The sequence below is a fragment of the Rutilus rutilus genome (genome assembly GCF_951802725.1).
Source record: "Rutilus rutilus genome assembly, chromosome: 18".
Classification (NCBI taxonomy): domain Eukaryota; kingdom Metazoa; phylum Chordata; class Actinopteri; order Cypriniformes; family Leuciscidae; genus Rutilus; species Rutilus rutilus.
Genome location: NC_140231.1, coordinates 25,820,705 through 25,931,156, shown reverse-complemented (window position 1 = coordinate 25,931,156; position 110,452 = coordinate 25,820,705). Strand labels below are relative to the sequence as shown.

At 38.6% G+C, this 110,452-nt stretch overlaps 1 protein-coding gene across 8 annotated transcripts; it reads right to left on the bottom strand.

Annotated features, from left to right (window-relative positions):
* Positions 1 to 2,970: 2,970 nt before the first annotated feature.
* Positions 2,971 to 96,082, bottom strand: celf4 (CUGBP, Elav-like family member 4). Of its 8 annotated transcripts, none has more exons than XM_084386683.1 (14): positions 95,773 to 96,082; positions 64,138 to 64,220; positions 24,022 to 24,070; positions 18,166 to 18,294; positions 16,041 to 16,120; positions 15,791 to 15,931; positions 15,462 to 15,600; positions 14,114 to 14,266; positions 13,504 to 13,614; positions 10,836 to 10,898; positions 10,605 to 10,685; positions 8,669 to 8,812; positions 6,060 to 6,256; positions 2,971 to 3,252 (listed from the first exon to the last, which is right to left on the bottom strand). In XM_084386683.1, exons 3-13 carry the CDS (start codon positions 24,068 to 24,070, stop codon positions 6,129 to 6,131), a joined length of 1,218 nt encoding a protein of 405 aa, XP_084242809.1. In that variant the 5' UTR covers positions 64,138 to 64,220; positions 95,773 to 96,082; the 3' UTR covers positions 2,971 to 3,252; positions 6,060 to 6,128. The 8 variants fall into 8 exon arrangements, with proteins under 8 accessions (XP_084242809.1, XP_084242806.1, XP_084242807.1 ...); XM_084386680.1 differs by lacking the exon at positions 95,773 to 96,082 and adding an exon at positions 89,461 to 90,140 and having other exon boundaries at positions 8,729 to 8,812; XM_084386681.1 differs by lacking the exon at positions 95,773 to 96,082 and adding an exon at positions 89,461 to 90,140 and having other exon boundaries at positions 8,729 to 8,812; positions 10,605 to 10,682.
* Positions 96,083 to 110,452: the final 14,370 nt, after the last annotated feature.

The following is a 110,452-nucleotide window of genomic DNA, read 5'->3' as shown; positions in this document are numbered from 1 at the left end:
TGTTCTGACAGACGGATGGAATCGCAGAACAGAAGAAAACAGCAGACAGTTCTAACAGGTGCAGCACACCAGTCCTTCATGAGTTCTACATTCTCCATAAAGGTTTACCCTGATTCTGCCAGTTGCATTGTTCCATTGTGTCTCACAATACAAAAACATGTAAAAATATATTTGAAATAAAAAGCATCGTTTAAATGACAAGAAAAAAAAAACAACAACATATATTAGTATTTTAAAATGAAGCAATAAATAAATAAATGACATTTGAATAAATGAACAAATGAGTACATAAATAGGCAAATAAATAGCATGTTGGCAGCAGTTCTGAAAGTGACGTGGATCAAATGTGATTGACTCTTCTTATGTTCCGTGATTAAATACCTTACAACCATAATGCATCTCTAAGGACTAGAGTTTACCTGCTTTAATCCAGTTTCGTTTTTTGTCTTTAAATTTTTTTTTTTGTCATCCAGTCCTTCTAGATAGAAGTAAAAGATTATAAAATATTCAAACCTATATACAGAGGAACAGAGCAAAAAAGAGAAGAAAAAACAAAAACAAAAAAACATTTACAGTATATTCAGTAGTTCATGTATATACTTGTATATATTTATAATAAAATTTCTGTTCTGTCTTCTTGGTTTTTGTCAACTCTACATTTCCAGATTGCTATGTAAACAGTTGCAGCTGAAACGGTTAACACGGAGGGAGCTGATGAGCGTGAGACAGAAAGACAGAAAGGGAGAGAAAGACAGGTGACACTGAAATCCAACAGACGGAATGCATTACTTGCAAACGATCCTGGAATACCTGAATGATCATGTGTCGGAAAGATCTAGAAGGCAAAATGCAACATTCTCGGAACCCGTCTGAAGACGCGTCGATTCAGAACTGAATTCCCCTTCGAAATGAGGTGAACTGACTACTGCTTCCCCCCCACCCCACCCCCCACTGTACAGACGCTTTACTCTGCGGTAAAGCAAATTAACCAGCTCTGAAATTATCATATATTTACAATAGTGCCATCTTGTATAATAGAGCAGTTGCAAAGCATAACCAAAATTAAAATCCTTAATCAGCAATAAATACAATGGTAAATTCTCACGTTCCATCCTCGACCCTATCTAGTGGAAAAACTTCCCGCCAATCAGTCAGAACTCCGAAGCTGCGCGTGTGAACGCAATGTGATGCGGATTCTGACGATACTTGTGCAAAACGTACATAATGCCCACTTCATTGTAACCATAAGCAGAACGTCGAGTAGGTGTATCTGTAAATGGCGGTGTCAAGCTGCACAGCACAGGTTTGTCATGTCAACAAATATTAGAAGGCTTCGCTGTTAGCTGTAGCTATAGTAGTTGTCTTTTTTGTTTATTTTTCTTTCTTTTATTTTTATTAAGAAGAAGAGTGTTTCTGTTGTTTTGACATCATCATCATAATAATGAATGGCTGCTAGCGGTGTCGTAGCACAGTGCTGCCAGGTGCAAGGACGCACTGCTGACGATTCGACGGTAAACCGATAAAGCCAGCGCTCGGTTCGAGTGAATAACGTCGTTTGTTTGCGAATGTTTGCGGAGGGCGGATATGTTCGTATTCTGTACTATCTCGTAATGATCCTGATTCTCTTGAAACTCTCAAACGAGAGGAGGCCATTTTGCATTTGTAAGTAGCATATACACATACACAAACTGAATTTTTTTTTTTTTTTTTTTTTTTTTTGAATGTGTGTGTGTGTGTGTGTGTGTGTTGGCGGATGCGGAACGTTATATCGGATCGAGAGGAATGCCTGCAGATTGCAGCTGCCGATTTGAGATTCTTCCCAGTGGTAAAAGTCTAAAGCAGAGCAGATGTTTCAAACTCTAGCTTAAATCTACAAAAAAATTACAGCTCTACATATTGAATAGCCGGTTTCTATATATACACACATATAAAATATATGCATATAAATACATATATGGGTTTTGGGATTAATATCGTGTATGTATCCATATATATGCTGTACAGGTGCATAAATATGAATACATATTGCTTGAACGTCTGCTATACATATACATATCGTATGTACGTTATATATAAACAGGATTGTTTATCTCAAACCTCTTTAAGATGGTCTCTTAACTACAAGGTCAGGACATAAGATAGAAAAGGTAAGGCTGCATTATGGAACAACCCTTCCCATGCACCCTTTCTCTCACCACAGAGAAAAACTAGAAGAGAAATAAAAATAAATATTCTTCATTTTGAGCAGTAATTGTAAACTAGCGAAGTGAGCGGCCTCGACGGACCATCGGAAATAGTTCTGCCAGTATTCAAAAGCATATCAGCAATCTATATGTATGCATATAGTCATATATGTTCTTTTTATACATATATCTTTTTTAAATACAACTCTAACCGATTGGCACAGCAAGAGATGCAGTGGTCCGATTATGTTACAGATATGAGTCTTTTTTTTTTTTTCTCTCTTTTTTTTTCATTTGTGATAAAAAGGTTTGGTCATTTGGTCCCTACACAACTAAGGAATGACAGGTAAGTCTCCCAGCGGACGGAGGCTGCGGTTTGTGGCAGCCGTTGCCCCTGGAAAAGGACAGGCACTCCAAGAAAAAAAGTTGGCCATCCCGAGTCGAAGCAAGTTCGTGTCCTGAATTGTCACTTCCTTCCAAAAAGTTCTGTCTTTCAATTTTTTTTTTGTTCTTTTTTAATCCGTTTTGTTGGTTTCTAAAACAGTTCTTTAAAAAGTTTTCCCAAAGACGTGTTCAATATTACATGATTTCCATCTAAAAGTCTATCTTAGTTTTAAAAAGTGTTTTTTCCCCCCATACTACTTATTCGTAGATTCAGAGCCTTCTGAGGGCTTACATTGTTTTTCTTTTTTTTTTCCTTTATATATATATATATATATATATATATATATTTTTTTTTTTTTATATATATATATATATATTTTTATATATATATATATATATTTTTGTGTTGGTCTTCAGTAATGTGTCCTGTGGTCCTGCAAAATAAGGGCTCGGGGGTTCAGAGAAGGGAGTACGGTGTGGTCCAGTTACACCGCAGCTCCCCTGAGTTAAACACTGAAGTCCAAAAAGGTCCATTGAGCCTGGTGGTGGTGGTGGTATATCACGCGGCTACGTCCTCCTCATGTCCTGCTTCAGCTGTACTGTATCCCCAGCCCCGATGATCTTGATCTTGTTGTTTTCAAATACATTTGGCATGTTATCAACATGTGTTCCAGCTCTACAAAACCTGGGAAGCAAACACAAAAAGAACAGAAGCATTTAAAGTTGGCATGAAATGAAAATTCACCCCATCTATTCTAAATGCAATTCATCCATGCATATGTTTCTTTTAACCCTTAAACGCATACCTCAGGTCTTTTGTGACCCGGGACATCATTCACTACCCCCCCCTCCTCATTCATTTTTTAGTTACACATCAACCTTCTTAGTATTCTTCAATCAATTCATTATAAACAATATGACAAGAAAAAAAAATATATAAAAGAATGCCTGTTTTCTCATTCATTTTTTGTAAAAATTCTATAGGGTTGCTAATGCAATTTTTTTCTGCACAACAATAATTGAATCTTTGATGACTGAATTCAGCTTTATTCCACAAGGTGGGAATGTCTGATACACAATGATGAAGTGACGTTTCACTTATAGTGACCGCAGGCAGAAAACAAAAGAATAGGAAGTATCATCAGCAAAACTTGAAATGGCTCAGCGATTTACTGCAGAGCAAGTTCTGAAACCAATCAAATATTACTGTCACTGTCGCTTGATGGTGAATCTGGTGAAGAAGCTCTCAGTGATCAAAATATTGATTTTGAAAATTTTTAGAATATGTTTGAGATGGCGAGTATGAGCCAGATGCTGAATAAATGAGCTCTGACGAGGACAGTGATGATGGTATAAAACATCTGCTCAAACCGAACCCTCCCAAGCTCCAAGAGGAAACAAAATATGCTTTATTTTATTCTTCTGTAATTGTAACTCTAATATCAGAGGAGTTTTATATCATCGCGACAGGTATACATCCATCCTGTTAGATAAAGATCTGGGTCGCTAAAGACCCGAATATGTAATAATGATTGCCGAAACGTTCATGCATTTAAGGGACCCATAATCAAATTATCATAACAGGACCTCAGACTTCTCTCTTCTCCAATCATTTAGTCTGCTTAAACTCCTCCCCTGCAAGCTAGCACACACCCACATCTCAAAATCCAATCAACAACTGATGGATAGAACCAAGTCCCCACCCTATATTTAAAAAATAAATAAATTGGTAAGCCGTTTCACATGGATTTACCTCAAAATACAGATGTGTTGCTACTTTCGTTTCACTGCGGCTTTGAAGACCACTTACTGTGGCTTTTAGTTCATGTCTATTAGCTTTTTGATCTGTTGCTGGCGTACTAAAGTTGACGAATCACCTTTTTACTTTTTAAAAATTATCAATTATGAATAATGTTAGTAATTATTTATAATAATTATTGATGTTTTATTTGTTAATATTAATGCAATTATTATTTGTAAATTATATAACTGGTTTACTTATAATTTATTATAATTATATAAGTATTTTTCTCTTCAGGGAAAATGGTTCAAAAATAGATACATGTCATGCCATATATACATATTTTTGTATAATCACATCATGAATTTGCATTCAGAGCTACTAAACTAAGGCTATTTAAAAAAAAAAAAAAAAAACCACCTTCAGTACATCCGCAACTTCTTGTTTGTTCTTCAAACCATTTGATTGCGATTTTATGCACCGCAAAAAATCATTTTCTTAACTGATAAAAATAAATCGAAACAAATCTTACGTCCAGATCCAGATATTCTCTTAAAATGTAGCTTTTTTAAAATTGTTTTAAGGACGTATAGATCTTTTTACCTTAAAACAAGATAAAAACACTGATTAGCTAAATGATTTTGGCTGGCTGGAAGAGTTTTAATGTATCAGGTCAGTGTCGAGATGTGCAGGAGCCGTACTGTGTCGTCCACAGAGGCGGAGATGGCTCACTAGCTTTGTAAGTAGGTAATAACTTGGCCCAGTAAAAGGCATCAGCAGGGTAAATTAATGACACATCATTGATTTTCCATCTTCATTTAGATGAGGAGATGTGAGATGATATGAGCTACATGGAGACGACTAATCTTTCCCCCTCTGCCACAGTCCTTTTTAATATCATTTGCTGTTATACTGCAGGCTTAAAGTCAACATGAAACCACATTCACAAGCCATTTTACTCATGTAATGTGAAATTTCAGAGTGAAACTACATATCAGTAAGAAAAAAGACTATTTTATCATTAACTGAATTGTGTCGAGTAAGAACAAGGACAGTGAACGTCATTCTTTTGAGCTAATTAAAGGGATAGTCCATCCTAAACAAACTCCACACGGCTCCGGTGGGTTAATAAAGGCCTTCTGAAGCGAAGCCATGCGTTTGTGTAAGAAAAATATCCATATTTAAAACTTTATCAAGTAAAATAACTAGCTTCCGGCCAAACGAACTGTGCAAACGAGCGGATTCCACTTAAGTCTAAAGCGCAACTTATGCGAGTAATGCGACGTACATGCGACGTACACACTACGCTACATTCAACGTCACAAGTTGCGTAAGTTGCACTTTAGGCACAAGTAGGCTGTGTATGGCCGTTTGGTCGGAAGCTAGAATTGTAACGTGTTAAATATGGATATTTTTCTTACACAAACGCATGGCTTCGCTTCAGAAGGCCTTTATTAAACCCCCGGAGCCGCGTGGAGCACTTTTATGATGGACAGATGCACATTTATGGACTTCAAAACAGAAACGGCCATTCATTGCCATTATAAAGCTTGGAAGAGCCAGGACATTGTTTAATATAACTCCGGTTGTATTCGTCTGAAAGAAGAATGTCATATGAACCTAGGATGACTTGAGGGTGAGTAAATCATGGGCTAATTTTCATTTTTGGGTGAACTATCCCTTTAACTAAACCAATTCATTCACTTGTATAGTATGTGTGTGTCTTTTGGCTCCAAGGTGATTTGGCTGACCTGTCGTTCCCTGTGCGCAGCGGCGGCCTTCACCCCCAGGGTCAGGGGTGGCTGGGGGGAGGGACGGGGCTAATATGGGCGGTTGGCGTCCTTTGGCCTCTTCAGCTGCACTTTGAGTCTCTTCATGCCGATCTGAAAGCCGTTCATGGACTGGATGGCGGCCTGAGCGCTGCCTGGGTTATCAAAGCTCACGAAGCCTGGAGAATGCAGGGAGAAAGATGGAGACAGAGAGGACGACAGGTTAGCACCAGATGGATGAGAAGGTAATGCAATGGACAGATGGACGTTAGATAGGATTGAGGGAAGGTGGAAGTCGGAGGGGGTGTGAGAAATGGGTCACGGTGAGGCCAGAAATGATTTTATGATAAAGAATGAGGTGAGCGTGAAATGAAGGGAGGGAAGGGTATCAAACAAGTTTACTTAAGTCACCGTGACACATATTTACCAGATACATGTTTAACATTCAACATATATGCACAATCAAGTCAATCAATACAATACAACAGCATACATTTGATACACAATAATCAGAAGCACAGAAAACATGCAGAACCTAACACAATATTCATCCACTCCTAGAATTAGCGAGAAGTTAGCCAGGAGACCTTTTTAACTCTTTCCCCGCCAAAATTTTGAACCAAAAAACATAGATTGGGTAGATTGAATCCATCAACAGCCTCAAAGCTTGCATATTCCTATATCTCGTCCTGGGTCGACATTCATTCAGTAACGTTTAGCAGTTTTGATTTATTTAATGTTTAATGCTCGCGCTAGCTTACATGTGCGTAAGCAATGCTTCTATCGCTTGTTTCTTCTCTTTTTTTTTTTTTCCTGTGTTTGTTCAGAAGATGAGTAATAGCGCACCCTAACGTATAACATGAAACATGGATTGCTGGAAAATTCCTTCAATGGCGGCGAAGCATTGTGTAATTTCCGTCAATGGCAGGGAAAGAGTTAATAACATGCAGCATACAGAAAAACTAACCACATTTTTTTAGAGGCATGAAAGTAGTTTAGCTTTGAGCAAAATAGCAGTTTTTATTTTTTCAAAATGTCTGTTAGCTTTGAAGCCATCTGTTGCTAATGAATAATTGTCAATTACTAACATATAATTTATTATAATATATTTAGTAATTTATTATAATATTATTTATTTTATATATTATATAATATTATTATCTTCTCTTTTGGGAGATTGGTCCCAAAATATTGATAACATAATCTTAGCCTGCTAATATTCAGATATCTCCAAAAGTACTGACATTTGAATGAAAATTGTATTTCTACTACGCAAGCAACAATATCATAAGCTGTTTTTAATAAGTTATATACTTTAAAACCATATTAAACTGCTTGCTTGAGTAGGGATTTACTCCTGTGTTAACATATTCCCTTTTTAAGCAGAAAGTCTGTGTGAGACAAAGACAATTTTATAGGACAAAATCTGTGTATTGAAAAATTTATCATTATTATTTTTTCAAAGTGTGCTAGCAGCATATTGATAGTGTTGAAGCTAACAAACATGGACTAAAACAAAGCTTTGATTTTATGGGGTCTTGTAGCTATTTGTTAGTTGTTTGTTAATTGGTAGAGGAGCTTCTTAAAACGGTAGCTTGAATTATGACAAAAACGCATTATTTATTATTATGTATTATATAGTTTTGTAGTTATCATATTTTCCGTTTCTGGTGTATGGTGTAAATCAGCTTCAATCAGCAAAACTCCAGTTAACAAATTATTTCCTCTCATTTTCTCATCTATTTTCTCACTCACGTCGCTCTGTCTTGAGGTATTGTGATCATTTCAGCTGGCTCAGCATTTCAGATCATCACGCCTGAGTCTCCGAAACACCTCCTGCTAACTGCGTTTATATTAAGTTGAAATCGAATAGCGTTGTGTTTGTTCATGCATGGGATGCCTCTGATAAGTCAAGGAGCCAGCGAAGCTGCAGATAGCGCTAATTAAAATATAGAGGTTCACATTAGTCACAAGCGGGACACACGAACACGCTTCCGCAGTTTCCTCCTTCAGCCTCATGTCCCGCGCTGATTAAAGACATAAAGATGCTACACTACATCTTCTTTTTTTCCCTTTCATTTTCCATTCATTCTTTTTTTTCTGTTTTAAGCCAGGTGCACACCGTGTGATTCAGATTAAATGATGTGACTTCAGTGACATTTTAAGTGTAAAATATACAAATTAGCTACTACTTTGCTTGTGTCACCAGTTTACATTGCAGTTTTCGCACAACCCCAATTGGAATGCTAAGAGCGTTTTGGACGTTATGTTAATATGACTGAAAGATATTTGGTATATGTTGCAGACAAGGTCAAATCCACATTTTAGATGGAACCAAAATTCGTTGGAAGCTAATATTGAGCGTAAAGGTAATATATCGCCCTTTGGTGAACATGTCATACTAAGCGATCTTAATTTAGCCCTGCAATCCATAAAATGTATCTCAGATGGCGAAATAGTAGCGAAAAGCACACAGTGTGCACACGGCTTTATTCGAAAGCTTCGCTGTGGTAGAGAAATGAGGTAAAAATGTTAATAGTGTGAGTAGGAATGAGAATAATCTTCACAGGTGTCTTATCATTTTTACCCACCAAAGCATTTACTTTGGTTTGTCGCCCGATCCACAAACACTTTGGAGGAGATGACATTACCGAAAGGCAGGAACATCTGCATCAGCTCGCCGTCCCCAAACTCCTGAGGAAGGTGATAAATAAACAGGTTACAGCCCTCCGGCCCTGGAGACAGAGAAAGAGAGAGAGAGACAAAAAGGATTGTGGGATACAGAAGATTAGAGAAGCGGTTAGACAGCAGAGAAAAAGAGCAGGTAGCACAGAAAGAATAAATGGAAATGAGGGGAATAAAGAGAGAGAAGGCAAAACAAAGACACAAATGGCAAATTAGACTTGGCAAAGAAGAAACTATTGAAACAGTTTCTCTTTATTGAGCAGTTGCCCTGGCATTTGAAAGTAGCAATTCTCTCCATAAGTTGTATAGATGAAATAACAGTGTACAAACAAATGCTCGGTCTGACACTTCCAGGTTCTTCAGGCACTCTCGAAAAGGTGTTTTAGATTAGCTCTTCCTTCAAACTGAGGCTTAAATGAACAAAAAGTGCAGCTAAGTGGAGCTAAAATTGGTTTCCAGAAGATTATTGGAGATTTGGGCTTCTTTAAATTCTCATCAGGGTAAAGAAAACTCCTTGATTTGACAAAGAAATATAGTTCACGGGTCACTGTCATCATGATTTTCTCTGTTGAAAGAAGACCTGACTGACCTTGAACATTTCATGAAATCACTGCACTTGCTCCCATCATAAAGTTTTGAATTTCTTGAGATAAATAAGGCTCAGTTAGACCGCAGACCACCATCCAATGGGAATGACTGCAGCACATACTGGCCGTGCAATTAAAAACAACGTGCAATATGTAATTATATAATCAAAATGGTCAGCTATTGAGTTTGATCAATGCCAATTGACTATTCTTTACCACTGGAACAAATGTGTAATTAAAAAGTGAGTGGTATTTTTGCTATTTTACTTTTATATGCATCATTTCTCAGGCTTTAGAAATGTTGTGTAATGTGTTCTAGGGTGCTTTTGTATACTGAATGAACTTAAACTTGTTTTGTTTACAGTCTAAAAAGAACCGGTGTAGATCACTGTCTATTAACTTCAACATTAACAAATATTCCACCATTCTATGATGCATAACAGACAATGGGAACTGCAGAAATGAATCACTTTATCTATACGTGCATTCAAACACATGCTGTACAGAAGAGAAAGTTGGCAAATCATGAACATGGGTGGTTGTTGAAGATGTTTCTGTATAGTTTAATAGCAGCCACTGGAGGGAGACGAAACCACAATCTTGAGTATAATGTTTTATAAAGTCAGCCAAGAACACCAAATTTAACTTAAACGATTATTCTAGGCTATTTCTTAAACTTAATGTCTGTGGATCTGTAATTTTGGCTTGTCCTGTAGGGTTTGCGAAACTCTTTACTGCTAGGAAAGTCTATTTACTGTAAACAGTTTCCAGTTTGTTTACACACAGTGAGAGACGAATCAAAATGATTGCCTGTGGTAATCAATAGCACACCAGAAATGCGATCCATTGATATAATGTAATATTCCTACCAGTATCACATGATCCTTCAGAAATCATTCTAAAATGCTGATTTGGTGCTCAAGAAACATTTATAATTATCAATATCGAATATTTTTGTGGATAAATTTTTTCATGATACTTTAATGAACAGAAAGTTCAAAAGAACGGCATTTATTTGAAATAGAAATCTTTTGTAACATTCTAAATATTATTACTGTCACTTTTGATTAATTGAATGCATCCTTGCGGAACCAAACTTTTGAATGGGAGCGTAAGCGGCACATAACAATCAATATATAAAAATCTCACTTTAATAGAACATCTATGAAAAGCCAATTACGGGAAATGTCACAGAGAGTGACCACGTCGAATCTTTCACTCTCACAGGTGACATATCTGGCTGCGACAGACTCACCTTCTCTCTGTTGCTGAGGGATGATGGGAGGCGGCTGGGGAAAAGCCTGGCTGATCTGTCCATATGCAGCGGGGAAGGCTGCTGAGACACACACACACACGCCAATGTGTCAGATAACCCCACACACACACGTTCACACCTCTTATTCCAGCACACGTAGACACAGTGCATGCACTTTTTATTAACTTGGAAGCAGGAAAATCACAAACAGCCTCCTTTTGAGTGACAGACCTGCATATTGTTGGACTCCAGCGTAGGCCTGCTGTAGGGGGTCTGCTGCAGTGGGACTCTGAGCTGTGGAGAGAGAGAGAGACAAGAGCCGGGGTCACTGAGTGCGTTTGAGTGTGTTCGGGCAGAGCTGTGCGCCGGGAATGAGCTTACCTCACTTCCCTCCCCCTCACCGTTCAACCCACAAACAATTAAGCCGTGGCGCTCGCGCGGGACCCTGCCAAGCTTCTCCGCTGCCCGAGATTTGGAAAGACAGCCGGAGAGTGTATGGAGGACAATATAGATCTACAGCTCTACACGGCACATCAATCAGCTGAGAGCTTTCACAGTAATAAAGGCAATTCAGCCCCGGCCCGCGACGCTCCTGTTCTAAACACTGATACACATACTTACAGCCTGGTAACTTAACGCTGCTAAAACACTTACAGGTAAATACTGCAACATCCACGCTCTGGATTGTGTGTTCGGAGCTCATTTGATGGACTTGTGAGTAACTCTTTCCCCGCCATTGACAGAATTTCCTTACATTTATGAGGGTATGTTTACACGACATTGTTATACTAAAAACTTTGCTTTTTCGCGTAAACAACAACGTTGTCAAAACGGTCCCTTTTCACATGGATCTGCGAAAATGACTAAAAACGCTGTATTATGCTGCCAGGCCAGTAGTTGGCGATGTCACTTTGTAAAGAAAAACTACGCGCATATAGACTGAACACGTAATACAAATGCACACGACATCACGGTTTTCCAAAATTTGCGTTTTTGTTGTTTACACTGGGAGACGATACCCGTTTTCAAAAGCTTGCATTTTCAGACCCCCAAAATGGCGTTGTCATGTAAATGAACTGCCAAAATGCATAAAAAGTTTTCTGGTTTTAGTTGAAAACGGTGTTGTTTTAAACAGCCCCTGAGACACTTCCCTGCCATTGACGGAATTTTTTCCCGGTTTTTCTTTACGTGTTTTCACTCTTATATGGTAGGGGGCGCTATTACGCATCTTCTGAAAAAGCAGATAATCTCCGTGTCAAAACAGTAATTAAAACACTGCTTATGCACATTGTATTTTTGGGGAAAAAAATGCAATTTTATCAGCTTTTTGTTCAAAATGTTGCTTTTTAAAAATTAAACTTACATTCAAGTGTTGATAAAAAAAAAGATTGCATGATGCTAGAATAAAATGTTTTTCTTTTCTTTTTTTAAAGCAGAGTCTCAGTACTTTGTTTTGATATATTGCATGTTCAGATATTCATACAACAAAATATTCTGGAGGCCGTTACTCTTTTGTGAACATTTAAAAAAAAGTTGGCAGTGGCTGGCAACTTCTTTTTTAAAATGCTGATGAGGAAAGAGTTAAAAGTAAGGAGAATTCAGCCAAAAATGAACATCCTGTCATCATTTACTCACTCTCATGTTCCAAATAAGTATGAATATAAAAGAAAATGAACACGGCCTAGATTTTCAGTGAATTGCTGTGCTCTGGAAAACCTGATTCTGATTGGTAAATTGCATCATTAAGATGCCATATATTTCCTAATATTCACCATTGTCCATGGCAATGCTATATATCAGACCGCTTATCTGGGTAGTTGAAAGTAATGCAACTTTCACATCTCTTGTATCACACTATAGACTTACACACTCTTGTTTTATACAAATGCAACTAACACTATTGTGTATTTTAATAATTGAATGTAGTGAAAATGACCTCAGTATTAATATTACTGTAATATTGCAATGTTTGTTTTGTTGCTAGGCTGATTTTTCACTGAATGGACTTTTTTGTGGAAATGGAAGCTTTATGAATAATATACAGGTAATATTATAAAACAATTTTTGTGTTACATACATGTCACTATATTTTTTTGTTTAATGAAACAGCATGAACAACATGAAAGTGAGGATGATGATGAAATAAAAAAATATTCTTTGGAGAACTATCCCTTTAAGGGGTTCAATGATAGTTGTTGGTCCTATGGTTTTATGGGCATAGCGGGTTTTTTATTTTATCATTTGAGTAGAAATGTATGTAGGTGAATATGTATAGTTCTTTTGGTGCATATAAATGCATTAAAATCATTAAAAAAATGATTTTTTTATAGCATTTTACTTCTTACATCAAATATTTTGAATAAGTTTCCTCCAATTGGAAAGGAAACCACAATTTTAAGCCATTTTAGAGCATATTCAAAATAAATATGTATGAAATAGCAATTTTAATTTATTATTTATGATTTTATTTATATATTTTATTTTAGATATATATGGCCTTTTTGTATAAAAAAGCGTGAACAACATGAGGGCGAGAAAACAATGATATAATTAGCAATTATGAACTATCCCTTTAAAGGGAACACAGTTCAATGGGGCTTGTTTTGTCGTGGTAACTAAAAGGTTGTAGGACTGAACTCCAGAAGGTGTGAGCTAACACCACGTGCCCTTGAGTGAGTCACTTTAAATGAAAGCGTCTGCCAAATACAAAGCATGCACATATAACTATAGCCACACTACAACAACAACAACAACAAGTCACTCTACAAAGCTGACGACACCAAACAAACATGAAGAAACTACTCACGTCTTTCACTCCCTCTGTCTACCGTAAACTGTATGCACACACACACCAAACACACACAGTAATACGACACTAACGTTTGAGGGAGTTCTATACCTTCTGAGAGAGACGACAGGAAGCAGCTTCCCTGAACCCCAAAACAACTTCTCTGTGCCACGCCAAGGCCGCCCTTCTCCGAGTCTTCCCTAAACACCACTTCCTGCAAAACTGGGATACAGCCGGGAGACAGGCATTTGCTTTTCTCTGTGGCACTGAACATGAATACCACTCCACAACACACACAGACTCGCACTGTGACAGCTGACAGCCGACCGCTGGCCATTTCACAACTCCACATGCACTTTTCAGATAAAGTAGCTTCGAGAAACATTTAATAACATGTTTTTGTGTTTAATAAAAGACTGCTGAGTCATCAAATAGAAGAACACTTATATTCCTAAACACATAAGTAAAATGCTTTATGTGCAAACATAAAACTTGATTATACTGCAAGAAATACTGTAATTCACAAAACCAGAGCTGACATTAATCGTCAGAAAAGGATGATGAAAAATGTTAGCGTTATACTTAGTCATGTATTTTACTGTTGCAAAAAGTAACCATAAAGTTCACCTATGGAGTTTTTTAAATATAATTTAAGTCGGTTCAACGCTGTTAAAATCCGGCCAAATTCTGCTGTATATCTGTGGGTGAGAGTGTGTAGTACCTGGGTAAGGATGGATTCCATTGGTGAACATGGCCTCCGCTGGGGCCTGTCCGTTGGCCTGAGGAGGAGGCAGCCCTGTGAAACCATTCACACTGATTGGAGATGGAATGCTGGTCACCGTGGGAGCCGTGATGCCAGGGGGCGTGCTTCCACCTGGGGGCGGGGCCAAGGAGAGGAGACAATATTTGAAATATTCATAATAAATACGTAATGGCTTTGCTGGGAATAGAGAGTTTTTAAGAATATTTAGGCAAAATATATGTAGGTAAATATTGCTGTTGATTACATGTATTGGTGCATAATACATAAATAAAATGTGTTATTTTTTGTGTTTAATTAGTGGAAAACACACCCTTATTATTTTACATTTTAATTCCAACACAAGTTTTATTTTTGCATTTTACATTTATTTATTCTTCATTTCATTACGATGATGATTCCAATGATTGGAAATGCCTGAAGCTCAATCAGATTTAAGTTTTAAATAAATATAATAATAATTAATCATGTATTATTTATATAATAAATTAGTTTCAGGTTTACTGCTCTTATAAACCATCTCATCTGTGGCTCTCACCAAACACGAAAAAAATGACTCAAAAAGGGAAAAATGCATAAATGATAGCCATGAATAATTAAAAGACTTAAAGGAAAAGTTCACCCAAAAATGAAAATTCTGTCATCATTTGCTCACTCTCTATTCATTCACCCTGTATTACTTTCTTTCTTCTGCTGAACACAAAAGAAGATCTTTTGAAGAATAAGGGTAACCAACAGTTGATGGAACCCATTGACTTCCACAGTATGGAAATACAATGGAAGTCAATGGGGTCCATCAACTGTCTGGTTACCAACATTCTTCAAAATATCTTCTTTTGTGTTCAGCAGAAGAAAGAAACTCATACAGGTTTGGAACAACATGAGGGTGAGTAAATGATGACAGAATTGTCATTTTTGGGTGAACTACCCCTTTAAGACCTGTTCACACCAAGGGTGATACATATAACAATAAAGATATAGATCTAAAAATCGTTCTAAACATAAAAGAATAGCAGAGTCAATACCACAACTACGACAGCTGCACAGAGAAACAATATCAATGAAATCACTTCAGAACGATTTTTTTTCCAGCTGATGAACGATGAAAACATTGACAGTCAATCAGAACCCACCAGATTTTAAAGAGCTCGAGCATTTAAAGCAATAGACATAACTGCAGTGTGCGCTTAGTAGAAACAGAATGATTCGTCTGCTGGTCTGGACACTAATATAGTTATGGTTATAGTTATTGTTTTTGGTGCGAATGGGCCTTTAGTCTGGGAAAGTCTGTGTGTGTGTGTTTCCTCACCTGATGTTGGGGTCATGGGAGCCCCAGGGAGGCCGTTGATGGTGGCCATGTGTTGCATCTGTGCGGCAGCGAAAGCCGCCATAGGGCTGAGATATCCTCCCTGACCCACTGATGCCATCAGCGCTGCCTGCTGCTGAACCTGATGGAGAAAAGCCCACACACACACGCTACTTTAACTATATGTAAGATAACATAATCATATAATGATAAAAGCAATGTGTATAACAAGACTTTAGAGTCGACAGATTTTTCCACTGAGATGCTGCAGTTTTGTTGGAAATAGTTAATAATGAGAGAGAGAGAGAGAGAGAGAGAGAGGGAGCTCTTGCCTGTGCATAGGCACCGTACGCTCCAAACTGCAGGGCCATCGGATTGAAGATGCCCATCTGACCGGCCATCTGCTGCATGCGTCGAATGGTCCGTTCCTTATCTGTGTCTGCAAACTTCACCACCAGGCTGGAAGAAGCGCCCTGATACATACACACACACACACACACACACACACACCAATTGAGGATGCTTTGTGCCTTAAACGTGCTAATGATACAAAAGTGCATGATCAGATGTGCTGGCACTCACAGGCATAGTTTGGCTGCCGTGTAAAGCACTAATAGCGGCCTGAGCTTCTGCATGAGTGGAATACTTCACAAACGCACATCCTGAAGAGAGAAAAACAGTCAAAAACACCCTCTTCAACATTTACAGACACTTCTAGACCAACATATTTTATTTTTGGGAGTTTTTCTACTTGGGTCCTGGGACAAGAAGCCGTTTTTTGAACTCCAAAGTTATTTTTGTATGACATATTATATTAGTATTTTATATTATGTATAAATTAAAAAAACAACCAAAAACTATATGCAGACATTTTAGTTTTTTTTAACAGACCTTTAAAAGAGAATATGTGACCCTGGATCACAAAACCAGTCTCAAGTAGCACGGGTATATTTGTGGCAAAAGCCAACAATACATTGTATGGGTCAAAATTATCGATTTTTCTTTTATGCCAAAAATCATTAGGATATTAAGTAAAGATCATGTTCCATGAAGATATTTTGTACATTTCCTACTGTAAATATATAAAACATTTATTTTTGTGAGTGAATGCAGCACAATCGTGAACATAAATGGACAAATTTAAAGGTGATTTTCTCAATGTTTCGATTTTTTTGCATCTTCTGATTCTAGATTTTCAAATAGTTGTATACTGGCCAAATATTGTCCTATCCTAACAAACCATTCATCAATTGAAAGCTTAATTATTCAGCTTTCATGTGATGTATAAATCTCAATTTCATAAAATTGCTCCATGTGACTGGTTTTGTGGTCCAGGGTCACATATATTCTTACAAATGCTTATGTGTAAATATACATGTTGTGGCAGTGAATCATTTCAATATTGAAAATCCATGATATTTACAATATATGATAAAAATATAATAATTTAGCCATGATACCATATCACAAAAACTATAGGAATAGCTTAATGTAAGTAGTTAATAATTTATTTTTATTATTATTATTTAAAGAATACGAAACATTTTCTTTTGGGAGCAGGTTTTGGGTTAATCTATAATAATTTAATAATATTTGTATTATTATTTAAAAAACAGTAGAAGTCTATGGTATGTCACTGTTTAAGGGGAGACACGGCAGGCAAAAACATCGGGGGTTTTTTTACTGGTCAATTTTGAGATTTTTTCTTCTTTCAGACTTGTGGTGAAAAAAGTCAGAAATACACATTTAGGTCTTTATTTTATTACACTTTGTCTGTTTGCGTCTGTAGATTTCTCATAAATTCAACAAAAGTTGGCGTTCTTAATCAACATTCGCTCCGCTCCGCGATCTCTGCCCCTGTCATCACATGCATCGCTGGAAAGCTCTCTCTCTCAATGCTGTCGGATCCAAATATGGTCATTTCCTTTTTATCAGCAACCAATCATGAAAGTAAAAGGGCTGAATGCGCAATCTCATTGGCTGATGATAAATCTTTAAAGCCCGTTTTTCTCAAAATGACTTTTCTCTCATTCTCCAAGTCCGAAATCTCCACTTCAGTAGCACCTATATACACCAAACTTTCCAGACTTGTACCTAGTTATATTATGAAGACATTTACAGAGGGATTTGTAAATATATTATTCCTAGCCTGATTTATATAACATTTTATTCCAAAAAACATGGCGAAAATCTTTTTTTTAAGGCTATTGACAGTATATTCTGATTTACAGGATAACAAAAGTAGATATCCATAAATCCCTCTGTAATTTTTTCCCATCTAATATGTGAACACAATGATTTTTTTTTTTTTTTAACTTGGCTTTATCCAATACGCATATTTAATTAGATATTGCCTAATTTGCATATTTAAACATTAAATGACAGAAAACTTGTAATACATTTTTTTCTCATCTTAATGTAGGTAATCAACTGGGAAAGTTTCATAGTGATATCTGCTAGTTAAAAATGTTACCCTATTCACCTGTAGCGTCTCGCCTTAATTAGATAAATGTATGTGTATTGCATGTTTACTCACTGCAGTATCCAGTTCAATTCCCTCTGTACCCTATAAATATGTGCCTTTTTTAACTCTGTGCCTTGTCTTGAGTTTAAAACATACAGCAGTGACACATTATATATATATATAGCGAGAGAGAGAGAGAGAGAGAGAGAGAGAGAGAGAGAGAATTGGACTGAACCCAATAACCTTTGCTGTTTCCGTCAGGACCTCTGAGGATGGTGCACTCCTCAATGCATCCGAAGGACTCAAAAAGGCGCCGCACGTCGTCCTCACATTGCTGCTTATTCAGCATGCCAACAAAAAGTTTTCTGTCTTCTGAAACAAACACAAAGAGTTCGTTACATATTATACAGGACAACTACAGTACATCTATCTGATGTCTTGCTGCTCATTTCAATAAATCCACACGGCCCCTTATTCTAGTTTTACTTTATTTGAAATGCTGTTTGCATTTTCCTCCGCATTTGCAATAATTTCTGAGCATTTTATTATTAAAGATGGTAGAATCTTATAATACAAAAAAAGAGAAGAAGCATGAGCTATGTACTGTATGCAAACAATTCAAAAATGCTATAAAAAAAATGCAGCAAAAACTTATTAAAAGTCCTAAAATAAATAGAAGCTCTTCAAACACCTTCACTCAATCAATCCCTTTTTTATCCACCTAATATATCTTTTGCTGTGTCTAAATCCAGCAATCCGCTAAGAAACTTGTTGGTTCTACTGTCTAATGAAATGAGTTTATGAACGAGATATCTGTGGAGAACCTTTCGTCTAGTCGATTCTGCCACCTCAGGAGTCCTTGTTTATTGTTTGTGCTTTTATTTATCAGATTATGTAGACATTATTGAATTACACATCAGCGTGAGGAGAACAAAAGCGGTATTGTTTCAGGGTTTTATTAGGCTGTAATTGCAGTGTCAATGCTGCATGTTTTAAACTCAAGACAAGGCACAGAGTTAAAAAACAAGACACATATTTATAGGGTGCAGAGGGAATTGAACTGGATACTGGATACATTTATCTTGCTATATAAACAGTGACATACCATAGACCTCTACTGTTTTTTAACAAAGAATCTAAATATAAAAGTATAATTAAATGATTATATATTAACCCGAAACATGCTCCCAAAAGAAAATGTTTAGCATAAAAAAACAGCTATATTTCTATAGCTTTTGTGATATGGTATCACAGCTACATTTTTATCATGTACTGTAAATGCCATGGATTTTCAATATTGCAATGATTCACTGCCACAGCATATATATTTTTAAAGATGATTTGCTAATGATTTAGCAATTTTGTTTGTTTTAATATATTTCTCAGTATTCATGTGTAATCACAAGAAAATGTGCTTTAAGCAACTAAACGTTCTGTTTAATAATGCTAGTGGGTTCGCATAGGTAAACTTTCTTATGTCATTACACATGAAAGTGTATGTGTAATGTATGTGTGTGTGTGTGTGTAAGTATGATGGATGGTGCAGCAGAGATATTAATGAGCACTATTGTGTGTGTTCATGTGTTTGTCCACGCCCTGGTGCTCACTAACATGCTCTGACAGGGTGCCCTTGCCCAGTCAACAAGACTAATCTCCAGTCCAGAATGTTTACAAGCGCGCTGCGCATATGCGGAATAAGACAAGCACACACACTACATAGGCAATCACAGGCTAAATCAAAGGTATAAAGCTAAAACAAATAATACATAAAATGTGTGCATTTTACAAATCTAAAGTTTATGATATTTATAAATAAAATAAAAGTTTAGCCTACAATAAGCACTTAACTCAAATAAGTATTAAATAGGGATGCACCGATATGAACATTTTGGCCGATACCGATAACCGATATATTGGCCGATAAATCTAAATCCAAATTTGTATATCATTTTAACCTGGTTACAAAAAAAGTCTCACCATTAAAAGCCATGTCCCAAGCACACAATTATAATGTTCTCATTATAATTTTATATAGCCAGACATGTTGCACTGAACCATATTTTCCTTTTTTAAGAGATTCCAATCATATTTCACGCAATTCAAAACCATCATGGCGAACAGTGCGCATCTGAAGTGTCTCAACTGAAGGAAACAATCCATTATTTATCGGCTTCTTCAATTTTTCTTATTGGGCCGATAACATTAAAAATGAACATATATAGGCCGATACCGATATGGTGGCCGATATATATTCTGCATCCCTAGTATTAAATGATAAAATAAATAACTAGAGAACTGGCTTGAAAATGCCATCTCATGAAATTTGTGCAATGAACATTTGTTCATATTCGACATACAAAGATGGATTGTTAAATTCTTTACAATTTAAAGATACACTGTGTTATTTCATCAGTCAATCGTGGATGTCTGATGTTTGATGTCTTTTGGCAACATTAATTCTAAGAGTGAAACGAATTCTAGAGAGAGAGAGAGCATGTGGAGATTCGCGAGTGCACAGCACGTGGAGACCACTGTATTAGAGAGTGCGCATCCTGTTTTGTGCGAGAGTGAAGGAAATTCATCTGTGAGTGGAGAGATTCGTGCTCGCACATTACATGAATGCGCTCTCGGGTCATTTGTTGTTAAAATAATGCCATAGAAACTGCCTCAAATTAACTATAAAGAAGAGAAGTCGTGTTTAATAATGCACTCAGGATGATGCCCCATGCCACTGCTCTGCGCACTGCCCCCTATAGGAGGCTCCCTGTATTGCCTATGCCAGGATACAGAATTTGAAGAAAAAAAGGCCTTCTTCCCCTTGGACAACAAATGAAACCAGCAGTCTGATACCCAAAATATGTAAAAAAAGACACGCTCTCGTGGCAATTCGCACGTATTTTACGAGGTGGCTAATTTGTACGAATTCATACGACCTCACTTTCTGCTAAATCATATTTTACGAGTTGCCCAATTCGTATGAATTCGTACGTATAATCTACCCCTGATCCCGCTTCTAAACCTAACCATCACTGGGGTTTAGACAAATCGTACTAATTCGTATGAATTGGTCGTGAGATAGCGTTGGATTATCCCAGCTAACAGGGAACATTTTTAGAACTTTGGCTAACGTTCTGGCAAGGTTCTCTAAAAGTTATAAACAAACGTTATTAGTAACATTAATAGAATGTTTGTTCAAAATTATCTGGTCTTTAATAATGTTCTCAAAATGTTAGCACAAAAAAAATACAGCATTCATGGAATGTTTTTTTCTGAAATGCTTTAACTGGGCATTTGTTCATAGAACATTCAAAAGTAACATTCCCAAAATGCTCCCTAAACATTTGTATAAAAACATTTTTAAAAGATTTAAAATTTTGGACATTTTGATTGTCGAGAAATACCGTTTTCAATGGGAATGTTGGCGAAACATTCATAGAATATATATTTTTTGTTAGCTGGGATGCTCGATTTTCATTTAAATAAACATGTCCTACGTGTAAATCACGCTGTGCACATTTCCAGATAATAGTGAGGTGGTGTGGAAAAAAGCTATTTTGTTTAGAAGAACAAGTCTTTCGTTTAGTGTCTCTAACCAGTGTCACCAACTGTTTCTTTTCATTCTCTCTGATATCCATCCTTATTTCGCTCTTATGACCACTCCTGCCTTCTCTTTAACTCTCTTTCAAGTCTCTTTCTGTCTCTCACTTCCTTTCCTTGTCTTTCCCACTTTGACCTTTAGCTCTCCCTCTCCATCCCGGCGTTTCACTTTAAATGACTAGTGAATGGATCGGTTGGGGACGGCACATCAGTTTTGCCAGTGGAATCAGAGGGCTTTGCAGGGACATATATTGCGTTTTTACAGGGCTAACAGGGGGATAAATTCAGCTGTCCATCACCATGAAGACAATTGATCTGTCGAGTGTGAGTAAAGGAAGACACTCTCAATTAGAGAAAGTAACGCATGGCATGAAATGAAAGGAGAGACTGTGAAGGAAGGAGAGGTGCCTCTATGTGTGTGTCTCGTTCTCTCTGTGGGTCTATCAATCTTGGTTATCTGGAAAACCTGACCCAAAAAGGAGGAAAAGACGAGCTATCTCTTACCAAACTACTTCCACTCTGTCTGTAAGTGACGCACAGACACTGTCAATGCACAGAAACTCAATCTCACACTCCCATGAACACAAACACACACACTTAAAAATAAAAGCTTAAAAAAACGTCTCGGTTACGTATGTAACCCCCACGTTACGTCGAACGCGACCGACTGAAAGGGAACACGCTTTACAGTCGGATGACATAAAGCAGAACATTTTAAATTCTATAAATATTTTAAGAAGTTCTTATGATGTCATAAAGGAACTTTTAAAGTTCTTACATTGTAAAAATAAAAAATAAATTCAAAGTAAATAAAACAGTAAGTTTGACAAGAAAATACTATTTCAGTCTTTCTATTTCAAAATGTCATATTTGATTAAATGTTACTTGCCATTGCTTTTTTTTTTATTATTTATGCATAAATTACAAAAATTATGAAATTTACTAGCAATTTCTAAGTGAAAATTGTTCAAAGTAAATGATACACAATTTTTTCAGTGTATATATGATGTCATAGGAAAACCTTTTAAAGTTCTTATGATGTCATAGGAGATAATTTTTAAGTTCTTATGATGTCATAGGAGAACCTTTTTAAGTTCTTATGATGTCATAGGAGATAATTTTTAAGTTCTTATGATGTCATAGGAGATAATTTTTAAGTTCTTATGATGTCATAGGAGAACCTTTTTAAGTTCTTATGATGTCATAGGAGAGAATTTTTAAGTTCTTATGATGTCGTAGGAGAGAATTTTAAGTTCTTATGATGTCATAGGAGAACCTTTTTAAGTTCTTATGATGTCATAGGAGAACCTTTTTAAGTTCTTATGATGTCATAGGAGAGTCAAGTCAAGTCAAGTCAAGTATATTTGTATAGCGCTTTTCACAATACAGATTGTATCAAAGCAGCTTCACAGTATTAAATTAAAATAATACAACAAGGTTTGTTTCTAGTGGAATTTATTGATAAAATCAAATTAGATATCCCCAGAATATCCCCAACTGAGCAAGCCAAAGGCAACATAGAGCCTTTTTAAGTTCTTATGATGTCGTAGGAGAGAATTTTAAGTTCTTATGATGTCATAGGAGAACCTTTTTAAGTTCTTATGATGTCATAGGAGAGCCTTTTTAAGTTCTTATGATGTCATAGGAGAGCCTTTTTAAGTTCTTATGATGTCATAGCCAGGAGAGAATTTTTAAGTCCTTTTGATGTTCTTATGAGTTCTAGTCACTTGATATCTAGTCTCTAGTCAACCTATAATATAACATAAAGAACTCATTAATAAACTCATAACAAATTAATGTATTCTATTATTAATGTATTTTTATTAAAAAAATTTTTGTGTGATATTTCGTCATTGAAAAATGCTAACAAAAATACATTGCCACGATAATCAAAATGATCAAATAATCACATTTATATTAAAAAATGTTTTCTGATAATTGATATATTAATTTTAACACTGATAATTCTTCTCTCACTGAATGTGTATTTCCCATCACACCACAAAATATTTTTAGTATTATTTTGTTTGCTTCAAAATAATTCATTTTAAATGGCATAAGAGGAAATAACATAATTTGAGTTTTGAGGAGCCATAAATAAAATTAGTAAGATTAAATATGATAAAACATATATTTGTTTTTCCATTTACACTTTTAAGAACCTATAAAATTCAACAAACTGTCGACATTTTTTACTCTTTCCTACAACAGTGCATGTCTATACAAAAGTGTATGTGTGAGCATCAAAAACGGTAAAACCCCGCACCTCCGTGGAGGGCAACAATCCGACAAAAGGAGTGACGACACTTATGTAAGGCGTATGAGGGCCGGCCCAAGATCCTCTGGGGCCTTGTATGACTGTCAGGTCTCATTGAGATGCGTCATTATATGTGACTCTTAAGAAGGGGACATCTACCGGTAATGGTGACACTGATGTAGTGTGACATGAAGGTGGGGAGAGAAATAGAAAAGGAAGAAGAAAAAAGAGGAGTGGAAATCTACCTCCCCTGCTCTCACTGTCAGCTGGCTTCACCTGGATTGGCCTGTTCATCTGTGCAACACAAAGAGAAGAACGAGGGAGGGGGAAAGACAGGACAGACAGAAAGAAGGGGAAAAGACAAGAGAAGACATTAGATTTGTAGCACAAAACTATTTTAGCAAAGTGTTCACATTTGCAGTTAGTATCAGTCACTTGTGTCCATATAACACTGGATGAAATGCCCAAAACACAAAAAGCTACTAGTAAGTGTTCTGTGAGCTTAATATGTTAATTCAAAATGAATCATAAACTTATTCTTTTAAAAATATTATTTCATGTGATGGTTTTTACCATAGTCATTGAAATTCTTTAAAAAAAAGTAAAAATACTAAAAGATATAAATATTTTGCCATAAAAACTAAAATAATCAAATGCATATTAAAAAGTTTTCTAATAATTTATATATAGATAGATTTTCCCATTACCATTTGCCTCGAAATAATTCATTGTGAAGGACATAATGAAGAGGAAGTGACATCATTTGAGTTTTGAGGAGCCAAGTTCAAAGTTGTAAAGTTCTTTGCTCATTTAATATTCATAATTTGTTCTTTTATACTTGACACAATTTCTCAAGGATAACATATCCACCCTGGCAAATCTCATTTATTTTAAACTTCTATTAATAGAAAAGTAAAAAGAAGAAAGAAGCCATAAAATCACCATAAGGTGAGCTGCAGCAATTTTGGTTTGAAATGTTCCAAAATATAATTTATCTTGAGATGGTGTGAAGCAATTCATTAACTATATAAAAATATTCTTTGTCTGAGAGAATAACGGACTTCAAAAATTCACCATAACAACTGGAAAAGGCAAATGTTTCATAGAATGACTTATTTTTTACTGCTTTCCAACAGTAAAAGCCAGAGACACAGAGCAATACAGAACGAAATATTAAAAGAAACGCATGCTACACACAGCACAATACACCTCATTTATATAAGCACATTTGCATATGCCTGTGTTTATGTGTATGAATGGCACCGGGATGCAAATGTGTGTGTGTGTGTGAGATCTCACTAAAAGACGTTCACAATCATAAAGTGTTTCGTTCTGCTTCCTTCACTCGTGGCAGATTCCCGACTGACTCCGGCTCAATAATACATGTAAGCCATGGAACGGTCTGCGGCAATCAATTTTTAATAATGCCAATTGTCACGCTGCCAGCGGGAAGGAGACGAGAGGAGAGGAGCGGACCCGTGCGCTGTGGCGGATCCTGGCACGATGGCGTCAGCGCTCTCTGGGGAGACACGGGGCTCTGCCCCCCAAAATAAGACACAGACTCCACTTCTCTATCGCTCACCCGCAGCAGTTTACTCACTATCTGCTTCACGCGCCACTTTAGATGAAAATGAGTTGTGACGTAGTGGGTAACTTTTAATGAGCAGCTCCCTGCGCTTCACTTCCGCGCCTCCTCTCACTTCTGTCTGCTGCATTGAAACAAAAAGGACAAAAAGTCTCTGGCTGCTAAAAGCCAAAAATAGAGGAAGCATAATGGCGCCGTACAGTACAGGACAAGTCAGATTTATCAAATCACAAAATAAAATGTTCCTTGGATCCCGATCCACTCGTATGAAATTGCAATTTTACTCGGTTTAATAAAAAAGGCGTATCGTTACCACCGAGCCATGTGATCACGATTCATTTGAGCTCATTATTTTTTTATTCTATCATTGTGGCCTTTCATTTTTCAATAAAACAGTGATGATGGAAATGGAAATGTCGTTTTTATTACTATTTTGTTCAATAAAGCAGCTTTCATTATTTAACAGAAAAAAAGTGACAAAAAATGCAGTTAATGTTTTTCCACAGTGGTTTTACATAGCCTACATCAACTTCACTGCTAATAATATTGACTCCTTTATCGTGTTTCCCCTCATTTTTAAACTTACTTTGGACAAAAGCATCTGCTAAATTAATAAATATGTTGTTTCCCTTTACTTAACATTGTTAAAAGTGAAAATTTGATAACAATAAGCATAAAAATATATATTTTCAGCATCATTAGTCCAGTCGTCAGTGCCATATGCTGCTGAAGAAACATTTCTTAATATTATGAATCATGATAACAGCTGTGCTGTTTAATATTTTTGTGGAAACTGATTCATTTTTTTCAGGATTCAAAAAGATCCAAATGTAATTATTTGAAATAAAAATCTTTTCTAACAATACATTTAACTGACACCAAACTTTTGAAAAGGTATTGTACATTTAAGAAATGAAGGATAATGAATGAATGAGAAAAGGACACAACGAACCTCTGAAAGAGAGTGTAAAAGTTGCGTGTGCATTTCTGTGCTCGTCCTTGCTTTTGCATATTAATGATAAACTAATTTAACAGCCTGCAATAATGCCAATTAAACCACCAATTATGTTTATTAAAATCATCTTTCAACTGCATATTTTACTGGACTCAAAATGACTCGTTTACAACATAAAATACCCACAGTGCACCTGGTCAGCGCACCTGTGGCGTCCTGGCTCCGGTCCAGATCAACAGCTCTGGTTCTCACTTCATAAAGTTCACTTCATTTTTTCAGACCTGATCACTCACTCCTTATTTTTCTCCATCCCCAGCATCCTCCTCTTTTATTGGCAGTAAAGCCTGGCTAATGTTTTTAATGTGTTTTGATGCATTATTTATTTTACCATGGCTGCTGATAGTAAGGGCGGAGGGAATAGTGAAAAGAGAGAGAGGGAGATTCGGACATAGATCGGGGGAGCAGAGCAAGGTCACAGACACACACACACACACACACACACACACACACACACACACACACACACACACACACACACACACACACACACACACACACACACACACAGTCTCGGGATCCCAGCAGGCCTCTACTCCACATACATTTTAATGTTTCCCTCCCAACGGCACAAATGGACTCTGCTATGTGTGCTAATTGCGTTTCCCCAAGCAGAATCTCACCACACTCATACAAGTGTTTCTCTGACACACATGGAAAACACACACACACACACACACACACACACACACACACACACACACACACACACACACATGCTAGTAAGTTTTTGCAAGCTTAAATATGTTTGTTCTTTTAAAAATATTATTTCATGTGAGGATTTTTACATAAAGTCATCGAAATTATTTTACAAATGCTTAATATGTTAATTAAAAATTAATTAAAAAAAAATTATATAAAAAAATTATTTATATTTATATTAAATATTTCAAAAAATATGTAAAAAATGATGTTAATTCAAAATTAATCAAAGTTATTCTATTAAAATATTATTTATATGTGATGATTTTACATGTTTTACATCTCATACAGATTCTATTACATATTAGAAAGCTTAAATGTTCTATCAAGAATATGAATTATATTATATTAAACATTATTAAAATATTATTAATGTGTTGATTTTTACATGCCCATACAATCATCAAAATGTTATTTTACAAATTAAAAAAGCTTAAATATGTTACTGTAAAATTAACCATAAAGTAATTCTATTAAAAATATGAGTTACACGTAGGAGAGACTTTTTTTTTTTACAAATGAAAAAATCTTAAATGTTCATTCAAAAGTTATTCTGTTAAAAATATAATTTATATTTAGATTAAATATTATTGAAAATATTATAATAGTAACAAAAATCCATTGCCGTGATAATCCAAATAAACAAATTTGTCAAAAAGCTTTCTAAAACTAATTAGATATTAATATTTGGAGAGCGTTTCTGACACACAGATGCCGTTTCTGCATCCCGACAGGGAAACATGAAATGCCCTCACATTCCCAGGGTGAATCTGACGTTCATGTGGAATGAGATCTTGTGCACATTAAAACTGAACGTGATGGCATGTCATAAAACTGAGCTGAATGAAACATAATGTGGCATTTGGAGACATTTGTCATTGTGCTGCGCCACAGGCTTCCACATTACTTCCGAACTGTGATTTCAAAGGCCCCTAGAGGACTTTCATCCGCCACAGCTAGATGGCAGCATTGAGCAGGACAGTGTTTATCCTCTCTGAGCTCCACATCACATATTCTGAGAGGGCAAAACCTTTTACACAAAGGAACGGCCTCCCGCACACATACGCACAAACACAAGCGCGCAAATCCACTCACATACACACTAAATCGCTCGGAATTCCACAAAATTACCTCTTCTTTATAAACAGGCCATAGCAGCACAAAAACACTTTTATCTCTCTTTCTCTCTCTGTACCTCACCTCACCAGAAACCTTCTGTCTCCATCTGTACAGACCTCGCCGTCCGTATCTCCGCCACTGAGCCACAGCATGGCACGGCCTTATGGTGATGTAACTCTCTGGCACACACACACACACACACACACACACGCTGGGCTAAACGGCCACAGAAACGTACGTGTGGGTGTCACGTCTGCGCTGAGGGAGTATCTTCCACCACGGGGTGCTTTTTTCCTCCTGTTAGCCCATCTAAAGCGCTCCAGAAAGCGACACACCACCTGCATGTCCAATTCTGCATTATATCGCTGCGTCTGATGTTCGAATGGATGTACAGTACTATAGATGCTCTCTGTATGGTTTAGAAAGATGAAGTCTTAGCATGTTTTGGCCAAACCAACACCGAACCCCATTGACTTTCATTGTATGTATAATAAAACACTAAGATGATTTTCAAAATATCTTCTTTTGTATTCCACTGAAGAAAGAAAGACAGGTGACAGAATCAATATTTTTGGGTGAACCACCCCCTTTAAGGCAAGCTTAACTGGTAAGCGACATGAAAATAGAAATAGCAAAACCAACTTTGGTTATGTAAAATATCCTCTCTGACCCTTTCTAGCTGTGTTTAGATGAACGGAAAGCATGCAATGAATAATCTATCACTTTTCCTCTGCTCTCCCGGCGAAAAATAAGTATGATGAATATCACAGCCTTTATATTCAAATACTAAAGGCTTGGCTGTCTGTAAAATACTGTTACAGTGAGCTTTTAAAAAGCCAGGCTTTTAAATTACAGTCACGTCGCGAGAGCAGAGAGCAAACTTTTCTACAAACTAAGGCAGAAAAAATTCAAAGTTCATTCTCACAGTAGGAACAATAATATTCCTTTCATTTCCCCACAAAGGGATGAGCGAGCTCTTTCTGGGTTTGTGGAGGAGGAGGTAATTCTTGAAGGATGAGATACCCTGCCTTTGCTGTGCCGGGGCTCAGATTGCATTGAGAGTCATTCAAAACACGAGAGCCAGCAAACAAATACTAAATAAAAAAAATAAAGATAAATTATAAATCTGAAGTCTTGCACAGAGTACACCGCAGAGTAGCAGACCTCTCTAAGAATGACATGGTTTCAATACAGCGGGCTCCAAAAGACGGAGACCACAGAAAATCAGGGATTTTTTTGGTCATATTAGCTTTAATTTGGATGAAAGTGTCTGCTAAATGAATACAATTTTTGATTTTGAGATATCCTGTAAAATAATAATAAAAAATAATATATATATATACTGTATATATATGAAATATATGAAAATATATTGTACATTTATAACATGGTCTGTCTGAATACGCGATTCTGATTGGCTATATATATATATAAATTGGGTTTAAAAAGTTTAATCTAACTTATTAAAATATAAAAAGTCAGTTTAATCACTGTTCTATATTAATGCGCTGTTTTCACTGATGCTCACACACACGTCACTCACACACAGAAACATTGTTATCAACGTTTCCCTGTGACTTGTATTACTAAAAATATCTTTGCTACTGAATCGGTACATTACATTACTCAGCAACGAAGGGGTCACATCGCTGGTTTTGAAGTAATTAAACTCACAGCTTCATGTTAATAGAGAGAGACGCTGAGCAGACACAGGTAATATTCACACACGCATCTCTCATCTCTATTGATAATGAATACAAATAAATGCTATAATTCATTCATTCAAATAAATGTAATCTTAAGCACTACTTAATCTCTTTGTCTAATTCAAATGCTAGATCTAACAAGCTGCAACTGACAAAAATAAACGTCACGGTCAAATACTACGCTGCAAAATATCAGTAACAGCTTTAAGTTGTCAGTTCTGGAAATGACCATGGTATAAGCGGGATAACATGACATCAAATGCTTTAAATGCGCTCCACGTCGTGCATTAAATTCGTTTAATGCACAGCTAGCCGTGGATTGTCCCTTACATATTGAACATTTAAATAGCTATATATATATGTACCCACTAACACACACATCTCTATCTCTTCAATGAGGAAAGTAATCTGTTGGGAACACGTACAGCAACCTCCACTCAAACACAATTTCCACTTGGCACTCTCCAAATGTAACTTCCTGCTTCTTCCAGGAACCTCTCCTTCCCATTCAGCACAGCCTTATTTCACCCAGAGCACTAGGGGCATCTGCTCAAATTTGGATTTCACTGAATTATTAAACCACCACATTGCCTATAACTCACACTCATTTTCTTTCCCTCTCTCTCTCTCCCCCTCCCTCACTGCAGCATGTCCTGAGGTAAGTCTTTAAAGCGCCGGAGTCCCGTGGCGCCTTGTAACCTTCCCAAACGACACGGATGGCTGCCTCTTTAAACCCCTGCCACCGTCCTCCTCTTCTCCAGGCGCCCGGGACGCCCGTAAAAACCCTGCGCGTTTTACACCTCCCGCAAAAGTGCTTTGCACCTCGAGAGCTTCCGAAGGGTTTCATTTAATGATCCAGGAGTGTAAAATAGCGCATGCTTTGGAGGCACGTCTATAAATTGTGTCAAATGAAAATGAGACAACTTTACCGGAGGGGGGGGAGAAGACAGGAAAGTGCTCTTTCAGGGCCCGACCCGGTGTGAATCTGCACAGAAACTTCACCATAACAGGTGCTTTCTGAAGCGCATGGATAATTAAGCAGGAAAGACAACGAGATTTGCGCACTTTATTGTGAAAATGACTAGGAACTTAAACGTTATGTCATGCAATGAAAGACATCAGCTAATCGAACCCAAAAAGACATGAATCTGCCGTCTGCCTGTGAAATATTGACATTCAAGGTTTTTTTTTTCCTCTAATCTTTTTAGTTCTGTTTCTTTAGTCAGTATCTGTGTCAATTTTTTCCTTTTCAGTTTGAATGTCATTAAAAATGACACAAAACAGCATTCCCAACTGATTTAATTTATACAGTGACATTTAACAGAATATTTGTTGGGAAATAATGTAGGGCAGGATTTTATGCACCAGGATTTGATTGGATTATGAAATATGTTAGGCTTTAACATTATTGGTAAATATTATTCATCCCCGCTCATGAGGCCTTGGTTACATCAGCAAAAAAAGGTTATGAAAACCTTTTTTCTCACTAAATCATGCACAATAAGACCAAATATATTATTTAGACTGTAAATAATGCCATATCAATATAACATTGTTCTCTTGTTTGTGAATAAGCTGTATTTAAGTGATTTCACTTTAATATTGTTCTTGTGCTTCAGACCCCTAATTTCCCCCGTGCAGTAAAGTAACAGAGTTTTATTTTCCCTATTTATAAAGTGCAACAGGAACTTGAGGTGAGACACACTCTAATGGGAATAAAGCTGAAACTGGATTTGAAACGAGAGATCTTTCACCTTTGCCCGTGAGGCTGTCTGAAAGTGAATAATGCCTATTTGATTTGTATCCTGTGACATGATAATATATAAACTCAACTTCGAAACACGAACACACGTTTTTGTTGTAGACCTCAACCTAATGTATTACTGATGCTATCAGAACAAATTTGCAATTGAAAGTTTTGAACAGCAACAAAACATACAGAAATAACTTTAAGTTAATAAGCTCATTTATTTTTCAAACTTAATTATGCACAATTATATGGTTAATTGATTCTATTTTGATTTATTTGTTGATCAATATGCAAATATTACACATATTAGTGACAGACAGTGCTGGGTAGTAACTGATTACATGTAATCTGGATTATGTAATTAGATTCCAAAAATTATACTTGAAATTAGATTAGATTAGATTTTAAATTAATAATCAGACTATAGTTAGATTTTTATTAATTTCATGATTACTTAATATTCTCAAAATTCATAATTTATAGATTCTTTTTTAAAATCTTTTTAATGGTCCTTTCTAAAATAGCATATTGCTTATGTATGTTCAGAAAGGCTTCCAGTTTTGTGGAATTACACAAGTCGGGGGCCACACAGCATAACAAATAAAAGATTATTTATTTTAACGGTTTAATTAATTTCTACCTTTTCATCAATTTATGAACATCAACATCAGTTTGGGAAACCTGATTTAATGTAATGTTTAATGCACTTATTTAATGCACTTGTTACTTTTTCAACGTTTTTTCTTCTCTTTGTTCGTTTATATATTGTATCCTATTCAAATCTAAAGGCTAAAAGTAATCTAAAAGTAATCCAAAAGTAGTCAGATTATATTACCTAAAATGTAATAGAGTACATTACTTATTACAGTTTTCATCATTTAATGTGTATTTAGTAATGGACTATAATTTGTAAGTAATCTACCAACTGGTAACAGATTAACTGTCAATTAATAAAATAAGCTTTCAACTTTTTCTACCTTTTTTAGTACCAGCACCGACCTCTTGCTCTCTCTCTTCTGAACCAAGTGTCTCTCCAAGCGTGTGTATCAGTGTGTGTGTGATGAGCTCATTAAAGTTGGGCCTAATCCATTAGAGAGGCAGATTACACATCACAAACACACACTCGCTCTCCCATCACTGCATAATTACACATATGAAAGCAATAAACAGCTGCAATAAGCTGCCTCCGGTCATTATGATAGTGACGATAAAAAGAGAACATTTATTTGACAACACGGGGAAAGAGACAGACGTAGAGAAAAAGAAAGAATATGTCCCTCTTATTACATTACACCCCTCTCCCGCTCTCTCAGTAATGCAAAGCTTTGCGGTGTGTAGCGTAAAGCCTTGGTTGCAAATAAATCCTGCATTCTCTCAGAGAAGAAAACATAAATCACAGCACAACACCCCCAGCCTTCCTTGTATTTGCTTTTACTTATCTAATGAATAAAAAATGAAAAACAAGCCCAAAAACTGTCAAATTGGGGACTCTCTCTCTATCCTCCTCCTCCTCTTTTTACATTTTCCCACTTTCTTTTTGTCCTCTCACGACCAAGACACAAAAGTGAAGCCCTAAGTATACATGCATAATTGTCTAGGGATTATTTATGAGCTTCATACTACTAGGCCACTTGTGGTGTCTTGCTTTTTATATACTCCTTTCTTTCTCTTTCTAAATGCCCTTTGACTCTTTTCTGCAACCTTCTTCAAAATGAAATCAAATGCACAGAGTGGCGGGCCATTTCCTTTCCTCAAAGTAAAACAACATTTTAAATAATAAGTAATAAATTAAAAATAAAATAAAGTCATGTGACAAGTCAATCAAATTTAAAAATACATACAAAAATTAAAAGTCTAATGTAGGAGTCATGTGAAGAGTCAATAAAATAAAATAAATAAAAATAGCAAAGTAGAAGTCATGTAAAAAATAAATAAATAAAACAAATCAGAAGCCAGATAAATATAATAGATGTAAATAAATAAATACATAAAGTGCATTTTGTTGACACATCACGTCAAAAATATATTTTATATTAAGAAAATGTGGGGACGAGTCTGATACTGGCTTGCTATTGTGACCGTGGTTAAGTGAAACTGACTAAGTAACCACTTAAAACCAGTGACTTGCTCACTTCTGCCGTTAGACACAAATGGGTCAAAAGTGGATCATGTGACCCATCAAACCTTGCTGTAAAGGAATAAGAGAGGTTGGGATGGAGTGAAAGCCACCATCTGACCTTGTATTCTCTTTTCCAGTGTTGAAAAAGTCAAACGGGTGGAGGATGGGTGAAAACAGAGTTGTAGAAAAGAAAGAATGGGAAAGTGAGAGAATATTAGCAGTTGCTAGAATTGCCATAGCAGTTGCACAACTACTGCAAACGCGACGGATGACCACAGTCTTATAGAAAGTTGTCAGGACATCACAAGCCACCTCTTCTCTCCTCGTACCGCGTGTGACGCATAAGCATTTTTCTGAGAGAGAGAGAGAGAGAGAGAGAGAGCGAGAGAGAGAGAGAGAGAGGCCATAGCAAACCCAGTCCTCTGGGACTATTTAGCGCTCCTACAGCAGTAAGCAATCATTACAGCAAAGAACTGCCTCGCTTTAAATGGAGTTAAACACACAGACTGGAGCAGATCATCACCCACACCAACACATACACACAACAACAATACATGCCCTTTCAATATTCTGACATGCCCAGGCATGAACAGACACACACACACACACACTGGAGGGTCTTACCATCATCAGACACCCAGTAACTTGATTAAAAGGATATTTAACCCAGAAATGAAAAATCTGTCATTATTTACCTGTATAACTTTTTATCTTCTGTGGAACACATAGAAGAAGACTGTAATGGTTCATGCTTTCTATTTAATTCATGTAATGTTAGCTTCAAAAAGGGACACAAAAGCATCATAAAATGACAAAAGCATACATATATCTACCAATCATTAGAAAGATGATTTGAAATGGACATTATTACAACTCTCATAATGTGCCAAGGAAAGCTGGGTTTCAGTGAACTTGTTTCATGGCAGTAGTTATATTTTCTCTGAGTTGTGAGCTTGCACTCTGAATTAAATACGATGAGAGAGAAAGTTTGAGCAATGAGCATCACAAAATAATAGAAAAACAATAAACCTTTCTTTTTTTATTGTTCTCGCTGGCTGCAGATAACAATAAACTTTCTAATTCATGAGCAAATGACTCCTATGAGCAGTTTTTAAAATATTTTTAATAATAAAGAAGTATACAGTACATGTGTACTCTGAAAAAAATACATATGCTTTTGAAAAGACAAAAGAAAAGAAATTAATACTTTAATTCAGCAAGGATGTATTAAATTGATCAAAAAGTGACAGTAAAGACATTTACAATGTTACAAAACTTTCTATTCATCAAAGAATCCTGAAAAAATTTATAATGGTTTCCACAAAAATATTAAGCTGCACAACTGTCTTCAAAACTGACATAGGATCATGTGACACTCAAGTAATGATGCTGAAAATTCAGCTTTGCATCACAGGAATAAATTACATTTTAAAATATATTGCAATAGAAAAAAGTCACAATTTTACTGTTTTCACTCTATTTTTGAGAATTCTTTCAACAAAAAAAAAAAAAAAAAAAAAAAAAAAACCTTACCAACCCTAAACTTTTAAATCACAGGTAGCCTATTTCATTACATTAGAGTAGTTCCTTGAAAGTGACAGATTCGAAAGCAAATTCTGTCTGGAAACACAGATCGCACCAGCCGTGTATGTGTGTGTGTGTGGCGGCTGACTGACGTCACATGCTCACTCTCGGAATCTCAGACTCCATCTGTGCTCATTAGAATAGACTCTTGTGCAGATGTGCCCCCATCCGCTCCCTAACAATAAACTCAATAAACTCACATGTACATTATTAGACTATTGCTTTCCAATGAATGCACTTGCTATTTCTTTCTCTTGCTGAATCAGTCAAGCACCCACCGGCTCCTCTAAACACACACACACACACACACACACACACACACACACACACAGTTGTCATTCATGTGACTAACACCAGAGTGGCGACACACACACACACACACACACACACACACACACACACACACACACACACAGCTGTCATTCATGTGACTAACACCAGAGTGGCGACATTCGCAGGAAAAGGTCAGCAAAGCCCTCATGATGAGTGCAGTGCACAGCCCGGGTTATTTTGATTCAGTCTCCGAGGGTTTGCGACATCCATCCTCTTCCCATGATCACAGATGTTAGCATGTGTGTACACCTAGCGAAGCTAATCTTATTAGCACCTCGGAGGATTCTCGGTAGCGAAGGCGACAACCTCTAAGGCTTTAAGTGTGACAGCTGGAAGACCTGCCAAAAGTGAAGTGAAACGGATAGATTCCCAATTTAATCCTCTGCATTGATTAAAACCTTTTCAAATCAGCACCAGACCCAAATCCCTCGGAGAACCAGGAACCAGAAATGTTTCAGTTACAATCAGGGACAAGAGAACTGTGGGTGATGGGAATTATAGTGTGGTACTGATTTACAGACAATGCCATTAAAACACAATGTGCCAAAGTTTGATGAAAGTCCAGCAGCAGCAGCAATAAACTGCCTATTGCATGAGCTTTTGGCTGAACAAGACAACGGTCTGCTTAGTAATGTGCTCTACGGGCACTGGAAGAGGTAGTTAAACTATATAATCACCTAAACTAGATTAATGTCACGGCAATTACAGAAACACAGTGATGTTAATGCTAAATTTACTGATCTTCTGATGCCGATCATCGTTTGGGGTTAGTACTTGTTTTTTAAAATGAAATGAATACTTTTATTCAGCAAGAATGCCTTCAGTTGAAACGGTTTCTATTTTTCTGCGACGTAACGGCTGGAACGACAAACACAAAGTGTGGCAATGATAATCTCAGGTACTGTTTATGTGCTTTATTTAGTGTTAAAAGCGTGTAATGTGACTGAATATCATTAGTGCTCTCAGCTTTGTAGCTGTAAAAGCAACAATGGATCAGATCTTCACTTCAGATCTTGAAATTAAACAAATGGAAACAAGAACGCTCAAACTGTGAACAAACAAGTGGAATCTTTGACAAAGACTGTTTTAGTAACTCAGTTGCTTGTACTTTTAATAATGTTTAAATGGTGTAATATTTGTGAATTTGATTATGTAGCCTAATTATCCATTTTCTTGCGATTGCCGTCAAGATTACTCTCTGGTGCTGTGCACTTGCCGCGAGACTCCGCCCACACGCTGTTCTGATTGGCTGTGGGTTTTGATTGATTTCGACGCATCTTGCAGTCATGTCGCGTGGACACAGTGTTAGAGTTATTTCTGAAGGATCATGTGACACTGAAGACTGGAGTAATGATGCTGAAAACACAACTTTGATCACAGAAATACATACAAATTTAAATATAATCAAATAGAAAACGGTAATTTTAAATTTGTAATAATGTGTCACAGTATTACTTTTTACTGTATTTTTTTTTTTATCAAATAAATGCAGCCTTGGTGAGCAGAAGAAATTTTTAATATGATGATTTGGTGTTCAAGAAACATTTCTTATTGTCATCAATGTTGAAAACAGTTGTGCTGCTTAATATTTTTGCGGAAACCATGAAACATTTTTAAGGTGGCTTTGATGGACAGAAAGTTCCAAAGAACAGCATTTATTTGAAATATAAATCTTTTGTAACATTATAAATGCCTTTACTGTCACTTTTGATCAATTGAATGCATCCCTGCTGAAAAAAAGTATTAATTAATAACAAAACAAAACTGCCCCCAAAACCTCAGGGTAAAACCTTGTTTTACACGGTCTAAAGGCTTTCTGTTTAATTTGGTGGTTCAAGCGGCAATGTAGACCAGACGAGAGACTCCACACACACACACACACACGAAAGAAATATGGAGTAAAAAAACTCATTCACCCTCAGAGTGGCAAGGACAGCAGAGAGCAGCAGTCACTTCAAGCACTTTCTAAAGCATAATGGTTCCTGCCTCGGCAGACCCCCTGCCACCCCTCCAAACGACCTGCCCCCTCCCACAGCACCCCCTATGCCCCTGCCAGCCAGTCTGCAGCATTTTAGAACAATGATTAAAATCTTTAATAATTTAAAACACGCTCCTCAAAGAGGGAGGGGTGACAAGAGAGAGAATAAGAAAGAAAGAAAGAAAGAAAGAGAGGGATGGTGACGGCCGAGAGGAAACACTGTTTCATATTTCCGCTCTTTGAAGAGAAATGAAATCGTGTCCTCTCCCCATGGGGCATAAGAGCAACACAGGAGCTCCTCTTTCTCCTTAATTTACTCCCTTTCATTTGTAGACACCCTCTGCGCAGTCGGGATAGCAGCCAAGACCGCCAGCCCCGGTCCCCGTGCAGCAGGGACATCGCTTTCATTATTAATGCTCACAAATTTCACCCAAATTGTGTCCGTGAATTTCTAATGAAGGCCTGGGTCAGAACTCAGAGTGGGGGGATGGAGATGGGGCGGAAATCTCACTAGCTAGTTTTAATTGTCAGGACAAAGAACATTTGCACTCGACAAAGGACCGCAGTTGCGTGCAAATGGGCAGAATCTCAAGTACACTGGCTTTGAAAATCGGAGAACGTTCCAGAAAGTTCTAACGGTTGGCCTGGCAACAAAAACACTAAATGTTATGTTTTAACATGACACTGTTCTTGATAAAAGGTATGATACAAATAATTTGCACTGAATGTACCAAACAAATTATGAATAATAAATACTATGGACTCTTGCCATGAAAAAGCAAGACTTTAATGACTTTCAAAGCACACTTCAAGCGGTCCACTCAGACTAATCTCTTAGAGGCTATGGGACTCAATTCAGGAAACAAATTATTATAAACCATTCAAAAAACATTCTTACATAAATGATCACATTCATTTTATGTAAGAATGGTTTTAGGAAACAATTAAATATACAAAAAAAAAAATACAGTGAGGTACTGCACCAGTTTATGGAATTGGTATAGTTGCTGGCATGAACAAAATATGGACTGACATCAGTAAGAATGTGTTAAAAAATATACCAATTAGTTATGTTTTGCATTGGATGCCAATGCCATACAGTAGTTTTCCAGCTAAATTAAAGGGGAACTATGCAGTTTTTTTAAACTTAATTTACCTTAACTGAACAGCTTCGGAGTCATTGGTTATATGACTTTTTTTCAGGTTGAATGGTGGCCGTCTCGCTTCCCCCTAGCGCCTGTGGGCGGAAGAACCACCCTTGCAACTTTGGGCCGGCGGGCAAAGTATCGCGTGTTATCAGGTCTCGCGATGTAACTAATTGCTTTACGGCACTGCACACATACATTTATATGCTATGCTTTATCTGTGTATCATACATACCTCAGTGGACATGGCTCCGTGCGTTCACCGGCTTCTTTGAAAACAAATGCACATGACCAGAGTTTGACGATGGGAGGGGGGAGAGTCGCCAACGAGTTTTTACGACAGTGTTGTCAAATATATATTCTGAAGCTGTAGGAGGAGCTCAATAGAGAAACCCGCAAGAAAAAAGCGAGAAAACAGCGAAGAAATTGCCAAAACTGCATAGCGCCGCTTTAATTTATGGGGTAGGATTATAGCTGTATAACAAATTTTCTTTTTGTGCAGAAAAAGAGTCAACAATTTGGTTTTAAACAACAACAAAAGCCCTTAATATTATATGAAAATATAAATATTTATAGCAAATCTAAATAAAAATAAATGAAATTACTTTTATTACATAAATAAATGAATCCAAACCACCCCTAAACCTCATGTTTAAAAACATATGTTTGTTTTTTTTGGCTGTTGAATTGTTCCTAAAACCACTCTTATGTAAATGGAGTGTGGTAATTTAGCAAAACAAATGAACAAACTGGGTAACAAGATTCATGTTTCATAAATGAGGCCCATGGCCTCTTTCTGAGAGTTTAATTTGAGCAGACATCTGTGGGTGCCACTTGAAACATTGGCTAATTTCATTTTTCTGTTTTGTTTTTACATTTACCACTACGTATATATTAAATATCTTCAGTAAAAACTCCAATAATTATATATAATACTTAATTTATTCCTTCAATTTATGCAGACTTTGATCTTCTCATGTTTCATGAGCAAGTCATAACTAAGAACATCATACGCTACTCTCACTTTTCTGCAGGATAGTATGCATGAAATACACAGAGAAATAACTACATTTGCCAATGTTTCCCACAATGCAATGTGCTCAAACGGACCTGTCTAGTGTGACGCATAAACTGGAAGTAATAATAGCAGCAGACTTTGGAATAGCATACTAGTCTTACTATTTGCCATAAGTTTACATTATTATATGGCAGAAATATTAAGAGTAGTATGCTAGTATGCTATTCCAAATCCAGCCTAAATCTCAAATTTGACGCCAAATCTATAGAATATAGTGCATACTGGACAGTTTTCAGTAAGTATGCTAGTATTCCATCCGAACACAGCCATTGTTTGATGACTGACTGCTGGCTCACCAACCTTTTTCATAACCTGAAGAAACCGTCCTGATGCGGCGTATCTCTCTCTGAGGTTCCTCTCTCTTTCTCTCGGCAGGCCTGGAGCTCAGTGTGGCCCAGGGGAGGATTGGACTGTCTGTCACAACCAGAAAAAGTCCTGCCTGGCTCTCCCTGCAGAAACCTGGCAAACCACTTACACGGCCAAACAAAAATCAATAGCTTAATGATCCAAAACTGGTAATAGAAAGAGAGAAAATTCCCACACACCCTCTAAAACAATAAAATGTCTTTTGGCAAGTGCAACTCTTTCCTGTTTCTCAGTGTGTGCACACATGTGCGTGCGCTCACGTAGCTTAACGTATTGATTTACTGATTCCCCCCGTTTTTGTCCAGTTTTCTTCTCTATCCCCAATGAAGTATATGCTACTGCAAAGGCTCCGGAGACGGTTAGACTGCAGTGGGACTCTGAGAGCAAAAAAAAAAAAAAAAGCTTGTGTCTGCAAGAGCTTTCCTCAGCTTATATCATATGGATTTATTAGCACGGGTCACGACCAAATCAAAACCTTGACCCATCTGCTCAATACAATTTATAAGCATCTAACAGCAGCTAGTGACGGTTTGGCAGGGGATGCGCGGTTCTTTCCGGGCCCGGGCTCCGGTGAATGCCCGTCTTCCATGGGTAATTTAGCGATTAGAGGACAGCTCATACTTAACGATTTATCCCGGGCCAGGCTCTTGTAAAAGATCACAGGGATCTAGTTGTTAGCTTCTGAAAGAGGGCGTACAGGGCCACCGTACTGCACTGCAGTGGGCTGATATAAAACACCGGGACGCCACATGTCATCAGCAGGACGGGCCTTGAACCGGCCGTAAAGATGATAAGGCTGTTTAGAAACATGACGTAATGGAAGGGGTGACAAAATGGGGTCGCATATACAGATTTGTGACCACCACATGCAGGCAGAGTTATCATTCTCTCTAGCAAAGTGCATGTGAAACTCTACCCTCAAGAAATGAGCTCATCTTTTATATATTTTTTTTATCTTTCCTCCAAATGAATTCTGGGAAATTTGGAATTTGCTTTGGAATATAGAAAATGTATTTAATATACTATAATATAATATAATATAATATAGACAATTGGGGCTTATATATATAAATATGAATATATTATACAACACAATATAATATATTGTATTATATTACATTATTGTTATATATATAATATATAGCGTATATATATATATCTGTAAAACTTTTATCAAACTCATGTACAGTACAGATGGGCAGATTGTGAATATTGAATAAATCTTTAATAATTTAATATCAAACTAACATTCAGTATACAATAATATCATATATATTAACAAATGTAATATTTTAATATGTAATTCTCTCTTTCTCGCTCTCTCTTATATATATTGTATATATAAAAATCTTCCCAGCTGTACAAAATAGATCACATGATCAATGTCGAAAGTTTGTTATTTGATTAGTGACCTAAAAATATATTTTTCTCATTTTACTTTATAATTATAACATTATAATATACATTATCATTTTCTTTCCTTTTGAATTGTAATAGGCCTATTTGAAAACTTTCAGGGTTAAATAGAATTTTGCTTTGGAAAATTGGATTGGAATCCTATATTTTCAGTGTGGACTTTTGCACCCCACATTTATATACATATATGTGCACATACACATATAAACAAACAAATGTATAAAAACTATTTTAAAAAAAGAATTCACCCAGGACAGAAAATGAAAAGTCAGAGAGCGCAGAACGAGTCCACAATGTGAGTAGGGTTGTCATGACGACTTGTTATCCCGAGCGCTCCTCGAGGCAGCTGGGAAATCAGGAGGGGAGGGCTACGGGGACCGAGGCTATTCTTAAACACACAGCAACAGGCAAATGCAATTACAGGCACAGGGAGACAGTGGCCTAATCAAATCAGCAGGGAGGGCAGGCGAGGAGAGCTTGGTGCTGTCGGATGCCTGTAGCTCACGCCTGGAAAAGCTCACCCAGATGCAGACCTCTGCTCTCCAAATGGGGGGTGACATGGTGTGGTGCCCACATACACAGCGGGCTCCTGGTCCGCACGTACACACAAACACAAACCCACAAACCAGCTGTAAGAGGCCAAAAGGTTTTTTACAGGTATCAAACCTCCAATGCATCGAATATATATACACAATAGTTAGCTGTGGTCCTCGAATCTGATTGGTGCAATATCGCACTCCTGTAAGGTCTCTCATCCAGTCTCAGTACTGGGACTGTTCACTGTTTGTATCACTCCGCTTGTCTCTGCGCGTTCTAGACAGGCAGCATTTTTCCCAGCGAAACCACAATGGACCTTAGTCACGGTAGCGTCACATTTAATTTTTGACAGGAATGAAAACGAGGATGTGAGGGATACAGAATACAGTGCATTCAATGGATTGTACTGTCGTTTAACAACAATCCGGATTGTTCAGCTGACGAAACGTCTTTCCGAAACAAAAAACTTTCAGTAGACAAAAACACCATAAATAATTTTTAAAAGTTGTGAAAATTACATGATCTAAGACCTTTATACAGTGTGCCATTGTAAAGACTGTACATCTATCCCTCACAGCCTTGTTTTCACCTACATCAAATTCAATAAGGTGTCTAACTATGGCGGAGGAGAAAATCCACTATAATTTTCAAATACTGCTGAGCTTTTCAGACAAGAATTTACTTATAAAGATAACGCCTAGTGAAGAATTGCTTTTTCATCAGCGCACATAGACATGGCAAACTGATTTGTTTTCACCAATTTATGACTTGACCTAGAGAACGAAAGCTATAACAAAGAAAGGTAATTGCACATGCTCTCTCTCTTTCATAATACTCTAATACTCTAATACACTAATAACTTCACTGAAGCAGCCCAAGCCGCCATTGCTAGTTCTAAAGTGACGTTTTGGAATTAGTACCGGAAGCTTGTGTGCAAGCAATTAAAGTTTCTTTTCTTTCTTCATTTTGCTTTGCACTACTCTCATTTTGCACTGTTTAATTGCACACAGCAACACTGCAAATTATATTTGACATGCTGGCCCCATAAAACTGAACTCCCCATTAACAGGTGTGGCAAAAAGATCATTTTGGACTCTGTTCCAGAGCCTCTAAATTGCCTGTACAAGCCTTGCAGCCATTCAGGTGCCTTTATAGCCCACACTTTAAAATGTTGAATTGACCTTTTGGCCTGTACTGCAAAACAAGAAATGTTAGGTTTTGCTCAAATAGGTTAGAGAAAACAGTAACCTTTGCTCATAGCTCTCTAAATGCACTTTCAATGTACTTTCTAAACGTGTTTCTTGCCGTTGTGTGCTTTGTGCTGATAAAGGCCAGGCAAGCACTCAACTTGAGTCGACCTCTGTGAGTCACTGCAATCATTTCTCATAATGCATCTTGATAACGTCAACTAATCAAGTATAATGGTGCGCTGCGCCTTACCAGACGCCTACCTTGTGCTCTCCAGGGCTGGAGAACATCCTTTAACCTTCTTTACTTAGCATGACTGCGTAATAGACTCCTAACTCAGTCCACCCCGACTGCTTTGGCCCCGTCATCCGCAGAAGGCCCAGGTGTGAGAAGCCTGCTATAGTCAGGCCTGTCTGCTTTCCCCTTTGCGTTAATGAGCAGGGTAATTACTGATGGCCTAACCCTGGCCGAGGGAGCAGGCCTGGATATGTATAGAAACACACACACACGCGCACACACACACACACACACACACCTTTAATTAAAAATACCTCTCAGGGACCAGAAGAGAGACAGATAAAGAGGAAGTGAAAGTAAAAGAAAGCAAAAAAAAAAATGAGAAGGAACTACATACAGACTCACGCTGATAACTTTCTGCACATACGCTGTGGGCTGGGCAATATATTTCAAAAATAATATCTCAATATTTCTCATCTTTTTTTATCATTATTATTTTTTATATAGTATAATATTTTGTTTTTAATATTAACATTTTAATATGCTCTGAAAATGTTAAAAGGTAATTTTCTTTTTTAAATAAAAGACATAACTCTTTCCAAATCAGCAGTTAATCAAACAGCAATTTGTCAAATACATTTAATCATGTAAGAAATAAAATACAGGATATAAAATAGCAGCAACAGGAACATTTTATATATGTATAAAATGTATATATATATATATATGTGTGTGTGTGTGTGTGTGTGTGTGTATATATGTATATATTGTATATATTAGGGGTGTAACAATATATCATGTCACAATATGTTGTAAAACAAAAATGCAACAATATGTATGGTGGATAGTTCACCCAAAATAAAAATAACCCTGTGAGAAAAAATTCAAGTTTTCAGAGTCAGTACTACATTAAACTACAATATCTAATGTTGAATATAATGTATAATAATGGGGGAATATTAGTGGGTCCTGATAATGCCAAATGTCTTAAATATGTTAAATTTTTTTTAAATATATCTAGCCAGTGACAGAGTGCAAGCATATTCGTCTAAAATAATCCTGTATTTTCAGGTTCAGAATCATGAATATTTTTATTCTGGTGTCACCATTGTCCAAGCCTATTCATTTACACCCACAATGTTATATCAAATTGAGCATTTAATCAACAGTACATTTTTTCTTAACCTTTTATCATATGTCTTGGAGTATCGCAATAATATCGTATCGTGAGTTCAGTATCGTGATATGTATCGAATCGTGAAATTAGGGTATCGTTACACCACTAGTATACTTAATGTACATTTATAATAATACATTATATAATTGCTGAGATAGTATTATAATATTTTAAATTACATATATTGAACATTTATACTGAACATTTATTAATATATTCAATATAGTTAAGATATTCGAAATATTGAATATATTACCCATCCCTAACTGTGTCTGCTGTGAATACAAAACCCTTTAAAATCTTGTAGTGTTTTTTCTGTTTGCACTGAGATCTGGGGGTGTATTTGACAGAAAGGATCAAAACATTCCCCCCCGAGCAAACCGGCTCAGCTGACGGGAACGCAGTCAAACTTTTACTCTCTCTATGATTAAAACATGGCCGCCCCTGTTCGCTCACCCCTCCCGTTATTAATGAGTGAAGTGCTGTGGAACGCACTGGCCTGTGAACACTCGTCCACATCAGAGCCCTGATACATCAGAACACTTCAAACACCACAATCCACAATTAACTGACAAGAGCTGGCAATTAGTACGGAGCACAGCAACCCGCATATGCAGTCTCAGCAGCAGGAACAAGGACCGGTCCCTCAGAGAGGCCACCACGTGTTGTGCTGCTACTTGTTAAGCTAGGGCAGTTTCACAGCTCCGGTAAATCAGAGCCAGAATGCAACGAAGAGCAAAATAACACTGCATTGAGGAGAAAAATGTAGGGTTTCTTTGTACCCTGCTCCTTTCAGTGCGTTTCAGGGCTTTAGACGTCATCTCTACAATGAGCAAACGGCACAAATGTGATATGAAATACAGAAAGCCCACGGCATTCAGTCAGCACTAGTTGCATCCATTAGAGTGAAATGCACTTAGACATAATTAGAAAAAAATCAAATATCCTAACTGTCCTTACTCCGACCTCATGGAAAGTTTGCTTGAGATCATAAATTCCAATCAAGGGATTTATAGGACACTCGATAGTTTGATGTGTATAATTCATTACTCAGCTTATTCTAAAACACAAGGTTGCCAAAACACTTCCGCTGTAGGACAAATAAAAAAGAGCATCTGTTTTCTTAATAATCCATAGATGAATGTGAATGAATTTCAATGGCCTGAATTTGCCCATATTGGTTGAATGGAAATAAGCCTGCAAAGTAAATATATAAATATATATATATAAAAAAGTATATAGTAGTAATATAGTAATAGTTGCCAGCCAGCGCAAGCGTTTTTTATCATTTTCACAAAAGTCCCCAACAATATTTTGTTGTATGAATATCTGACTATGCAATATATAAATAAATAAAAAAGAACAGACCCTCTGCTTTTGGGAACATATTTTTGTTTTACATTTAGTACACTTACTCAAAGGATATTCTAGCTGAAATAACGTAGAGGCAGAGGAATAGTTCACTCATCTGTGTTTATTTATCTTTTTTTTTTTTTTACTTTCTGATTTTCTGAACACAAAAGGAGATATTTGCTGAATTCTCCTATACTGTAGATAAACATATGTCAGCTTTGCGTGAATAAAAGAATAACATTTAAGTCCGTATTCACTGAAAATCTTGTGCTCAATTATCATTTATAAACATTCAAATGGCATCAAAAATAAGATTGAGAGCAACTACAGAACACATGATTTTACGAATAGAAAATCATGAAAATAAATCAAAGTGTTGTATGGCTTTAGAGAACATGGAATATAAACAAATGTTTTGGAAATTCTGCAAAAAAGAAAAAAATATTTTGTATACCAAAGAACAAAAAGGTGTTGGAACGAAATGACATGACAGGATTATGATTTTCATAATCAGACTTTATTTTACAATACGTGTACCTAAGAAAGTACTGGTTAAAATAAGGTAACTACATGGGTTAAGATTAGGGGTAAGTTCAGGGTTAGTACCTAGTTATTGTAATAACTATATATATATAGCATGTACATGGGGAACATGACTGTAAAATAAAGTGCTACCCATATCTTATTCAAAAGTAGTTCATGGATCTTAACTTGAACCTAAATCCTTTTGGTTACCAGTCGAAATCTCTAAGCCACTCCACCAACGAGACTTCATTTGAAGCATTTAAAATGCTCATAATGGTACATAATCCAAGCAAAACTTCTCAGAAAAGGATGTATTATAAGGGATGCGCACACACATACATGTGCAAAGACAGGTGTGCACACACTCCCACACACCAGCAATAAGCTTATAATCGCACACACAATGCATCCGGTCTATTTCTGACAGTTAATATGAACAGATGTGGGCCACCTCCCCTCCTCTCCTCTCTCTCACACCTTATATACACAACACCATTTTCCCCGGCACCTGGTGTGCTGTTCCAGATTGTGTGTAAGCTGTGATTGAGGCGGGTTTCTAAAAGAGGAGGGAATAGGAGTCATTCCAAAGTTTAATCAAAGAAAAAGAGTGTCTTCATAGAGTCGACTACCCTCCTATAAACATCTGGGCCCCTGTACGGCTCCCAACAGCACGCCTGCTGTTTCATATGTGAGCCGAAACTCCCCGCGGTCTGGGTCCTCCATATGAGACAGTACAAACAGATGAATTAAGAGCAGAGAAAAGAAGAGAGAAAGACAAGAAAATGAGACCGAGGCGAGTGGGGAGAAATGCAAGGGATTATGGGAGAGAGAGACTGAGCGAAAGAAAGACAACAAAAGCGCGGGAGAATGAAAGAGAGGCTGGGGTGAGAGCGTGTGTGTGCAGGATAGCAGAGCTTGTTTAATTCATCAAAACTGGCTTCATAGAGAGTTGTAGATTTAAACTTTAATGAAAGAGCCCTAAAGTCCTGATGTAACAAGATGAAGAGAGCGGGAAAATAAAACGGGGAACTCAGCAAAACAACTTGGGAAATACTGGAGAGAAACAATTCCTGTCTATGTCATTATTGTGTGCAACACACACACACACACACACCCACACCCACACACACACACACACACACACACAAATTCACTAAAAATTAATTGTGCCCGCTGATAGCGCCATTTATTTGCATGCACTGTCTGCATTGTTTTAGCTTTACTAAAAAAAGTAATTTCTCTTTCTTTCTTTCTTTCTTTCTTTCTTTCTTTCTTTCTTTCTTTCTTTCTTTCTTTCTTTCTTTCTTTCTTTACATCCATCTGTCTATCCACTCATCCCTCTACCTGTCTATCTATAAAAAGAGGTATCTATCTATCTATCTATCTATCTATCTATCTATCTATCTATCTATCTATCTATCTATCTATCTATCTATCTATCTATCTATCTATCTATCTATCCATAAGAAAAGGTCTATCTATCTATCTATCTATCTATCTATCTATCTATCTATCTATCTATCTATCTATCTATCTATCTATCTATCTATCTATCTATCTATCTATCTATCTATCTATCTATCTACCTACCCACCCATCCATAAGAGGTCTATCTATCTATCTATCTATCTATCTATCTATCTATCTATCTATCTATCTATCTATCTATCTATCTATCTATCTATCTATCTATCTATCTATCTATCTCTATCTATCTATCTATCTACCCACCCATCCATAAGAGGTCTATCTATCTATCTATCTATCTATCTATCTATCTATCTATCTATCTATCTATCTATCTATCTATCTATCTATCTATCTATCTATCTATCAGAAAAGGTCTATCTATCTATCTATCCATCCATCCATCCATCCATCCATTACAAAAAAGGAGATGGGTTTATACTGAAAATAATGGCAATGACAATTTAAATGCTCACGTTAAATAGGTGAAACAGGACTGTGGGCAGTTTGCACAGACTCTTTATGGTTATTGTATTGCAATACTACTCAGAAAAGTGGCACAACTGTTTAGAAAATTCCCCCTACAGTCTGTGTGTCTGTGGTTACCAGCTCATCCTGTTTCAGTCATTGTTATGAGTTCAATGTGTCAGCAGAACATGCTCGCCTGCTGTGACCGGGGAACACATCACTGTGTGTGTGTGTGTGTGTGTTTTAAGCCAACATGCTTGTGATGGAGGCAGTATGCAAACAATCATTCACACAGTTTTATCTGCATCTCTGCTTATCACTCTGTTTGCAGAGACAGCATTTGTAAATGTGTGTGTGCATTGTCAGTTTTGCACATATTCAATCTGACCTCCAAATGATTTTGTCCATTACTATGCAAAACATAGACACCGCTCCCACATATTCTTGACAAATGACTTTCTCTATGTTACACTTTACAGAAAAAGCTTTTTTTAGTGCTTTTTACCAATATAGCCTGCCATCATTTAGTGCTTTTTTTTTTTTTTCAGACCAGGGCAAATTTATTTCTCATTCTCTTTATTTTTGAAAGTTAACTTCTGTACAGACACAAAACTTAAAAACTTTTGGCCACTGAGAATTATCAACCGAATGGCATTTTCGGTTTTTGGCCGGAAATATATGCCGCCCAGCCCTGCCCCTCAGTGTTCAGAGCTCTGGTTTGACTCTCGCTCTACTGCGCGGTGTGACGCTCCGCTCAATATCCCGCTCAATGTGCGTGTTCTCCGCTCAATCGCTCACAGCCCAAGCGAACGCTCCACTCATGTTCCACTCAAATTCACCGGAAAAGTAAAGTCTGCTGACAGGAAATTGCTGGTAAAATGACGCTAACCCTCTCATTCACTGATCCGCTTCCCGCTACGCTCAGCTCACATGCTCTGATAGTTTTCTAGGACTATGCATTATTTGGATAATTGGCCAAAACAATCAATTGGTTAAATTTTATTCTGTTGCATAAAACTGAATGAAGAATAATACATTGATATTTAATATTATTTTTATATATTTTCGGTCCCAATTTTGGTGTTACTTTAAATAAAAGAGTGGTTATTTTATTTTATTGGTTTGCATTTTTTAAAATACATATTCTTTAAAATCATTAAATTTAATTAAAAAGTTGAATATGAATACACTTGAACAAAAAAACTCATTTAAAATAAAATTAAATAATTATATAAAAAAGACATTTTTGGTTTCGGTTTTCGGCCAAGTGCATCCACAATTTTCATTTCGGTGCATCACTAATACTGTTCATTCAACACTTTGTCACTTTCCATGACAGCATGCCCCAACAGTAGGGTAAGTATGGGGTAAGTTGTCACAACACGGCTTGCCATTAATCAACCTATTATAGGCTTTTTAGAAAAATCTAGCAGCAAAACAATTATAAATATCAAACCACTGTTTAGGCAAGCAAACCCAATTGACGTTACTAACAAACAGCCCTCGTTACAACATCCCTATGTTACGACTAGCCCATGTCTCCCTTAACAGTCATTTTTCAAAATTTCGTTTTAAACCCTCCCTCCATTTTGCTGCCACTCTGCATTCATTAGTCAGTCTAATTTAGCAGCTGTCCTTAGCGTTTTCCACGCAGTATCCAGGCCTGTAATGATGTACAGGTTGCACCATCTGTGTGTCAGAGCCCCCGTGTGGCTATGCCTCTCTGTGACTCATCGGTCTGCGCCATCACTGTTGGAGCTGTCGCACGCATCATCATTCTGCGCCGAGGCCAGCGTGCCAAGACTCCGCCGCATGCCGGCATCTCATACATCTCCGACCATCATTTACTTGGCACCAGGCAATTAGAAGACCCAAAAGCCTCAGTGTGGGGTAGGAATAGGTCTCCCTTTTTAATCACCCTTCTTAATGACTTTCTCTGTTCCGTGTCATAAGCCTTCATCTGTAGCTTCTGCATTTCAATTTTTGCGGCCAGACTTGAACGCAATTGTACGAGCACGGAAAAAGAAAGCCTTTCGGAGTTGGGTTCCTGTCCAAAAACATTACAAGGTTGTCCCATGAGGGGCCAATCCATCAAAGTGATTTTTCTCTCCGCCTCCACTCCAGCCCTCTTCTCCTTTGCAACGTAGTCATTTTCTTCTCACTGGGAGTGACATTGATTCATAAAGTACTCTGCTGCAGGTGCCAAGGCACGCCAGAGTTTTGGTAGTGTCGTTGAGTTTGAGTGTGCGAGCTTGTGAGAGTGTGGTTCTCTCTATCTTCTCCGCTGGAGCCAATAGTGTTTAGCCGTACAGTATCAGCAGGGGATGTGTCATATCACAGGGCCAATAGGTCAAGGCTTGAGGTTCGGAGAGCCGTGACTTGAGCCGCTGTGCTGATGCAGTGAAAGGCTGCCGATGATCCTCCGCCACTGAGGGGACTTAACCAGGTTCCAAGGGTCTGACAGGAGGACAGGTCTAATCAGAGAACCCAGCTCAGAAGGGTAAGACAGCATAATCCGCTCATAGCTCACTCTGCAGAGACGGTAATAAAGCTACAGGACTGACACATGGTGGAGCGTGAATGGCACATGTGGGTAAGGTCAGCATGGATGGTGAAAGAGAGTTAGGGGTCATGTGACCATGGAGACACATTATCAGATTTGGGTAGAGGGGACGTTCGGGAAGGTTATGGCTGCTGTGTGATTGATACAAGTCATGTCGGACGGGCTGTATTTTCACGACTTCAAACTTGCCAAGGCATCATAAAATGTAAAAATATGCAAATTTCCACAGGCTAGTAATAGATACAAGAATTTTTTTGCACGCACGCACGCATACACGTTTACTTAGCTATCAAAATGGAGACATTCCATAGACATAATGGTTTTTAAACTGTACAAACTGTATAACTCTATGCCCAATCACACACACACACACATATATCTATCTATTTATAATTATTTTTTCTTATTAATTCATATATACATGTATATTGCATATGTTTACTTATATATATATATATATATAAAAAACTGTAATTTGTCATTTTTAATTCTTCATACTCAATGTCTAATACTGTATACTAAAATGTAAAACAGCTTTCCTATTTACTTGTGCCCTTTTTCTGTGGCACACGAGGAATGATGCAATACACACAAAGCATCAGCTAAACCCCAAAGTGGATTTTTTGCTCTTCATTATGCGCTGAAAGCATTCTGTCTTTGTTGGGATGTGAAAAAGAATGCAATTTAAAATTGCCCAACTCATCCAGTTTATTCCGATCAAAATCTCTTGAATGCACATCATCATGACTACACAACCTCCCAGGAGGCCTTGAAGGCAGCAGTAGCTCAGCGATGTTTTTAGCACAAATGCTAATGCTGCATATTAATCAACACTAAGCTAGTGGACCTCTCGACTGCTGATCCGACTAATAATGGACCTGAGAAATCGCTGTCTCTTCGCTGAGGGCTGGACTTCACAAATCAGAACGAGTGTCCACAGAGTATGGGAGTTAAACAAAAGAAAGAGGGGGAAACAGTTAACAGAAGTTGACACATCTGACGTCCAGAGCTGTTAAATCACTTTCGGATAGGAGGAGGGGTGTAAGCAAAGGGTTGTAAGTGACGAGACGAGAGAAAAAGCGAGAGAGACTGAGTGAGAGAGACATTGTCCTGCCATGCGGAAAGGAGAAGAGTGAAAGAGTGTGCAGGAGAGGAGACCTAGTTTGTGGTGAACTCCACAGAAGAAGCTGAATAGAAGCTGAATATCACACTCCTGATTGTCATTAAATGAACGTGATGTGATATTGATAAGTTATCAATAAAACACACTGCCAGATGTGCACGCAATCATAAAAAAACATCAAGTCTAGATTCCACTCACAAACGTGTGCGCACACATACAGGCTTCTGACTGGCTAACCGAGAGGACGCTCGCGGCAGGAAGTCAGAGCAAAGGAGAAGCCTCATTGAGCACAGTCTGGCAGTTTGAACACACAGCATCAAGAGCACACAATCGCAAACAGACCAGAGCTGAATGGGTTACACATTTAAGGCCAGAGACCACTAGAAAATGATGAACTGACGTTTAAACATATTTGGAATGTTCTATAAACTCATAACACAGAACTGTGCAGTATACGTTCCGTGCAGATCATTATCAAACAGCACGAAACGCATTACAAACGAGTTACGCGTGAGAAATCAGTTGCCTACTGCCTACCAAGACATCATTTTAAAGCATCATATAGGCACACTTCCAACATGTAAGCTGTTATTAATAAAAGCCTTCTAAGCTTTCATGCTTAAATCTGGGCAAATTCTACAGCATTGCTGTATCTTTTGAAGTCAATCCCAGAATGCATTTCGACAAGCTCAGTAAAAATATTAATCAAGATGGTGAATGAGTCAAGAGAAATGTCTGTAAAAAGATTCAGATCATTATATTTTTTGATTATAAATGTCATCCATCCATCCATCCATCCATCCATCCATCTTTTTAAATATTTTTGAAAGAAGTCTATATTTTAAAGTAAAAACAGTAACATTGTGAAATATTACAATTTCAAATAACCACTGCCTATTTTACTATATTAGAAAAATGTCTTCTTATCATCAATGTTTAAAACAGTTGTGTTGCTTAGTATTTTTGTGGAAACTGGGATACATTTTCAGGATTCTTTAATGAAGAGAAAGTTCAAAAGAACAGAATTTACTTGGAATAATTTGGAAAAATTATTTTTTCATCACTTTTGATACATTTTTTAACACACACACACACACACACACACACACACACACACACACACACACACACACACACACACACACACACACACACACACACACACACACACACACACACACACACACACACACACACACACACACACACACACACACACACACACACACACACACACACACTATGTTATTCTTTTTCTGACAGGATGCTTCCTTAAAATACAGCTTGTTAAAATCACAACATAGAACAACAGTCCATGAAGCAGTTTTTGGGAAGAACATGGCACAACAACGCATGGGATATGAAGCACTGAGCAATCCAAAGTACTGCCTCTGAAATGTGACCCTGGACCACAAAACCAGTCACATGGGTCAATTTTCTGAAATTGAGATGTATACAGCATATGAAAGCTGAATAAATAAGCTTTCCATTGATGTACAGTTTGTTAAGATAGGACAATATTTGGCCAATATACAACTATTAGAAAATCTGGAAACTGAGGGTACAAAAAAATCGAAACATTGAGAAAATCGCCTTTAAAGTTGTCCATTTATGTTCGCGATTGTGCTGCATTCACTCACAAACAAATGTTTTATATATTTACGGTAGGAAATTTACAAAATATCTTCATGGACCATGAATGATTATGCCTAATGATTTTTGGCATAAAAGAAAAATCTATAATTTTGACTCATACGATGTTTTGTTGGCTATTGCCACAAATATACCCGTGCGACTTGTGAATGAATAAGTAAGAGACACCCCACATAGAAAAAGAGGACAATATAAAGAAACAGAATAAGCTAAGAGCCAGGAGACATAGAAATGGATGGAGGGATAAAGGAAAAAGGGATGGAGGGAAGAACAAATAGAGCAGGAGGCTTAGATGTCTGCCAAGCTGCCTGGACACACTCTGGCCTGATCTCTCCAAGCCTCTCTTCCCTTCACCCCTCCTCTTCTGTGGCCACGAAATCATGATTTAACAAACACTGCTTCCTCCTGCCGTCCATCCCTGGATGACACCATAGCAAAACACACACTGAGACCCGCACGTAGTGAGTGTATTTAGAGCATGCAAAATCTACTGTCTCCTCAACTCTCCGCCCTGAAAGAGAGAGAGAGAGAGAGAGGGAACGAAGTACAGCAGGAGATCAGGAAGAAAGGGACAGGATGACACAGCAAATGTGTGACAGACAGCAAAAGAAATTAAGTGTGGACGGAAGCGATGAGAAAGAACTGGGCAGAGACAAGGGAGCAATGGCAGGTGAAATAACAGTGATAGAAAAGAAATGAGAGTAGATTGGCAAGGCCCACAATGATGCTCATGCCTGTGTTAACCATTAATAGTTCATTCATTCACTGGAGAAACTCCATAATATAAATATATACACAACCAGATAAATATATAACATTTACATTCATTCATTTAGCAGACGCTTTTAATCAAGTCGACTGACAATTGAGGAATACAACAAGCGATTAATCTAAAGAGGCAATAAACACTATTAATGCTATTAATACAAAGTTTCAGTCATCGTAAAACAGCCATTGTAAAACAGTCAATATGTACGTGCGGACGCACATCAAATGAGTTTTACTACAGTGGCCATTCTAAGCGGTCTGTGTTCAGATTTTTTTTACATGAGAGACGCCAGCAGTATTCAAACTTTTAGCTGTTTTGTTGATGTTATGCAGAAAAGTAAACAAGAAATCCATAATGAATGTGAAAAAGAAATTCTGCTCTAGTAATGGTAATCAAAGGTCAAAATAAATGAGAAATGCCGTGCAAAAATAATGTTTCGCAATCAGAGACACTGCTACTCGAATGAAATGAGATTTACTCAATTTTCACAGAGGTTGTGTCACTATAAAAATAAAAATAATAAAAATAAATATATAAATCAATTTAGGCAGAAATAAAGTCAAAATAATTAGCCTCCTCAGGTAAAACTAGTCCTGTCAAATTAAATAAGTAATTAATAGGGCTAAATAAAATTTTTTTTAAACAGTAGCTCACTTTTGCATAAAGAAATACCTGTTTAAGTGCTGTATGATATTCGCTGCCCACATACAGCAGTGTAAAATTCAGAAAATTCTTTGACTCCTGAAAAGATGAAAGATTTCCAATTGACTAACAGCTTCAAGAATAAAGGCCACCACAGAGGGAACCTGAACAGTGAGAAAACAGGTGAGAAACAAACAGCAGAAAATAGAATGAGTGAGAGAGAGAGAGAGAGAGAGAGACAGAGAGAGAGAGAGTGTCTGAATCCAGCACCCTGGACAGCACCTATCGATCGTCTCCCAGCACACATCACCACAACTTTCACAGATTGCTATTGAGAAGTGACCTGTAATGCAATTACGGCCCAATGCAGAGCCGAAGTGGCCATCAATAATTAAAAGGCAGCCAAGTCGTGGCCTGCAATTGTGTTTTTATTCCCGCGTCGCCGTTGTTGTTGTGTCCGCTTGCCCCGGCTACCAAACTGTTGTGCCACCGGGGCTCCAATAAGATTTGTGAAAATGCGTCCTTCAATAAAAGCAATCACATCGGACAAATGTCCTCCGCTGTAAAGTTTATTATTCCGCCGCCATATGGCTCCGACCACAGCACAGTCGTATTAACCAGCAACAAATCACCACACGCAACTGCTGTCTGCTCGACGAGGCTATTATGAGTGGATATGTCAACGTACCTATTGTCTCATCCGCTCCGGGCGCCCGCACAGTGTTTAGACCAAGTCAGCACGACATAGGCTGCAAAAGGAAATTTGTATTTTTTTTTCCTCCTTCCTGGGCCACTGTGCTGTCACAAGCATTTTTCACACCGAATTCTCGATATAGAGCGTCTCTTCCGTATTACATAATGTTGTAATCAGTACAGCAGGCCCCCACAGTGGAGGCAGCGAGCTCTACAAGTTGAGAAGAAGAGCATCTATTTTTCACGACGACAGACGAGTATCTGTCAAAACGTCTCTCTCAGCAACGGATTCGCAGGTTTAATCACGGTGAGCTGTGAGTGATTACGTAAGGACTGTGAACTCGCAGCTGATTCTGAGTAAGGTTCTCTTTCAAGAAGGAGGTCAATTCAGAAGACGTTTCACCCCAAAATCACAAACAGAAAATACATTTTGCATTGAGAAAATGAAAACCATAATGATATTTGGAATTGTGAATTTTTCATGACAACTGCACACATCAATCTTATACACAGTATTCCACATACTATATACCACAACTATGGTTTACATTTTTTATTCAATTATCATAATATGGTAGCACAAGAGAAACTGCCATTATTTATAAATATTTTACAATTTAAGCTTTTTTTTTCATTACTGCAATGAGGATTGCCTGAAAAAACAAATACGCTTAATTATCATTTTAAAACGTCACAAGGCAAAATATATTAAATCATCCTAAAAGATTTCTTAAGATATATTGTTTCAGTCAAAAGTTTGGACACACTTGCCTTTAAATTATATTTCTCATGATCCTTTATGCTTAAATGCTTGAAATGATATTTGTACATATAAATACAGTATACACTGCCATTCAAAAGTTTGGATTTTTTACAAATATTTTTTAAGTCTATTGTGAATTTATTTTATTTTATTTGAATACATTTTAAAATGTAATTTATTCCTATGATGGCAAAGCTGAATTTTCAGCATTATTACTCCAGTCTTCAGTGTCACATGATCCTTCAGAAATCATTCTAATATGCTGATTTGGTGATAATAATTTCTTCTTATAATCAGCATTGTGTTGCTTAATATTTTTTTGAGGAAACGGTGATACATCTTTATTAAGAATTTAATAAAATTTTAAAAACGCATTTATATGAAAATGAAATTTTGGTAACATTATAAATAAATGGAAGGTCATGACATCATTCCCACACTTCAATTTGAGTTATTTTTAAATTTAATTTTGTTACTTACATTATTTTATAATTACTCTAAAATATGAAAGATAGTAATAATAATTTTACTTGTAATGTAAGATTAACACAGCACATTTCTGTAAATGAATACAGCAATTGCTTTAGTTTAAAACACAACACATTCAAAGGTCTTCACACTCCCTTTTTCCCCGGACCTCTCTTGGGGATCAGGTCAATATTGACCAGTCGGAAGACTTATTGAAAGAGCTGCCACAAAAGTAGGTCACGCGGTTGGTCAATGGTATGGATTTCTAGCATATCACACACACTCGCCAGAGAGAGAGAGAGAGAGAGAGAGAGAGAGAGAGGTAAATGAACAGAAATCAGAGCAAAGAGCCTAATTCTGTCCTTCTTTCTTTCTTCCATCCCTTCATGTGTTTCAATCCTCTCTTTCACCCCTCCTCTTTTCCCATTTCATCTCTGTTTCTGGAGGCACGGCACAGGCTTGTATCAGAGATCAGAGCTGCTGTAGGTGTGTGTGTGTGTGTACACCTTTATGAGTTACAAAATGATGCATTGATCCACATTGTGCTTCCTTATCCACAGACTGTCAGCATGTACTATCATTGGTCAATGGACAGTCCATTTATGTGTTTGAGAGTATATGTGTGCTTCAAAATAAAAACATTTGAGTGGGTGTCTGCATTTATTTCGTCTCGATATATGTGCGTGTACGTGGGAGGTGAGGTAAGTTTATCTTTGGGTATGTTCAGAATGGAACGCTAACTATTTCTTAAAGAAAATAGCATGCAGTGTGTATACAGTGCATATCAGTCTTCTGAATGTGCGAGTATCCGAATGATGCAACATTTGCCAGAACGTGCAACCAGAGCGCACTGTGTGAAATACTGAATCCAATAATGCAATGCGATCAACTTGACATTTTACAGCATTCTGACAAATGAACAAGAACAATGTTGTGGTGAGGAGAAGGGCTGGGCCGTGATAGCGATTGTTAAAGACCAGCGCAACACATCAGTCTCGAGTCCCATGGAGGAGCTCAGGAAGGATAAAAGGAGGAGAGATGACAGTGGAAGACGAGAGAGAGTGCCAGGCTTGGGACATTTATGTTGTGTTTTATTATGTTTATGCTGCAGTTGTCCATGAGGGGCTGACGCTTATACTTTCGTTTTGTTGTTTGTTAATTTCGTTATTAAACTTACATTGAATGTTCGCCAGTTCCCGCCTTCTTCTTCTTTCTTCTTCTTTGTAACAAATATCAACTGAGATCTCTTTTGACTTCATTATTTGATCGACAAAATGGGATTAAAAATGCAAAATAACTGGATTTATTTATAAGATAATAACTGGATGGTGCTTGCTGAATTAAACATGCATGTTAATTAGACAACGATGTAGCTGTTTGAACTGTTCTTTTATAATTATAGCATATACTATGCACAGTATACTAGTAGTATTCCATTTTGAACATAACCATGATGTATCTGTGAAGCCTTGCCACAACGATTATTACAGTTTGAGTCTCCTGCAAATATTTTTTACATGAATATTCATCCACATGAATGCATATTTGTGAACATTTTGCATTTGTGTGCGTTCCAGTGAGTAATAGCTTCCCCGTTTGTACTCGTGCGTGTGTGTGTATTTAAACGTGAGCGAGAGAGCGGCCGTGGGTGTGTACACACACCCTCCTGCTGATGAGGCCCAGTGCCAGAATCAATAGAGTGCTTCTGAGGCATCATACTGTAGTATGAGAGAGAGGCCGGATGAGATTTTGATAAATACAGTATGCATGAGAGCATGGCCTGACTTGTGACTGCAATCGCCCCAAATGAAAAGAAAAAAAAACTCCCCATTTTATAATCTATATGTATGAAACACAATATTATAGCTTCAAAAACTTTCATCTTTTAAAATAGTTTTTTTTTTTAAATGTATGTTTGTATAGTTTTTTTTGACATTATTCATTGAATCAATTATATTTAAAAATATAATAAGATAGAAAAAGTGTCAGTTTAACATGCCACAAATACCGCAGGAACTGTCATAAATGTCATTTTAAAAGGGCCATAATTTAAATCTGCAGTCTGTAGGTTTTCCTCTTTGTCGCCATCTCTGTTCGAAATCTGCAATTGCAGTTATTCGCGGAATTATCAACTTTACTTGGGTTGTTCCTCGGCACGGCACAGCGCGGATGAATCCAATGTTTTGAGGAGAATGTGCGGCTGTCAGTCGTCGCGCCGGTGTGGATCATTCGCAATCACAGATTCTACTTTTTGGAAGTATGACCAACATAAGAATTTTCACCAGAAAATGTCACCTGAACAAGTAAGTAACATCCACTTTTGTTCTGACCAACTAAGGGAAAAAAGCATTGCAGTAAATCGCGCTGATTAAATCTAACGACCGCTTATCATATCACGTCAAACCGTGCAAATTATACTTTGTTCTCAAATTTTTTATGTTAACAATATCAGCATTGCATGACTACATTTAATGCCCTTCCGATATTTATCCTTGTTTTCGCGTGGGCCTGGTTGCAGTCTCTTTTTTTCTGTAGCCACTCCGAAGTCCGAAGTCTTTTGCATTTTATAACGGGTAAATCTCCAGTTGTCACACAAATTGATAAGTTTAATTATATCAAGTGCTGTGAGAAAAGGCTATAAATCTCCACCTCCAACATCCTCACACGCAATATAGCCTACTAGCCGAGACACCTTCTTTATGTGTACAGATGTGACGTAATGACGCAAAGACATGCTCGAATTTCCTGCGGAAATCCACCAGTACCACTGGAATTAAAAACATTACAATCATACCGTTTAGAATCGAGCTAAACCAAGCAGATAGTTTTGAACACTGGCTGGCTATGTACTTTAAGAAAACAGGATTTTCTTTGTTCTTTTTGATGTAATACCACTGGCAAAATGGCCTTTCAATAAAACTTGACCAGGATTTGGTGATACCTGACCATAGAAAACAGAGAAAAATGGCTGTTGTCTTCCCTTTTGCCAAATAGGATGGAAACCTGCAAGTCCATGGCCACGCCCACCAGTCTGCTATGGATATGCTTATCATCAAATACCGCCTTGCTTTAGTAGAAAATACCTCTTAGCAAACTTTTAGTCACAATGGTGCCGACTTTTATTGTTCCTGGGTGCAATAACGTTTAGTGGGAGCAAGTTATTTTTGGTTTCCAGCAAGTTGCAGTCATTGGCTAAAGGCTGCAAAGAATCGTAAATACGGAGAGAACGCCGAGACGGAAAATCTATTTGAAAGTGGAAAATCATCCAGTTTGAAATGTTGACCATGTTTGTAGTCAATATTTCAAACCGAATGACTACGCACACAGTGTTTTAGGGCAAACAGAGGGGAAAAACTGAAAGAAACCGCCCAACCCAACAAATGTGCAAAATGCCGTCACGTACAGGTAAGACAGCTGCTGCCATAGTGTTCTATTTTTACCATAATTCGGTTTAAAGAGTAGACAAAGTATGATACAATTTTCAGCGATACCTACTCTTCCAACAACTGTTCTGTTAACAACCCTCTGTCGATCCGATCCGGGATACAAAAATGCGGTATAGTATAATCTGTAGTTTTCACGATAGCCCTGGAGCTGTAAAAATGACTTTTGCTGACAAATGTGAATTTCTCGGTCCAGGTAGCATGAAGAACGAGTAAACACTGTTTATTTACATATACTAACGACACTGTAACAATACAAAGAGGGTTGAAAACGGTGAAGTTACACTTTAAGCTTCGATATGTGCAAAATGTTATTCAAAAAATCCTAGCACATTAACATATGATCACCCGTGTTTACTTATAAATGGCTATTTAGTTATCAGCAACTTCATGAATCAATCCTGAGTAATTTACAAATAAAAGTCTTAAAAGAGACAGTACCAAAACAGCTGGTTTATTTTGTAAAAGTCAGAAAGGGTGCAAAATTGCTTTTATAAAACTAAATTAAGACCATTAAATAACATTATGCAAAATATAAATGTGTAGAATATAGCCCGGGAAATATGACAAATGATAATATACCTAAATGTAATAACCCAGAAAAAATATAAGGTGCAAACGGCTGATTTTCTGTATCATACCAGTAGGTAATACACCTTAAACCAAATTACACCTATAAACACTATATTCTGTCCTGCATTTCTTTATAGCTGCAATATTGTGATGTCAAATATGGCAGAAATGCTCGATAAGCACAATATAAATGCTTGTGCAATTTTAGTCGGAGTGGATCCCGCACAAAACAAAAGAAACTGTCACAGAGAGTCGGGCTTTAAGCTAACAGGCGCAAATGTGTTTTTCATCATTCATTTGGAGCGAATGAAGGTCCAAGAACAGCCCACTCTTTTTGGCTCTTTCTATCTCTTCCAGACTTGAACTTGGGAGGCCTTCTTGCACTTGACAGAACTTTCTAACATAAAAACCACTTTCCTAAAAACCATCAAGCTGTCAAGTGAAGTGGAAAAATGAGAGAGATTACTGCATAAAGGCTGAGAAGGGGGACAAAGAGAAAGAAAGGAAAGGAGATGGAGGATGGCTCAAGATTCTCCTGCAGATAAAACACATAAAAGGTTCCAATGACTTTTTCATCACTTCAGACTTATTTATTCTCCTTTCTCTCTCTGTCCCTCTTTCTTTGTTTACTTAAGCATTTATCATTCCCAATAAAAATGTGTTACTCAATTTCGAAGTGGCCACGATGGCTTATTCTACAAGAATGTACAAACTATACATTCTATCCCCTAAACCTACCTCTAATCCTTTAACAATGTGATATAATGAGTATTTGTATTTCCTATTGACAGCATTGTTATTTTTTTGGGTATTTGTAAACATTTTAAGGAACTCTTAATACTAATGTAATTAATGTCTAATAAAGGTCGGTTTAAAGCACTTAATTAATGATTTTTTTCTGATATTTTGTGACCTAATCTAAAGTGAGAACTAATTACGGTTAATAAGTTGTTAGCAAAGCATTATCTAACTCTTTATAAATGAGCTAATTAAACAATCATAATTAGTTCATTACAGTGACAATGAACGAAGAACTCACTGTTTGTGTATTGTCTATTAATGTTTTAACTACAGTTTATAAACTATTAATTAACTATAAACTAATAGTTTGCACATGATTTTTATAATAAGTATACAGTAATAAAGTATTTACAGTGTTACCAGATCTCAATATGAGCTCAAACATTTCTCATTACATTCTCCCAAACTCAAATGATCTCAGCTGTACTATCCACATTCATTTCACATCTTTACTCATACTATACGTCTCATTTACACCTCTTTACATCTATTATGGAAATATAGGAGAGACATCCGAGACAAAGACAACCAAGAACTCTATTAAGTCTCCTGAGCTCTGAATGAGCAAACCGAGCGATAAAATGTTCCTCTGGGTAATTAGTATTCTTATGAAACATTTGTGATAGGCAGAGCCTTCGATTGAATTCATTTGCTGCTGCTGCGTTTGCATTTCGTGCAAATAGATGTGCTCGTAATAAGACGATCAAGGGTTTTTCTTATTACAGTCAACATCTAACATGATGACTTACACGCTCATGGCGGGATGGGGGCGGATGAACGAAACGTGTATGGCTGTGTGCGCGCTTTTACAGAGTGAATATTCTTTGCACTAAGAGAAAGGAAGTGGAACTACAGCAAAGTGACTCCCCTTGCATTCAACATCTATGATGTCATAATCACTCGCATCAAAGGCATTCCGTTCGCCACGGCAACTGTCATTCTCCCTGGAGGCGTCATTAAAACAGAACACACCAAACCGAGCTGAGCAAGAGCTTACGGAGAAACTTCAAAACACACACGCCGCACACACACACACTGCAACCAGACAATGTTAGAGTGGGACAGCAAGTTCGTACAGAACCTAAAAAGGAGTGACATAGTAAAACATTCACATACAGACATACACACACACACACGTGCCTGCAGACATTCATACGGCACGATTGCACACACACACACATGCTCACTAAAACACTAAAAGACACTATAAATAGGCCAGCTCTAATGTGGTGCTGTGTAGTTCTTGCCCTTGGGTACAAGGCTCTTCCAGAAAGAAAGAGAGAGAGATGAAGAGGAAAAGGAAGGAAGAGTATGAGAAGCGAGGGAACGGGATTGAAAATGCAAGCCAAAAAAGAAGAGTTAGCGCTTTTTGAGGGCTATCTTTTTGAGATATGCGACAAAAAACACACACTAATAAATCTTCTAGCCAAACCTGCATACAATATGTTTAAATGTAAAATGTATTACATATAAATTGGGTAGTTGACACATAGCACTGCACTATTTTTTATTTGATCAAAGTACAGTAAAACACTAATATTTTGAAATATTTTATACACGTTAATTTATAAAATATATAAAATAACAGTTTTCTGTTTTAATAGATTTTAAAATTAATGTATATGTAATTTATTCCTGTAATGACAAAGGATAATCACAAAAGTGTGATCCATCAGAAATCATTCTAATATGCAGATTTTTTTATTATTATCAATGTAGAAAACAGTTGTTCTGTTTAATATTTTTGTGGAAACAGCAGCACATTTTCAGCATTTATTTTAAATAGAAGTCTTTTGTAACATTTTAAACATATTTACATTACTTTTGATCAATTTAATGCATCCTATAATGCATCCTGAATTAATATAAGCTATAAAAATAACACCAAAATGCATATAATAATATGCTATAATAGCAGGTCACATGGAAAACTTCCCAAAAGTATTTTATGCCAACTACCCATTTGTTGTAGCGTGCATGTGTTTTTTTGCATGTTTATGTTTGTGTTTGACCGTGATGACCTACCCCAGGTAGCGTCTTCTGCTCGTGAAGCGCGGTCTGAGCTTTTAGCGCCGATTCTCTTGCACAGTATGTGAGGAAGGCACAGCCTGAGAGAGGAAATAACAGAGACAGAGATAAATTAAAGACAGGTCAGAGAGGTTGAGACACAAGCAGGTGTCCGTTTGAGTGGAGCTGGGCTCTCTACCTTCACATTGTTTTTGCCAAACCAGGAAAGAAACACAACATTATTACATTTGTGTAGCAGACACAGAGACATAAAAGAAAGAAGAGAGATGAAGATGTTCTGAGCACATGCCCAGAGCCATACACACTTATGCTCCCCAGAGAAAGACGGAGAATGTGCGCAAATACATTGTGTGTGTGTGTGTATGTGGAAGAAAATATGCAGCTTCTTTTAATTTTCTGGCTACAAGGCCTTGCTGGTATCAACATTTAACAGTGTATGAATGTGCATGCTTGCTCATTAATTTGACAGACAATAAGGATGCACTGTTTGGGATTTTTTGGCCAGTAAAAATAGCTGATCATTATTTTTTGTAAAAAATAGCATTCATACTAGCACTTTTCACAATATTATCTGCTTAAAGTACACTCAGGCTTGAACATTTTTATGTACAAAAACCTGCTTGGTTTGAAATCACAGCGTAAAAAAAAAAATATATATATATATATAATTTTTTTTTGTAATTTTTTTTTACTGGCAATTACATTTTTACTGGCCGCAATAATAAAACAATTTTTCTCATCAAATTTTAAATGTGTTATACATTAAAACATTTTTTTGTTATATATGCAATAACAATTGTAACTCCATGAAAAAAAAAATCATAAATATTCATTAGTCATGTGAATGATGCTTCTGGGATTTCAACAAAATACTAGGCAGCTATATAGATAATATTAAATGCCAATTAAATGATCAGAATTCACAACCACAATATTCAATACATTACAGAGCACCAAAAACACATGTACTTGTGTACATCAACAAATGTGAGATTTAAGAGACAATGCAGCACTGGTTCAAAAGGGCAAGAGGCAGTTCCTTAAAAAACAAGATTTGCAAATAGCAGGAGTGAATTAACAAAATTTACTGCATGATGAAAGGATAAGCCAAACAACGACAACAGCATGGAGGAAATCTGTAAGAAAGAATGAGATGGCAAGAAAGTTCATCAGTCTGATGCGATAGGATCTTTTCTCAGCTTTCATGGCCTGCTGCAACTCACGCCTCAGTCTTTAAGTTCATTGTGACAAGACGACAATCTTCCTGTCCCTCCTCGGAACATCTGCCCTAACGTGCATCAATGTGAGTTTGTGTTAACATCCAGCTCTTCGAACAAGCACTCACTCTCATACGATGCTAATCTCACCCCGCTAAAGTAGTTTGCTAAAAACAACCATGAATCTTTTCAGCGTCAACTTAATCAAAAAATCCCACTGGGATAGGAATTGAGTGGAATAACCACTGAACAAAAGCTGAAACGATTAGCGTCGCATTTGTACATGAGGTAAGCAAATTTGAATATGCAAAAGAATGTTAATGGATGCTAATGTTTATGCTAATCTTGCATTAATATTAAAAAAATGCTAATATATTAATATGCTGAGTAAACATGATAATCTGCCGCTGACATTTCCGCCTGCATGCTAATAGTGTCACAAACGACGATAAGATGGAAAGCCTGATTGCTAACCAAAATGGAAAATTAAAACAAATTTATTTTCAAACAAACCCTTGTTGCAGCAAGGTGCTAATCTTTTCTTTTTAACAAAAAAGACACATAAAACCATTTTGGTGATGAAAGAAAACCAATCAAAATCAAATACAAAAATTAACCACAGCTTCTACAGCTATTGTAAAAAAAAACTTTTATATGAGATTTTGGTAGCATTTTACAATAAAGTTTCTTCGTTACCTTTAGTTAAATATAAGAGTTAACATGAACTAAAAATTAAAAATACTTCTACAGCATTTATTAATCTCAGGCCCTGTTTACACCTGTTATTAAGATGCGTTTTGGCCAATCGGATCACAAGTAGACGAGGGAGACACATTCTCGTTTACACCTGGTGTTTTAATACGTCATTTGTCCACTTTCAACCACTTCTGTCCTGATTTCTTCGAGGGGAGGGTCTATAATGGGTGGGAAATTATATATATTTTTTTCAGATCTTTCGATCTAATGCACAAAATAAGCTCGCGCAATTTACATATGAACGCGCCCGGAGACGATGTAAAAACACACAGAGAGCAGCAGCTTTCGTTTCTGCTCGGATAGCCGCGAGTGCTTGAAATCAGGAATGGAGAGAACATTGTGCTTGGTACATTTTTCGTCTTCAAACCAAACTTGGGTCTCGAGCCGACAAAGTTTAAATCCCATCTGGCTACACCGCGCTTCCCATTGTGTTTATGCATTAGGTCAGTTGGCAGTGAGTAGACGGTCTTTTGTGGCTGTTCGAACGCATTCGACCACATGAGCGTCTACAGTACCAAAGCAATTCGGTCAAATGCGTTTTCGACTACCTCTGGACGTGGTCGAAAGTGGACAAGCTCAAAACGTTTTAGACCCCATTTACACCTGCATTTAGCGTCGTCCACTTGTGATCTGATCTACCAAAACGCTTCTTAATACCATGTGTAAACAGGATCCGAGACTCGAACTCGGTCGAAGCGCTGCCCACAAGGCTATCGGCTCCGTCTAGTAGCTAACTACTTTAGTAGCTATTTTAGTGGATACTAAAAAGAAAAGTGGCCTCAGAAAGGCCGCAGGGACGCTAAACACACACAAGGGACACACGCACTGACGTTCACACACGGCCCCCTGAGGCTAGAGCATGAATCAGCAATATTCTTCCCCGCTGTCCACTCTGTGTGTTTAACCCTGGCCAGGTTGGGTGAGCGCATGTACGCTTGCGTATATATGTGTGTGCGTCGATGTGTGTGTCTCCCGCAGTCCTGCCTGGGATTTTTAATTAACTCTGACTCATTAGCGTTGGGGAGAGCTCAGTGTGACAGCTTGGCGTGCTCCTCTGAGGGCCTGTCATGTTATAGAACGGGCTAGAGCTCTCATGGGACACTTGTGCATGCTTCCCTGTCCCACTTGACAAGCACCGGGGCGCACACACAGGCGAACGCGCACAAATATACGGGATGAACGGAAAGATAATGGAGAACCTCTATTTGTTTGTCCTCTAAAAGCAATATTGTTTCTTTCCGTCTGGTCAAGACAGCACTTTAAAGACAACAGAGAGAAAATGCAAGAGAGAAAAGAAAATACAAAAGTACAAAGGGAGCAGGGAAGATAAAACACAACGGTCGGATGGTAATGTAGGGGTTTGTCAGAGGCGTAGGTTTCTTTTGAACATCAGGGCACGTCTCAAAGCACTCTGGAAAAATAAAACAAACAAACAAATAAAAAATTAATTTGAGAAACTTCCAGTGGTTCTAAATGTTTTTGCTTCAAAATCCAGATTTTATATTAGACATCAAATGGCAACCAAACACAGAAGCAACATTTTTATCTTACAAAATCAAACGGAATGTTCTTGCAATTAAAAAAATGAAACAATATTACTATAAAATGCATAAGCCCAAGAATCCAGAAATATGCTAATTTGGTGCTCAAGAATTTTTTTTTATTATTATCTCATTTTTTATGTTGAAAACAGTTGTGCTGTTTAATATTTTTGTGGAAACTGTGATACATTTTAGAGATTCTTTGATGAATAGAAAGTAAAAAAAAAAAAACAAAAAAAAACAGCATTTATTTGAAATGGATAATCTTTGGTAAAATATATATTTTTAAATTGTAGTGATCCCAAACTGTTGAACTGTAGTGTATATAATTTAACTAGAAAGTTTCATACCAAGTGATGAATTTGCACCAAAATATTTACAAGGCAATTCATTACTAAATTCTTGACTTAAATTTATAAAACAAGACAAATTTATTGGGGGGACAATTCACTCCCTCATGCATGCTGTGAAAATTGCAGCACAAGAGAGAAGAAAGGATGAAGGAAAGAAGGAGAAAGGGAAGTAAAGAAAAGATAAGATCACCAGGATTCCCTTTCAGTCAGTCACTACGAGTTAGGTCAGTGACTGATGAAATGGGTGTTTTTCGCTAGAGAGCCCTATCATCTTCAAGTATTAGAAAACGAGCCAATGGTATGAAAATACCATGGGTCTGCGGAATTTGCATCGCGAACTCTGCCCCACCGTGTTGGTATAAAAGGAGCCGTGAGTGCAATCTCGCATTATGTTTCTGCTTCGGAGCCGAAGTGTTTATGTGCTTTCTTCGTCTTCTACAGCAACGAGTGTCTCTCTTCAGTTGGTGTTGGTGTGATGGTGCGTTTCAGCAGATTCACGGTCCTGCTGCTCGTCTGTGCAGTGACTTTGCACGCGGCTCGTGTTTCCCTCTGGGCGCTTCAGCACTTCTAAAGAGAGCTTTCCTTTTTTTTTAAAGAGCTGCTTTTGATCTGGATGTGGACGCATGGTCCATCCGCCTGACGGTCACGAGATGTCTAGCGTGTTTGGGCTTTAATCACATTCAGGCAGCGCTCGTGGATGAGTCATGTTCTCATTGTGGGAACATGACCATCGCGGTGTTAAAATCAAGACTCAATGACCTCCATGGAGGTAGAGTCCCCTCTGCCACACCCCAATCTATCTCCTCCTTGAGAGGGGATACTTTGGCTGGTGGCCAGGGTGATCTGAGGGTTACGGTATGGAACAACCCGACGAGTCTTCCTCGGGCCCCCTGCACATCGCAAGCCGTGGAACTTCCGGGTGAGTCTGGTTCCTCTCGGGGACCCAGTGTCTCATTTGGGGCTCCGGTGGATGATGCAATGTCACTCACAGCATCACAAGGCGGGCTTGATTCTTCCGGGGATGAGGATTCGGCTGAGTTGCCTCCCTCGGGAGTGCCAGTGTTGTCCGAGTCGGATCCAGAGCTGACAGCTATGCTTGCCCGGGCAGCTGAGAGCATCGGTTTGGAGTGGTGCCCGCTGCCCTCCTGGATGATTGGTTCCTGGGGCGGCGCGTGCTGGCACCCGTCAGCACCCGTCCCCAGTGCCTTTCTTCCCGGAATTGCATCAGGAGGTCACCAGGTCGTGGAAGTCCCCGTTGACTTCTCGCGGCCCAGTGGCGTCCTCAACCTTCTCTGCCCTCGACGGCACGCGGCCAAAGGGTACACTGGGGCCCTGATATGCGGGTGGCTGAGAGAACTCGTTTGTTCTATCTGCGCTGCAGAGAGCTCCCTTTGAGCCATTGCACTCAGTCGAGCTAAAGTACCTCTCCATGAAGACGGCGCTCCTGGTTGCTTTGGCCTCCATCAAGAGGGTAGGGGACCTGCAGGCATTTTCGGTTGACGCCTGGAATTCAGGGCGGCTAACTCTCACGTCATCTTGAGACCCCGGCCTGGATATGTGCCCAAGGTTCCCACCACTCCCTTCAGAGATCAGGTGGTGAACCTGCAAGCGCTGCCCTTGGAGGGGGCAGACCCAGCCTTGGCACTGCTCTGTCCAGTACGCGCCCTTCGTGCTAACATAGACAGAATGCGGTGTTTCAGGACCTCAGACCAGCTCTTTGTCTGTTACGGTGGGAAGCTGAAGGGAAAGGCTCTCTCCAAGCAGAGGTTGTCTCACTGGAGAGTGGACGCCATTGTCTTGGCTTACCAGGCACAGAGCCTGGTTGGTCAGCCCTCGTGATCGGTTAGGTGCCTCCATGTGCATGGTTCCCCGGTTGGGCAACCCCCACACGTGTATTTCCACGGTAAGTCTCCTCCGAGCACGTGTCTTTTTCTCGGCAAGACTCCTCTTGCCATCTCGAGGTTGCATAGCTCAAGACACTGGAAGACAGCCGCAGTAGTGAGATTAGATTGGAACCCCCATTTCGTCAGTCACTGACGTAACCCTTAGTGACTGACTGAAAGGGAACGTCTCGGTTACATATGTAACCCTGAAGGAGGGAACGGAGAGGTTACGTCCGCATACCACTTCCGCTGTACTGCTGAAATGGCCGGGGCGCACAGCCTCGGCTCCTCAGCAGGTAACATAATGCGAGATAGCACTCTCGGCTCCTTTTTATACCATTGGCTCGTTTTCTAATACTCGAAGATGATAGGGCTCTCTAGCGAAACCCCCATTTTGTCAGTCACTGACGTAACGTCTCCGTTCCCTCCTTCAGGGAACGAGGGTTACATATGTAACCGAGATGTTCTGTGAACACTCTCCACTAGTGTCCTACAACTAGCGTCTTAGCTCTCCTTCTGCAGACACCCTTAAGGGATGGACACATGGACACACACACACAAAGCTGGAGATACAGAAGCAAAGTAAATAAGCAGAAAGAATGATAGAGAAACAATTAAATTAATCTTAAATGCTCATGATACAAATCATCCGAAGTTAACAAAATGTGGCCAAAGTGTCTTTACTCAACTGTCACCACCCTGGATGCTTTCAGAAAAGCTTTTTTTTTTAGGTCAGCAATTAAATGAATCAATGTTTCTACCCTATCAAATTCAAAATCAACTAGTGAAATCTAATCTGGATTAGAAATACATTTAGCCTTATATTGAAATACAATAATAATGAATTAGTTGTATTAATGTAGCTGTTCGTCATCAAAATAAACCAATCTTTTTATGTGCTGGCATCAAGGGCTGACTAGTTGGGAGGACTGACTCCCATTCTTGGGGTTACAAGTGCTAACTTTCTGTCTCCACAAATGTTCCAGTATAAGTTATTTTAACAACAGACTGAAGGGTTGTGACTTCCATAGACCATATGCTTGACTTAAATGTGCATATTTAGAAGTTGTTTTTGAAAACGCCATCCTACGAAGCCCTTTATCAGTTGCACATTACTGGTGACACATATCTTGTGTATTTCAGCACTGCATCCCAGTCACCATGGTGATCACTGGCCCTGACTCTATTCACAGTGCCTTGGTCAGACTTTGTGATGAGCAATTGCCAAAAAAAGAAAAAGAAAAAAGGGATTTCATGAAGGAAATACTCGTGCTTGCAAGGCTGCAAAAGAATTTGTATTATAGTTTAGACAAGCTTAGGTTTTAGTCAGTAGTTGCTGTGTCATGGCATTCAGAACATCTCGTGTTCAGTCACACTGCATGAGAACCAACACATGCATCACGGTTCTTTCAGTTTAAACATGCAAGAAAAAAGGGGCCGATTCTATATGTGAAATAATGCAAGGCCAATCATAATTGAGCGTGTACATATTATAATGACATCATCATTGTTAAATCGATTGCAATGATAATGGAAGCATGGAAACAAAGTTTAAGTGGTTCGGGCTGAATTAATTGTAGAGAAAAAAAAGAAGAAGAGGAATTTCAATACAGTGTTCACCTTGCAATCACTGTAATAACTTGCATTGCTCAGAATTATAACTTTGCACATCTTTTCATGTAATATTACACAAAAAATATGTTTAACACTTTTAAAGAGAAGTAAAACACATTGCCACATGTTGTTGTTCTACTCCTCTGAATGAACTGGAATTCTTCAGCTTTTTCACATTTTAAAGAATGCGTAGAAAATGTCAATAACACAAATACAGTTGTAACCTGTAAACAAATCCCTCTAAATACATAAAAATTTTGATATGGAAATGGAAATATCAATGTTCTGTAACCACAGACATTGCGATTTAAGTACAGTACATGCACCGAATAGTGTAGGCTATATATCTCAAATCAAAAGTGGTGGTTTCAGTAGCCAATTTACTATTGAATTAGTATTTCACTAGAAGCCTTCTGGTTTTTATTTGCACAACAGGTTTCGAGAGTAAAAGAGAGGGCAATGGAATAATGCAGGCGTCATTTATAATAATTGGGATTCATGATATGAATAATAAATTATAGCTGCTCCTTCACTTGTTTTTGCTTATTACTGTCATTATTTATACCTGCCACTGCAAATAATCCAATTGATCATCTGGCCAAAGAAGCATTCATCTTCAAAAGTTTCTGTGAGGGCAATAACCCAAGACAGTTTTGACAATAATCACTGGTGCACCAAAAACAACCAAATAACAAACTGGCACAAACACACCAGGTAAGAGGAGACATTTCCAGCTGTGGTTTGTGTGTGCTCAGATCAATATGTGCTGCTGATCAAACATTTATTGTTCCAAAAAGTGTTTCCAAGCACTGTCATGTTTGTTCACGTCATTTTAGTTGCCGTGCCTGTGTCTGCAATAGTGTGCATCGCTTTTGTGGTGGTAGAGATTGAGCAAAGGTAGTAGTACCAAATTCCCAAGGTTTTCCCTCCTCCCTTTAACATGAGTATCCCCGTACACCATGGGTAATTTGAATAAACTGTCCTCCAAAAGTCTGAGAATTCAAGGTCTCCTGAAATACTCCAGGACACCTTTGCGCCGCTCCGCCCTGCCCCCAGCTCCAAACAACATGTCTTCTTAAAATATTTAATTGGACGCAGTAACCACCTGATTAAATAAAAATGCACTTTGAAGACAGCAATATGAGCTCAGAGAGTAATCTGAGAGAGAGAAAGAGAAAGTAAGAGAGAACGAGATCTTCAATTACTGTGCCGAAACCATGTCAAGCTTTTCTTTTTTGATTCAATAAAATAGGCCTTAAATATTCAGGAGCTGTTTCTGGGACTAATGAGTCCTCTCCTTGAGTGACATTATTCCAGTGGAATGAAGTGGTAGTGTGAGGGAATATTTGAGGAGGTCGGTGGATGCATTTCTAATGGGCTTTAATACTAAACCTGGGTTCCCCTCTGCTGAATCCCTTGCCAGGGAGAAAAAGAAGAACCTTGAGATGGCATATGAGCTGAACTCCCCAATGACGTGACATACACTACCATTCAAAATGTTGGGAAAAATGTTAAAATGTTCCCAAAATTTTCAAAAAGAAAGAAAGAAAGACAGACAGACAGACAGACAGACAGACAGACAGACAGACAGACAGACAGACAGACAGAAAGAAAGAAAGACAGAAAGAAAAGAAGACAAACAGTCAGACAGACAGAAAGAAAAGAAGACTGACATACAAACAGACAAACAGAAAGACAGACAAACAGACAGAAATACAGACAGACACAGAAAGACAGACACAAAGAAAGACAGACAGACAGACAAACAGACAGAAATACAGAAAGACAGACACAGAAAGAAAGACAGACACAAAGACAGACAGACAGACAGACAAACAGACAGAATGACAGAAAGAAAGACATACATACAGACAGACAGATACAAAGAAAGAACTCTATTCACTTTTATTGTCTTTAGAAAAGGGAAAAGAAAGGAAAGACGAGGAGCACAGAGGAATGGAGACGAGCGCAGAACGGAGGACAGGAGAAAAGAGGAACGGCTGTAAGTTCTGTGAATCGATTGGTGCAGGAAAAAGCCTGGGCTCTAATGAAGGATTTACTGTGGAGCAGAGCTACTGAATCAATGGTGTAGAAAACGCATCATTAGGACACAGTCCCCCCCCCAACTCCATACTCCCAAAGGACCCAGAGACAGTATGAACACACACTACAGTAAATGCAATAAATACAGCTCCACACTCTTCCAACACCTATTCAACACCATGTGTGTTAACAGTCTCACAAGTAACTCATTTACTTGTTTGTTCACACAACCACACACACATGCATTAACGTACAATACATAGGGACTATAAACACAAACCTACACGTGCACAGACAACCGCTGGGACAGCGGCGCAATCACATTCACGACACGACAATTTTACATTTATGCTCATGAATACATCTTCACACATCCGATACATACCGTGTAACACTATAAGGCAGGTCTTTCAATTTCTCTCTACCTTCTTTTCTCAAACGCACACACTGCTTAATTCAACCAAGCCTTTTTGAATTGAATTTACATCACCTTTTGGACAGATAATAGAAAATTCAGTCGTGTGGTGTTCAAAAGTGGACAGTCAATTACATCCTGGCTCTGTGGGGCTTCACCGAAGTATCAAGGATAAGCCCGTCTGCCAGGCTCTGAAATACAAGAACTGAAGGTTGCACTAAAAGAGGGTAGAAAATATCTTTGGCTTACCAAATATAGTATTGTTAGAGAAAAGATGTGAGGGAGTGTGTGTTTAATACCGAGAGCTTGTTAGCGAGATGTCATGTAGGAAAGCAGTAAAGTCAAGGTTTACGTAAATGTGCTGCCAAGCCACAGGACTAATCAAAACCAGTAATGTGGCATTTCACAGCGGTTTACAAATCAACGTCCTTCCCACTGGCAGGGTCGGGGAGATGGGCAATGCTACGAGTGGGCTTTAGCCCTGAAAGTTTTCATGCACGACCATTTCTGTCACTAATAAAATCATTCAGAGCTGCAATCTGCTCTATAAATCATCTGTAGAGTAACAAGCCAAACTTTTGACTTTTGGTATATTCTGCAACAAAGTGAAAGCTCATTTAAATGATTGTGTGCACTTTCAGTTCTGCAGACAACCTTTTGACTTTTTGGTCAGATCCATCTAGATGAAGTACTGAATATTTCAAAGGCATAACTCTGATAACAAAGTGGAATGTACAATTGCGCTTGAAGAGTTTGCAAATTCAAGACACAAGACTTGACCACTTGAGGTTCTTGCAAGTCTTTTATTAAGACACAACGCCATGAACCTTGCGATATGTGACAAATCCAGAGAATAACCGACATACATTACACTTCAAAACTTTGTCATTTTTAAAAAAAGAAAGAAATGAATACATTTATTCAGTAAGAATGCATTAAATTGATCAGAAAGTCTTATGTTACAAAACATTTTTATTTCAAATAAAGAATTGCTGTTCTTTTGAACTTTTCCTGAAAAAAAAGTATCAATACTGTATTTAACAGCACAACTGTTTTCAACATTAATTGATTATTAAAAATAATAAATGTTTCTTGAGCATCAAATCAGCATATTAGAATGATTTCTGAAGGATCATGTGACACTGAAGACTGGAGTACTGATGCTGAAAATTCAGCTTTGGCATCACAGGAATAAATTATATTTCCGGCTTTTGAGACGTACCCAAGATCCACCTGCTAGAGCTGAAGCGCAGACAGACCAGAGAGCAGAGACCGTCCTGCCGAAAGCGAGCGAGCGCATGGCAGGGTGACCGGCCTGTCCGTCTGCACCTCTCACCCTTTCTGTGCCGTCCTTGCATTGACACCAGCAGACACAAACAGCTCCTTAATATTCCCCCACGGTCCTCTTGTCTCATCCCGTCAGTGTCCCGCTGTCCTCCTGGCCGCGTGGACAAAAGGGACGGGACGTTCCGGGTGGAGGACATGAATCATTATGCTTCCTCTTTCCGGGACCGCTCGCATGCCCATTGATTCTGCCGACTTAATTGGCTTTATTAGCCAAGACGGGAAGCCGGTGAGGGGCTTCTGCGGCGTCTCCGTCTGCACCCCCCTCTCCTCCTCCATCTTTCCACCCAGTCCTCCTCAGGAGAAACCCAGCGTAATTGTTTTCCCTCTATCTTCTGTGTCATTGTCGGATGGGTCCAGGGGGATTATTAGTAACCCTGGGTCCCTCAATAATTCATCCTAAGCTATTTATACACAAATGGAGAGTCCTTTAAACTCTCCCTCAGTGAGCTTATCTACTGTTCAGATGGAAAGAGAGAGCGAGAGGGAGGGAGAGAATCCAAAGAGATTGTAAAGGGTGCAGAGAGCGAGTGAGAAAGCGAGGGAGAGCGATGTGTACCTTTTTTCAGCAGAGACACAATGACCTGTTTCTCCAGTGTTTTCGAGTTTCAAGGTGACGCTGGCATACTCTCTCCCTTCTCGCCTGCCAACCCCAACAAAAGTGCCATCTCGGGAATACGCTCGCTCACACAACGCTCATTAATGGCTTCTAATCTGCCAGCTTTTCTACCCATTTAACGCAATTAAGACGTTTACTAAAGCTAACATGGACCGGCAATCAACTCCAAGGACACAGCAAACGTGCATAATAGGATTTGTAAACAGACAATGTTTTATCAAACGCACGCTCGATAACGTTTCCAATGTGAGCGCGGCCCAGACAGGAAGTCAAGCTGACTCTCTGCAGGAAACAGAGCATTATGGCTGCTCTCCTAAAATCCTGCACATGCACACAGACGAAGGCCCTCGCGGCTGCTTCACGCTGATACCCATGTTCCTCACTCTTTTAAAAAGAGGACAGCTAAGCTGCTCAGGGTGAGGAGGCCCACGGTTTCTACAATCCTCAAAACTCGTCATATTTATCCGTTTGGCAGAGCAACCCTATGCTATCTTTCTCTCCCTGAATAAGTAGGACTGCAGAGCTTCAATTTCAAGTCTTTTTTTGTGAATTTAATGCCCTCGGGCAGGGCATCCGAGGTAGTGTAGCAGCGTGCAACTACACGTGGGTATGACATGGGAATTAAAAGAGAGAATACTTTGCATAGACTGTAATTTGCCTACTAAAAGGAGCATTGTTAGCCAGTCATCGTTATCAGTGTCATCAAAGCCTGGGACAATATGGTTCTCTACAGAACATTATGGCTTTGTAATAATGTAGTCTGCTACCTCCAGACAGGTCTAAATATGTCTGCATCGACTGGAGGTCTCCAGGGAAAACAGAGTCATAGATTGAAACTAACGAAAGACACTTTCTTAAAAAAGCAAACAAAACAAAAAAACTAAGCAAAAGTACACTGTTTATTTCTTAAAGATGAAGAGTCTAATATTTATGCCAGTAGAATTGCAAAAAAATATATATTTCCAAACAGAATCAACTATGATTGTAATTTAAAGAAATTCATATAACTGTAACTAGAAAGCCACAGAACGATAGATAGATCTATAAGATAGATAGAACAAATGAACAAACAAACGATAGATGGATAGATAGAGCAAATCATAGTAAAATGGATAGAACAAACAAACGACAGATAGATGGATAGAACAAATGAACGATAGACAGATAAATAGATAGATAGATAGAACAAATTAACAAACAAATGATAGATAGATAGAACACCCTATAGATAAATGGATAGAACAAACAAATGACAGATAGATGGATAGAACAAACTAATGACAGATAGATAGATAGATAGATAGATAGATAGATAGATAGATAGATAGATAGATCAAACGAACGAACGACAGTGCGCATGAACGACCAACCGATAGATAGATAGATAGACAGATAGAACTAACAAACAACAGTAGATGGATAGAACAAACAAACGATAAGATAGATGGATAGAACAAACAAATGAATGATAGATAGAACAATATGTAAATAAAATAATAGAACAATATATAGATAGACAACAGATAGAACAATAGAATGATAGGGTGTGGCCAATTCAAATTCCAACATAAACAAATAAAGATAAGTCACAAATATTTCATTATATTATAGTAGATGTTTTACCGGTAGCAAATTATTTTAAGAACTTAATTAACTAAATTAATATTTTATTATTTTAGATGAACAGGTATTATAGACATCTCTTGGTTCAATCTGAACCCTGCCAAAATAAACAAAAGAGCTCTTTTTTTGTGCCACCCCGGTGGACCCCGCTGACCAGGCATCTCGAAACGGGGAAGGACAGCGCAGTAGATTCACTGGAGATTATTATTATTTAAAACCTCTGCTAATAAGCTTTGCCATGCTGGGAATGGGCTGGTGGGGTGAGGAAAGGGTGATCTCTGGGGCCATTAAATTGCAAATGAGTGATGATGTGCTAGAGAGCCCAGCCCCCCCACCGATCACGAGCCACTGCTGCAGACATAAGGGCCTCTCATACACCTCATCCAACAACAGACCCAGCTGGGTCCACTGGATACACAGCCAAAAGCTGCACAGGGTGTCTAGTCCCCCAACACTTCCCCTTTCCAGTCCTCTATGTTTCAAGCTGAAAGTTATTACCCTGAATGTCATCCACACTCACACTGTATATTTAAAATAAAATCCACATCCTGAAAACAAACAGTGTTTTTAATTAATCGGGCTGACCTGCGAGAATTCAACAACAAATTCATGTATTCAGTACTGCACTGTCAGATCTGCATGGGTGCGAGTAGGCTCATTTTTAGCTCACGACCGACTGCGACCCTGCATTAGAAGGTCGTTCTCTGTCCGAGGCCACAAAATAGTGCTTAAATCTTTAAAACCGTCACCTATAAATTACTGCAAAGGACAGCGGGGTCAAAGCTCGGCGTGGAAACCGGCCAAGAGCCATCAATCTGCGGTGAGGGTGACATCTGTCTCAGGGACTCCCCTGTTCTCTCTTTCTGCCCGATTCCTTTCTCTTTTATCCAACCCCCCTCCCTCCCTCGCAATCCATCTTTATCGCATTCTTTCATGCTTTCTTGCAAATGAAGACTCCCCCCCCAATAAACCCAAACATATTAAAATTCATGAGCAAATGTTATGTCGCACATATTTCGACGGAGGGGCTTCTCAAGCACCCAGGCTTTTCGAGGCATCACTTTCAGTGCAGGTTTAATGCCCATTTTGGGCATGAAATACAGATTTTCTGCCTCAGAAAGTGGGCTCTGCACATTTTAAACTGCCACAGAGACTTTCACAGCACAGTTGAAATCCAAGCTGCAACTTGGACTGAGTTTATTCCCAGCAGCATTCTGCAGTCTGACCTCCCCTATTTCTCTCTCTCGCATTCTTATAACTTATTCATATATTCTCCTAATTCCCAAAACAAACCTTAAAAGATGCCTGCAATTGCTCCAGCTTTCTCACATCCAATTGAAATGCAAACTTAAAAAAAATAAAAATAATTCATCCCATGAATTAAAAGTGCATTAACAGCCACTCCGATGGCAGTGGATTAATGAAAAGGTTTGAACTGGACCCTGAACCTCATAACATTTTTTTTTTTTTTTTTTGGTTTTCTGATAGAGTGAAAAGACAAGCAAAATAACTTTTTTAGTTCTGAACAAAGCTTTCGGAAGGTTTGTTTTAGCCACTTTAATCTTAAGATAACAGCTGTCGGGTTTACGTAGCTCTAAGCTGTAAGAAAACGCAGACAAAAAGGTTATTGATGCGCTAGCAGTCCGGTTGGTCTTTAAACGTCTTATGCCGAATGAATTTCAGTCCAATAAATATCATGACATTAAAATCCTATTTACATGCAATAACACTGAGTGGGAAAATCACTAATGGGGATTTATTTATTAACAATGCCTCAATAAAAAAAAAATCGTATTCCCCTATGAATAACAAATAGACTGTTTCAGTAGACGTCAAGCTAATTATAATCTCATAATGGTTTAATAGGGGGTTGTTCCAGAATCATTACGTGTTTTTCTTGGGGTACATGAGCGCCGTCAAATCACTTTTGTATCAAAGGATGCCGAGAATCAACAACCAAAAGATAAGTAGATAGGCTACACACAGCTTCCTTTGAATGCTATACATATACACTCACGCATATACTGCCGCATACATAAACATTGCAATCTCCACGCGCTGGAGTCGGCCGGTATCATATCGCCATCTTGATCTGCTCCGACTGCAGGCAAAGCATATCCTCCACCCTCATGTATCCCACAATGCCCTCCTGCTTCTCTGAAAACAACTAGTTTCCATACATCCTCTGTTTTATATCAAACCCTGCATGATAAATCTCAAGACAGCTCAACGAAAGATGGTACATTAGCATAGGTACGAGAACACCTTTTGTCTGTATAGACGTACTCTGGTAAGTCCTCCAAATAATAAAAATAAAGATCAATGGCTGTTCTTACATGTAGCTCACAAAACAGCAGTTCTTAATGCACTGTTGCTTCTGTCATAAAGAAAAGACAAGTTTTTTAGCTTAATATAGCTAATCTATTTGACTATTCAATATGACATAAACAAATGTTGGTTCAGTCATGTATAATAAGATGAGAAAATATAATATATGCAAGCCGAAACATCAAGTACCAGGATGTTTTTAGCTACCACGTACGCTTAATACACACGTAGGCTGTTGTTTACAAGGAAATGGTGAGTGAGTGTTGTATAAAGCAAAGACCCATTAAGGGCCCGTAACTCTGCCACACTGTGTGCACTCATGCTATCACTGACCCATGGAAAATTGGTTCATTTGTTCATTGCAGGATTTTAAATACTACTGCTTCCTGCAATACATGCATGGAAACTCAAGTTCTACACTTTGGATCCATAAGTTTAACGGCTGTTTATTTGTGTGGGAATGGGCTCAGTAGTGCACCTCACAGCCAGGTACACAAGAGATTTTCACAGAATTGGGACAAACACCATTCACAAAGTTTGTCTACACATCTATTATCCCTTGCATAGAAGCTTTTTTGACACTGAGGCTGGATTTTGAAATGTCAAAGCTACTCTTTGTTTGTTTTTATGATTATGTTAGGTATTTATAAAGGTGCTAGGATGTAATTTGATTCAAGATCTCCTTAAAGAAAACTGAACCACTAGAAAAAAACATCTTAAATTCAAGGAGGGATTTTGGTAACACTTTATTTTAAAGTGACATACTTACACATTACTACATGTACTTACTATAGTAATAACTGTAAATGATGCATAATTACAAGTAACTAACCCTAAACTAAACCCTAACCATACCATGTAGTTAATTAATATTACTCAGTACTTTTGTTTAAATTTGTCTTCCATCGAAAAAGATGTGAACCAGGACTGTAACTGGTTTTCTCAGCTCCATTTATCACATTTCCACAGATTTTTCTTAAAACAATCAATGCATATACTGCAAAAAAAGGCTTTCTAAACCTGCTCATAGTCAAACAACCAACAGTTAGTCTAACAACCAGGTTCATTGTAATTGTACATCTTCAGTGTAGGCCTATTTACAATCCGCTATAAAAAGACACAATGATGATTAACAGTACACAGCCTCTTCATTCCTTTCCAAATAGTTTGCTCTCCTTTTCTCCTTCTTATTGCTCGTTTACATCAAAAAGTAATTAAAATGTTGCTTGCTTAAATCAGTCCATACAGTGAAAATGATCTAAGCTATTACCTAGGCTTTTAGTTCTCTACCTCACCATTCTCTGCACACTAATTAATGGAGTTTGAAAACAGCATCATTAGACTAACAAATAGGTAACGCTTCACATAATGAGAAAAGAAGAATTTAAAATAAAGGGCTTAGAAAAAAAGAGCACACTGGTGTATTTTTAACAAGACGGATGCTATGTAGATTCTCAGATCGCATCAGGAACGCTTAATTTAAAAAATCATGTTAAATTACAATGACACTGGTTGGTGTTATTTTTGTATTTTTTTTAACGGAGTAAAAAAGTTTCTGAGGAGAATATAAGCAATCATTGGTCTAAATAGGTTATAGCTTATAAAAACACTGTAATACCTGGAGAAAGTTTACATTCCCCCCAGAATTATGCAACCTGCACTCTTCCTTCTTTGCTCATGGGCAAACACAGAATTTGAACCAATCACATACAGTAAGACATAATGTTATGTGACAAATCACTCTGGAATCATGGGGAATCTAGCAGTGATTAGCTACTGACGTAGTGAAGAAGAAGAAAAAGAAGTAGTAAATTCACAATTTATTGTTTGCAAAATTGTCAAAAAACAAAAATGTCTATTAATGGAAATATACTGTATCTAAAATCAACTGCTCTTACACATAGATCCATTTTTCATTAGTTGAATCATTAGTGTTAGATTACAGCTAGAAAAATGGAAATATACTACATGATAGCCTGCATTTCGAGGCAAAAAAAGCTTCTCCAGACGAAACTGAAGCAATTTGACTGACAGCTCTGTTTTCTTTCTGTATTGTGGGCACTTTGACACCTTTTCTTAGTCTTGCCTAGACAGCAGTGCACATATCACTCCTAAACCCTTTAAATATTTAACACACTCACACACACACCACAATAACACTTAGATGATGCAACTAGTTTTGAAAACAGAAACTATTAATTTTGCTAGAGTTGTTTTCAGACACTGCAAGGCTTCGGAGGTTCTTAAATCAAAATTGTGATTCACAGGCAGGGCGAGATAAAAACCAGTGTGCCGCAGAGGGGGGTGTGGCCTCGGGCTTTTCATCCGCACAGTTTATATGAAATTACAGCTAAACCTTATAAAACTTTTAAGGCTGAACCCAGTTTAGCCCTGCCTTGCTCTTAGAGTCCCGCTATTTAAATATATGAAAACACAACAAGGCCATTACGCCGGACATAAATCTTGCAGGATAAAATTTTAGGAAGCCTGCAAAAGCTGCGCAGCGTAGCATATTTGCATAGTTTTCAATTTAGAAAGTAAATCGCCTCCGCCAAGCGGCATTACTTCCAGTTTAAAAGTTCACACAGCTATCTGACAGAGAGTTATGGTATATAACAGATGAAATTCATGAGATGAGTGTTTTGGGATTAGCTGTTGCGCATAAACACGTCTGCATTCTGTCCGTGCGACTGAATGAACTGAGACGAGTTTTAAAGTGCCCTGAGGTATGAGAAAATGGCTACGTTTTGGCCCAATTCAGACAACAGGGTCACACTAGCTAATAAGGACCACCGCAAGGTTAGGACTGCTAGACAGGTCCTCTATCCTGTAGAACTCCAAACCTGTGGCCAACACATGCAGCATATCCTTTTCCCTCTCTTTCATCAGCAAGCCATTGCTCACCTTGAGTAACTATCTTTTCTTTTGATGGCCGACCTCTGTTGCATCGCCTCAAATTACACTGGACAAAAACAGTTTTGCCACCCTCTTGACTGTCTGCCTGAAAAATGGCCCTGCTCTCATGGACGCGTATTTACATGCATGTTCGTGCCACCAGTGCTACTTGTATTCAATGCTGCATTTTGAGAAGGCGACCTACGGACAACGGCGACCTACGCAGTGACACGCCGACTCACTCATAAACAAAACAGGCGCATCGATCACGCGCCGCAGATACCGCACTCGAAGCGAGAGCTTGTCTGCGATTTCTCGGCAGGGATGAGCAATCGGAGACTAGAGGCTTGAGAGGATTTGGGATGGGCCGAGGCTAGGAACATCTGCAGATCCAAACGAGCTAGAGAGGGGGAAAAAAAGAGAAACGCTGTGTGTGCAGATGATGCAACAGCAATGCAATGGTGAGTCCAGGACGCGAGCTGAATTAACACCAAGCCGCAGGAGGAAAAACCCAGCATTTCTCTTTCTCCGGCAAGGACATCCAATTGTCTTTTGGAAAAATCCTGCCCAGAAACTCAGGTTTAGGTTGCCCAGAAACAGAATTTTCCTCCCCGTTAACACAGTCTCTCGATAACACGTCAACCCAACGGAAAAAAAAAACATTCGTACTTGTACATTTTTCAAAGAGAGCTTGTTTGGACCTTCGAAACACAACTGTCTAGAAAATAAAAAGCACCTTACACATTAATTTAGGGTGCAATTCTCATTATTAACTAGCTGCTTACTAGCATGCATATTACTAGGATATTGGCTGTTTATTAGTACTTATAAAGCACACATTAAGACCTTATTCTGCATGACCATATTCTACATCCCTTAATCCTACCCAATACCTAAACTTAACAACTACCTTACAAACCATTAACAAGCAGTATTTAGGAGTTTATTGAGGCCAAAGCCATTGTTAATAGAGAGAATTGGACCCTAATCTAAAGTGTGACCAAAATCATTATAAATTTTTTTTGTCCATCTTCACCCCTCAAACATGGAAGCTAGCTGTGAGCTACAGCTAAACAAGACAATGCAAACAATCTCAATCTCAGACTTTGCAAGCTGGGAGTGATAGTCATTCGGTGCATGGCGGCAATCTCCCCTACGCTAAAAGGCGTGCAAGGAGAAGATGTTAAAGTCCGCAGCATGTTTCCTGTAGCTGCTGGTGACCAGTACAAATGGCCTCTATTAGCTGTGCTGAGTCACGCAGAGCAGCCAAATGAAAGTGCTGGTGAACGGAGGACTCAAGAACCCCCCCCAACTCAGGCCTGCATGCCCCAAGTACCCGGTTTTCTCCATCTAAATCTCTTACACTGTCTACTTCTCTTACTCAGGTTAAAACAGAAGCCCATTCCTGTGCTAAACTCTCTTTTAGTCTGTTTTCATCCATCTTTTTTTGTTTTGTTTCTCCTCTTCTCCTGCTCTCTTTTTCCATCCATCACTCTCCCAATCTCCATCCTTTAGCCAGTGTTGTAGCATTCGGCTCTTTCTCACTTTCTCCCGAGAGACAGGAGTCTAAAGACTAGATAACTGATGTACAGAATCATTACTTTGGCTGCTCAGGCATGAGGATGAATGAAGCACCCTCCGCTCAGTGTCTCATTAGAGTCTACACGTAAAACGCATCAGGCTTTATTCAGTCATCGCTCCAGATGCGTATCAAGCATGGTGAAATCAAATGTATGCCCACACGCCACGTCTGCATATCAAAAACAAAGCTCAAAAAGTAGACCATATGCATGAGAATAATGACTATCAAAAATAGAATTCAGCAGCATAGTACGAAAATCCAGCGTCTCCTCCTACGTGCTTCTTTATAGCATCAAACGCGTTCCCTCTCCACCTACACTCATCACAACTTCAAACGCTCACGCTTCTCAACGATGTTTGCTTCTGGTGTTTACTTGCACAACGCGGGATCGTTTTCTTGACGATTTTAGATTCTGCTGAAAATGCACAGCTAGCAATTAAAGGCGTAGTTCCACCAAAAAGGAAAATTCTGTCATCACTTACTCAACTTCAACGTCGTTCCAAACCTGTATGACTTTCTTTCTTTATTGGAATACAGAAGAAGATATTTTGAAAAACACTGGGATCCAAACAACATTGGACCCCACTGACTTTAAGTGTATGGACATTTTTCACAACATTCACGAGAAAGAAAGTCAGACAGGTTTAGAACAACAAGAAGGTGAGTAAATAATGACAATTTTCAGTTTGTGTTTGGATGTGATCTCAACAGCACTGGCTTGCCATGCCGCTCTCTCAGTCTGTCATGTGAATATCTAACCAATTACCTGCAAGAAGCAGAAACTGTCTTTAAGTGACACCGATATTTGCACTGAAAAGCTTGAGGTTCTGGTTCCGTTATCCTAAGACCCCAACTGAGAGCATTCAGGACCTCATCTCAGCGTGGAGTGTAATGGTAAATCTTGAACGATGTGTGTAGGAGGGTAAGTGAGTGAATAAATGGATGACAAAACCCCTTCTAGCCTGTGAATGGAAAGAAAAATCGCATGATTGGAAGAGCAGAGACGGCAGAGACATGCAGCAGGCTGGAGGAGGTGATAACGTGTGAAGAGAGGAAGTGGGTGGAGGTGGTGATGGATGAAGGGCCAAGATGGAGAACTTCCTATAATGATGGAAAACAAAACAATGCGATCATGTTAATGATCAAGGAGGGCAGACTACTGTAGGAATAGAATATTTATGGAGCTTTAAAAAAATTGTAATTTGTTTGAGAGGCACTCTCAGAAAAATAATGTACTTTTAATTGTTGCTTGGTAGTTTTTCGTTTGTAACTGAGGCAGATCCTTTAACGTCCCCATGAAACCAAAATTGACTAATCTTATTTTGCAGTGTTTAATTTAAATGATTATTAACTACGCCTTTTGCCTCAAACTCCCAATTACTGCTTATTAAAGGTTAGTAAGGTAGTTGTTAAATTTAGGTATTGGGTAGGATTAAGGGATGTAGAATATGATCATGCAGAATAAGGCATTACTGTGTGCTTTATAAGTACTTATAAAACAGCCAATATCTAAAAGGGTTAGTTCACCCAAAAATGAAAATTCTGTCAGTAATTACTCACCCTCATGTTGTTCCAACCCCGTAAGACCTTTGTTCATCTTCAGAACACAAATTAAGATAATAAAGTCGTTATTTTTGGAATAAAGTCGTTATTTTTCTCATCGCTTTATAAACTTAAGATTGAGCCACTGTAGTCACTTGGACTATATTAACGATGTATTTAATACATTTTCTGGGCCAGCAAGTTATAATGCCTTAGAAGGCTATGGAGGAGTGATCCAGCTCTCAGATTTAATCAAAAATATCTTAATTTGTGTTCCGAAGATGAACGAAGGTCTTACGGGGTTGGAACAACATGAGGGTGAGTAATTACTGACAGAATTTTCATTTTTGGGTGAACTAACCCTTTAATATGCATGCCAAAAAGCTGATAGTTTATAGTGAGAATTGGACCCTAAACTAAAGTGTTACCTCATTATTTTTTAAATGCATGTGCCCTTGCAATCTTTAATCAAAAACATTAACGTTCCTTCCTCCTAGCAAAGACATTTCTTCTCTGATGACGTGTTCATCAATGATCCCTCCACTCCAGGAACCGGTCACTCACATGAGATCGCAGTAATTAGCAAGCAATGATCCAATCAAGTCCCGCCCTACATTTTCTGTTTGGTTTGAGAAGCCGTTTCACTATGTCACAACAGGGGAGAAAAGACGACTGCAACTTCTGACTAAAGGGAAAGTTCGGCCAAAAATTCTAATTGTTTCACCATTTATTCACCTCATTTCATTCCACATCTTTTAGACTTTCTTTCTTCTGTGGAACTCAAAAGAAAATATTTGTAAAAACTTTTGGGTCCAAAGTGACCTTCATTTGATAGTCAAAATATCTGCTCAACAGAGGAAATAAATGCATACAGGTTTAGAACCTCATGAGGGTGAGTAAATGATGGCAGAATTTTTTATTTAAGGTGAACTTTAAGGGTACATATTAGCACTTTTTAAGGGTGCTGCCCTAGTGACAAGGTATTACTGTTCCTGAAAGTGAAGGGAAAGGTCAGTTTTAAAAAACAGCATATTAAGTTCTTGAAGCAAAGAGAGCTCCAAAGCGGACAGGCTCCAGCGTATTGCAGGGTATGGAGAGAACGGCACTGCTGCCAAAGGGAAATAGATTTTGAGAGACACTGACGCCAGTGCTTATGTTGTGGAGAGGGAGTGAACGAGTAACTAAACTCAGTCGTAACATGGAGCCAAGCAGGCCTGACGACCACACTAGTGAATACGGGCGCTGCAGTGGGGGATGGGTATAAAGGACCATATATTGCAAAAAGGAGACAGTTCCTAGAATCAGCCAGCACGACTCCCCATAGTTCACAAGCAACATGATTAACCACTGGATGGGGAGTACTCCAGCGGTGCTATTAATAAAAGATAACCTCCTACCCTCCCCAGATCCGCTTCTCAAAGCCACATTTTTGCTAGGCACATACAGAGGACAGCTTTGTTTACTACAACGGCGGGACTTCATCCCTGGGGCTTGGGTAAGCAGCTTCTTCCCTCGACTCCCAGGGTTGGGTGGGTAAATTAGCCACTGATGTGACCCTAAAGCCAAACAAGGTCCTCTGGGTTGGGGATCAATTAGACAAGCCTGTGAAATAATGACACCCCTGGGAAGATCTTCCTAGGGAGACCCCCTTTGGATCCTTGGCTGAGGGCTTCAGGAATTGATCATTCCGAACACACCACAGGTACAATACTTCAGCAGTTATTACCACACTGCAGGAGCAAGCGAGCGCACAAACAAGGCACAGTTGCGGCTGAACCTAACCGGAGACGCGAGTTGCTGCATATGACACCAACTGGCAAAGAGAAGATAAGCATGCCGGAGGTAATTATAGTTCGGCTGCTGTTACTTCTAGAACACACCACACTGAAATGCTATTGTGTGGACTGTCACCATAAATTAATATTTTATTGTGAAGCAATAGAACAGGAACAATCATGGCTACACGACCCCAATTAAGAGGTTACTGGACAGACCCTTTCGGTACAGATCCCATCCTTACTCATAATGTTCTCTTTCATTGTCTTGACGGCTGCCATTTACTTTTACTTCTCGCACAATCATACTTAGACAAAAGACACAAGATAATAGGCTACTTGTCTCAGATAGTATACCAGGGAGTTTTTGTTGTGCACACAACACGATCTCTAAAGAAAACTAATTGGCGGAAATGTTTATAGAGGCTCACACACGCACGAGTAAACACACGCATTCTTTTTTTTTATTGTGGTGGGGTTCTTTCAATTGGCTTCTATTGTTTTTAAACTGAGCTAATAATACTTAATTCATCTCAAAGTTTCTTCTCATACATTTTCATTAAAAGATTATTTAGTATGTTAAATAATTAGGACCATTTGCTGGAGCCCGCAATGTAAATTTTTAGGCTTTTCTTTCCTTGAATATCTAGTCACCACCATGTAGGTAAAATCAGAACCCCCCCCCCCCCCCCCCCCCACCCACCACACACACACACACACACACACACACACACACACACAGAGAGAGAGAGAGATAGAGAGAGAGAGATGGAACAAGTCTAAATGGATTTATTTATTTATTTTGATGACTAACAAAGTGATGGACTTGTAAGCAAGCTGGACCTCAAGACAGCTTCTACAGAACTCTACAGGGTTTTTAACCCTGGGTTAATGTCTTTTTCAACACTGTGTAAAGACCAGTTTTAACCCTGGGATAAGCACACATTCCACATTTGCCATTTTGGAAGGGGACCCGCTTCACTTTTATCCCTGGGTTATGCTAGCACTGCTTTATCGACACAGTACGACGCTACAACGTTATGTCGAGATGTTTAGCAACAGACACCAATCACAAACTGCCTCAGTCCATAACCTCATTAAATATTCATGCGCTTTGTACAGTCGCTGAAACTTTCACGCGCCGTGTTTAGTATCATCGTCTGAGGGGAAACAGTTAAAAATGTCGAACAGCGAGGGCAGACGCGTTAAATGGAGAGATGGAGATTAATTTTGCTCTATAGTGACTTCTCACACAGATGAATAAGCAGTTATTAAACATGTCGCGTGCAATATTTGTAAGGCGTTATTCACCTTAAAAATATTCAAGAACGTTAAGGTTTACAAATGCACAGCGTGGAATCTCAAAACTTGACAACCCAGAATTAACAACTAACTCAGAAAGTATGAACATTGTGAAATAGAATAAGATACGTCAATTTCAAGAGTAAAAAGCCCATACCCATCTATCCCTCCCCCGCCACCCCATCCTCAAAATAGGATCGCGTAAAAACCGCTAAGTAGCCTACCATTTGCCTTCTGTTGCTATTTATCAAAATTCGCTTCGTGTTGGATACGGAGCGACTCTAAATCAATACTTAACTTTCGTAGTAAACCAATTAATGAATTATTCCCTAACATATTTCATGTTAAATTTATGTATGCATAAAATAGCCAGTACATCCAAGCCTGTTGTTCATAGAATTCGATTTTATGATAGAAACGGAGGCAAAGCAAATCAAGACATAGTGACAGGAATAAAATGGGAAACTGCTCTCGCGAGCGAAACGTACCTTTGTGCATGCCAGTGAAGCGGTCTTTCAGGACTGTGAGCTCGTAGATCTTGCCAAATTCCTCGAAGAGCGGCCGGAGGTCCTTCTCGTCCAGGTTGCGGGGTATCTGTCCGATGAATAGTTTGATGGCATCGTGGTCCTTCATGGGAATGGTGGCGCAGCTCGCGGGACTGTGAGTGTGGCTTATTCCGTTCACGAGCCCGTTCGTACTGGCCGCTCCTCCATGCACCGCGGCGTCCACCTGTCCGTTCGTTAAAGTTGCCATGTTCACCGCGAGGACTTTCAGCTGCTACGCCTTCTGAAGTGTTTCAAATGACGGGATGAGACGTCCTACTGTGGTTTTCGCCGAAAATGTACAGATGCAAACACCTACCATTGAACACAAGTCAAATATCAAACGCGTTTGGTCGTCCAGGCGGAGGCGTGTTTCCTTGTATTTGTCCCTTACTACTCAATTCATTCATTCATGTAATAAAAACGAGAGAAAGAGAGAGAGAAAGAGAGAGAGAAAGAGAGAGAGAGACAGACCGTGAGCGTTCGCTTTACCTCCGTTCCCCTCGCCCCTGCTTCTAGCTACCCTTTTATTTTTTGCATTGAGAAGTCGGTATGGGTGTCCTCCCGGTTTAAACCGACAGGGCTGTCTCAAACGCGCTCAGTGCAGTGGGGAGGAAGAGGAGAAAAAGCAGCTCCCTTTATGTCACCCGACGCTCTCTCTCCCCCTCTCGTCGTTATATAGTAACATGGTATGTTCCGCCGAAGGAGAGGGACTATAAATAAAGAAAATATCACATTTACACGGCTCTTTGTACGCTGCCTTGCGAATGACGCACCTTTTGAATGACCAATCTGTTTATATATATATATAAAAAAAACGGGTATGCAATCGTTTTCCAACGCACTCCAATGCATAATGTTCCCCTATGTGCATTTTTCGGGAAAGCATCAAAGGATTCACCCAAATTCGCTGTAAAGCGCAGAGGGAGCTAATGGACAGCGACAGTGCTGAAACGCTCGGAAAGTGCAAGGACAAAAACAGCCTTGTGCATGCATGCAACCTTTGATAAATCCTTTGAATGTTGTTATTATTATAGTTATTATTAGTAGTAGCACTTATTCGTAAAAAATGTATTTCGCTGAATGAGAAGCAATGCCTCTTTTCAAATGCACGAGCCAGAAAGAGGGCTGTGAGCTCCTCCGCGCGGTGTGTACGGGCAGGGAGGCGACACGTGTGTGTGTGTGTGTGTGTTCAGGAATGGGGGTTATAAAAATACAAATCTGTATCATAGTTGGCTCTCAATGAGGAACCTTTACCCATTCAGACCCAGTGTCCATTCCAATGAGCATGTTTTGTAAGATTTTGACTCAATGCATTTTTAGATTGTGCTACATAAAAAAATACATTTTGAAATAAGGTAGAAAAATATGGCATGATTTGAACAAGTATAATATCACACACACACACACACACGTTGTGTTTTCATGTTATATGGGGACTTTCCATAGACAATGATTTTTACAGACAATGATTTTTACAGACAATGATTTTTACATTTTCAAGAAACATCACTTAGTATGATTTATAAGCTGTTTTCCTAATGGGGACCAAAAATGTCCCCACAAGGACAAGGATTTGGGATATTTTGTCCCCAATGTCTATTGTAATGGACATTACAAACAGCAATTGAAATCTTATCATAAAACATTTTTTTTTATTGATTCCCACTTATGGCTACTGGCTACATTTAGAGTAGAACTGAAGCATAGTCATATTTTTTGTGTCCCTGGAACATAATTCAAGAGCAACGGGTCAATAGCTGACATTGGAAATTCAAAGTACTCTTTAGAGAGATTATGTATAGTTACATCTTTTCACTTAGACCTTACTTTCATTGGATTTCATCAGTTAAAAACGCTGTTGAGAATGACTAATACAGAGCATTTGCTTCAACAATAAACTCTCCCGTCTTTTATCTCACAAAAACAGTGTCTCTTCAATTTAAACAAACTCCATCAATGAGTCTATAGAGATCTGCTGTTCTTTCTGATCAGGAAAAACAACCTTGATGTAATGAAGACTGCTTGGAGGTTTGAGTGATGTCTCCAAACATCTAACCTGAGCCCTGAACACCTCTAAAATCCCACTTATCCACGATATGAACCGCTGTTGACAGTCAAAGCGTGTATGCACAAGTGCAAACGTTGCATGCAAGCTTCCAATTTCCACACCAGAGCACACAACCACAGTGTTTTTCATGCTGACAATGACACACCACTGTCGAGACCAAAGCACCTGCTCATAATGATGGGAAATTGTAGGCTGCCTCAGAGTTCCTGCTGAGCACGAGGCCCACGGAGAACAACAGGCGTACATGTGTTCGGCACCGGCACAACGGCAGGTAGGAGCGCTCAAGCGAACTAAAAATGGAGGAAAACAACAAGCCACTTTAGATGAGGCCTTCTGAAGGCACTGAAAAGCTGATGACGTAGCTGTTTAGAACAGTTGTTCTCAATTGGTTTCGCTTCAGAACTCAGATTTAGCACTTGAAGCTGCGATCCAACACAATACAAAACGTAACCTGACCCATGAAGAACCTTTAAAATTCATGGAACCTTTCCACTGCACAAACGGTTATTTGAAAGAAAAGTAAAGGATCTTAAAAATGCGATTTTTTTCTTAGTGTGAAAAATCGGATAGTCTAAAGAATATTTTTCATTTCATAGTATTTTTTTTTTTGCGCAATTGAAAGATTTCATGGATGTAAAAAGTTCTCCACCGAGCCATTCTAATTATGCACAATCATGTGATTATTGTATTTCATTATTTGCATTTAGCATTGTTTTTGACCATGGTCTACAATCACACAAACAGCCATGCAATCTACATTTGGGTCATTGGTTGAGAAGTACACTTTTTCCATAAGTTTCTTCAATGATCCTTTAAAAATTATGTTTATATAAGATTGTATATAAGTATAAGATTGTTGAGTTGAAAATATGGATCTTGGGAGATAATAATAATAAAAAAAGTAGATAAGATCAGTGGTATGTATATATATATAAAAAAAAAAAAAATCATTCATGAAAATAAAATACATTAAAAAAAATATATATATATATATATAAATAAAGAGAATAAAATAAGTTCTTTGAATATTAAAGGTTCTCCATGACATGTGATTGCAAAATCCTTTTTGGTTCTAATTGGAGTTCATGATAACACAATAAATGCAATGAATTACATCATGCTACGCTTCCTAGAAGAGCGATTTCTCTTAATTGCATTCTTCCAAATAAGTAATTTAGAGCTGAGAAGCACTGGTATCTACACTGCATCTCTTACAGTTCCATGTTCTCTTACCAAAGGTCAACTGGTCAAATATTAAAACACAGTATAACTTCGAATGTGTTTGGCCTTAACGATGCGATTTTAAATATTTGGATGTGGTCCAAAGCAGCATTAAAAAGGAAACAAAATACACTCCGTGGCCCTCTCACCTACCGCACTCAGAGGCTGTAATGGCCCGTTAATGTCATTTCGGACTGTCAGTATAACCCAGCCCAGCTGAGTCAGTCCGCTTTCTTTGGCAGGGCACTGCTCTCGGTTCTGCAAGCATACCCTTGGGGCCACGCTGCCCGAGATCACGCCCGACTTGCCTTGAGCCATATTTATACAAGGACGAAATGTGTTAGCACAAATCATTATAATTATGTTCTGTGCGTAGTATCGCAGCGATTATATAAGTTATGTTGCCATTACTGTTCCCTATAGTCTTTCTCTTCACCCCTCTCTCAACTCTTTTGTGGATTTCAATGTGCCGCAAGCTGACCCAAATGAAAAGCATCTGATGAGCACGTCCATCGTCGTGATAATAATAATAATCCTACGCAATTAACAGGTAATTTATGGAGCGATTGGTCTACAGAAGGTGCCCGGTGCCCCGTAGGTCACTGGGAGCGTGGTTTGATGCAGCTCAAATGAACCTGGAGTGGAACTGAAAAGCTCCAATCTAAATTTCAGCAGAGGAGTGGTCTCAAGAGGAGAGTGTCACATCTTCATCCTAAAATTTGATCTCAGCGGTATGTCTATGCGAATGAGCCTTACAATCAAATAACAATCATACTTTTTTTTTCTGTCAGGAAATAAATAATAAACCCAAATGTTATTTTCTTCGACAGCAGGCCTGCTGCTAAAAATAAGCACTGGCGTTTCACGCTTCTGCATGGCTGCTGGAATGACATGGCGCCGCTGTCCATGGTGCTGAAATAATACCACCAAGACACAGCTAGTCAAAACGCAAAGGTTTCATCATTATATATCGACTAACCCTCTCTAAAAACAGGTTTACTTGAGAGATACTTCTGAAAGTAACAAAAGCCTTTTCTTAACACCTCTCACTTTTTGACAATAGAGTGCACTAAAATAACTTGTGCCCTTGGAACACTACTTTGAGTCAAATCCTGTTCCGGCGGGTTTAATTGTTGAGGAAGGCAAATAAACGAGTGGCAAATGAAATTCTTGCAGGGCAGCTTGCACAAATAGATTGATAATGTGCGCCAGCCGGCGTAAAGTACGTTGAGGATTCGATATTACCTGTTCTGCATATTAATGTCTCTCCTAACCTGTCCTTCATCCAGGACAAAGTTCTAAATCTCAGGGAGCCTTGAGCCTCGGAGGCGGTTCATCATCTCAGTGTAATTTAGGAGGACGAGCAGGGAAAGGGCAGAGAACTCCAAAAAAACTTTGACAGAGCAGTGCTATGAAAAAGACGCAGAGGTGAGCGAATTGGAACCTATAAATGTGAGGAAGAAGAAAGGACATGTGACTCTAATCAAATGCAGATTAGCAAATCAACAACAACAACTAAATAAGCAAGCATGCAAAAGGTGATATTCTCAGACCCACTGAGATTACTGCATGTGCAAGTATGAGAAAGCCTCTCTTGAATCTAAAATTAACAGCTACACTGCTAAAAAGGATGTGATGTTTCTGACAATAAAATAACTATTTGGATTAACACGAAGGGACACATATATGGAAGTTTTCCCTTTAATTATTGTTTACTCTAGAGGAGCTGCTTATCGTGAGAGCGGTGAGAGGTTTTTTTGCATCAGAGGGTGCCGTTGGTTGTTAGTGCAGTATTGAAAACAGATTAGCGCTTTACCACTTGTCACAGTTGGGCATTTCTTTCAAAATTAAATCCTGATCACAACTCTCAGATGACTCTCAAATTTTCCACCCCATTGTAGAGGATAACACAGCACTGAAACAACATTATCCCAATTCAGAAGACCAGATGAACTCTCTCAGGGGAAAAGGCCAAAATGCAAAGTTAATATAATATAATATAATACTTGGTAAATTTTGGGGTCCATTTTTTTAATCATGAAAAAAAGTATCACAGTTTCCACAAACATATTAAGCAGCAAAAATGTTTTCAACATTGCTAATAATAAGAAAGTTTCTTGAGCACCAAATCAACATATTAGTATGATTTCTGGAGGATCATGTGAAACTGAAGACTGGAGTAATGATTTTTACATTATACAATTCTAATGAGCTTAATATTTTGTATGAGCAACAGTGTGCTGACTTTTGCATTTATGTAATTTTTTGCTGGGACTTCAAGTTTCTTTGAAAATTCTGCTTTTCCATATTAAAAGTATATTAAAATAAAAAACAGTTATTTAAATTGCAATAAAATTTCGCAATTTTACTGTTTTTACTGTATTATTGATCAAATAAATGCAGTCTAGATGAACATAAAAAATCTTACCAACCCCAAAAATTTGAACGATAGTGATTTTACTTAGTGTAATATTAAAAATGATTATAATGTTAAATTATTTTGTACATATTATTTACAAGCGAAATTTGAAAATAACATTTTGCTTTGATAAAAAAATATGTAAATAACATTTGACCCTAAAGCTTGAATGTCAATGCCTTTAGCACTATGCTTTAGCATCAGCAAAACTCTGTGTATATGCGTATTAAATATATTAATGTGAACATAATTTTATTTAATAAATATTTATACAAATGTATATAAATCGTCAATTAAAAGGATTGCAGTTAAAAATGACTAAATTTCTTTTTTGGGTGTCCTATACCTTTAAGAAAATGAATAAGGATTTGATTGCCTTATTTTGACTAACAACTCCCTCCTCCACACACACACTTTTTTGTATATTTTAACAGCACACATAAATGCTTCCCATGATGCATACTGATGAATTGCACAACACGTGAATTCCTTGTTACTTTATCCCCACCAGGACTAATCCGAGAAAGAGAGAGAGAAAGGTTCTCACCTGTATGTGGCTTCTAACTTCTCTTGATGTCAGTCCCATCTCTTTAATCAGTGGTTTGGAATCCTGTGACCTCTGACCCCTCCCCTGTCTCACAGCACCTGTGCCACAGCCAGACGTGTCACCTCGCTGTCATGTCAGCTCTTGTACAGTGACTGTGGTGTCTGGGTGTCTGGCCCCACAGAGCCCCTGATTGCTCCCCCGGGAGGGTGTTCGAGAAGGTGGGCGAAGCCACCTGCCACTGCCCTGCAGCGATGGAGGAAAGCGGAGGGCCTGGGGCTCAGCTTGATTGCTGGAAATACAACACATCGTGCTGCCAAAGACCATTCCAATAGGGGGGGAAGAGAAAGAGAAAGAGAAAGCAAGATGAAAAGACTGCATGGTTGCGACATGTGACAATGTTGGCTCCTTCGAAGTGAAAAACTGTGCCTATGGAGACAGCAAAGTCACTCAGGACCAATTTTCCTTCTGCTAAACCAGGTGCAAGCAATTACATGAAATGATTGGACAATCAGTCAGTCTCAAATACTCAGAAGACACCATAAACTTCCTATCATGTGTTTATGTTTCAGGTGCGGTTTCTGGGCAGCAACCACTCCAAAGGGAGAGAAAGGTGACAATGGAAAAAAAGCTCCGACATGCTTTATGAGGTATTTTCTGTGGAAATAGCCAGCCTGTCAGCCTCTACAAGAAGGCATAAACAACCTGTTGTACCTTTTAACTGTTGTATCCTTTAAAAAGACCCAGGGGGAATTTTAAAATACTGCCGCTGAGCTAAATTACTTGGGGCCCTTTGGGGACCCTTTGCAAGAACCATATACAATTGTTCTGTGTAAAGTATGCAACAGAATACCCGGTTAAAAGGAATTTTGTGTATAGAGATGGGACAATATTATCTGTATAGGAGACCATTAAGTGCAGATGAGTGTCAACTATGTTATTGGCCCCGCCAAGGAACAAATAGCACATGCCATATGTCTTAGTGTGCTTTTCACTATAACTACTACAGCTATGGCCTGCTTTCAAGGCATTTAATAGCAACAAAAACACTGCGATCTACCTTTTACACAAAATAATTAAGACATGCATGCCACTTCAATCTGTATGGGGATACACCAGCTACATAATTGATTGTGTTAATGTAAATACATTGAATTAAAACATGATTCCATTTGCTTGCAACACACAAAATAACCTACTCAACAGTATGAATTTTTATTTTCAAAAAAAAAAAAAGATATATATATACAGTATATATATAATTTAAAAAAAATTTTTTTATTTAAATGTACATTAGCATTCAAACGTTTGAGGTCAGTATGATTTTTTCATTCAATTCATCAAATGTTACAGTAAAAGACTTTTGTAATGTTACAAAAGATTTATATTTCAAAAGATTTTCTTTTTTGTCTATTAATCAAAGAATCCTATAACGAGCATCACATTTTCCACAAAATTATTAAGCAGCACAACTGTTTAACACTGTGATGATGATAATAATAATATGTAATGTTTATTCAAATAGAAAACATTTGCAATATCGCTACTACTGCTTTTCCTGTATTTTTAATCGAATAAATGTAGCCTTGGTGAGCTTAAAAAACTTTTTCAAAACCATTTAAAAAATCTTACCGACCCAGACCTTATACTTTTGAACAGTATAATTTCAATTAAATTTCAATTTGATTCTAAGGAACCAAGCAAGCTTAAAAATAAAAACCTTATTGTGAAATTGAATTACACATGTGCTTACCCTGGGGCTTGACAACCACGACTAAAACATATCACAACAATATACGAAGGCTTAATTGCTGTGCAAGAATGACAGTTTGTGAGAAGTTATTAATGTAACCCACACTGAGCTTATATTAAATTTTACAGCAACTAGTCAGCAGGCTGTCTGCATTATCTGGAACACCTTTAACAAATGAGAACAGCTCAAGAATGCTGATTATGCTGATAGGACATGCTATTATTCCAGCAAAATAGAATAAATATCTTTGAGCTTTCAGTGTTTTTAGGCTGCTAAATATGCATTCAGAAACTAGATTCTTTATATACACTGTGGTCGGACAAGCTCATTGAAAGCATGTGCAAGTCTTTTCAGAAGCCACTGCAATTGTGCAACGTCTCTTGCCAAGTTAATGTGGCACAAACCAGAGGAAATGGGTTCAATTAGATGTCCGACCTCGCCAGGCTTCCCACACCTACACGTAAGGCACTTAAGCAGAATTACAAAGACCTCTACTGGATTACAAGAGCAAATGTTTGTGTCTGCGGACATCCAACCCATCGTCTCTGACATCTGACATGGGCCATGTCCTCGGTATTGGCATCAGACCGATCACGCTCCGCTCCTGGGAGAACGCGGAGTAACTGTAACGCTATTATCTAATGACGGGGTTGAGATGCTGTGCTCACATGCTGTATATTTAGAACAGGCCCCAGGGTGCTCTTTGGGAGGTTAACATCCACTGACCCTGACGCGACCTTCTCTCTGGCACCCTGCCCGACCCATTAGACTTGGCTTTGCTTCTTAAAAGCATTGTTAGAAAGAGCCAGACATCAAGCAAACATACCTGAATGAGTCGGTGGGGGTGGGGGGCAGATAGACTGTCACATTTCCATCCACATCTCCATTTTAGAGAGCCTGTAAGCTGCACAGACAGAACACATAATGTTACTTAACATCAGTGTGCAGTGGCGGCAAAATAGCCCTTTTAAAATTGTGGGCATGATGGATTTTTTATGACATGATGGCTTGTCTCATGAATAATCATTTTAATAGGAGGTCAAGCTGACATAAACTTTCTCCAAACACATATGCTAATTAATATTCATAAGCCTTTTCCATAGTAGGATCTGTGAACTTGTGAAGATATGCAGAGTTGTTTGGTCTTGTTGATGCTGATGCCTCTCCAGCATCTTGGACAGTCAATATCGGACTTTAGGGTCAAATGTTTTGTTTGTTTATCAAAACAAAATGTATCGATTATAAATAAAATGCACAAAATCATTTAACATTATAATAAATACGAACATCCAGGTAAAAACGTTTTAAAAGTTTGGGGTCGGTAAAATTGTTTTCATGCTTTTAAAAGAAGTCTAATTTTCTCACACAAAAGCTGGATTTATTAACAGAAATATTGTGAAATATTATTACAGTTTATTTCAAAATATTTTGTAAAATGCAATTTTTACCTCTGAATGCACGGTAACATTTTCAGCATCATTACTGCGAGTCGTCAGTGTCACATGATCCTTCAGAAATCATTACATTATGCTGATTTGGTTCTCAAAAAACATTTCTTATAAATATCAAACAATTATGTTATTAAATCATATTTTTGTGGAAACTGATGCATTTGTTAAGGATTCTCTGATGAATAGAAATTTCAAAAGAACTGGTTTACACAATGCCATTTGTCCACGCATGGCAAACATCTGACCATACGACTAAACCAAACCTGAGACATTTTAACCAACCAATCAGCCAACAACAATTAAGCCATTTGTGACAGTGGACTGACCCTAAATGTCCGACTAAGTTCAGTTGAGTTCATTGGCCCTCTCAGTTATGGTGCTCTTTGTGATGGGTGGGTGTATATATGTGTGTGTGTGTGAGGATAGTGACACCGAACAGCACGCTCCCACAGCCCCTCTTCCCACTCCACCCGTCCATCCGTCACAGCCATGATCTTTAGCTTCATTAGCATGAGAATGGGGAATGATGAGATAGCTTGCATCAAATGCCAGCCGCCCGGGAGACGGCAGCGAAGAGCTGCCCGCCCCTGATACACACACACACACACACACACACACACACAGTACCGTAACCCAGAGACTCATTTTAAAGAAATAGTTGCACATTTGCCACACACACACACACACAAACACACAGTACAGCAGAAAGAGCTCTTTCATCACATCTCCTCAAGGAGCATCTGCCAGATATCTTTAAACTGGTTTGCACTCTGTCGTCTGAAGTCACTGCAACTAGTTCAAAGAGTCGCGCAGCTAACGTTCACTTCTGTTAGAGGATCTGCTGACTTTTTACAATGTATGCTAAGCGGATACTGGATATTTAAAATGTGATGTTTTTTTTTTTTTATAAAAAAAAAAGTTCAAATACGGAAATATAAATATTATTAATTTAAATGTTATAGAATTAATTTAAATATTATTATACATTTATTTTATTTAAATATTATTAATTCAAATATATTTTTTTATTATTATTAAGGTTTTCTTAAATTATATATTAAATATATATATATAAATATATATATATATATATATAAAAATATATATACACATTTCAATATATTTTTAATATAAAATACATTTTAATGGATAGTTAAAAAAAAAAATTAATTATATCATCATTTTCATCATTTACTCACCTTCATGTCATTCCATATCTACAGTATATGACTATTTCGTAAATGGAATGCAAAATAACCTAGCATTATATACAATATTATAATGTATAATAATTTATAAGTATTTCATAAAGTTTAATTAAGGTGAAAGGTTACCATACTGTAGCTGTTCTGGTCATTCACTTTAATTTTATAATTTTATTTAAATTTAAATTTATCATTTTATTATATCCAGAATCCAGAATCGGTCTGTCTTCACCGGCCAAAAGTGGTCAGCGCAGACCACAACGATCTGTCCAGGTCTGTCGGTCCTGGGCGAGCCTCATCCAATTGTGTCCCAGATCTTGTCGTAGCGAGTCGCGCCATCGTGTTGCAGGGCGTCCACGTGGCCGCTTGATGTCGATCGGCAGCCAGACGGTGACTTCGCGCGTCCATCTTTCGTCCGTACGCCGCATCAGGTGCCCGGCCCAGCGCTTCTTGGCCTTGTTGGCCAGGTCCACCGCGTCGTCCACCCTGGTCATGGCCCGCAACTGCTCGTTGCGGACGTGGTCGGTCTGTTTGACCCCGATCATACGGCGCTCGATTGCGCGTTCAGTCACGGCCAGCTTTAACCGGTCGGCCGCCGTCATTGTCCAGGTCTCAGCCCCATAGAGCATGGCAGGCAGGACGGTGCTGTTGAATAGGGCAGCCCTGATGTCCGGGTCAATGGCTCTATTGTTGGCCGTCTCGGCAATTGAGCCGAAGCTGACCCAGGCTGCTCGGCGTCGTCGTGCCAGTTCTCGGCCAATCTTGTGGTCGATGGTCAGCTCCTGGCCCAAGTAGATATAGCTATCTACTTGCTGGAGCTGATGCTGGTCGACATGGAGGGTGGTGTCGGCCACCTGGTCGTTGCGCATCCACTTAGTTTTGGCCAGATTGATTTTGAGGCCGAACCGGGCACCAGCCTGGTTGAGCTGGTCAAGCCGCTGCTGTACATCAACCGCCGAACAGCCTATCAGCACGATGTCATCGGCAAAGCGCAAGTGATTGAGCCAGCGGCCGTTGATCTTGATGCCGACCTCGTCCCAGCTGAGCTGCCGGAAAATTTGCTCGAGACAAGCGGTGAAAAGCTTGGGCGAGATGGTGTCTCCCTGCTTGACCCCGCGGCCGACCTTGATATTAAGCGGCCGGTCGAACAGGGTGATGGTGGTGGCGCAGTTGCTGTTCAGCTCCTGCAGTAGGGCCACGTACTCGTCACCGATGCCTTGTTGTTGGAGGGCGAGCAACACGGCGTTAATCTCGACCGAGTCGAAGGCCTTCTCATAGTCGACAAAAGCCAGGACCAGCGGCATCTTGTATTCCCTGGTCCGCTCGAGCAGCTGGTTCAGCACCTGCACATGATCCATGGTGCTAAAGCCAGATCTAAATCCGGCCTGCTCGACGGGTTGTTGTTCGTCTAGCTGCTTGGCCAACCGATTGAGCAGCACCTTAGTGAAGATCTTGTACACGGCCGACAACAATGTGATCGGCCGGTAGTTGCTGAGCAGCTCGCGGTCGCCCTTCTTGAACAGCAGTACTGTCTTGGCCGTCTTCCACTGTTTGGGGGTTTGACATTGTGCCATATAGCGGCTGAATCGGGCCGCCATGGCCATCCAAAGTGAGTGGCCGCCGGCTTTGAGTAGCTCGATCTCAACGCCGTCCAGGCCAGGCGCCCGGTCTGCCTGTGCCTGTTCGACTGCATGTCGGACCTCACTTTCCAGTACTGGCAAAAAGGACGGCAGCTGGTCGAGCTGAAGGTTCGGTGGAGGGATGGAGACCTTGCTGGCGAATAAGTCACTATAGAAGCGCCTACACTCGGCCTCAATACCGGACCGAGTCCTGATCGTCCGCCCATCTACAGTCTTCAGTGCTGGTATTTGGCGGCGCTGCTGTTGCATTGCCCGCCTACACTTTTTCAGGCTCTTGCGGTCCTCGGCTGTTACCAGCAGGCGCCTCTGTCTATATTGATCGAGGTCGGTCTTGAGCTGCTGCCGGATCTGCCTGCACAGCAGGCCGTACTCGACGTGTGTGGGTCCGTCAGCGCGCATCTGCCGCCGCCTCTGCATCAGGGCCTTGGTGGCGTCCGAAATTCGGCTGGTCCGGCTGTTGGTCGGCACTGCGGCTGCATCGCGGCTTGACTTGAGCAGGCCAATGAAATGGTCGTAGTCCTGGTCGATGTCCGTTTCAAGCTGGGCCCAGTTAGTGTGGTCAATCAGAGTGTGGAAAACGGCCGGATCAGTGGTGACCTGCTGCTTTGCCCGATTGCTGGCTGCCAGTGCACGCTTTTCGGTCCTGCCGAATTATATATAATCCTTTATTATATATATATATATCCTCCTTTATTATATATATATATATATATATATATATATATATATATAAAGCAATTTGGACAATGAAATATCTCCTTTTGTGTTCGGCAGAATGAAAGTCATATATCTTTAAAATAAAATGAGGATGAGTAAATAATCATAGTAGTTTCATTTATGGGTGAACATAAGTTGCTGAACTAAAGTGGAGCTGATTATAATGTGCTCACAATATACATGGAAATGTTCGGTGACTGAATTTAACACTGCTCTTGCATCATCTTTTGCAACAAATGCGAAATGTGCTCTGCATGAATGTGTGTGTGTGTGTGTGTGTCTGAGTCATGCACAGATGACATTAACATTTATATATGGACTGTAGACAAGATAACACAACAATCTACCTTCAGTATTATCATACAATAAGTGCAATACGCCGGCAGAATACAGAATGAGAGAACGAGAGAGATGAAGAGAGACGGTAAGAGAGGAAGGGAGGGAGGCAAATTAATCATTTCATGACTTTCACAGGATGTAGAGATTGCTCACTGTTTTCTTGAAAACACCCTCATTAGTATCTTTCCTCCAAATTAAGCAGCAGACATAAGCTAAAACGGTGTAATCTAGTCGTCTGTTGAATTATGGGTAATAAGGTTATGCCATTCTTTGTTAAGGGTTCATGTTGATACTTTTTTGTTAAAGATTGTGTTGTCTTTCTTCTTATAGTACAGTACTGTATGTACATTGACAGACAAATACTAGTAACAAATTAGAGGGTTATTTATGTTCCTTAAGCTGTATGTCTATTTCCTTCCTACAAAAACACACACCATATTTTAAAATATTTACAAACATGTCACAACAGCTCAGACATCACTGAAAGTCATATGGGACTGGCGTGACATGAAGCTGAGTGAATAAAATTTTTATTTTGGGGTGAACTATTACTTTTAAGCTTTTAGGTTTTCATACGTATCTCTATGGACACGATCTAAAATTAATTTGCACAGAGTAGATTCAAATTCAAGCAGATAAATGCTGAAAAAACCTTTACCAACAGTCATTTTAATAATTTTCATATTTTGCGAGGCCTAATTGCAGCTCTAGTAATAATTAAGTTTCAAATATCATTTAAAGTCCACATTTAGATTTCTGTTTTTCATTTGGCGAATGCTAGAGTATGCAAATAAGGTCTGCAAACAAACCCTTAAGATGAAAGGACAAATCTTTTATAAAGGACTGTTATTCTTTTTCATATCCTTCCACCTCCTCTATCTGTAATTAGGAAGGCAGAGGAAGATGATATTTACTGTAATTGGCTTCTCAAACATCTTAATTAGCAGAAATCCAGTAAAATGCAACTCATTAAGGAATTCTTTGCCATGTGATACATCAGTAGGTTATTTCCTTGGTAACTTGATGGAAAGCGAGAAAAGTTGCACTTCCCCCTTACATAAGAGCTCTCACACACAAACACGCATACACACACTCCGTTTAGATCACACTGAGTTTTCCCTCTGAAACAGATGTATGTAATGTGGACACAGCTGTTGAGGTCCATCTCCAGTTGTGCTTCCTCCTCCTAATGACCTCTATATATCTATCACACTCACACACGCACACACACACACATATTAAAATAGCATGGATCGTCAACTAAGGCACCCTGACGAGCACAGTCTCATGGGGACAGAGGCTCGCTCACACACGCACGCACACACGCACACACACACACAGGTGTCTGAAAGTGCCTGCGGTGGTGACTCAGATGCTCTTATTCTATCAGATCTCCTCCTGTGCCATATGGGAGTTGTACGTGAATGTACCTAATTACCATATAAAAGCAGGTCAAGTGTCCAGTATCCCAGAACATTGACCCCTTTTAGTGTCGCCTTGATGTCTCAACTCACAGGCTGCCTTGAAAGCACGCTGACTGCTGTTGAACTTGATATTTTTCACTCACAACAACCACTGCAAGAGTGGTCGTAGCCTGAACGTGTTGTGTAAGTTGTCGTCGAGGGGCAATATTAATTAGAGATGAAGTTTGGGGACAAGCCCATGGGCTCCCAGAGCTCCTTAAATTGCACATACACACATCTTCACTCTAATGCGTCAGTAATTTGTTCAATGCTCGTGGGGGGGGGGGGGGTTGTTTCCAATGCTGCAGGACCGCCACATAAACACAACAAGACTCACATGGCATCATCTCCAGAGAGATACAATACCGAAATCTCAGTGCAACACTTTTCCAGTGTGATTCATTGCAGTCAATATAATTTTATTCTGACACAGTCCACCTCATTTTACAAAATAGTGTAAACAACTAATTCTGATGTATTTCTAGCTCATTTAACCCCTAAAAAACACTGGTAGACTGGTAAAAAACACTGGTAGGAGTAACCAGTCAAGTTTAACCAGTAATGTGGTAAATTAGGGTTTAGTCACATGCAGCCTAACTTACTTGTAGCTCAATTGAAACAAAAAAAATCATCATGGAAAGAAAAAATGATCCCATTGAGCTTGATTCGAATTAATAGACTGAAAGAGGTGGAGCAGATCTCTTAAACAACATTTAATAGAGCAGAAAATAGCGGTAAACCTGATTAAATCTGAAATATAAGCCACTTTCCACTTTCGTGGCCGAACGGTTCTAAGAACGGTAAGGAATAGCTCCAGTTAAATTTCCAGGCGAGTCTGGTACGGCACAGCACCATTACAAACTGTTCTCGGCCCGGAATTCTCAGCACGGTTGGCTAAATGTGCGGAACCACGCTGATAGAATACGTGTAGTGACGTCGCCGCTCAGAATTTTGTAATTTGTCTGTTGCTTGCCTGCCAGTTTCTCTGTAGCTGGCTAAGCACGCTATTTGAGCGACGTAGACACAAATTGATAATAGAATTAAAAGAAATATCTGATCGCCCTATTTACATCTCATATCTGTAAGCTCTTGCATTACCAAGGCAATGACTGACGCATTTGTATTACTCCGTTATCAGCCCCACAGTGGAAAATGAAATCATACCTGTACCGGCTGGGCCGGATCAGCATGGAATGGAACGGTTAAGCAATGAGAATGGTTTGGGCGGACAGTGGAAAAGTGGCTATTGAATCTGAAACACACTACCGTTCAAAAGTTTGTGATCAAGATTTTTTTTAAAGAAAGAAATACTTCTATTTGGCTTGGATGCATTCAACTGATCAAAAGTTACAGTAAAGATTTATAATGTTAAAAAGGTTTCTGTTTCATATAAATGCGTTACGTTCATCAAAGAATCATGAAACATGTTTCACAGTTTCCATAAAACAAAAAAACACAACCATTTTAAATATTGATAATAATAAAAACATATGTGACCTGATTCATCAATTTACGTCACTTTGACCCAGAAAAATATTTCAAGTTTTATGCACTAAAAAGAAAAGTCTTGGTGTACATACTGTAGAAATACAACAACTATCATTGGAAAGACAAAAACTTTTCTTTTTACTTCGGTGCACAGAACACAAATATCTTTCTGGGTCAGAGTGACTCAAAATGAAGGAGCAGGTCACATATAAATGCACAAGAACATTTTCACAATGCTTGACATAAAAATGCAGTTAACACGCTGACATATCCAGTGATTTAGTGGAAACCTTCCTGCCTCTCTCTTGAAACCAACACAGAAGTAAATGAACTTAAACTGCAATTCATCGACTGGCCGCTAGAGACTGGATGCAAAAGAGAGTCAATCCCATGTTAAAATGCCCAACTTTACAGCAGAAAAAAATGTGTTTTGGTCCATATAGCTAATTATATCCTTCATGACAACTGTGAGGGGGGTGAATTTTTTATAACTCATCCATTTAAATAATATTAAGCCTTAAAGTGTTGCATAATTAAGGGCGTGGCCACTTGAGTGACAGGTGGATTGCCGATGCTGTCACTACTAGCCTTTTGTCTGCTGTCTGTTAGTTGTCACTTCACCTCAGCTAATCCCGCCTCATTGCCCATTTTCGTTTATCCGGGAGTGACGCGCTACTAAAATGGCGACGACCGGCTCCGCCCACTTTGGGCTTCAAAAATGCTCTTCAGAAACCTACGGGTGATGTCACGGACACTACGTCCATATTTTTTACAGTCTATGGATTTATCATGAAATCACACACCCTTCCCCTTGATGAAATCCAATCACAAGTGGTCACTAGAGATGCATCTGAGATGCACGTTTATACCATGTGTAAACAGCGATTGGTTTTGATGACCAAACATGATTGGATCACGCTAGACAGACGCTAATACAGGTCTAAACAGTGATAAAGTCCATGTGGTTCACAGTGCCTTATAATGTGTGAATCTCTGCCATCCTAACATCTAGGTTTATGTTTTTTTCTAGAAAATTTTATAATTATACATTTTATCAGTATGCATGTTCCCAGTTAAAGGGATACTCCACTTTTTTCGGAAATAAGCTCATTTTACATCTCCCCCAGAGTTAAACAGTTGAGTTTTACCGTTTTAGAATCCATTCAGCCGAACTCCGGGTCTGACGGTACCACTTTTAGCATAGCTTAGCACAGATCATTGATTCTGATGAGTCCAGTAGCATTTCTTTCAAAATGACCAAAGAGTTTCAATATTTTTCCTATTTAATACTTGACTCTTCTGTAGTTAAACCGTGTACTAAGATCGACGGAAAATGAAAAGTTGCGATTTTCTAAGCCTATATGGCTAGGAACTACTCTCATTCCAGCGTAATAATCAAGGAACTGTGCGGCTGTACCATGGGTGCAGCAGGCGTAATGATATGACGCAGCGCCTGAAAATAGTCCCCAGCTCGGTAACTTCTTCCAACATGACCGGGACTAAGTTTGTCTAACCTATTAGACCTATTTTCAGGCGCTGCGTCATATCATTACGCCTGCTGCACCCATGGTACAGCCGCACAGTTCCTTGATTATTACGCCGGAATGAGAGTAGTTCCTAGCCATATAGGCTTAGAAAATCGCAACTTTTCATTTTCCGTCGATCTTAGTACACGGTTTAACTACAGAAGAGTCAAGTATTAAATAGGAAAAATATTGAAACTCTTTGGTCATTTTGAAAGAAATGCTACTGGACTCATCAGAATCAATGATCTGTGCTAAGCTATGCTAAAAGTGGTACCGTCAGACCCGGAGTTCGGCTGAATGGATTCTAAAACGGTAAAACTCAACTGTTTAACTCTGGGGGAGATGTAAAATGAGCATATTTCCGAAAAAAGTGGAGTATCCCTTTAATATAAAGCATGACCTTGGCATTGCTAGCACCAAACTCCACAAGTTGAGCTACAGGAGCTCCTTAGCAGTTAAGCAGAATAAGCAATTTCAGCAATAGGCCTAACAGACCCAAACAAACACGACAAGCAATTAGCCATTGACAATCTGCTGTTTCTGTTCTGATTTTTTTCATGTAATCTGTCAGAATCATCATAGGGACAAGACAGGAATGATTAAAAGGAAGGCTTTGTACAGTTAGGCTCCCAAAAACCCATTTTCCTAAACTCACACAGCTGCAGTCTGTGTCTTTTGGCTCGGATTCCCCTGCCTTGTCAAGACACAGTTTAGAAGGAAAGCGAGATGTCAATACGCATTTCGGGAGAGTAGGGAAGCAGGCAGGAGTCACCTGGCTCACAGCATGACAGATGCCCCACCGAACCGTCGAGAGAGAAAAAGTGCCACTGAGAAACTCACAGCTGTCATGCACATGCAACGATTTCAACATGAACATGAACATGACATCCATCCATCTATCTATCTATCTATCTATCTATCTATCTATCTATCTATCTATCTATCTATCTATCTATCTATCTATCTATCTATCTATCTATCTATCTATCTATCTATCTATCTATCTATCACAGCTGTCATGCACATGCAAAGATTTCAACATGAACATGACATCTATCTATCTATCTATCTATCTATCTATCTATCTATCTATCTATCTATCTATCTATCTATCTATCTATCTATCTATCTATCACAGCTGTCATGCACATGCAAAGATTTCAACATGAACATGACATCCATCTATCTATCTATCTATCTATCTATCTATCTATCTATCTATCTATCTATCTATCTATCTATCTATCTATCTATCTATCTATCTATCTCAGAGCTGCACAATTCAAAATAAATTTAATATTTTATTTTATTTTTATGATAACAATTCTGAATAGACAACTAACCAAAATAGCATGTAATTTACTAGAGGTTCTGACAAAATGGTAATCGGTCTATTCATTTTTTTATTTTATTAATTTGAATAATTAAAACGTTTAATTGTGTCATCACTGGATGAATTAGTGTTTTTGAACAAATCTCTTGAATTAATGATTCAATGACAAATACATAGTTCTGTCATGAGACTCTGGATGGTGCAGGCTGATGGGTCCTTAACACAAGCTGATGATATTTACAACATTAATTACTGGCACAAGCTGATTGGTTCATGTTGCATCTGCAGCCAATGAGCTTGCTGCTCAACATGTACAGTAAATGGCTGGTTACAATTTACCATAGCAGTTTGCTATAGCATACAAAGCTTTGTTGTCTTTTTCTCGGTCTCAAAGTTTGTCTTTTTGTGGCTAAAAATATATATGAATTTGTCATTTTTTCTTGGAATTTCAATTCATCTTAATTGTAATTCCAGTTGCAATTCTGCACCCTGAAACTGCTACGGAATTGAAATTGTATTCTCAATTCAATTCTGAATTGCACACAAAACTGGAATATCAGTTCTGTATACTGCTGGTTTGCTGATTGTGGCAGAGTTTTGTTTTTGTCTCTTTGACCAAGCAATTTGGTACACATGTGACCATCTGCAAACCTGTATATTTGTGTGGTGAGTGACCAAGTCCCAGGGTCTGATGGGGTTTCAGGCAGCAGCACAGGCTGCAGGAAAGATAAGATTCCTGGGTGGGTTGTCTGCAGGCAAGGGCCTCTACGCCCTCCTCCACAGGCCTGCGGCGAGGAGAGGAGGGGAGTGTTATCAGGGCAGCACAAGGCAGGCTGGGTATACACTCCCCTCCCCCTGCTTTTTTTACTTTCCCTCTCAGTTTTACTTTCTCTCACCTGGCAGAACTGTGTTAACGAACGTGCACCCCTGCTGTGCCTTCCTGCCCACAGGAGCAATCTCCCCATTCGCCAAGCTAAACATCTGCATGTTTCTGTTTGTATGTTTCAGCGAGAGTGAATTCAGAAGAGTGGAACTGCAGGTGGGAAACAATTGTCTCTCTCCAGAGCTAAATATCAGTGCTGGGAGAATTGAGGAAAGAGGAAGTGTGTCTAAGTGAGAGTATATTGTGGTGTGAACAGCAGCAGCAATACCATTTAAACTGATCCCAGTGGTGCTACTGGTAACGGAAGTAAATGAATCGAGGGAAAATCGAACAATGCATGCCAACTGACAGAAAGAAATCCAAGCAATCACTCCCCCATCGCAATTTCCTATTGATGAAAAATGAACGCACGTTCTCCAACAGCCTGCTAATAACAAATTAGCCTGTTTGTTAGGGAAAAATGTAATCAGCATGAGGAGGTGAGGAGACACTTGAAGGTTAATTGGAAGCAGCCCTTCTGTAAATGTCAACGGAAATTTAGGATCTGCTCTCAGTCGTTGACAATACACTCAGAAACCTTTACTTGGGTTAAGCTTCCTCAGACCGTGACATCGCTGGTTGTAAAAGCCCTCTTCTCTTGCTTCCTCTCAGAACAAAGAGTAGGGTGACTAAAAACATGGCAAATAAACAAATATATTAAAGCAGCATTATTATATGAAAAGTGAGAAGAAAAAGATCAAGTACCATTTCAGTTCAAACTTTCACTGCTGGACAAAAACAGAAAGCTGGGGTGGTTAAGAAGTCATTTACATGGAGCAATACTTATTGGTTGGAAAAAGATGGAGAACAAAGGAACTGGATGTTCAGACCTATCTAAACGTGGAG

Bases quoted from the DNA above. Each gene is read 5' to 3' on its own strand.
- celf4 (XM_084386677.1), bottom strand. From the start codon at position 89,725: ATGGCAACTTTAACGAACGGACAGGTGGACGCCGCGGTGCATGGAGGA. The intron at 14,267-15,461 runs GTGAGGAAACAC...CCCCGCCCCCAG, and splicing joins TCCCATGACCCCAACATCAG to GTGGAAGCACGCCCCCTGGC. The intron at 10,899-13,503 runs GTATAGAACTCC...CTCTCTCCACAG, and splicing joins CCTGTCGTCTCTCTCAGAAG to CTCAGAGTCCCACTGCAGCA.